This window comes from Ochlerotatus camptorhynchus, unplaced genomic scaffold, assembly GCF_037179485.1.
Source record: "Ochlerotatus camptorhynchus isolate MF236.1 unplaced genomic scaffold, CSIRO-AGI_Acam_v1.1 ptg000402l, whole genome shotgun sequence".
Taxonomy (NCBI): Eukaryota; Metazoa; Arthropoda; class Insecta; order Diptera; family Culicidae; genus Ochlerotatus; species Ochlerotatus camptorhynchus.
This window is the reverse complement of record NW_027040888.1, coordinates 1,679,306-1,823,484: the sequence shown is the minus strand read 5'-3', so window position 1 is coordinate 1,823,484 and position 144,179 is coordinate 1,679,306. Positions and strand designations below refer to the sequence as shown.

At 40.2% G+C, this 144,179-nt stretch overlaps 4 protein-coding genes across 4 annotated transcripts; all 4 read left to right on the top strand.

The window, feature by feature from the left end:
* Positions 1-28,910: 28,910 nt before the first annotated feature.
* LOC135710798 (tenascin-like) lies at positions 28,911-56,913 on the top strand. The gene is made up of 8 exons (XM_065233483.1): positions 28,911-29,021; positions 44,785-45,080; positions 45,148-45,265; positions 45,326-45,661; positions 45,725-45,961; positions 46,023-46,571; positions 56,093-56,239; positions 56,304-56,913. Exons 1-8 carry the CDS (start codon positions 28,976-28,978, stop codon positions 56,405-56,407), a joined length of 1,833 nt encoding a protein of 610 aa, XP_065089555.1. The 5' UTR covers positions 28,911-28,975; the 3' UTR covers positions 56,408-56,913.
* Positions 53,191-136,535, top strand: sosie. The gene is made up of 4 exons (XM_065233495.1): positions 53,191-53,202; positions 98,913-99,111; positions 125,589-125,732; positions 135,342-136,535. Exons 2-4 carry the CDS (start codon positions 98,961-98,963, stop codon positions 135,656-135,658), a joined length of 612 nt encoding a protein of 203 aa, XP_065089567.1. The 5' UTR covers positions 53,191-53,202; positions 98,913-98,960; the 3' UTR covers positions 135,659-136,535.
* On the top strand, positions 57,112-60,335 carry LOC135710808 (uncharacterized). The gene is made up of 4 exons (XM_065233496.1): positions 57,112-57,283; positions 58,432-58,569; positions 58,647-58,796; positions 58,856-60,335. The coding sequence occupies exons 1-4, from the start codon at positions 57,148-57,150 to the stop codon at positions 58,954-58,956; spliced, it is 525 nt and encodes a 174-aa protein (XP_065089568.1). The 5' UTR covers positions 57,112-57,147; the 3' UTR covers positions 58,957-60,335.
* LOC135710749 (uncharacterized) lies at positions 73,513-75,926 on the top strand. Its single transcript, XM_065233414.1, has one exon. The coding sequence runs from the start codon at positions 73,774-73,776 to the stop codon at positions 74,488-74,490; it is 717 nt and encodes a 238-aa protein (XP_065089486.1). The 5' UTR covers positions 73,513-73,773; the 3' UTR covers positions 74,491-75,926.
* Positions 136,536-144,179: the final 7,644 nt, after the last annotated feature.

Sequence of the window (144,179 nt, the reverse complement as noted above, 5' to 3'; positions counted from 1 at the left end):
AAAGTTAACCCCCCGTTACTCGCGCTGTTGTACTTTGTACAACACATATGAGTTTTCCATTGCCATTTTGTTGCTGCCAATCGATCTGAAACCAACTTGTATTCCTCAAAAAACTTATTTTGAACTAAAAAAGCTAAACTTTGATTACAATTAACCCCCAAAATGCGGATAATATAGAAAATGTAAATGGAAACCGCGTAAACGGTGTCCATACTACGTGGGATTGACTTAATTGGTTACAACATGGAATATCTCGAGATCCTGACCAGATAGAAAGTTACTGTCTTTGGCAAAGTTGTTCAGGAGGTCAAAGCCTATTTCTTAATGTACAATAGTTCAGAATTATCTCACTTCGTGGTGCTAGTATACATGTGTCAAGACTTTTCGACTGGTAGACAGTAGTTCAGAATTTTCTCACCACGTGGCGTTTGTATACATATACACTTCTCGCATATGATATATCTCGAGACCCTGACCAAATAGAAAGTTACTGTCTTTGAAAAAGTTGTTCAGGAGGTCAAAGCCTATTGCTTGGTGTAGAATAGTTCAGAATTTTCTCACTATGTAGTTCTAGTATACACGTTAAATTCTCTCATATAAAATATCTAGAGAGCATGACAAGATAGAATGTTACTGTCTTGGGCAAAGTTGTTCAGGGGATCAAGGCCTTTTGGCTAGTGGACGGTAGTTCAGAATATTTCACTTCATGGTACTAGTATATACGTGCAATTCTCGCATATGATATATCTCAAGACCTGCTAAAAATGTACTGTAATCGGCAAAGTTGTCCAGGAGATCAAACCCTATCGTTGGTGGAAAGTACATAATTTTCTCACTAGGTGACGTTGAAAGACACGTGAAATCCTTGCATATAAAATATCTCTGAATGACCCGCATACTAGTGCCACGTAAAGGGAAAATTCTGAATTACTGTACACCAACGAAAAGATCCTAACATCCTGAACAACTTTGCCGAAGACAGTAACTTTCTGTCTGGTCAGGATCTAGAGATATTTTATATGCGAGAATTCCTCATGTATACTAGCGTTGCAAAGTGAGAAAACTCTGAACTTAAGTCTACCAGCAAAAAGGCCTTGACTTCCTGAACAACTTTGCCGAAGACAGTAACTTTTTATATGATCAGGATTTCGAGATATTTTATATGAGAATTTCACGTATATACTAGCACCATATAGTGAAACAATTCTGAACTATAGGCTTTGAACTCCTGAACAACTTTTTCGAAGACAGTAACTTTCTATCTGGTCAGTATTTCGAGATATATCACATGCGAGAACTTCACATGTATACTAGCGCTATGTAGTGAGTAAATTTTGAACTACTGTCCACCAGCAAAAAGGTAATGATCTCTAGAACTACTTTGGCAAAGACAGTAACTTTCTCTCGAGGATCTCGAGATATTCCATGTTGTAACCAATTAAGTCAGAACCCTCGTAGTATGGACTCCATTTACGCGGTTTCCATTTACATTTTCTATATTATCCGCATATTTTGGGGGTTAACTGTAATAAATATTTAGCTTGTTTAGTTAAAAGCAAGTTTTTTAAGGAATACTAGTTGATTTCAGATCGATTGGTAGCTCGGCTGCAAAATGGAAATGGAAAACTCACACTGTTGTACAAAGTACAACGCGTGAGTACTCGTGTTACAAAAGTTGGCGCGAGTAACGGAGGAAATATAATATAACATAAGGAAACAACTGATCATACCATAAAAAAAATCATTCAGAAGTAAATCTTAATACGGAGACCTGACTCTATACTTGCAGTCCATATTATTTTTTGTATGGGCTGTTCATAAACTACGTAGACGGTTTTTGAGAGATTTCAACCCCCCCCCCCTTCCGTAGAAGACAGTCTCAAACACAAAATTTGAAAAATTGTATGGACCGTAGACATCTGCCAAGCGCTCCCACCCCCCTAAAGCGTCTACGTAGTTTATGAACAGCCCCTTAGTTAAATGCGTTTGGGAGATAGGAAAACTTTTGTAGAAAACTAGGAACTAGGAAAACTAGGAAAACTCAGAGTGGACCACTCTACGTGTTTCGCCGCTTTTTCCCATTTTGAATCGCCTGATAAACAAGAAATATATTTAAAAACAATGAATTCATATAATTTTGATTGATTTACTTACCAATTTAATCAGAAATCTGAGATAATAGCACGATCGACCAACCGGAATTTTTTTTTTGTAGCTCTTTTGATGATTCTCATTTGATAAGTGTCCAAAATAAGTTGGTAACATTTTTATACGATCTTTTCACTACGTTCTAAGCCCGTTCCAAGCGGGTATAGATGCGACTGTTACAGCTTTCATTCGTTCGTGCGTGCGCTGTTGCCAATACACTTCGAATTCAGATCTGAACGTACGGTAGCAAGCAGTAGTGATGGTTGTACGCAATGGTGACGTAGGTAGGACTATTGTTAACTGCAGCAGGAGTTTGTTTTTTGTGTATCCATAGGAATTTTTGCGGGGTTCTCTCTGTTTATACTCTTTTGCATGACGCGCTTGACATAGATGGCCCACAGTGGCTCACGAGGAGCTACTGATTCCGATCAATAGCGGTGCAGCTTCTTCCTCTTTCTATGGATGCTCATGTGTGCTGCAGCGCACTGCTTGCAGGTAGCCTTTCGTTGCGTACTGGAGAACAATGTTCAACCCCACGCTCTTAAAGCACTGCTGCTGCTGCAGCTGATGCCGACGACTGGACACCACCACACACGGTGATTGGAACTGAATTCGATTAGCGGTTGTGGGAAGCCTTGGTAGGTGGCTGCTTGTGGAGAGCCTTTCGTTGTGAACTGGAGAACACCACCACTCACTACGCGGTGATTGAATAAACACCGTTTGGTGAGACCGGATGGAAATCAACTTCGAAATCTGTGTTTTCGCAGGCGATCGGTGATAATTTTAATTATCATAGCAACAGTTGCACAAACGTGCAATTTTGAATAGTGACGTTTTGAAAAATGACAAAGTTTTAATTTAACAGATTTGTAGAAATATTTCTGATCGATTGGTGATAAAATTATTGAAATTCATCCAGCGGCAGCTGAGTTATTAACTTCCAAAATCTTTCATAATTTTGTTACATGTTTCATTTTCGGTTTTCACAAAGTGTACCCCCATATAGAAATCACAGATGTAGTCGTACGTCAAAAGAAACAATCGTGGAGTTCACGGATCTTCTTAAAATTTCCATGGACTTCTATGAAGCTCTTGAGGTTGTTCTGAAGATCTCTGGACTTCTGTGAAGTTTTTGAAGTTTTTTTTTCTGAAAACGTATTTTTATCGGGTGGTAAGCTTTCCCAGTTTCTGGTTAGTGTACTGAATTTGAAAATTTAAAAATATGAAAATTTACCGTGAAGACGTATCGTGGCTTGAAATTTTATCGTTAGAGATGTTGAAATTTATGAAAGTTTTGATAGGTTGCCCAGGTTAGAATCTTGGAAGTTTATATAAGTTCGGGATTTTGTAAATGTGCTGTATGCCTTGTTCACACTACAGCCCCTGTAACATGTTATAGCTCCATAGTCTGAACAAGACATGCATCCGCAATCAAGTATAAGTATCATAGAACTTCCCTCCGTCTCCAAACCTAAAATGCCGAGTTTAAAATCAACTGAATTTTAGATATTCCAAGCACCCGTGAAACTATATGCAAAGCTATTTATGTACCTCGTAATGTGGCGTGTTGAATAAATTCAGCCAAAAAGTTCGGGGTTACGAATTTGTAACGACATTGACATTCCATTGGATAACATCATAACGCCTAATTCGATTTGATCCCATCTGAGACCGTACCCTTCGAGATGCAAATCCACAGTAATCAAATACCCAATTATACCCTGCCCCGATTTCCCACGTCCAGCATTCTTTACGAACTTTATAGGTAGCTCGGAAACGGTGCATAATTTTCTGATCGAAAAAAGATAAAGCAAATGTCACCTACCATATTGCCCTGTCCGTCCGGCACCGTCTATCTGGAGGGCTCCGAACCGAACTAGGGCAGGCAACCAGGACATGCAGGTCAGGATCGAAGAAGAAAAAACTAAATAAGTAAGCGCAGCACAACACGGGCAGCAGGAAAAATTTAAATAATTGATCAGTGTTGGCTGGTCTATAGTAAAAAAAAAGCGGCAAACTACGCTGGCGGGCACACGGGTTCCACCAAAGGCATAGGTAACTAAACCGTTTTAGTGTGCAACGGTGCTCACTAGGGTGGGTCAACTTAACAAGCCCCTGCTCCTCATAGCTCTTTCCATTCGTATTGAGGTCCCCAACAATCTCTCATTTTTCCCAAACCTTTGTCTTACATTGAGAAAACTATACAGAACCACTTCGTCGAAGACCGCAAATCGATTCGACTGTTCTGTATAGTTTTCTTAATCTAAGTCCCAGTTTTGGCAAAAATTGAGCGATTTTTGAAATTTATGACAAGCAAATTAATAGTTTTATTTCATTTCCCATACATTTTCCCATACAAACTTTAAATCTATTCAAAAAAATTCAGATCGTAACCGAGTTCGTTCAAATTTGGCACATTTGCTGCGGACCGCAATACAAATAGAAAGAGCTGTGAAGAGCCGGGGGTTGTGATCCACCATATAAACTTGACCCACCCTAGTGCACACATACATAAAGTTCCTATACAGGTGAGTGTGTGTGTCTGTGCGTACTAGGACAAATAATAATATTTGAAGTGGGCGGCCAGGAGTGTTAGTAGCTAATGGATGGTCGGTAGTAAACGAGTCCTGCTACAACAAGCAACGCACACAGTTCGAATAAGTATTGTAAATTTCTGTTATATTGAACAATGCACAATTTCTTGTTAGTTGCAGGTTTGCGGGAAATTAAATATAAGTTTCCACGCATCAATGTTAACATCACAAGTAGAAGTCAGAATTTTTTGCTGTGTACCGATCGACGGCATCAATGGACTCGCATACGATGTTGACCTTTTTTTAAGTTAATGTCCATATTAATGACGTCACCGTTAGGATATTGATCGAAATCGCTTCCACGGTAAACGCAAGACGGAAACTACCCCATTCTTTGTCTGGATGGTTGCGGAGATTTTTTTTCGAGTCGAACTTTGCGCTGTAATCATCCCTTTAGGACTGTTTCATGGTGCAAACTTCGGGCATGGCAAGGAAATGATTGTTACACTGAAAGGTGTAAATTTTATCCTTATGCTTCAGGATGCCTGATGGTTTATGGCAAGTTTTAGGCGTGTTGTCATGTTTGATTTATGTCCACCTGTTTGTTCAAGAAGGTGGGTTCGTTTTTTTATTCGTGGCATGCACATACGAACGAACATGTTCGAACGGTCCAGGACATATTTGTAGTCTGTATGGCACAGTTGATTTCTCTAGAAGGCGTTATGCAGGATAACAAGAATTTCCCTTGATTAATGCAGGTTGCTCCTTTATACTAATAATTCATATAAGCCTCTTCTTCTTCCTCGCATTTCAAGCTTATTGTGTGCTCTCAACTCAATGTTCTAGAAGGACTTCCACAGTTATTAATTGAGAGCATTCGATGCCTGTACCATAAGTATAATTGGGTGCAAATTACAATCATATAATGTGCCCAGGAAAGTCGAGAAATTTTCCTAAAACGAAAAATTCTTAGACCAGACCAGGAATCGAACACAGCCACCTCCAGCATGGTCTTGCTTTGTAGCTGAGCCTTTACCGACTGAGCTAAGGGAGGTTCCGCAAAAGCTTTTAATAACTTAATCACCAGACATACCGTAGATGATTCAGGATGAAATGCATTTCAATATTACCTTACTGTACAAAGAATGACTGTTAATTTTCTTATAAACAGGGTTGTCAAGACAATGACATTATCGTCAGTAACGTCTGCAATGCAAATCTACATTGACGTTAGGAAGCCTGATTGCGTGTTTTATAAGCTTCAATTAGTTTTGTTGAAAACCTATTTAGTTCTATGTTTCTGTTGCTGAAGCCTATTTGGAAATATTTTCGCTCTTCTACTATCCTTCAACATTGCACTAATCATCCGCATTCAGTAAGGTGTGACTGTAGAAATACTAAACGCTGTAGTTTGCATCGTTCAAGCGAATATGCCATACAGTGAAACCACTGGAAGTGCATTTCGTTCTGGTTTAGGAGGCTTATTGGATAGCTGAAGATAAAATGTTTATCGCGTTGTACCTTTTGACTATAGTTTTATGATGTATTGTACAGTGAACAAGAATCCTCGGCTCTGTAAAGTTAATTCGGTTGAGCCTTATCAAATAAACTAATAAACTAAAAAAAAAGTTTTTCGTTCACGACAATTTCTCAAAAACAAGATTCTAAAAAAATTGTCGGACTCAATAGTAAGTAATGGTAGGTGTATTTAGACAACATCTTTAGCAAGATCGATGAGATGTCTTCACCACTGCTTTAAAAAATTTTCGGGTAGTATTTTATAAAAACAGAAGTTCTTAGAAGTCATGAGAAATTCGTAGAAGTTAAGAGAACAAACATCATATCATTTTAGAGAACTTCGTGAAAGCTTAGAGAACGCCGTAGATCTTCAAAGAACTTCTTAGATCTTGAGATACTCATAGGAAGGAGAAGATGGAGTCCGTTTTCCAGCCAGAGCACTTGTAGACTCGGGATCAGAGTGAAACTTCATGACAGAACGGCTATCTCAACAATTGAAGGTTCAACGCCAACGGTCGGATATTGCAGTTTTTGGAATCGGACAAACTGACATGAAGGTGACTCAAAAGATAATTACCACGATCGTATCCCGAGTTTCTGAATACTCGTGAAAGATGTAGTTCTTGATACTGCCAAATGTGACAGCTAATTTGCCCATAGCCAACATAAACATGGCTGGATTAGAAATACCGGCCGTCGTGGAATTGGCAGATTCAGCCTTTTTTACATCCAGAGCCGTTGATCTGGTGCTCCGCAATCTTCAACACCGGTAACCAATTCCCACTAGGAGAAGTTCTCCCTACCCTAACTGAGTCAGTGTTCGGTTGGGTAGTGTCCGAATAGTGGCTCGCCCAATAGCTACTGTACTACCTGCAATATCGTTGTTGGATTGGAGGAGCTATCCAAATATTAATTAGCCGGATGAAGTACGCTGCGAGAAGCAGTATGCACAAACCATTCAAAGAGGATCGGATGGACGATACATAGTCTCTCTCTCAAAGGATGAAGCCGCTTTTGGAAGGCTAAGCGAGTCAAGAGACATCGCTTACCGGCGGCTTCAACGTCTGGAATGCAGTTTGCTAAAGGAACCAGAGTTGCGTCTTCAATACAACCAATTTATGGAGGAGCACCTAGAGTTAGGTCACATGTGCAAGGTAGATGCTCCGGATGGGAACGACAGAGTTCGTTGTTACTTGCCTCATCACTCCGCGGTCAAACTGGAGAGTACAACAACCAAAGTATGGGTAGCAGATGCCGCTTAATGATACGTAGTTGACAGGACCGGTTATTCAGAATGATCTCTGGTCAATAATCTTACGGAGCCGAACATGGCTGATCATGCTGATATCGGACTTGGAGAAGATGTTTCGCCAAATCGAAATCATGATTGAGGACATGCTACTTCAAAGCATTTGGTGGCGCGCGGATAGCAAGGAGGAGGTCAGTACATACGAGTTGACCACATTCACATATGGGACAAAACCAGCCCTTTTCCTCGCTACCAGGACCTTGGAAAAGCTTGCGATGGACGAGCAAGTGCGCTATACGCTAGCAGCAAAAGCTGCAGCCGAAGACGTCTACATGGATGACGGTCTAACTGGTGCGGACACCCCACAAGCAGCATTGGAGCTGCGACATCAATTGGATGAAATGATGCAAAAAGCAGGATTTCCTTTAAGGAAATGGGCTTCAAAATGCAAAGAAGTATTGCAGGGCATACCAGAAGAGGACCTGGCGGTGAAGATTCTAGGTGTGGCATCCGGGTTAAAGTTCCGGCTTAAGATTCTTGAAGTTAGCCCATCGGAAGTCTTGTCAAAACGGAGGATGCTGTTCATCATTGCGGCACTATTCGATTCTTTATGGGGTGTTTACACTTATGCTATTTCACTAGCGCTAATGAGCTAGCTGCTAGCAAAAAAGCTCACTAGCATAATGTAAACATTGCATCAGCGTCTACCAGCATGACATTTCAGGAGCAACTGAATTTCGTGCTAAAGACTGGAACGCGCAAAAAATGGTCGACAAAAAATCGTTTCTTTCAGTCAAAATTCATATCACAAAAATCTTCTAATTTTTTGGTAGTTCAATTCATATATTTAAAATGTTCGTTTATTCTTTGCCAAATCCGAACTGGCGTGCCTTACGCTTAACCCCTTCCATTAAATTTTGCACAGTTGTCTCATTGACCTTATTCGCCGCCGAACGCCAGTTAGATTTAAACTGCTGCTCGTTTTCCATGGATTTATTAGTTTTTTTTAGATTCCGTTTGACCAAGGCCCAATACCGTTCGATAGGGCGGAGTTCTGGGATGTTGGGAGGGTTGTGGTCTTTGGGTACCACAACCACGTTGTTCGCATCGTACCACTCGATTGCCTTTTTCCCATAGTGGCAGCTCGCCAAGTCCGGCTAGAACAGCACAGGTCTATTATGTTGCTTTAGGAATTGTAGCAGCCGCTTTTCCAGGCACTCCTGGACGTAGATCTCATGATTAGTGATTCCCGTAGTAATGAAAATGCCGCTTTTTAGACCACACGTGCATATGGCCTGCCAGACGAGATCTTTTTTTCGGGAACTTCGATAGTTTGATGGTTTTGAAAATTTCAGCCATGATGTACGGTTTACTCAGTTTAGTCTCTGTACCAATCCAACGTCGATCGCGCGTAATGGCATGATGCCAGGTCCGGCCAAAATAATGTCTCGCCTCCGTGGGACCGCAGAAAGGGCAACAGACGCTTCTGGAGGCACTCGGTGCGGTAAATTTTGCTGCTGATGGTACCCATTGTGATGTACGGTTTACTCAGTTTACCGCATTGGCATATGGCCTGCCAGAGCAAGTATTTTTTGACGAATTTGTCCACTTTCATCTTCCTTATGTCTTCCGGAACATCAAACCGTGATTTGGCAACGTAGAACTCCAGCCCCGGTATCTGCTTTGCGTCTGCCTTGATGTAGGTTTCGTCATCCATAACCACACACATCGGTTTCATTAACCACTCTCGATACAGCTTCCTAGCGCGGGATTTGGCCGCCGTGTTTTGTTGATCACGCCGGTTTGGTGCCTTCCGGACCTTGATTACATGAAGCCCAGCTCGTTTCATGGTTTGCTGAACGAACCAGACGGAACACTTTGCCTTCAGAGCCGCGTCGCGAATCGAATGGTTCGAATTACGCTTGAAATAATCCAACATCTTCCGGGCCTTCACAGGGTCAGCTGTCTTCGATTTTCTTCCACTTCCAGCCCGCCACTCGGTCGTCTGGGACTCCTTAAACGATTTTAACACCCGAGACACAGTTGTATGGGTGATTCCCAGTTGTCATACGATCCATCTTATGGTCACAATCGGATTTTCCATGACGGCGCGCAAAATTCTCCGGCGATTTTCTTCATGTTTCGATGACATCTCAATAATCACTGAACCGATTGTTATGAAATTTTGCACATGTAAACAATTCACTCCAAACTAGTTATACCCAGATTTTCATTAATTTTTACCCACGGATAAAAAAGTTACACGGATAAAAATGGTGCATTTTTTTTCGAGTACAAGCCCTATTATCATCAGAAGTTGCTACATGCTGAACCGCAGCTACTACTGGGAACTATAAGACTCCTATATTGGCCGTTAGGTGGGCGCAGAGTAGCTCGTAAGATAGTTGACCAATGTAAACGGTGCTTTCGGGCAAAAGCGAAGAGTGTTGAACAGTTTATGGGTGAGCTCCCACCCGCTCGTGTGACAATGTCGCGCCCATTCTCCAACAGTGGAGTGTATTATTTTGGTCCGGTTTACCCCGGGACCCCGTCGGACTACCGTGAAAGCATATGTGGCACTGTTTATCTGTATGTGCACCAAGGCTGTACATATGGAACTTCTGACAGACCTATCCACCGACCGCTTCCTTCAGGAATTACGTAGATTCATCGGGAGACGCGGCGAGTGTACCGACATTTATTCGGAATTTCGTTGGTGCTCGTAACCAGTTAAAGCAGCTTCACGAACTATTTCGCAGTAAGGATCATCGGAGACGAGCAACTCTCCGCTAATCTCATTACTTTCGCGGTCAGTAATGTTCCTTTGATCAACCAAACGCTTTGCGTTGTCGACGCCTCTACAGATACGATTTCTAGAGCAGCTAAGGCCCGGACCCGATGGTGTTCCGTCGATTATTCTTAAAAAGAACATCACTTGTCTTTTAGATCCACTGCTCCGCATATTCTAGCTCCCTCTTTCCGTCTTGCTGGAAGACTGCGGATATATTTCCTGTTCATAAAAACACTTTTTGAATTGGTTGTCATAGAGTCCCAAGATGCGCATTGCATGCAATATCAACATATCAACACGGATTCATAACTGGGAGTTCCACAACTACGATCCTGCTGTGCTCAACGTCTTACATCACAGACAGTTTGATTGCTCGGACCCAACGGACGTTATTTACACAGATCTTACGTCAGCCTTCGATAAACTGAACCACGAAATTGCGATCGCTAAGCTTGATAGGCTAGGGATCGGTGGAAATCTTTTGAGATGGTTTCGTTCATACCTCTCGGAGTGCCAACTGACAGTAACTTTGAATACTTGACGCTCAGCAAGCTTCTACGCAAAGTCCGTTATACCGCAGGGTAGCCATCTGGGACCATTGGTATTTCTCCTTTACCTACTTCATCGACGGTCACCATGTTAACACAGGGCCACGATTATCGTTTGAAGACGATTTGAAAGCTTTTCTGCGCATCTGCTCACTCGCCGACTGCCGTTCTCTCCAAAATCAGATTGACATCTTTGCTTACTGGTGTAGTCTAAACCGACTGGTGGTCAACCCAGCTAAGTGAACAATCATTACTTTCTCACGCAAGAAGCAACCGATTATTTTCAACTACAAACTACTAGGCACGACTATCGAACGGATGCATTGCGTGAAAGACTTAGGCGTTTTTCTGGACTCAAAGACATTTACTGCTTGAAATTGCTCTATAACTCTCTCGTACGATCTACATTGGAATACTGCTCTGCAGTCTGGCGCCCGAACTACAATAATGGGGCCGAGCTAATTGAATCTGCGCAACAGATGCTTCACGCTCCGTAAGCTGCCTTGGAGATACGCACTTCGTCTTCCAAGCTACGAGAATTGCTGCCAATTGATCAATGTCGAGCACTTACGTATCCGAAGAGATGTTTTCAGAGCCTTAACCGTCGCCGATACTGTGCAAGGAAGATGTTCAACCTCGATCACTACGCAACAGTCTTATGCTAAGACTAAGACTTCCACTTCTTCGAACTAATTATAGCTTAGGGAGCGCTATTTACGGCTTGCAGCGAGTGTTCAACCGAGCAGCGTCGCTGTTCGATTTCCACTTGACACGGAATATGCTTCGCCGAAGATTCTCTGCCTTTTTTGCTGACCAAAGGCGCTTGACGCCCAACAGCTATTTAAGTGTAAAATTTTAGACTTATACATTTTTAGTAACTTGACAATGCTTTTCTTGTTATTTTCGTTTGTAACTGCAGTATATGTAGTCTGTATAACCTGTAATATCGTTGGGACTATTTCTAGTCTGTTGATGCAAACATAACAAATAAACAAATAAACAAATAAAAGTTGGCAAAGGAATGTACTAAAGAAGACATACAGTGGCATTTCAATCCACCAAGCGCTCCTCATTTTAATGGTCTTTGGAAGGCTGCAATACGATCAGCGAGACACCATCTGTTGCGAGCCCTAGGAGATCATGTACTATCGTTAGAGGATATGAGTACGTTCACATAACATATGTGGAACTTCATGCAAAACTCCTGACTCCTGACTCCTGAACATGTAGGTCAATGTCGGAAACGTAAGCAATGGCTTCTTTCGTAAATATCTTGTAATTGTAACAGTTGGGGTACTCCCTACCCAGCATTAATGAGACTCCCCTCTACACTGCCTCAGGGTCGGCATACACGTGTGACTATCGCGGCCAAGGAAACACTCAAATACTCTTAACACACCCCGATGAACTCTCACACAGGTCTCGTTTATTTCCCTAACTTTCCCACTTTCTTATCGGTTATCTCCTACCTTAGCCTTCACTAGTTCTTGCTTCGTCTTCCGTTGTCGATGGGGACCCCCTTCTCCTCCGATCCGCTACACCTTCACCTTCACTTTCTCCTTTCCTTTGCTTCTGTTCTTCGTCCCTCGGTTTCGACTGTGGGTTGCCCAGTCGATTCACCTCTTAACCCTTCACTCTCCTCTTCTCCTACGGGTGCTCCCACGGTACCGTTTGCCGAGCCGTTCGCGAACGGTATAACGTGTCCACGACGCTCAAGGCCAATCCACAATGGCGATGAACACGGACTAGTAAACGCGGCTGGTTCGCGCCGTAGATAAATGTTGACGGTAATTTACGGGGTCCTGGATATTTCAGTAGGTTGGCTCCTCCTCCACTACTGATCGAGTTTCGCGCCACAAGACTCGTGCAGACTAATAACTTTAACTCGAATAACAATCTTTCACTATGATGTATATCACATTCGATTTGGGTTTGTCTAGCTTGGTTTTCGACTACCACTTTTGACTTTTGCCAGGCAATTCGCTAGCAACGATGGCGGGTGATTTCCTTGCGCTCTCGATCGTTGATCCATTTTCCTTCAGCCCAATTTCGCCCCATCATGGCCCCTTTTACACCACCTCCCGATGGCCTCCCAATCCTGCTGTCAGCGGCATTTGGCTGTGAGTAGCGGAACTTCGTGGAGTGGTTGCGTGCTGTCCAGTGGGTGGTGGGCGGTGTTGGCACTAATATTTGAATCCTTTCCTGGCATTCATAACATTTAAATCGAAACACTAAATTCGCGACAATCTCAACAATCTTAGACAGATAGACACACCACTGATTACATAATTCAAAGTCTATTCAAGTAACCCAGCAACTCTATCAACTTTGGTGACTTTCCCTATACACAAGCATCGTGGTGGCTTACTTGAGTGAGTTTTCATTCTCAAGAAATTCGTTGAAAAGTCAGTGTTTACGTTTAGAAGATTGGCCCTTATGAAAGAAAGGCAGATATTTGGTTGCATGCTTAGTACACGCTATTTGAAAACTACCAAAAATTAGAGTAAAATCCGAGCTATCGGTCAAAACTGAACGTATCAAAAAATGGGTAAACTATGTTGGAAGTGACAGGTTAAAAAATGAACAACGTCGGTTGGATCCAAGCCAATGTTGTCCATTTGTCAACTTGTCACTCCCAACATGGTTTGACCCATTTTCGAGTAGGTTCAGTTGTGACTGATCTGGGAGGATTTTACCCAAATTTGAGTAGTTTTGAAATAACGTGTAAGTATTGACGTTGAGAGTGGCTCTGTACCTCTTTATTCCTATGGTAAAATCCCATAAGCATCTGTCAATTTGTGCTTGAAATCTAGTGGATTTTGTCTTATCTCTTCGCCGTCTCTTCATACAAAGATCAAAAATATCTTATGGGATTTTTCACTGGAGTGACGTTCGCATTTTACCGTAGGAGCAAAGAGTTACAGAGTGACCGAAAAGGCGAATTGTCAAGGTAATACGGCCATTCATTTTTAGACTAGCTTTAGGGCACAGGAGGCTTATCAAAAGTCCGCGTTTTTTTCAAGTCGGTCAGAAGTCAATCAAGCTCGTTGTTAACCAATCATATTGTAGATAACCAGTCAGTAGATCTTTGTGTTGAGATTTGAGCAGAAACATTAATTCTAGATAGAACTGGAATTAGGGCGTAACAGCTTTTGTAAACAATGACTTCTATCGACGATTTCTAGGAACTCAAGGCACGCCCACGCAAACTAAAATAACCGTCCAGTAGGGGAAGTCTTCCTCTACCCAATGGTGTTGTTGATTTGCGTTGGCGAGCCTTAACTTTCTAGAAATTATCGTTAGAAGTCATTGTTTACTGTTACGCCCTAATTCCAGCTCTACGCAATTAAGAAACGTGGATAGAGTTGAAACCTTGGGTATTACAGGTATCGATAATCGCTCGATTTAATTTATCATCCTTTTTGCAAAATTCTTGCCAATGGAAAGATACAAGATCAGCTCAAAACACTGCATTTTTTCCCCAATATCCAGAGATTTATGTCTGTTTTACGTATTAATTCCAAGAAGAAAAAGTTTTGCCACAGCTATTTAATTCAAAAAATGGTGCATACATTTGTTATCTAAGCTTATCATAGAGAAAGAAAATTGATAAAAAATTACCTACGCAAATTTAAAGAAATAAACAAGTATTCGCTTGGAGTTGCTCCAGTTTTTGGTCATAATTACAGAAAAGCAATACGTATCGCTTTCAAAACTGAACTGTAAACAGGTAACACATGGCAGCTTAAAATTATATTTTTTAGGTGGCAGGTCATCACTTTAAAATCGGCCGTCTTGGCATACTTTCGACGAGGTTTTGTAGATATCCTGAATCGATATTCTCCCACGCTGCTTCAAGTGCTTCAAAATAAACGTTTTTGTTGGAATCCGATGCTTTATCCACTTTGTTGTCCAAGTAAGACCACAAATTCTCAATTGGGTTGAGATCGGAAGATTGGGGAGGCCATTCCAGCGTTTTGATCCGATTTGATTTGAAAAATGCCGTTGTTTTCTTCGCTGTGTGCTTTGGGTCATTATCTTGTTGTAAAATGTAATTGGATTCCAGGCCAGTTTTCAGTAGCGAAACTTCCAGATTTTCACTTAACAAGTCCATGTACACATCTGCAGTCATTATTCTCTTTATATGAGCCAAGCTTCCAACACCAGACCACGCAAATGCTCCCCATACCATGATATTTCCGCCTCCGTGTTTAACCGTCTTTTGAATGTATGGTTCCTTAAGAGCGTCACCGGAACCTCGCCAAACCCTTGATCGCCTTTTCTGTCCAAATAACTCAAATTTGCTCTCATCCGTCCACAGAACTCGTTTCCAGAAGTCCACAGTCATTCCGGCGTACTTTTTTTTTTAGCAAATTCCAGTCGCTTCCGTTGGTTCCGCTTGTTGATAAAAGAACGCTTCGATGCCAAACAGCTTTTCAAACCACTCTCATTAAGGCGCCGGCGAACAGTACGTCGACTTACATTGAGATCCATCGATTCCACAATATGCCTCGACGAATACTTCGGATTCTGCTTAGCCATTCGAACAATTCTGATGTCATCACGATTACTTGTCGCACGATGACGTCCTTGTCCGGATAAATTCCTCACAATTCCTCGTGTTTCGTACTTTTTTTCCATATGTGCTGAACAGCTCCAACTGCTTTCCCGACATTTTTCACTTTTCAAATGACGCAAACAAAACACAATGGTGCGATGCGCACGCTTCCCGGAACAAGAACTGTCAAATATTACGCCGTGATGCCAAATCTTCAGATTTTGTTTTTATTCGATGGCTAAAAAATAAAATCTTAGGAGAGTATGATTTATTTTGTCTAAGCACAAAAGTGAGCATATATTTATTTAAATTTGTAACAAAAATAGCAGAATATTATAACGATTTTCATTCAGCTAATTGAATGCACCATAAGAAATACTTGAACTTTTCTGAATATACTGCTGAAATTGCGTGCAAAATAGCAAAAATATGATGTAATGTACTTTTTTGGGTTGAGCGTTTGATTTATTTTGTCCAGTACTGTAGCTTGATCGGAGTTGTAGAAGTATAATGATATATCCAGATTTCCACGCTCGGTAATGGCGTCCAGTATGGTATCAATAAATGTATCATTCACTGTGGTTTTAACATTAACACATTATCACCCCTCTCTTTCCCACTCCCAGTAACAGAGGAAAATGGAACAACATGCGCCCTCCAGTTAGTGTCAAAAACCACAGTGAAGGATATATTTATTCATACCTACAGGACGCCATTGCCGAGTGTGGAAAGCTGGATTGTTTGCCTGCTTTGTTGGAATATTGTTGTGGTTGAGGACATAACTTGATCGGAATCGAGAAAGACATAACAAAAAAAAAATCCTACTAACACACTTGTAGGTATCATCTTCGACGTTACTTCGTGAAGCAGCTTTCCAACAATTTGGTCGTTTGCTTCTACCAGGCCGAGTGAACTATATTGCAGAGGGAGTTTTTCATGATAAAAAGGGAGAATATTATATTATTATTGAGTTCGATTTCTGACATAGCGTTATCGCTCGGTTGTCAGTGATTGTCATTTTGAGATATTTTTGATTCCTTGCAGAATACAGTATTGCCCACAATACAGTTACTTAATCATGTCATAAGATTATCAATCTCTTCAATAATTAATAACTATTGAATTTGAAGTTTGCCTGAAATACGAAAATTTCCCATAAGAGTAGCTGTAAAACTATTCAACAGTACACTGTTGAAAAAGGTTAGAAGACAATGAAAAAAGTTTGGTTTTCCAGTAGTAATTTCCATATAATCTTCAAATGGTTTGTGCCTAGTGCCTAGTCAGTTTCTTATTAAATGAGTTTAAATTTTGGGAGACTGATTAGGGCACGATTTGAAACCGTTTGAGCACTGTGGAGCGAACATTTCAAATTGTGGATCACAACCCCTTGCGCTCTCTTCTATTTCTGAAGGCACAAGGTTCCCAAAACGCAACCCTGAGGAGTTTTTTTTTATGTATTGGTACTCCTTCGACCACTGTGCGGCTGTTCGGTTTTGTTTTAACCTGGACCCAGCTCTAATTCCTATCGATTCGTTTAATTATTTCCTTGTGCTGTAATGTCCTTCTTCTTCTATACGTTTCTTTTATGACTATTTTGATGGCTCTTAATTTAGTGTTCTAGATGTGCTTCCACAGTTGAGATTGAGAGCTTTCTATGCCAGCCAAAGCATGAATTTGCATATTGTGTGGCAACCACAATGATATTCTATGTCCAGAAAGATTTCCTCAACCGACTAGGGTATCTGTGCCAGGTTCGAATCCAGCGCTTACCTGCTGATTTCGTTCCCGCCCCTTCGTAATGTGTGGTCGATCTACCTCCACTTCCGTTCCCGTTTTTCCGTTGATGTCGACTTCTGATGACATTGAAGCCTTCCAGGTTACGCTCATGGCGTAGGAGAATTCCAGTGGACTTTGGAGTTAAATCTCAGTCTAGAACTCTTTCAGGATTTCTTCTAGTTACAAATGATATTCAATGTGACTTCAAAGGAGTTCCAGGCAGGGTAGTCACACGTTATGATTTATCTGCCTTGTTTGCATTCAGCTGTGAACAATATATTTGTGCAAGTCAAACGAAACGAATATAGTCGATGAAATCCACTCGCACAGCGTGGCACCAGATCCGAAAGGTTTAAGTGAAAATTAAGTTACTATTATGACTGAGTTGTAAATTTCCGACAAGCAGCAGATAATCCAATCTACCACACATTTCTCTTGCACATCATCGCACTCCACAACTGGAGACAGTCATCCCCCTCCAGGCCATTTGTGTGTTGCTTCTCTTTTCACTAACTAGTAAAAGCAATAACTCCCCTAAATTCCTCACGAAAGAATGGTAAAGGACATGTTTTATGATTGTGTAGATAGAAAGAGAGAGCATGTTCTAAGCAAAGGTAGGTAAGGAATTTTGGTCATACTTAAGCCAAATTCAAGTTGTTATAAATAAATCTTAAATCGTTTGCATTCGTTATCCATAGATAACATATAAATTGTTACGAAAGCATGGCCCAAAACTAATGCACTTACCCTATACCTCGTTTTGTCGTTCTATTATACTGGCAGTTGCCATCGCATGTCTCTGCGGTGGATGGCGACAATCGTCATCATCGTCACTGCCGTCACTGATTCAGGTCGATTTGGCTTACGTTGTTGGTTGTTCCAAAACTTTTCGAATACCGGGGGGGAGCGCAGAGGGTCCAAGAAGTTAAGGGGAACCAGCAGCGGTGGTGAAATGAACTTTTCACGAAACAATAACGCGGTCTGAATGGGTGCTATTCATACAAAACAAATTTGGTTAGATGATACTTTGGTGCGATTCGCTTTCCTCTGTGTGTTGAATCTATTGTTACTTATGTATGAGCTTTGTAGAGTGCTCAAGAGAGGGAGAGTGGGGACTTGGGGCGATCTCAGTGGACCACCCCCTCGTCGCCGTCGTCTGTTTTGACGACAATGAAGGGTGTCCCATGACGATTTTTTACTGTTTGTAGCTTTCTATAGCATCCAGTGTAGAACTGTTGTAAGAACAGTGATTATGGACAGGCAAATGACGCATTCGAGGATATTTATGGAGACATGCATTCAAGCGTGATAGTACCCGGCTATTGAATTCTGGAAAGCTGAATGAATCTTCTCTGCATGCCTAAATTGTCACGGTTACGTCAGTACTCAAAACATTATAAACCTTTTTCATAAAAATAGGCATGGTATTTTTAACTCCAACGAAAGCGCAATTCTGTTCAGAAACGTTTGCAGGGGAAACCCCACTACTGCGGTGTCATCCATCTTCCGGTGAAGGTCTTGGGGCAATACCGAGTGGAACTCGTTGACTCTGAGGCCAGGACCGAGTGTGGGAATCCTTGCACTTTGGGCAACCTTGTTCTTGGAGAATGGAATAAGGCACAGCTGGCCATGTTCTGGTAGATTTCATATTTATTGCGTATGTTTACCACGTGAGTGGTTGGTGGAAATGTGCTGTGAGTAGTGCAGATTGAAGGGTGTGTGCTGGAAGGCAGAGCCGTTTTCGATTATTAAAGTGAAGTATTTTACTGCAAAAATTAGCTGAATGATTTAAGTTAATATTTGTACTCCATATTGAGCTTCAATTTATTAAAAGAAACTTAAGGTGAAACGGCACGTCATGTAACAATGGCTGTCATCGCAACAGATATCTTCCCACAAAAATAGTAAATTACTGATAGCATACCAAATGGGCCTGAATTGTATGAATAAGATCTGTATACATATTTTAACACTTTTCCACCAAAATATTTCCAATTCCTTCATGCAATCGTAGTAAATATAAAAAAAGTTCGATCAGTCAATTTTGTTCTGCTCATTGTATGAACTTTTAACGCTTTTTTCACTAGCTTTCAATTCTCGGAACCGCACTTAAAACTACTACTACTATAAATATGATATTTGCTTAATCAATATCAATTTTATCGAAAAAACATGAGCCGTGAATGCTTGTTTAATTTTTTTTCTACAAGCCACATATCGAAGGTGTGTTTAAGAATCATCAATCATCCCATTCCGTGTTGTCGACTTAATTGCAACAGATGGATTAATGAGCCTCCCTTGGCTCTGTTGGTAAAACACAACTACAAAGCAAGACCATGCTGGAGGTTGCTGGATTCGATTCCCGGTCCGGTCTAGGAGTTTTTCGGGTTGGAAAATTTCTCGACTGGGCATATAGTATGATCATAGAGGTAACTCTAAGGCCAGAAGTTCCCGAAGAAACGAGCTCAACTTTTTGGCTCAGCTCTTGTACTCTCTACGGCCCCAAGCTAATCGATGCACCCCTCAAAATATAGGAAAATCCACAAACTCCTCATTTTATCCGTCAAACTTTCATAGCGAATCAAAACAAACGTAGTGTAGCGAATATAATGGGGTACGTTAAACGATTTGCTTGGGACCAACAGGCTAGTCAAGTAGTGAGCCAATTTAAAATCGTTAGTTTCCACCGGCTCGCATGATTGTACTTGCCACCAAGGGGTTGGTCACTCCGCACAGTGTGCCACAAACACAGTTGGGCACATGCGTTGGCACTGTTTGGCACCCATGGTTATAATTTTCCATGATCTTTAAAGTTACTGGCAAGACTGCATTGCCGCTTTGCATAAGTGTCAGCCAAGCCATTGTTTACATCTTTCGCATCATCAATTTTTACGAAACTGCTCAGAATGTAAGAGATCTTATTATTTCTGCTTGCTGCTTCAAGAAAATGCCGAAGGTGATTAATGATTCTGAACTGCAGGGAAGAGTCACCTACCATGATGCTACGAATGTTGTGTACATGCGTTGGATAACCTCCGTAACTGGTGCCGGATTTGGCGTTACAGTTCACCAACTACTTCCTCCTTGAAAGGTCAGCAGCGATTTGATTGCGTGTCGGAGCGGACCTGCGGACCGCGTCACTTAAGCAGTTCTGTATTAGCGAGAGTAGTAACCAGGCTTTCGAAGTGTACACGGAATATTTCACGCGCGGTTGGGAGCCCATTTGGTGATTCTACGAAGTGTTGGGTAGATCGAATGAGTATTTGAGATACATCCGGGTGTTTTGAATTGAATGTTTCGAGAATTGTGTAAACTCCTTAATTGGATCGCATACCTCTAACTTTCGCGGTATAGTGCTGTCTTTTATTTCTACTTTTATATGGATGAAATTCCATAAAGAGAATGAACAAACCGAAGTAACAATTATGGCTTTATGAGGGTTCTTTAGACCATGATTTAGACTTGTAGACTGCTATAAAACCATGATAAAACTAGCCATGTTACTTGGGAAGCTTGATCTTATATGAACCTGTGGAGTACTCGAAAGCTATTCACCTTAACTGCGGCTTTCATGTTCAGTTCCTACTATTATATGAGATCGAACAGCGTTGCTACCACGATGAAAACATCAAACTGACAGGCAAATCATGGAAAGCATTCTTGTAGCAGGAACCACCGCCGCTATTGAGACCTTCCAGGAAGCACGCCAGCGGAGACCACCATTGGGCGTTCCGTAGTCACGTGTCACATTCCCAGCAGAGCTATCGAACAATTCGACAGTGAGCATGCATAAGGGCGAATACGCGATGATCGATTCTCTTCATCGATTTTCTCTTTGCATTGCTACAGCTAAGCGAAACAATTTTCTAGAATTTGTTCAATGCAGAGTAGTAACAGGTTGTATTGGCTATAAAAAGCAACAGCAAACGCACCGAGAAACGTTAAATCTAGCGAGTTATTAACAAAAGAGGAAATCGACGAAGAGAATCAATCATCGCGTATAGGCCCTTATGCATGCTCACTGTCGAATTGTTCTCGCTTTCCGCCTTGGCGAAATTAATCCGACCGATTAAAAAATGGAAACGACTCAAACGTCGTGCAGTGAGCAGGCCCCAGGGCCCCACAGTTGACGCTGGAACGGAAAGAGAGGGCAGCGAGGGTGATCGAACCGTCCAAACCAAACGTGTTGCGCGCTTTGTGCTACAATTTGCTACAATTTGAGGAGCAATACTAAGTAAAAACTTGGAAACCATTTTCGGTCCTGACTGGAAATTTGATTTGACACAAATGAAAACAATCGAGCTGTCAAAATACAGGGTGGCCAAACATGCCATTATACATAAACAAACAAAGCCATCACTATATCATAGACGAGTGCACAGATGAATTTGAGTTCATGCCCTGACAAAAATTTGACAGGAGAGCGGAGGAATGCTTACTAAATAAGAACACTAAATGTTCATTTTGTATTATTAATGAACATTTATAGTTCATTTTTAGTAAACATTGCCCCGCTATCCTGTCAAATTTTCATCAGAGCATGAACTCAAATTCATCGGTGCACTCGTTTATAGTGGACTCTACAATATTACTTTTATTGACAATAATCGTATTGTCAATACATTCAATATTGACGTCAATAGATCGATATTATATATATTCACATCATCAATATTATTTTCAATAATTCCCCTTCGCGTCAATATATTGATATGCTTGGGGTTCGCTTATGGCACTGTCAGCACAGCTGCGGCACAGTTGCGGCATAATGAGAAAAAAAGTATGCTCTAAATTCGTGTGTAGAATGACCACCCCTTGACTTGCCACACAATAAGGCTGTCCACGAGACAGTTGCAATCAGCTGACTTTTTTGTTTACCAAGAACTTTTTTTCCGATCACAGTAGAACCAACGGGTGGCAACTAACGATTTTAAATTGGCTCACTACTTGACTAGCCTATTGGTCCCAAGCAAACGATTAACGTACCCCATTCTAGTCGAAATTCTAGCACTGCACTATGTTTGTTTTGATTCGCAATGAAAGTTTGACAGACAAAATGAGGGGTTCGTGCATTTTTCTATGTTTCGAGGGCTGCATCTATTAACTTGGGACCGAAGATAGTACCAGAGCTGAGCCAAAAAGTTGAGCTCGTTTCTTCGGGACTTTCTGGCCTTAGAGTTACCTCTATGATAGTAGTCCGTTGCCCGATGCCATATCGGATCATCTGATGGTCATGGTGATGGTCATTGGCATAAGCGTCTCGACACAGCTCCTTAAAACAATTTGACTTGATCTGCTTTATCTCTCGTTTAAGTGCGAACTTGGCCGCTCAAAACACTCCTCTTCGTTCCTCTCTGTCTGCTTTTGTTCTTGCTGAACACGTCTTCTGGCTCTGAGACAACTAGCGCAGAGGGTGCTAAGTGCCTCGTTCCACCAGTAAGCTGGACGCCATCTGTTATTTGGTTCCAGTTACCTCGGCATGGTCGTATCACATGCTCTCACTAACATTTCCGACAGCTCGTCCGCGTTCAGATCCGCGGATCCCTTGTCTACACGGAGTGCTTCAACGAGAAGATCTTTTTCGAAAGCCTTCTTCTTCCACTTCCGGTTGCAAGTTCTCGACCTCCGTACTGCCATAATATTCCGTTGCCCGATGCCATATTGGATCATCTGATGGTCGCTATGGGTATATCCTTCGCACACTCTCCAATTCATGTTTGCACCAGCGACGGACTGCAGAGAGTGACGTCGATAATGCCTTCGTTTGACAGCCTAACTTCCAGCTTTGCCAGAGCTTCCAGCAGACTGCATCCTCTTGCGTTGGAACATCTGCTTCTCCACTCTACTGCCCAAGCATTGAAGTCTCCTCCGATGACTACCGGTCTTCGTACGATCAGCTCTTCGGTAAGTCCATCCATCATCTCATGGAACTGCTCCAAGATTCCGTTAATTTTGGCGATCACGAAACCTTCGTATGAGCTTGCAACCACTTCTTGAATGGGGTATCTGAACATAAGTTATATAGCAGCCATCTCAGCTCTATCCACCACCCAGTTACCTCTGGCCACCCAACAATGACCTTGTTCGTTGCACCTGTTGAAAGCCGTATCACCATAGAGGTAACTCTAAGACAAGAAAGGCCCGAAGATACGTTCTCAACTTTTTGGCTCAGCTCTGGTACTATCTTCGGTCCCAAGCTAATCGATGCACCCCTCGAAACATAATAAAATACATGAACCCCTCATTTTATCTGTCAAAATTTCATAGCAAATCAAAACAAACCTAGTGTAGTACTAGAATTTCGACTAGAATGGGATACGTTAATCGTTTGCTTGGGACCAATAGGCTAGTCAAGTAGTGAACCAATTTAAAATCGTTAGATTCGAATTGATTGTTGTTATCACCGCCGTTTGCATGTTGCCGTACGCCTTCCTCATCCGGATTGACATTGGGTCATCTCCCAGATCACAGTGCACTCTCAATGCGCTTTTCAGCTCCTCTTCTGTAGTGATTTCGTCCAGATCGTTGCATTCGACAACTGTCTCCTGGGATAGAGCTCTTACGCTCGCCCCTTCGCCAAGAGACTTTTCGAAAAGCTCCGTGAAGGCCGAGCTCTTGATCGAAGGATCCTTCTTCAGCTCAAAGAGCATCTCGCCTTTCTGGGTGCGCCACTTTCTCTCTTAGATCCTTCAACTCCGGATCCTGACGAATCTTCCGGAGGTGTGCTGCATACGTCGTTTTGTCGTTTGCTTCGACGATCAGAGCTTACTTCACTCCTGACGAGGCCTGGGTTTCTCGTTCTTCTGTTCTTCCATCTGTCGTGACCGGACCGAGGTTTCCAGCCTTGGTCACGGCTACACGAATTAGCGATGCAGCTCCCACGGGTCATTTGTATATGCTGCTGCTGCTGTTTCTGTTGCTGCTGTTTCTTTTGCTGCTGCTGCTGTTGCTGCTGTTTCTGTTACTGCTGTTTCTGTTGCTGCTGTTTCTGCTGCTGGTGGTGGTCCGTCACCTCCAAAATTTCTTTTGCTGCTGTTTCTGCTGCTGGTGGTGGTCCGTCACCTCCAAAATTCGTTACAATAATGACTTCAACGAGCTTAGGTACTTCATATTTATACCTGCTAACCTATCCAAATTCTCTAACCAATGAGATTCCGTTTACATACGGACTATCACGCTTCACGCTCACTCGATTCTACTCATTATTTATTCAACTCTAACTCTATCTACTACACCATCTTCACCTTTTTTTCCTTCCGTATTTTCCACTTCTCCTTCGGCTTCTCAAAGGTACGCCATCCTTCTTTCTTGTTGATGTCCTTGTCGTTCTTGGGTGGGCTTTTTCAGCTCCTCTTCTTCTCCTGGCGTTTCCCTTTTCCTCTTCTCCGAACGTGGATTTCGGAATCCCTTCGGCGTGTCCTGTTCTTTAGTCGTTGCTTTCTCCTTAGCGCCGATCAGTCGCGGATTTCGCCCTCAGCGCATCCGGTTCTTGTTCGGAAGCAATAAAGGCGGATTTGATGCCCGTCATGCTCTTATCAGAGAATTCTCCTCCTGACCTCCATTATTTTGGTCTTCCCAAGCTGCAGTCCTTCTTGGAGTGTGCTACTGCTGGATTTCGGTGTGAACTAGAGGTGGGCAAAATAGCTCATCTGGCTGAGCGGATCAGACCCGTCCAGCTGATTAAAGCGAGTCGATTCTCTTGAACAGCTCTTCAGCTCACCTTTAAATTATAGAATTTTTTACACACATTTCAAACGCGATGATATGATCGACATCGTGTTACACGATGTTACGTCTTTTCTCTAGCTATGTTATCCAGTCTACATACAGATTTTATTTCTGATGTTAATTCTTCAGCAGATTTGCTCTCACTATTCTCGGCTTTAGCTCCAGATCATCAGCTCAGATCTGAAGATGGGCTCCCAAGCTGTTCTTTAGACCCGATTCATTCAAGTCAGCTGATGACCCGTGGTTCGTTTTTTGGAACCGCAGCTCATCAGCTCACTGATATCATAAGTCTAATAGTGTATTCAGATCTGAGCGTGCATTAGCAGAGCGGAGCAGAATTTGTATTGGAATGAGATAGACAACTAGTACTTCTCTCCCTCTCGTACATTCGCAAAATCTCGCCACGCGCGTGAAATATCGCTCAGGATATCGCTCCAGCACAATTGCTCCCACTATTCTCGACTTCAGCTCAGATCTAGAGATGGACTTCCGAGGTGTTCTATAGACCCAACTCACTAAAGTCAGCTGATGATCCGCGGTTCATTTTTAGGAACCGCAGCTCATCAGCTCACTGATATCATAAGTTTAATGGTGTATTCAGATCAGAGCGTGCATTAGCGGAGCGGAGCTCTCTCTATTCTTGGTTTCAGCTCTAGATCATCAGCTCAGATCCGGATCCGGAGCTGAATCGTGAAGAATCGAGAGAGAAAAAGATCCGAAGAGCTGGACGGGTCCGACAGCTGTCATCTCACTGAATCATTCGAGCCGATGATTCGGATCCGGAGATGAGCTGCTAAGCTGGAGAGCTGCACTTAGCTTTTCGGTTATTTGTTTTTGTGCGGTCCTCCGCCCCCCCACATATGCTGGAGGAATAACATCAGCAATAAGAGCTAGGAACGTAAATACATTGGATAATACCAGTAGAAATTTAACATCGTGTAACACATGTACATATGTCTCTCTCTCCCATACAGCCGCTTGGAAGTTTGCTTTTACGGTTGATGATATCGATCAGCATGCACATGTTGAATTACGCGCGCATCTTGGTTTACGCGGTGACTGTTCAATGCGTAAAGGAGCAATGCGCGCTATAAGCATAGAGGTAACTCTAAGACTAGTAGGTCCCGAAGAAACGAGCTCTACTTTTTGGCTCAGCTCTGGTACTATCTTCGGTCCCAAGCTAATCGATTCACCCCTCGAAACATAGGAAAATCCACTAACCCCTCAATTTATCTGTCAAACTTTCATAGCGAATCAAAACAAACATTGTGTAGTACTAGAATTTTGACTAGAATGGGGTACGTTAATCAATTTGCTTGGGACCAATAGGCTAGTCAAGTAGTGAGCCAATTTCAAATCGATAGTTTCGTATTGATTGTTGCTATAAGTCACGGATTGAATGGTTTAGATTTGTGATAACAATGTGCTGATGAGCTGCGGTTCCTAAAAAAATGAACCGCGGATCATCAGCTCACTTTAGTGAATCGGCTCTTTAGAACAGCTCGGGAGCGGATCGCCCATCTCTAGTGTGAACATCTGGCTTAGCACAAGACCTAGCTCTCCTTGGGGTCCTTGCTGCTCACCTTGGGGCTTACTGCTGCTGCTGGAACTCACTGTGGTCACCAGGTTGAATGCTGGTAATTTTCCGATTTGGCCCAAATTTGAAGGAGGTACTTATTTTAACTCAAATTTTAAAAATCCAATGTTTGTACCGACCAAAACATCTTTTGATTCAAGGGAGCATTTTCTATTTTTCGTGATTTTCAAGAAGCATTACTTTCTTTGGTTAATATCTCCAGAACAAATAAAGCTACAGTTAACATTCGGTAGTAAATCATACAATATGATATAAGTTTGGTTACGATTTGTTCGTCGGTATAGTTGTTCGTATATCACAGAAACAGTGGAACCCAAATGCACCCCTGTTCCGGAAGTAGAACACACCATTTGCTCTCCATAAGTGTGCCATTGGCTGACCATCACTGCCTGCAGCAGAAATGGAAAGCAATCGCTTTTCCTCCATATGTGAAATCCTTTCCCCTATCAAGTACACTTGTAAGGCTGTGGCTCTCCTACGATACGTGGTAAGTACCTACCGTGTCCATGTGTGTATGTATGATTCGAATTTTATTGCCTGCTGTCCAGCAGCGCGTGGCCTCCAAAATGCAGCACACGTTCCACCGGGAGAGAGACACATTTCCAAACATCCACGAAGAGGAACGGGAGGTTGAAGGGTGGTAAACATTGTATAATATAATTACATAGACTAAGCGTCCACCCCGACGAACACGTGTTCGTCGGGCGTACATTGCAGCATAGACATATGTATAGGACCTGGGAAATTATGTATTGACCATCCAAGCTTGCCTCCACTCTGCTACGTGCAGGACACGGATGACATGCCGTAGTTGTCCTACACCTGATTGTTTTCGCTGAAGGATTTGCATGCATGGATTGCCGGAGCCATTGGATTTGCAATCCGGTGGTGGTGGTGCTCTGTTCGACCAAATGAACGGTTCGATTTAGTGATGTTTTGACAGTGAAGAGGATTCGGTCGGTTCGAAGATTTCAAGCATTTTTGTTTAGTTCAAGTTTGACAAATCATGAATTGGTCTGGTTTAGTCGTTGCAGTGTATGTATATTTGATAACTCGCGAATCGCCATTCATCGATGCCGTTGTCATATGCTTTCAGAACAGGAGCTACGGCGATGTTAGTGTCAGTAAGTCTAATTGGTGTTATTTTTTTTATTTGGCTTAGACGGCTTACGAGCGCCGGGGGCACGAATTCAGGTCGAAACGGAATTGACAACAAGTAGGGAAGCTTATCCTTTAATTTGCTGTTGACGTGCCGTGCGTTTAAAGTGCGATTAGTAGTAGGTTGCCAATCATGTCGGGATCGAGTTCGGGTGAAACGGATGGAGTCGTCAACGTAAATTGATGGTGCATGTTTGATTTGCAGTGCGGTGGAGATATGTATAGTTCATATAGTTGAATATCTATATTGGAAATAAATTGTGATGCCAATTACAGTTGGCTAACTTGCAGATTTATCTGCATTGTATTTTGCATAAAGATGTTCAACAATATCCGTAATTGGCCACTGTGTGCCTTATTTGATGAGTTAAGAATGTTTAACTTATCACTTCTAAATTCATCAAAGAGAAATGGAACGTGTTGTGCATTTGTAGCTTGGTCAATCAAAAAAATAGTCTCGAGCCTGCATAAGTATTTGCTACTATTGATCGACCAGCTATTTGATCAAATGGCCATTTAATCAATTTACTGACTATACGGTCAACTGATCGTAAAATAAATTGACCATTTGATCAGTCAGTTGAGCAAATCATCTATTGGATCCAACCGGTTAACCGTTTCTAAGTAAATCAATTTAAATCTTGATGAATATGGGCGTCTTAGTGGAATACCTGTATAAATAAATAGATAAGAATTAGTAATTCCCATGGAATTCCACTACCTTATTTGCATATCTTCTGTGTCTTGTACTAATACTCGATTTTAGTATTAGTACAAGACACTGAAGAAGTCTGCACATTGTAGACGAAATACGCGTATCTGTCAAGGATAAGCAAATAATGCAGTGGAATTAAATGGAAATTACTCATCGTTATCTCTCTCTTTATTAATCAATTCTTGTGACATAACCTAAAATTTTATATTTTATTAATTATTAATTCTTTTGTAATCGAAATAACGTTACAATTGTAATGTAATATAAAAATAATGTATACCTATCTTCCAACTAAAACCCACAGTTGCAAATTTCCTTCCCCACCGAGATAAGCCAATCACTCAATCAGATTTCGTATCTCCTTAAACTCGTTGCTGCAAAAACGCGATTAGCGCAATTGAGCATATCAGAAAATCCGGTCGGCTTTAAACAATTACCCACTACAAAGGCAACTTCAGTTATACAGCCAAACGCTGAATCATATTCCTATTGATGAGATAGCACAGCCGGTCAAAGTGATAAGATTACCAACCAGTGGTCAATCGGTTCGCATATCAAAATTCCATTTACAACCAAGCTACACACTGATTCAGTCAGTGCCGAACAGGTGTTTTGTGGAATCGGTTGCTTGTCGAGGACTACGGACCGGGAAAACATGCAGTGGCTTTTGAAGTGGTTCCTAGTGATACTGATCGTACGAGGTACTACTACTGCCGACAGATTTCGTTCAGAAATATGGCTAGGCTTTTTCTAATCGGTTTGTAGGCAAATTTATTGGATGTTGTGATTTCCTGTTAGTTCTAAAATTTTACGGCAAACCTCGTTGTTCAACATTTGAAAGTGGAAGTTACCAGAAGTGATTCTAGTGGATATATGTCAATTTTGATTCCATCAATCAAACAACGTAAATGGATTATGGAGTGGTGGAAACGAACTGGCAGGTGTTTGGTTGAATCGATGGTTTCGAAATCCAATGAAGATTATCTTATCGGTGCGCGTCGCTGTCGCTTTACATTGACGCTTAATTTGAACGGAGTTCATCGTGTCTGAGCAGAAGTTCTTTTCCATTTATCATTCCGGACGCTGCAATGAGTTACCTACTTTATGGGTTATGATCCCGGAATGGAGAATTATTTTCCAATAGGCTCGCTTCCATTTGCCATGGGCATTCGCTGGCTTAACCATAAGCCAACGTGTGTGACGTTTCAGATAACCTATAAAGTTAAGGCATGGAGACGGTCCGGGTCCGGTGTAGAAAATCTTTCGGATTATTTTTCGAAATTTACTCGACTTTTGTTGGCAAGAGTATCATTGTATTTGCCATTTAGTATTCAAATTCATGCATTAGTTGGCATAGAAAGCTCTCAATCATTAACTGTGGAACTCTTCAAAGAACACTAGGTTGACAGTCACGAAAATGCTAGATGAATTTTTGACTCGATCTTCTCTGATTTGTACGAAACTTTGCATAATAGCTTCAAGCTTGATATTAGATAGCATTTCCAACCAACTTTGAAAATCGTAAACTGAAGTTGCAAAAAACACATTCAATGTTTGTATAATTTTTTTTTCAGCCTTTTCGAATTTTGCAATTAATCGAAATGACGTTTAATTTTCAGCTGTAGAGGAAAATAAAGACTTTTTAATTAAATTATTATACAGATATAAATTCTCTCTAGAGTTTACAGTTGTTTAACGACGATATAAATGTGGAAAAGCTCAGGCGTCCATCTCTTAGTTCGCCTTTTCGTCCACTTAAAATATTCATAATTATTACAAGTAATCAAGAGTTAATGACCAATAGACTGCCAGCGAAAATGGTAATTTTTAATTTCGCTAACAAACCATATACAAAATGTTTATTGCCTCGAAAAATGACCCTATGCAAAATTTGAGCTCAATCGGACATGATTTAGGGGTGGCGCAAACGCGTCAAAGTTTGACTTTTTTCACTCTCATGAAATTTCGGAAATCAATTTTTTTTTTTTTGATGCCAAATGTCTTAAAAATGCATGAAACGTCGAGATTTGGTGTTATCTCGAAAAAATTTTTTTTTCAAAAATCAACTTTCTGGGACTTAGAATTTTTTTCATGAGTTCTATATGGAATATAGAAGATTGATGAGTCGGCTTCTAAAACTGTTCACAATTGTCTCCAACCTGCTTATATATCGAATTAAACCACCATTTAGGACCTAATACGAAATAATTCACTAGGGTGGTCCAATTATTCTTCATTAGGGTGGTCCAAAAATCAAAATAGGTATGTAAAAACCATTACTTTTTACCAAACGCATGTATCTGAAAATATCATCATGTTGTGTTTTGGAATTTTTAAGAATCCAAACTTCAAAACATTTGATGATATTACTTTTTAGTATCTGAGACCACGTAAAATAGAAGCATAGACAGACATAAATCGTAGAATAATTCCGAAAATTTTTCGATTTTCGAGAGTGAAAAAAGTCAAACTTTGACGCGTTTGCGGCACCCCTAAGTCATGTCCAATTGAGCTAAAATTTTGCATAGGGTCATTTTTCGAGGCAATAAACATTTTGTATATGGTTTGTTAGCGAAATTTGATGGTCAAATTTTTCCCATACATTCATTGGCAGTCTAATGACCAATCATCAAAGCATCATATTACACTAGCAACCCCGCAATCTGATGCTAAACATAATTTTCAGCAATGTCAGGAATGCTCACGAACCCCCAACATTTACCAGAAAACTTACTACTAACTCAAGGTATTTATCTTCCAAATAAGCTTCAAAATTGCATTTTTTTTATCAAATTTTAAATTCGGTCCTCTATATCCGTAATACGCGCGCGAGGCTCAAACTTTTGTAGACTACTTTTTTTTTAAATCAAATACTATTAAATCAAATATTAAAAATTCATCATGACCATCGTGGCGAACACAATATTTTTTCCGTGCTACAATAATTATTAAAAAGTCATTTGACAGCTATTCATATAAAATAATGCGTTAGAGATAACTTCGTCAAGATACATAATTTTCCAATTCATAAACGACAGATTTAACGTGTGAAATTGAGTTTTTTTTTTTAAATTCTGTAAGTGTTGCTGAACGTTTGATTTGTCTAGGCATCGAATTGAAAACATTTATTCCTTAAAAATATAATGAATTTCATGAAGCACAAGTCAAGATATATTATAGATATAGTATTATATAGATATAGTATTATATCTCTGAAAGTCACTTCCTCCTTCAATTCGATCCAACACATATCGAGGCAGCAAACGGTTAACTACTTTAAAAATGAACACCATGTCAAATATACAATTCTTTGGTCTTTCAAGACCATTTTAAAACGTCTAGCATCAAAGTTGAGGAAGTGAATCTATTGCATCTCAAAATCAAGCGCATTCGATATTTGTGCTACATTAAATAAAATGGAAGGGCAAAACCCTAGATGAGGAGAAATTATTGATTTGTAGAGCTGTATTTTACTGGCAATAGTTAAATCGTTTTTCAATCGACATAGAATTCCATACTTCTTGGAAATTTTCTAGATGACATTATCAATGTGAAAGTTGAACTTAAAGTTGTCATCAATAATCACGCCAAGATATTTAATCTCCCGAACGCGATCAATAGCCTCGTCATCAATTACAACGGATACGTTCTCGTGAAATTATCATGAATTTAGTTTTAATTATAATCAATCTCAATTGCTTATACTTCAACCATCTACTTAGAGAATGCAAATCTTCATTCAAGTGTGAAACGGCATCATCTAAATCCTTAGCTGCAATGAATAACACAGGATCATCTGCAAAAAGATTAATGTAGCAATATCGTAAAACACGTAGCAAATCATTAATATACATAATAAATAAAAGGGGCCCTAATACACTTCCCTGGGGCACTCCAAGGTTATTCCCCCACGGGACTGGAAATAGAATCATTAAAAACAGTCCTTTGAGTTCTATCAGACAAATAGCTTTCAAACCATTCATATGCAGTACTTGTAACTCCAAAGCGCTTGATTGATCGTAATAATAAAGGCCTAGAAATTGTTTCTAAAGTGCGTTTTAGATCCAAAAAACAGCAACAATCGTATTTTTACACTACAAGTTATTTTTCCACTTCGATAATGCCAAATTCAACGCGGTTTCACAAAAATGACCTTCCCGATATCCCGATTGTTCTGGTATCAACAAACTATTACTTTGACTATGTGTTTAGCATTACTTCTGCGTGAAGTCAACGATTTACATAGTTGAAAATGCTAATTTCAAATAACAGACTAAAGTGGTAATTTTTATACGATAGATGAGGAGATGAAATTATAGAGAGTAGAAAGCGAGCAAGGACAAATTTAGGAAGGTACAAATCGGTTTAATCATCTCTCTTTACCAAACTTCCCCGTTGATCTCATCTCTCTTTACCGAACTCCATTTGGTTATTTCCTATCAATTGGAGTATTTCATTTTCATTTTCTTTTTGCAGCGTTTGGTGGGGCAATGCACAGTGGTACAGAATGCAGATTTAGGTGGAATGATATGTTTTGAGCCTGAAATTGAAACTTTAGACTAAAAGTCTTTTCTACAAAGTTGTTGCTTATAGTTAGGGCCTCATTTTTATGACAATGAATTCTAGGGTGGTTCCTATTATCATTAAAATCAAAAATCTAACTTTTTTGTTTGAATAAATTAAGGTATACATTCTTGGGCAAAGTTATAGCTGAGCTAAGTTCAAGCAACTTTGTTGAAAATAACTTTTTTGTATCTCTTAAATTGGCCGATTTAGAGCTATTTTCTTGAATTGAGTTAGAGTGGCTCTTAAAAAAACAGTTTTTTTGCTCTATTTTTCTTATTTCGAATTTCTCAGCAAATGTGTCTTCAGATAACTTTTAGATCTTAAGAAGGCGCAAATTTTTTCTGCACAAAGCTTGTCAATATCTTTCGCCGATCAAGAGTTATTGACGTTTGTATACTAAAAATATGCACTTTTCAAATGTTAATATCTCTGGTTGGGGCAAACAAAAAAAAGTTTTTTTGCAGCATATGAAAGGGTGTTTGTTATTCTCAATAATATGAAAAAATTGGAGGTATGTTATTTTTTAAACTCGTATAAAATAAATTTGAATTTATTCATATTTTTTACTATATTTGAGTATATCTTTTTTATTAGAAGATATACAGGCAACAAATCCAACTATAAAACATTCGTCTTAAAGAGTTTTAAAAGTCTCTAAAAGATAACTTTCATGAGAATTTTCAAATAAAAAAGTTATTGCTAAAAAACTGTTTTTTCCAGGAACACCCTAAGTCAACTCCGAAAAATTACTCTAAAATGAGAACGTTAAGAGATAGAAAAAAAAAATTTCGACAAAGTTGCTTGCAAGTAACTTAACTACAACTTTTTTGAACAACACATGTTTATATTTTGTAAAACAAAAAAGTTAGTTTAAAAAATTCCCTAATTTGAGGACCACCCTGACGTTTGCAAACACCAAAAGAAGGGAATTTTTAAGAACAAAAACTTCTTCGAAGACACTAAATGTCCAAATATTGAAACAAATGTACTAGCACATTTTATATAAATTTGTCATTAGAGTGGTCCTATGAAATCCATCTTTTGCCAATAACTTTTTTATTTGAAATTTATCATGAAAGTCATCTTCTAGAGACTTTTAAAACTCTTTAAGACAAATGTTTTAAAGCTGGATTTGTTGCCTGTATCTCTTCTAATAAAAAAAGATATACTCAAATATAGTAAAAAATATGAATAAATTCAAATTGATTTTATACCAGTTTGAAAAATAACATACCTCCAATTTTTTCATATTATTGAGAATAACATACGCCCTTTCAAATGCTGCAAAAAAACTTTTTTTTTGTTTGCCCCAAACAGAGATATTAACATTTGAAAAGTGCATATTTTTAGTATAAAAACGTCAATAACTCTTGATCGGCGAAAGATATTGACAAGCTTTGTGCTGCAAAAATTTGCGCCTTCTTAAGATCTAAAAGTTATCTGAAGACACATTTGCTGAGAAATTCGAAATAAGAAAAATAGAGCAAAAAAACTGTTTTTTTAAGAGCCACCCTTACTCAATTCAAGAAAATAGCTCTAAACCGGCCAATTTAAGAGATACAAAAAAGTTATATTGAACAAAGTTGCTTGAAATTAGCTTAGCTATAACTTTGCCGAAGAATGTATACCTTAATTTTTTCAAACAAAAAAGTTAGATTTTTGATTTTAATGATAATAGGAACCACCCTAGAATTCATTGTCATAAAAATGAGGCCCTAACTATAAGGAACAACTTTGTAGAAAAGAATTTTAGTCTAAAGTTCCAATTTCAGGCTCAAAACATATCATTCCACCTAAATCTGCATTCTGGACCACTGTGCAATGGGAGCGCAAGTCAATCCAAAGCCGAGGATAAAGGAAGGGTAATGGCTGAATAGTCTATGCGGACCAGTTGAACGCCATGGGAAAAGGAAGGGATTGAAGAGGTCGGTTATTGGGGGGTTTTGAGGAAATGACACCTAGTACTAGATTTGTGCTGCAAAATGTATAGAAACTGAAACTCCGTCTCCCACTGATTCATCCTTTCATATATATACCAAATTGATATTTTAAAGCAACCATCAAAATAAACAGACAATATATGAAAATGCTAGTTGCCTCGCTAAGCGGACGCCCGCATCCTAACTTCCTTTTCAATCTACTTAATGTCATTAGGCTGTCTAAATTTTCGTTTGATGATTATGATATCTCATTAGCCTAATTTAATAAATAATTGAAATCTCTAATCCACCCAATCAACCATAACCCATGCTTTATCAAGTACCTGCTATCCAAAATTTAACGTGTTTCAAGTTGTTTTTGACTTTGACCTATACTTATTATATATCAGTTTGTCCCAAGTGACACCTTCAAGTGACTAAAATGCTTCACTTTGAAGTTAGTTTCTTAGCTGATTTTTAACTTACATAGGGTATATGCTTCAACTACGCTCACACGTTTCCACTATGTCGCACCACAAATATACGTATGGGTATGTCACAATAGAAACACGTCACAGTGGAAATCCCGAGCCACAGTTCAAACACTTATCCCAAATCAAGATGAAGCACATATAAGATTAGTTATGTACAAAAATGCACCATGTACAAAAATGGTGTTTAACATTGGTCCCTGAGTAATACTTCAATGAAAACAACAATGAAAGCCCGTCACGCAAGTAGAAGGAGCACCGTTGGGCACTCTTTAAAATACCTCAATAGTACAACTCCCGTACAAACCCATCTGTATAAAAATAAATAAAATAAGAGTGATTTGCGGAAAAAAAAACCAGCCAGTATCGCACCCAACGCCAGTGCCTATACATAAGCGTACTACAACGCGGCTCTCAAACAAAGGAGTAATAAGTGTGATACTATAACTCAGACTAGAACTTTGGTTCTCTCATGCAATGGTTCATCAGAGAGGGAAAGCTCAGTAATCCTCATCGCATGCTCATGACACCACTCCGTCACGGCATGAGCCAACGATGCTGGACCTAAACCAACCGTCTCCAACGCTCCACTATGAAGCATTATATTAAGCCCGCCCACCAAAGTCCAGGTCAAAAACTAGCCAATGGGGAGGGCTTCATAATAACCCGGAGCGGTTCAATTGAATATCCTACTACACAAAAGTAAGATTAAATACAATTAGATTGATCTCACACGATATTCTTGAAATACTTGACGTTTTGAATGAAACATTGCCATTTCCAGACTTCGTGTTGTTAGCTTTCTTAAACTACCTCAAGGTTTTGCCAAAGCTCAGGGATTTCCTATCGATTGGTGTTTTTGGATTTTAATTTCATGTATGAATGACAAAGTTACAAGCGTTAAAAACCTAACACTATTTTGTCTTTATTTGCTACCCAGTTAGCGTTAGCGTTAGCGTTAGCGTTGTTATTATATACTTCGTAGATTGGATACTAGCGACACTCACGTCTCTTCTGAAATTCTCAGTTAGACTACTTTCAGGAATAATGCTGGGGAGTAAACATTGGTTCCAATCTAAACAAGAGTAACAGAAGCATGACTGCCGCTATTCCCGGCCACGCCCATCTTTACCATAACTAGGGATAGGGAAGGAAATGTTGATGTAGTACTTACTTAACGAGAGGCCACCGACTTAGCGACACCCTCATAAGTGCTACGAAGTTGGAGGGTTGGGTAGGGTATTCGGTTAGGATTCACCTCAAGTTGGCGATGCAACCAAAAGTATGTATTGTTTATTTGTTGTTTATTTAATCTCTCGATAGCCGGCTATCGAAAGAACATATTCCTTTTGTTTAGTTTATTTGCTCCCCAGTATAGTCCATAAAGACGTAGAAGAAAGCATAATTCGTTCTGATAATTTCTTACATGTTGTTACCCCGGAATCTTCCACTCTTCGAACAGCTAACACTGGTGATCCGCCGTGGAAATACAACATAGTGATAACACTTCCCTAAGACCATTGAAATTCTTTTCTGCATATCTTTAGAACTCTCCTTAAAATTCTACTAACTCTCCATCCTTCAAAATCCTTGAAAATTTCTTCATAATTCTTCTTTTTTATTCTCTTTATTCGACGGACTTTCCTTTGAACTCCTTTGGAACAATTGGAAGAATTTGTATCTTTAGAGTTTCTTCTCAGAACTCCCTTCGAATTCTTTTATGAGTTCCCTTGAAATTGTTCAATGTACTCGTTCGATATTTTCGCAAAAATAACCTTCAGGATTGCCTTGAAATTCATTTTAAAATGCACTCTCAAAATCATCGTTGGAATATAAGTCCAAACTTTCTTGGTATTAGCTCCAGAACTCTCGTAGAATTCTCTCCACAATTCCCTTGGAGATATAAGGAGTTCTTCTCTTCAAATTTCCCCATTGGAATTTGTCATATGGTCGAGAAGATGTGGGATTTTATCAAATTGAAGCAATAAATTCCAGAATTGTCAAACTTAGCATAAAAAGCACCCTAATTCCTCGAAGTTCTAGAAGAAAATAAATAGAGCAGTTCCAGGCCAAATAAAAAAAAATTAAATTTTAGATTTGCCACTCAGAATTCCATTAAATTTCGCATAATTGTTCGCTAGGGGCAATGAACCAAGTTTGTACTGGAATCAGGTTAGTTCAACTTCCGCCTAATTTTTAAAAATGGCGTATTTGATAATTTTCATCAAATCTCAGCTCGAAAGCGGCTCATTATTGAAATGACGACTGAGAAAACTCGATTGCTATTTCAGAAAAATGTGCACTGAATAAAAATGACAAATTTCTGTCAAAATAAAAAAAAAACTGTTTAAAACTTCAATTACAAAAATAAAATGCATTTTTTTGAATTTTTAACTTAAAAAATGCTAAGTTTTCTGCAATGGACACAATGAAAACAAAATTCACCAAAACCGTAGAGCATAAACGTTTAGTAAAATTTTGATCTATTTTTTCACGAAATATTTATGTGATTTGTGCATAACAAATAATTTTCTGGACTTAAACGTTTGCTTTCTGCTAGAAAAACAATTTAAATCATTCGTGGAAAAAGTTCTAATTTTGTTACTAATAGTTGATATTCTTCGATTTTTATCAATTTTGAAATGTTCATTGTGTCCATTTCCAATAAGTTAACATTTTTGATAAGCTTTGAAACGCTAACGTAAGTTTAAAAATCTTAAAAATGTTCTCAGTGAGTTTTTTTTTTGTTTCCTGAAAAGGCAATCCAGTTTCCTACAACTTTGTCTCAGACGTCATTTCGATTTGATTTATTGAAAAATATCAAATTCGCAGTAAGTCAAAATGATTGAATTCCGGCACATACTTCGTTTATTGCCCCTAGTGAACAATTATGCGGAGTTTCATGGAATTTGGAGAGGGGAAAATAAAATCGATTCATCAGTTGGCGTGGATCTGCTCTCGAGTGTTAGGAAACGCAATTTAAAACTGCTCGAATGATATGATCTATTATCCTATCAGAATTGATCACTTTGTCAGGTAGTTTTGGCGTGACTTTCTACCAGCGATTTCACAAAACTGGACCAACTAAAATCTATTTTTTATGAAACGCACAAATGTTGGCTATTTTTCTCGTGATTCTTGGAGAAAAAATCGCAACATAATGTTTTATTTCAAAGTTCGAGTGGTAGTAAGCGTCATTTTAACTGCTCGAATGAAGTGGTTAATTTACTAGACAATGAATTATATCATTCGAGCAGTTTAAAATTACGTTTCCTACCATGCTTTGCCGAGGAACAAATATATTATTATCAAAGATAAACAGACATAACACATTGAATATTTCTCACTGTAAAACATCGTCGCTAAAGCATTAATATGGTGGTAGTGTGTTATTGCGTTTTACCTAGTGGCCTTCGAAATTATTTATTATCCTGTAACTCAGGATCAGGAGAAATTCAGGCCCTTTGAAAACATTTCAGATTATGGAATTAAAAAAAAAATATCTGAATTCAGGAACAATGAAAATTTGTGACAATCTTGATATAATACCAAAATGAAAGGGGGGGGGTCTCTGATTACGCATACGACCGGATTCACACATCCAGAAATCCAGTTGAGTGAGCTCCATATGCAGCATCTGGTTCCAGGTTTTGCGTCCTCCCAGAGGTCACTACCTTTGAGGATTTCCTTAAATTTCTGGATGATCGATGCGATGCGTTGGAGACATGTACGGCGTTCAGCAAGAAGCCGGTAGCGGATGATGTGAAGAAAGGAGCCGTGAAAAAAGTGCCTCAATCGGAGAAGAAAGTGCATGCGTTGCGTTCTACAAAGGAAGTGAAAAAGTGCGCGAAATGCTCCAATGAGCATCCGATTCATGTTTGCGAGGAATTTAAAAAACTAAATGTGCTGTGTAGACGTGAGTTCGCACAGAAAGCAAAACTATGCTACAACTGTTTGCGTTCGTCACATTCGGTAAAGGTGTGTTCATCGAAGTCAGTGTGCCACAACGGGGACTGCAAACGCAGCGGCATCATACGCTTCTTTGCCTTAAAGAGGTGGTGGTGCATGATCAACAAATCGATCGTTCGAGCTATACTAAGCCTCAAGATCAACAGATTGTACAGCAAAGAGACGAAACCATCAACTCGATGGTAACACAAGTTCCAATGGTGTCGGCGCCAACGGTATCAGTTCTACCCACGGCGTTGATCTACGTGAAAGCATCAGATGGCAAATTCATGAAAGTTCGTGCTTTGATTGATTCAGGTTCAGAGGTATCACTAATTTCAGAAGCTAGCGTCAGTAAACTTCGTTTGCCATGATCCAGTGGAAAATTTGTGGTTTCTTGAGTGGGGCAACAACGATCTGGAACAACGCGTGGAATTGTGGAGCTGGTAATAGCAAACCGGTTCTGTGAGAAGGTTATACTTCAAACCAATGCCTTCGTGATGAGCAAGTTAACCTCCACGTTGCCTTCGCAGCACCTAAGATTGGACCTTAGTCTACTGAGCGAAGAAGTACAGCGAAACCTAGCCGATCCGGAGTTCAATCGGCCGGGCCGATCGACATCGTTTTAGGCTCTGATGTGTTTTTTCTGATTCTCCAGGCTGGTCAAGTGAGAAACAGTTCTTGTATTCCAGTTGCACAGAACACAATCTTTGGACTAGTCGTGTCAGGAAATCAAAGCAATTACTCAATTATCAACTTGCATACGGAATTGGACATCAATCGAACATTGCGGCAATTTTGGGAACAGGAGGAGGTTCCGAAGCCACAGTTGCTTACTCCTTCTGAAGATGCAGCGGTTGCCTATTTCAAGTCCACCGTATCACGAGATGAGATGGGACGCTTCATCGTTCGACTTCCGTTCGACGATTCGAAGCCGGAGCTGGGTGAATCGTTCACTGCAGCAATGAAACGATTGCAATCAATGGAAAGGCGCTTCCAGTGAGATCCCGAATTTGGCTAGCAGTACTCGAATTTTATGAGAGAGTACCTGGCCCTGGGACATATGGAGGAGGTACCTCTTAGTGAACTAAGCGTAGAAGTCAGTAAATGCTTCTACCTACCTCACCATGCTGTGGTGGTGAAGGTGGAAAGTATGACTACGAAATTACGTGTCGTTTTCGGCGCCTCGTGTGCGTCAGGATCGGGAGTGTCCCTCAATGACCGATTGTTGAAGGGACCTAATGTGAATCAAGGCCTCTTCCGTGTCTTTCTACGTTTTCGGATGCACAAGATAGCGGTTGCGGGTGACGTAGAAAAAATGTATCGCCAATTGTGGATGCATCCTAAGGATCGAAATTATCTGCGAGTCTTGTGGTTTGGTAACCAAGATCAACCAGTGAAGCACTATCGTTTGTGTACTGTGACGTACGGTACGAGTTCAGCACCGTATTTGGCCATTGAATCGATGAAGGAAGCAGCGAGAAGCTATAGCACAGTGTATCCAGATGCAGCACAATCAATCATCTTTGACACATATGTCGATGACTTTCTATCAGGAGCACAGACCAAAGAGGAAGCGATGCAATTGATACATCAGGTCGATGAAATCCTGAAGTCAGCAGGTTTCAACTTACGTAAGTGGTCCAGCAATTGTGCAGAGATTTTGCAAGAGGTGGAAAGGTCAGAGCAAACCCCGTTGATCGTGAAACTCACAGATTATGCTGGTCCTTTTACGATTAAAGCTTCATGTGTCCGTGGCGTAAAGACAACGAAGGGATACCTAGCACTGTTTGTGTGCATGTCAACCAAAGCTGTGCATCTGGAAGTTGCTAGCGACTTATCAACCGGTATGTTCATCAGTGTTCTCAAGCGGTTCATCGCACGACGAGGTTACCCGAATCAGATATGGTCCGATAACGGGACGAATTTTGTTGGAGCAGATCGTTACCTTAAGGAGCTTCAACATTCTTTGAAGGCCAACAACAAGCCAGCGGAACAGTTCTTGACTAATTTGGGTATCAAATGGATCTTTAATTCACCTTCTGCACCTCATCGAGGAGGTATATGGGAAGCGGCGGTGAAAAGTGTCAAGGGACATCTCTTTGCAGTTGTGGGATCTAAGGCGACCACTTATGAAGAACTGGTGACGATACTTTCACAAGTCGAAGCCTACCTTAATTCACGTCCTCTTTGCGCACTTTCCAACATTCCCGACAGCTACGATGCGTTGACACCAGGACATTTCCTGGTCGGTCAACCATTAAATTTAATTCCGGAGCACGATGTTTCTCACATTCCTTACTTACCACTTACCAATCAGGCTAAGGCCTTGTTGTCCTCTGCTGTTCGAAGAAGTCGTCTCCACTCTACTCGATCCATGGCCACAGTTCGCCAGCCTCGTAGTCTGCGAAGGGTCCGCAGGTCACCTTCTACTTGGTCGATCCACCTTGCCCGCTGCGCGCCTCTTCTTCTTGTTCCTGTTGGGTCGCTTTCTAGAACCATTTTCACTGGGTCATCGTGCGGCATTCTTACGACGTGCCCAGCCCACCGTAGTCGCCCAATTTTTGCAATGTGGACGATGGATGGTTCTCCCAGCAGCTGGTGCAATTCGTGGTTCATTCGCCTCCTCCACGTTCCGTTCTCACATTCCTACTAACCGGTTGAACTTGTGGCAACAAATGCACAAGCAAACTTTCGAAGTTTGGAGGCGTTGGCGCGATGAATATTTAACTAGCCTACAGCCACGCAGTAAGTGGCGCGTAAGCGAAGAAAACGTCAAGGAGAATCAACTGGTACTAGTGAAGAACGACAACGCGCCGCCTGCTCAGTGGGAGTTGGCTCGTATCATGAAGCTGCACCCGGACTCAACAGGAGTCGTTCGAACTGTAACTTTACGGCGTGGTCAAGCGGAGTACTCACGTCCCATCCAGAAAATCTGTATTCTACCAACTGATTGAGGCAGTGGGTCTCAAGGCGGTGGAGGATGTTCGTGTATAGATACCTCCCAACTGTATCGTTTCAACCTGCGAGGATAAACCCCTTGTGCATCTGTCAACTTGCGCGCGTTTTTTAGTTCTGAAATGTAATCATAACTGTACCAACCTTTGTTCTGAGAAGAAGCAAATAAAGGTTAAGTTAAATCGCAGACGATTCGAGTTTAATTCTGCATTCGATTTATTTTTTGTTGTCGGTCCATTCCATCGCGTAAACAGGCAGCATTAAGCAGATTAACAAGGAGAAGAATAGTTTAGGAAATAAGTAAAAGTAGAGGTATGTGACAATTAATAGCTTTTTAAACTTTTGGAGGTATTGTATTCCCCTGAGTTTGTTGTACTCGATTACTATATTATTCTCTCAATACGCGAAATCTCTTATATATGCGGTTAAAGCATTTGAGTTAACTTATTTCTTAGTGTTCAAGTACTTACATTTTTAAACAGCATTCAATGTTGATCTATGAACTAAACCATACGTAAAATCGATCTTTCCTTATGTGGTATTGATGCATGTTTAACTTTTCGCGGCTGTCGGAATCAACGCGCCTACGTCTACGGAGCTTACGCAGAAGTGATACGCAATTCGGTAGAGCTTGTCAAACGCTTTTGAGCATATGTAGTATAGAATTTGTTCGGTGCGGTCGCGAAATCTTGAAATGATTGATACGTTCTTTAAATTAACTAATTTGATACAAAGCTCAGTAGTAAATAAGTACAATATCGAGGGAGGAAACCAAAATTAATCACTTGCCAACATAGGCTATCACATTTATTTGGGTGGCACTCGGAATTCGCGCGGTTTTCGTAACTTACATAATTTAGATATTTCGTTCGAAACGGATTTACTTATTCAATCGGTTTACTACGCGGATGTATCTACGCGCACACGTCACAGCATTTTTTTCTATAACTATCTTGAAACAATACATACGGAATCCAGTGTCCAAGCGGCCAACATAGGCTAGCCCTTCTGCTGTATTGTCAAAGATAGAAGCAAAATTTATTCAAATGGGTCAAGTCTTGACAACTAAGCTGTCACGCAGCTCCAGCTTGATACCCAATAAAAAAAAAGTCTTAGTGCATTTATCTTAAGTTTTAGAGGGATAGTGTCTTCTGCTCGGTCTTCTGTTAACTTTTTCAACTTAAAAGGTCCTTCCTTTAGCCGTTTATAAAACAAGGAGGTGGTTTTTAAGCTATTTTGCTAGGAAAATATTAATTTTCTTGCCTTTGTTTACATCCTTTCAACACCGCTCACAAATTGGCGCTTTTCCCTCGGCTTTTCCAGAATAAATATTAGGACTCGTTCGTGAATTTCTCATAATTTATTTACAATTGCTTGATTGTGACACGCAAGGTAACTAAATGTTATTTTACTTTTCCAAAGAACTGCTCATGATGCTCATCGGCCACCCATTTTAGCCTCTAGCAAATCTATTTCGACCATTTGTCTATTTTGTCCACTTTGACCTTTTGACTATTTGACCTTTTGTCCATTCGACCTTTTGTACATTTTGACCATTTGACATTTTGATCAACTTTATGTCCAGCTATGTTCAATTCGACCTTCTGTACATTCGACCATTTGTCCATTCAACCTTTGTCACTCTATGTTCAATTGGACCCTTGGTCCTTTCGACAATTTGTTATTCGACCTTTAGCTCCTTCTATCATTTGTGCATTCGACCTTTTGTCCTAAGACCTCATGTTGACCTTTTGTCCTACAACCGTGCAGTGGGTCCAGGAGACTGTAATGAGTAGATCTCCTGCTTGGTCGAATTTCATCTATCTCGTGCAAGACTCACCATTATCTCTTCTTTTTCTTCTTTTTCTTCTTATTCTTCTTCTTCTTCATCCTTTTCTTCTCTCTACGACCTCGGCTGAGATTGACATACTGGGGTGAGAAAGCAGTCACGCTTACCACTATACCACTGGTGCCGTCCATAATTGCCTCGGCGGACAAGATCTGTCAGTTGGACAGCGTTCTATTTCCACACTGCGGTAATATTTCGGGTGTGTTCAGTTTAAGAAACGGGGATGCTGTCATTTTGATGAAGCTAGAAAGGATGCACGGGTACAAACCCTCTCTAAATACCATAAAGTTGCATTCATATCAAGAATGCACCCATCACCAAGGGTCACCCCTTTGATTTCAATTTGTGTAGGTGCAAAAGGTGCCAAGTGCCAAAGTTCTAGGTCACTATCGAACTGTCTTGGAATGAATAATGCAAGGAAGTAATCATAGCTCTTCCACCTCCAGGACTAGGGCTCTAATTATGCACCGATGCCCACGATACAGCTCTACTCATGCACTTCCTTTGTCCGAGAGAAAGGTGTCGTGTCTAGGTCCCATAACATTTCTGAACAACACAACACAACCATCAGCGCAAAGTTGCATTGCACCGAGATTTATGAGCCACCCTCCCCGTTCTCATCGTCCGTCCGTTATCGAACCGAAACAATCTGGGTTTTCCCATTGTTCTTCCGAAACCGTTACTGCATTTCACTAACGAAAATTTCCATCTTCCGTTTTAATTTTGCCAACAGGATCTCGCTCGGTACTGTGGCCATGCACCACCTCGGAAGACTGCGGTAAGGTCCCGGAGGCGCGCTGTTCAACCTACGGTTTCTGCCAGTGCCCGGCGGGGCATGTCTTCTCGACCGACGTCACCCGCTGCCTGCCCGAGCGCTCGTATGGGGTAGCGTGCGAGGAAGCGGTCCAGTGTTCTCATATGCTTACCGGTGCCAAGTGCGAGGACAAAGTATGTACCTGTGATACCGGTTTCACCTACGTTCGCGGACGATGCCGTCAGCTAGCGAACATCGACCAACCGTGCAATGATGTAAGTGGGCTGTTTCTCAGTGTCATAATTTGCACCAATTTGCAACTCCCACATTTGTCTTTGGCAGGATATCGACTGTTTCTTCGGGTACAACCGTGAAGCCGTGGTGTGCCGGGATGGTAAGTGCCAATGTGCACCGGGTTTCTACCTTCGAAGCACAAATGTCTGCCGGCGCGAAGTGTCCCGTAAGTAGTTCTTGGAAACGATTCGATGCTGGAATTCTGATTTGCATACTTTTTCTGCAGTTGACGATTGGTGCCTCGTGAATCAGGACTGTGTCGGTGATAACCTAGAGTGTAGTGCAGATGTATGCAAAAAGAAAGCACAAACGAAAACCTACCGGGATATTGGCGTCCAAGCGAGGGTGTCTTGCGAAGAGAAGAAAGCGCAAGCGGAAGCTACGAGAACAACCCGGGATCAACAGCAGCAGACCAGCATCGGAAGCAGCTGTGGAACCAATACCGGAGACGATGTCCAGGAGGAGAAGCGCAAGGAGAGTAATTCCAGTGGTGCTACGGCGAAGAGAGTTAGACTGCAGTCGAGCGTCGATACGCCGACCAAGGATGAGAGTACTCCCGGGTGTAAGTGGCATTTGAATTCAGTTCAGAAATTAAAGTTAAGAGCTGCTTTCTTTCTCACTAAAGTTGGCGATACTTGCACGGATGAGACGAAGGAATGCGACGGGGTTCCCTACTCGGTTTGTCGGATGGGTCAGTGTCTTTGCCGGGAAGGCTTCTACGCGGTTGGAAGAGAGTGCAAAGCTGAACTAGGGGAACACGTAGAAAAGAAAGAGGATTGTGGAGGTGGAATCTACGCCAACGGCAGATGCGTCTGCCAAAATAATCAGTTTTACAATTACAATATGAGAACATGTTTGAAAGGTAGTAATAATTCCAATATCTTCGATACATTCAAATTAATTACCTTGGTTGAATTTTGTAGGATCAATTGGAATCAATGGATCCTGTACGGCCAGTAGCCAGTGTTCGCCCTATGGCGAGGCGTTCTGTCCTCTGGTTTCACCGAAGCGATGTAGCTGTTATCCGTACGCCGAGTACGACACTAACCGACAGATGTGCATCGGGAAGAAAGGTTATGAACAATACTGTGAAAAAGACGCGGACTGTACCATGGTCAATACCCGCTGTAGTGAGGTGAACACCTGCGTCTGTCGAGCGAACTTCTTCTACGTCAACGAGCGGTGCAAAGCGGCTCAAGGTGGTACGTGTGAAACCGTGGACGACTGTGGATTCGACAAAGCGATCTGTGAATCGGAAGACGAGCAGCAACCGAAAAAGTGTGACTGTCAGAAGGGTCACCTGTACCAAGATAAAACGTGCCTAAAGGAAGCGGAAGCCTACGAAGAGGAGTGCACTGTAAATGAACAGTGCCAACCGTTGCTCGGGAATCTGAGCAAATGCATCGACGAAAAGTGTCAATGCGACGAAGCCGATACACACTTTAAGGATGGACAGTGCCAGGAGAAGAAGGGTGAGTGCTTAGGCAATTAGATAGGAAACTATCAATACTGCAGCGTCATTGGCGAGCTGCGGTAGGATTGGGTGTTGAGTGACGGACTGCGGTTACTCCCTGTTAAGCGAACCCCACACGTATCAATATATTGACACGAAGGGGAATTATTGACAATAATATTGATGATGTGAGTGCAGAAATATTTTCAATACCGATGTATTGACGTCAATATTGAATGTATTGACAATACGATTATTGTCAATAAAAGCAATCGTGTAGGGTCCACTTTAGATGAGTCAACGATATTTTGGAAGTCACAGAAGAGTTGGTAGAAGCCACCGGAAGTTTCATTCAATTGTGCAGGATGTTTCTTCCGATTTCCCCCGGAAGTTTCTCTTGATATTCTCCGTTAGTTTTTTACAGCTCTTGCAGGACCTCCGACATCTCTCAGAAGTTGTTTTTTTGTGATTTCACCCGGAAGTTTTTTCGTATTTCAATGGAAATTTGTCTATGACTTATTCCGAATTGTTTTTATCGAACTTGCAACGGAAGCTATTTCAACTTCTCCGGGCGGCGTGGTACAGTTTCCTCTAGAAAATTCTACCGACTTTCTCCCGAAGATTTTTCTTACTTTTCTGGCTACGTTTGTCTGACTTTCTCCTAATTTTCCCGGAAGTTCATTCCAACTTACTCCAGTAAGTCTCTTCCGATTTCCCCAGAAACATTTTTCTGCTTTCCTCCGGAAGTTGCTTATGATTTTTCTCGGATGTTTCGTCCAATAGCGTCTGAAACATTGTCCAGACTATTTCAGGAATTTCCTGTTTTTCCAAAACGTCTATTCCCACTTATCCCGGAATTCTCTTCCAACCTTCCCCGGAAGCTTCTGAACGTTTACTCGCCGAAATTTATTCCGACTTTCCTTGGAAGATTCTTGCGACATGAACTGGTTGTTTTCTTTCATTTTTTTCCTGGAAGCTTCATCCTTGTTTCCATACTTGGAAGTTTCTTCCGTCTTCTTTAGTTCAAACTTCTCTCTGAAGTTGTGTACAATGTTCAATAGACTGATGCAAGGTGACTACATATAGGTGTTCTAATGTGTCAAATTCATGATTCAGCCATGTTGGATTTTTGTATGGGACAGCGACCGAGTTTGTTTACAATTTGCTCTAAAACCGCACTTTTCCCCCCCGCGACCTCCTCGCCTATATAGTGACAAAGCTGTATCACCATTTATATACCCACCATGGACTGATGCACAATTTGACATTTCAAGAGCAAATTTTCATTACGTCGAATGTAACAAAAGTAAACAAAGTCGAGCTATCAGTGTCAATCGATTCTCCTGCTATTACACTATATACTGTCCAAATAAAGGATCAAATCCCATTTTTAAATTTATTTACCAGTCAAATTGCTTTTTGACGTAATCACCTTCCGATCAAAATAGTTTTCGATATTACTTAAGTCACCCAATTTCTATGGAGATGCCGTTTGACTTAAGTAACAGCGCTGAGAAACCCGTGAAAAGTGTACGTTCGTCGTTTCGCTTTCTCATTATTAAAGTGAATAAATCGAACTGTTTGTTGCTAAGATGATTTCGGTGGTCCTAAAATGATGAATGGGCTGCACGTAAGGAGACGTAATTGATAATTCTCCCGAATATCCTGGTAAATACACTTTGACTTAAGTAACAATAGGGGCCACCAAACGACGTATAATAACTTTTGACTCAAAAACCAGTATTTCTTAGCATGAAAGCTAGCGATTTGCCTTTGTATGATTAAAACCCGGCTGAATATGTTAAACATTGCTATCACTATGAGATTATATGTGTTTACTTTTAAATAGGAATAACTTTTCGGTCATCAAAACAAAACTTTATTTTTCTCGGATCGGTGCGAATGTTACTTACGACATAATGAAAATTTGCTCTTGATTTTCACTCTAATGCAGTGCTCAAACGGTTTCAAATTGGGTCCTGATTAGTCTTCCAAAATTTGAACTCATTTGGTAAGAAACTGACTTGGCACAAACCATTTAAAGTATATAAGGAAATTACTATGGGAAAACCAAACTTTTTGTTCATTCACTTCTTGACTTTTTCCGTATTGTTCTGTTAAAATGTTCTAGAACTACTCTTTTGGCTTTCAGTTACAACTTTCCAGGTGATCGATTTTATGCCATACGTCAACTAAAAAAAAATATTAATTGTTTACAAGACTGATAATCTTTTGGCATGATCAAGTAGCTGTTTAGTTGGCAACATTGTATTCTCCAGTGTGACATAGTAGCCATGATTTTTGTGCTCTATTCTGCTTATAGGGAGAAGGTGGATACAACCTAACAGGAAGAGAAGACAACTGGCTTCTTTTTGTCTGTGACGTGTTCTTCTTCTCTCGCGGAAATGACCGTGCAAAAACAATTTCATTATGTTCGACGCTGTCGACTGTCAAAATACAAGAAAATAGATTCCCTGTTGATCTCGCGTTGGTTCGCGTTTGACAGAAAATAGGTTCATAAAAGTCCCCCTATTGCCTCCTCTTCCTCTTAGGATACAACTGGAAGGAGTAGACGGAAGCAGAGTTGCAACCTATCACAATCACGATCGTCAAACAGCTGGTGGTAGTAACGCTTGGTACATTCCAATCAATGTGCTTGCCGAAGCTCTCTCCATGACCATCCATCAAGTTGACAGAAGAAGTGAAAAGTAACTGGTGAATGTCGTCTTCGGCGATGATCCATCACCGATCTGGTCATGCGCGACAATCACGGCACTCATCTGAGCTCGTTTTGAAGCAGTTGCTGCTTCGCTTGCTTATGAGAATTTGTTGGTGCCTGATATGCGTACACAGAAATTCAAAACAACTCAAAATTAAGTTCTTTTCACTCATCTCCCATGTTCCGTACGATAAGCCAAATTTGGGTAAACCGGCTCAAAGTAGTTTGCATTTAAGGACGGCAAAAAAAAATTACCCATCGCTAAGTTATTTTCAATTTTTTCTACCCAAAATAAGTTCAATTAACTCAAATTTGGGTATATCGCATATTACTCAATTTTGGCTTCTCGTACGGAACTAGACGGTTGAGTCGAATCTTTTGTTCTATTTTTGACAACAATAGCGAGAGAAAATGAAATGGGCAGAGGTCAAATAACTCAAATTTGAGTTCAAAAACCCCAAGCGGTGGGTAGTTTTGTTTTTCTGTGAGGTATTGTTTTCATTTTCTTCTGTACTTCAGAAGTCTTCGCTGTTGTCGTAGTCAACATGGCTACATATAGGTGTTCTAATGTGTCAAATTCGTGATTCAGCCATGTTGGATTTTTGTATGGGACAGCGACCGAGTTTGCTTACAATTTGCTCTTAAACCGCATTCCTCCCCCCCCCCCTGCGACCTCCTCGCCTATATAGTGACAAAGCTGTATCACCATTTATATACCCACCATGGTCGTAGTGCTTTCCGTCATCAGCAGCGAGTTTTACGTTTTGTCTGTGAGCAGCGACCGTTACTGGTGATTGTTGTTTGCCATGGCTCTACCGCTCACTATGTGACAAAACGTTCTGTCAGCGATAGTTGGTGATGCGTTGATACGAGTGTCACGTGAGTGCCATGATATTTTGCATCACTGGACGGAAGAACCTTCGAACGAAGTCAGAAGAAGCTTCTGAACGAAGTCGAAACAACTTTCCGGGTGGAATCGGAAAATAATTTACGGGGAAAGGTACGAGAAAATTTCAGGGGAAAGTTTTAAGAACCTTCCAAGGGAAGATGAAATGAACTTCAGGAATTTAGAAATGAGCATTCTGAAGGATCTATTTAGTAGCTGGATAAAAGTATTTATCAGTATTTCCCTATTCCCAGGACTTACCAGGGTGAACCATCCGCTGTTTCTCTGGTTCTGTTTTTGGCAACACGACGTCATCAACTAATTCTTTCTTCAAATTTGTGCTAGCGCTTTTTGAGGAATTTTCCATAGAATTCCAAGTAGATAGGATCATTAATGAGGGGTCTAGTGTTATCAGACAAGGAATTAAGCGTTGGATGGATTTTCTAGAAAGTACAAAAAAGACAAAAATTATGTGTTGTCAAAAACGTTAAGGCACTGTATTTTAAATTTGTATAGTCTTAAAAAAACACAATGCAATATTTAACAATTTCTTAATCTTGATACTCTTTCGACTAGTGTTTCCCTTTCCTCGTCGTTTCTGGCTACCCAGGAATCGAGAAACAGCGGATGGTTCACCCTGGTAAGTCCTGGGAATTGGAAAATACTGATAAATACTTTTATCCAGCTACTAAATAGATCCTTCAGAATGTTCATTTCTAAATTACTGAAGTTCATTTCATCTTCCCTTGCAAATTTCTTAAAACTTTCCTCTGCAATTTTCTCGCACCTCTTCCCGTAAATGATTTTCCGATTCCACCCGGAAAGTTATTTCGACTTCCTTTGAAAGCTTCTTCTGACTTCGCTCGAAAGGTTCTTCCTCCAGTGATGCAAAATATCATGACACTCACGCGACACTCGTCTCAACGGATCACCAACTATCGCTGACAGAACGTTTTGTCACATAGTGAGAGGTAGAGCCATGGCAAACAACAATCACCAGTAACGGTCGCTGCTCACAGACAAAACGTAAAACTCGCTGCTCACAGACAAAAGCACTACGACAACAGTGAAGACTTTTGAAGTACAGAAGAAAATGAAAACAACGCCTACGCATATCAAGTTCGACTGTGTGAGTTACAAACAAAGCTAATAATGTACAGGACCAAACTAAAATGTCATGACATGCTCTGTCATACGACACTGTCGCCGAAAACCCTCACGTATTTACATATTTTAGTTTGTCTCATAATAATAACTGCTAATGTTGTGCTAGTGTGAATTATGAAAATAGCAAGCAGTGATGTTCTGGTAATTACATTTTTGGTCAGAAATGGTTTAATTTACACAAAATATTACATTGTCATATGATAGTTATTTGATAATTTTCTTTTTGCTCGAATGCTGATCTACCGTTTGTGTGTTGTGTGAGAAAGACGACGGTAGAGTATGAGAGTACGAATACAAGCAGACTGTCGCACTTGACAATGAAGTGAGTGTACTGAAAAATGTCAACCGTTTCAACGCCTGGTCCATGATATTTCAGATCCGTCGTCATTCGGTTGAAAATGACCATCCTGAAATCGTTTTGTTCCTGTGGGCCTGCTACGGCGAAGAGATGATATTTCAGATCCATCATCATTCGCTTGAAAACGGCACAGACACGTTCTTTATTTTTCATGCTCGTGGGTGATTTTCCATCCGTCAGGGTTCTAATCCAATTTCAGGATTCGCGGAAATAACCTCCTGGCAGAATCACCAAAATGTGAAAATCGATCAAAATGAATGCAGGAGGTTCTTCCGCGACGCAGTCGGAGTCGATTATTAAATTTTGTCTTATTCGCTCTGCAGCTTGAATCCAAATGAGCTTTTGTAAGTTGTCAAGCAAAGCGGTCGTTATATGAAATCAGCCTACCTGGTTATTTCCTATCTCATAGACCAGAGTGTCGACTACCTGGAAAAACCTGGAAACTCAGGGAATCTTAGAGTATATCCAGGGGGTGGTCACTCCGGACAATGTGCCAAAACACAGTTGGGCACACTCATTGGCACTATTTGGCACCCATGGTTAGAAATTTTCATGATCTGGAAACACTTTTCTATTTCTGTGCCTGATGCGCAGTGCATGTGTTAAATAATTGCTGTTGACATAGTTCAATTTTCGGATTCGAATAACCACAATCTCTTAATTCCCCAAAACAGGTGTTATTTTCTGCCCGACTGATCATTCCCCTCCACGACGGCTACTATTGCTGCTGCTACACCGGCCATCAAAGCATAATCAGCATAAAAACTGCAACAACGGTCATCGTACCTCCAGTATTGGTTTTCAGCAGTTTTCCCCGGCGGCTGTAGATTTAATATTCAATCAAATGCGTTTCAATGTTGTCTTCGCAGTAGTCAGAGGAGCTCAATCGCTTTCTCGAAGGGATCCTCTAGTCGGGTCATTTTGTCTGGTAACAAATTGTTCAGCTGGGGTGCCTCTAGGCAGTGAAGCAAAATATCATGACAGTCACTAGACACTCGTCAACGCATCAACCGACTATCGCTGACAGAACGTTTTGTCACGCAGTGAGAGGTAAAGCCATGACAAAGCACAATCTCCAGTAATGGTCGCTGCTCACAGGCAAAACGTCACACTTGCTGCTGATGATGAAAAGCACAACGAAAACAGTGAAGACTTCTGCAGTACGATGATGAAAAAGAGCGAAACGACAGAAGAAAATGAAAACAATGCCTACGCATTCCAAGTTCATCTCAGCACGCGTGACTGTGTGAGTTACAAAAAAAGCTGGCAAAATTAAACGGAAGCTGTTTGGCTCACTCACCAACACAGTCATTTAAGGGGAAGTTCACCGCTTCGAAAAAAATAATTACGTTTTGATTTTTCTAAAAATATTGAAAAAAAAGTATCAAAAATCTAAAAAAATTACATTTTTTCTAATTTTTTAAAGAAAATTCACGTGCAAAAACATGTTTTATTAGTCATTATGGCATAAAGTTGGACTCAAAAAACCACAAAACATCAACTTTTCGGTTTTTCTGAGAGTCCAATTTTTTTTCATGGTGGGATAGAAAAAAAATTTTTGCATGTAATTTTTGACAAAAATCTAAGGAAGAAACTGATTTTCTTGGATTTTTGATTAATTTTTCCCAATATTTTTAGAAAAATAAAAACGTACCGAAATTATTTTTTTTATTTTTGGCCCGGTGAGCTTGCCCTTAAGCAAGCAAAGCAGCAACTACTTCAAAACGAGCAAACATGAGTGTCGTGATTGTCGGGAATGACCAGACCGATGATGGATCACCACCGAAGACGACATTCACCAGTTGCTTTTTACTTCTTTCGTCAACTTGATGGATGGTCATGGAGAGTGATAGGAATGTACCAAGCGTTACAACGATCAGCTGTTTGACGATCGTGATTGTGATAGGTCGTAACTCTGCCCTTTAGGTCATCGTCTTGGTTCGGATTCCACTTCTGCACGGCTTACATACATAAGGCTAGCTCATTAGAGAGTAAACATCAACCGAAGTAGGCCGATGTTACGTCATCAGAATCGTTGAAGTAAATAGTGCAGAAGGGAATATTTTTTCGCAGCTCTCGGATTTTCGACGTGCCAGACGGGATTTGAATTCATCCGGGTTTTGGCACGTGGTGGAAAACCCGGAACTCAAGCAGCTACAAAGAATTGCATTTGATCCCTGGATCCCTGAAGGCTCCCGATGAAATCCTACGAGGTGGGACCGGGGGTGTCACGGATGCCTAATTCATGAGCAATGCGTATGCTTTTTAAATCAGAGATTTAATTATTGTTGCATTTTCCATTGCATTTAATGTGGTTATCGTGAACAGTATCCAATTTTTAGACCACAGATGTATAATTTTCATTGCAAAAGTTTGAAAATTGATGTACATATATTGACAATGAAAACTATTTAACCGATTCTGATGACATCACAGAAACTAATACAGGAGCGAAGTAGCTAGCCTGCTAAGAGTAGAGGGGGCGAAAATGAACCACTTTTCTGTCAAACGTGAACCAGCTCCTGATTGGCCGATTTCATGTACGTAAGATAGAGATAGAGATAGATAAAGATAGAGATAGAGATAGAAATAAAAGAGGAAGAAGCCAATTGTCACCTCTTCCTCTTAGCTAGCCTGGTATATGCAAGACGTGCACTTGTGGTGCTGTCCCTTCAAAACAAAACAATCGAACTGTCAAAATACCGAGCTGCCAACCATGCCTTCATTCATAATGGAACAAAGTCAGCTCGATGAATGGCATTCTCAGCACTGCCGGCGCAGCTGGGGCACAAAATAAGTGTGTAGAGTGACCACCCCTTGGGAATAAGGACTGTATCGAAAATAAGTTGTAAACAAAATTTTCCTTCCAAATCCGTAAAAAGATATGATTTAATAAGAGACAGGTTTTCTGTTAAGTGTGTCATGCACTTCTTTAAAACTTAACAAAGTAAAACAAACCAAAACATATCCATTAAAGGACTGGTATCATGTTAGATGTAGTTCCTCTTATGAGGTTTCGAACAATGAATTTTCGGGTTTTTTTACACATCGTTACAGTATACGTTTAACTATTTCAAGGTTTTAGAACTCTTAATATCCTTTTGAAGATGCTATTTGTAATTGCCATTCAGAATCAGCAATCGGCATTCAATAGGTTGTAGTATTTAATGAAAATTTTTGGAGAAAATGCCGAGGAAAAATCCAGGGTTATTTTTCGGTGAAGCAGTTATGGAGGCAGATTAAAGCAAATTCTCGCGATAATTATTAACAGCTTAAAGTGAAATATAGAATAAATTCCAAGAATTTTCTAGAATCAGAGAATCTCAAGAGCAGAAAATTATTTCTCAGGGAAATTTTGGATGAAAGTAATAGGAAAAAGAGTCGATTACGGGAATTTTAATTTATTGATAGTTCAACACTCAATAAACTTACGGGGAATTGTTTCCTGGGAATCCGAACCAATTTATAGGGTCTCTAGATACCTTAGTTTTTGGTAAATTTAACTGAAATAATTTCCAGGATGTTCCGCGTAGAATACCCTAGTGGCATGTTGTAAATTACGATGAAAATGAAGTAATGAAAAATATTGAGAATTCTGTAAGTTTTCCGAAGAAGAATAGTGGAATATACTTGACAATTCTGCAGGATTCGGTGAAAAGTCAATGTTGATGTCAAAGTAAATATTGATATTTTAATTAAACACCCAGCATTCGCGAGGAATGATCTGAATGTCAGGGTTCTTCCAACGAAATTAAATTTGAATATGGGGGAAACTAGAGAGGGTCTAGTATAAGCAACAATCAATACGAAACTAACAATTTTAAATTGGCTCACTACTTGACTAGCCTATTGGTCCCAAGAAAATCGACTAATGTATCCCATTCTAGTATAAATTCCAGTACTACACTATGTTTGTTTTGATTCGTTATGAAAATTTGACAGATAAAATGAGGGGTTCGTGGATTTTCCTATGTTTCGAGGGGTGAATCGATTAGCTTGGGACCGAAGATAGTACCAGAGCTGAGCCAGAAAGTTGAGCTCGTTTCTTCGGGACCTTCTGGTCTTAGAGTTACCTCTATGGTATAAGAGAGGAGCGGACTGGCTGGTTTTGAGCCAAACGAACTGTCAAAGCCAGAGCCAATCGAGCAGCGCCTATCTTTATTGCATTGGCAGTGTTGCTAGAAACCACTAAGGCATAGGTTGTCAAGGGAGTTTGTGTTGAATCCGCTCCTATCTTATACTAGACATGCTCTAAGGGAAGCATGTCACAAATTGTGGCCTAGAATTGGCGCTCGGAAGCCGATTTGTTTTCCTAAAAAAAGCGGCAGCTGCATTGCTTTCATATGAAAATCATTTTTATATGTTTAGATTAGTCCGACAATTAATTTTTATTCTATCTTTTTTTCAAAGCTTTGGAAGAACGGTGTAACCTAACGAGCGAGTGCTTCGTCGAGGACCGTGCCGATACCGTGGAATGCCGCAACTCGGCGTGCCAGTGCAAGTTCGACTATTCCCCGGATGTGGAACGTCAACGTTGCGTCAAACCCAGTGGCAAAAGTAGTCATTGTCAAGTCAATTGAAGCTATCTGTTTAATTTAAAATGATGTCATTCCATCCACAGGCTCTTCCGATCGACCGAGTGCACTGAAGGTGATCACCCTACTGCTGACCAGTGCAGCGATTCTGATTACGGGATCTGCGCTGCGGGATGCCTACTACGTGTAGTTGTTCCCATTATCAACGTTTCCGTAGCTCCAAATTGAATCGAAAGCAGCATCACCAAACAGTTACAGGAACATCAACAAACGTATTGGTGATAAGGCCGCGGTACAGATTGAAATGACAACAAACAACTCCGCATGACGAGACTAACGGTGAGAGCGAATCGATAGCAATCGAGAAAATAGTAGCATTAAAGACAGTTGAACAAAGATCACTTCTTATCCCCCCCTAGCATGCAGGGAGGTAATTAGCGGTGTCTAAATTGGAAACGACATATCTTAGGGCTTCAGCGAACAACTTAACCTAAAAAAATTGTTATCGTTTGAAAGCGCGTAGATAATATAAAAGGAAATCAATTGTAGTTGAACTGAGAAAAACATCGAAGTTGTTATATTCTAATGATTATAATGAGGTATGAATCGTTATGATATTATGTATAGGAAGTCAATGGGTAAGACAGCAAATGATATTGTAGGGACATTTTACAAATAAAAGCAATAATTAAATAAGATTAGATCGATGCTCAGTCGGCTAGTTTCTTTTCTGATTGAAAGTCCTTTTTTCATTTTAAATCTCGATTTCTGCGACGCACGTGTCGACTTATCATCATCAGCTGACTTCAAGGCACGAAGCTTAATCTTTCGAAAGTAATCCTTGGAAGTCTACCCTCACTTCTGGTTGGAAAGTGAAAACAATTGGTTGTGTATTTGACATACTCCCTGATCATTAAATTGGTGGCGGAAATGGTTTGTGGGTCAATGAGAAGTGCGTTGATTGCATCTGTGGTCGTGGTATTGTTTGACACTAGCTCGTCACTGTTGGTAACGTTTGGCAAAAAAAGCAAACCTGCATCGAATCTACAACTGGAACAAAACTCAGGTTGGTTTAGAGAGAACAATTTCATCATCTATGTGATAATGCGGATCAGGTTAATTCAGTAGTTACATACGAAATTGCAGATCTAAATGTGATTTTATCAGCAACACATGAATAGAGCTCTCATGTGTAAACACTGAGTGCATTATACAGCAATATTGAACACGGCCAGTCAGATCGACTCAACATTTAGTGGAGTTGTATTGGAAAAATGCAATTGCAAAAATCGGAGTCACTTAGTTTGTGAGTAAACCTATTTAAGTGTAAGTGAAGAAAAATTGTGGCTGGTTCAAGCTGAACTGCGAGAAATGAGTTCAAATCATGAGTTTACTATATTCAATTTTGTTTACATTTCGTTTACTCACGCGGTGATTCAGAGTTACTCCCTATTATAAAGAAAAGTAACTAAGTTGTGGCATTTTTCTTTATTATTGACAATTGAGTAGCAGTAACTAACACACTGAGTGAATCTGACTGACCGTGTAGGTATTATTGATGCGGTTGCCATAGTTCCGCTTCCCTGTTGATGAAAAGCAATGCCTGAACCGTGATGACCGTCGAATACAAATGTCCGGAGAACTTTGAGATTTGGGCGTAATTGCTTTTGTAAACAAACATTTCAATCGCTGCTTTCTCGGGAATAAAAGAACAATCTCGTAATCAAACTATACCAAATGATAGAGGAACCGTTCATCTACCTGTTTGTGTTGTTAGTTTTTTTTTAGATTGAGCTTTTAATTCGCGAGAAATCGTCAAATCAAGTGTTTGTTTACAAAAGCAATTACGCCCTAATCTCGAAGTTCTCCGGATGTGTCTTCTAATCCAGCTATCCAAAAATTGAACTCAAACTGTAGACCTATCTGCTTTGATCGATTCTCTTTATCTACTTTCTTTTTTATAACCACTGCTATTTTACCACATAGTTTGATTCAGGAGCCCAACAAACAATTTTAGCTGCAGCTTAGCTTATACAGGCAAAAAATAGCTGCATAAGGCAAATTTTGGCTGTATAAGCTAATCTGCAGCTAAAATTGTTTGTTGGGAGGTTCTTATCTAGTGTTCAAAACGTCAAACACAAAGATTTTGCAATCGATCAATGCAGATAGGACCTTTTGAAATGTTTATCTAAAATTAATCTCTAACCACATCAGGTGAACCATGTGCAACGGAGGCTGACTGTTCGACGTTGCCGGACACGAGCTGCATCCAGACCGGCGTAGGCCGTTCGGAGTGTCTGTGCGAAGACATGGAACCACCCAGATTAGGACGCTGCATGCTGATGCAGAAGGGTAAATTACGTTTTCGATAATAGGATTTGGACTTCTACAATTAATTCAAACGTTTGGTGCCATTATCATCAACGCAGATCTACAAATAGCTTGCACGGATGGTCAGGATTGCATCAATCATGGGATCGTAGATAAGAGCATAGAATGCAGGAATTCGACCTGCCACTGCAAGGTTGGCTACTTTGCCATTGAGAATGCTGACAGCTGCGAGCAAGTTACTTTTATTGGTATATTAATTCTCGCTTGACGATACGTATGATGTGTTACATGATATTTTGATTTTTAGATGAAGTTGCCTCTGGATCGTCAACTACCTTCAGTGTATTCCTACTGCTAGTGACGAGCATTACGGGTTTCTTAGCGGGATCAGGTTATTGTAGATTATAGTTTCTGCTTATACGTTAGAATATTCTATCGTTTGGTGTGTAACTGTGACGTTGCCGTTGCATTAATGGTGATTGGCAAACAACATTTTTTTAGTATGTAGCGGATGTTTTGACATAGGGCGTCACGGTAAGAAAGAAGTATCCTAAAGTAAGTTCTTTTCACTCATCTCGGCACTATAATCATAGAGGTAACTCAAAGACCAGAAGGTCCCGAAGAAACGAGCTCAACTTTTTGGCTCAGCTCTGGTACTATCTTCGGTCCCAAGCTAATCGATGCACCCCTCGAAACATGGAAAAATCCACGAACCCCTCATTTTATCTGTCAAACTTTCAAAGCGAATCAAAACAAACATAGTTTAGTACTAGAATTTCGTCTAGATTTCTAATTGCTTGGGACCAATAGGCTAGTCAAGTAGTGAGCCAATTTCAAATCGATAGTTTCGTATTGATTGTTGCTATAATCACCGACAAACCGACATGAATGATCATACAAGTTACAAAGAAATTTCTGATCAAAGCACAAAACTGACATCTGCAGCCGTGTTCGCTGAAAACATTTATCCTAGCCACGAACACGCGTACAAATTTTATGAGTTGGTTCGTGTGTAATGTATTTCGGACAAATTATTTTTATCTAAATAAAACATTTGAATCGGCCGTTATGGATTCTCAATCAAGAGTTAAGTTTAAATTTCACGTCGGTTTGTCGGTGCTATAATGCAGGAACCCAAAAGTAGGTAAACCGGGTCAAAGTAGATTTCATTTACTTGTCTGTGCAATTCGTATAGAATTTTCCACTCGCTTTCTACCCAAAATTAGGTAAATATGATTATACTCAACGTTGGGTTTCCACACTTTACTACCCCCTGTTGGGTGGTTTTGCTCCTCTGTTTTTGACAACATTGGAAGGAGAAAAGGAGACAAACTAGCCAAAAGTAGGTAAAAGTGATCTGGTTGTTGGGTACTCTTTTCTTACCGTGTATGTTTTTAATTTCCTAAAAGATAGTACTAGAAACATAAGTGATACGTTTCAATGTACAGTCATGCTCATATTTCTTAATCCCGTAATTTAAAAAAAATGATGACATACTTTTGACAAAGGTTTTTAGAATAAGCTTTGTTATATCCAAATGATGAACCGTGATAGTAAATAAAATTCAACAAGTTCGATGAAATTTCACATGTCAGATGTCTTCAACGCTACTTTTAAAATTTACAGGTGGGAAAAAGTGTTCACAATTTCAAATTTTAAACTGTTTCTTTACAGATGTTCAGGAAGTATTAACAGGGAGCGGTATTTAGACTATCATCAATACGAAACTAACGATTTTAAATTGGCTCACTACTTGACTAGCCTATTGGTCCCAAGCAAACGATTAACGTACCCCATTCTAGTTGAAATTCTAGTACTACGAAATGTTTGTTTTGATTCGCTATGAAAGTTTGACAGATAAAATGAGGGGTTCGTGGATTATCAGTCGTTTGCGATGGGTTGGAAGCTTGGAAGCCAGTTTAGAACAATGCTGTGGAATTTTTTCCTCGATGTTCTTGGAGATGATAGCGGTGTGGAAATGAAATACGTATTAGGAAAACACATCAATCACGAGTGTTCACTCGGCTGTCGACAGAAGCAGACCACTCTCAATGTGTGTCACGCGATTGTCTGTTTACTCGGCAGCAACCATTGTGTGGTCCTCCTAATTGTTCTTCATCAGCAGTTCTTTCAGTCGATGCGTCGTCGACTTTGGAAAGTAACTGTTTCGTGTGAGTGTGTGAGTGATGACCACGTTTTGCGTCCATTGCTGCAATGGAAGCGCTCTGACCCTTGCTGGCGAATCTGCCATTAAATGAAACACCTGGAAGCGTCTCCCGTTCTGGTGGAGGAGGCTTATTGGATAGCGGAAGATAAAATGTTTATTGTGTTGTACCTTTTGACTATAGTTTTTAGATGTATTGTATAGTGAACACGAATCCTCGGCTCTCTAAAGTTAATTCGGTTGAGCCTTATCAAATAAATTAATAAACAAGGCATATTTAATGATAGGTACCATCTGGCTTGCTCAGTGCTCGGTATCAATATTCGGCGACTGTGTTAAGGAAACCACAATTTTCCCATCACGGAAACGCCTTGTTTTCTGATGACAAAATTATGCATTTTCGTGAACAAAACGCACGGAACTTTTGGCTTATTCAATAGATAATAAAAAAAAAAACGAAAAATGATTGGAGGAATTTCTTTGATAAATATTTCCAATCGCGAGATATTCGCGATCAACCATATAACTTAGAGTTTTTTTTTGCTTTAGAGTCCTAGAGAAAATCTAACCTGGCGTCGGAAGCATTTGTGCTCAGCACGGAAAACAAGATCGACGGAAAACAAATCAAGGAAAAAAATGAACTTCGATTTTCACAAGTATTCATGATATTCTGTTAAAATGTCAGCCTTTTTGGTGAATACATCTTGGTATTTTTAAAGCCTTTTTGGTGAAGGTATTCTGATATATCTAGGTATTTTGAAAGATAATTAAATAATTCCATGAACTTCGGCAGAATTTCCTGAACTTCGGCAGAACTTCTCTGAACTTCAGCAGGACTTCGCTGAACTTCAGCAGGAGTTCTCTGAACTTTGACAAACCTTCCCTGAGCTACGGCAGGACTTTACTGAGGTTCAGCTGGCCTTCCCTGAACTTGAGTTCCCTGAAGTTCATCAGGACTTTCCTGATTTCCAAGAATTGAAATGAAAGGACTTCCCTGAACTTCAGCAGCCCTTCCCTGAACTTCAGCAGAACTTCCCTGAGCTTCGGCATAACTTCTCTGAACTTCGGCAGGACTTCGCTGAACTTCAGCAGGAGTTCCCTGAAGTTTGGAAAAACTTCCCTGAACTTCGGTAGAACTTCTCTGAACTTTGGCAGGAGTTCTCTTTTGAGTCAGTTTTGCATTTCCCTGTTTGGATTACCCTAGACTGAGAAAGCCATATAAAAGAAATCTCCATACGTACCAGTCAAAATATCTAATAAATCACTTCGGCAGGATTTCCCTGAACATTGGTAGAACTTCCCTGAACTTCGGCAGAACTTCCCTGAACTTCGGCAGAACTTCCATGAACTTCGACAGAACTTTTCTAAATTTCCGCAGAACTTCCCAGTTCCCAGAGCTATGACAGGCCTTCCCTGAACTACGGCAGGACTTTCTTGAGGTTTGGCTGGCCTTCTCTGAACTTATGCATGAGCTCCCTGAACTTCATCAGGACTTTCCCGATTTCCAAGAATTGAAATGAAAGGACTTTCCTAAACTTCAGCAGCCCTTCCCTGAACTTCGGTAGAACTTCCCTGAGCTTCGGCAGAACGTCTCTGAACTTCGGCTGGCCTTCTATGAACTTCAGCAGGAGTTCCCTGAACTTTGGCAAGACTTCCCTGAACATCGGCAGGAGTTCTCTTTTGAGTCAGTTTTGCATTTCCCTGTTTGGATTACCCTAGACTGAGAAAGCCATATAAAAGAAATCTCCAATTGTACCAGTCAAAATATCTAATAAATCACTTCGGCAGGATTTCCCTGAACATTGGTAGGACTTCTCTGAAGTTTGGCAAAACTTCCCTGAACTTCGGTAGAACTTCCCTGAACTTCGACAGAACTTCCCTGAACTTCGACAGAACTTTTCTAAATTTCCGTAGAACTTCCCAATTCCCAGAGCTATGAAAGGTCTTCCCTGAACTACGGCAGGACTTTCTTGAGGTTTGGCTGGCCTTCTCTGAACTTCTGCATGAGCTCCCTGAACTTCATCAGGGCTTCCCCGATTTCCAAGAATTGAAATGAAAGGACTTTCCTAAACTTCAGCAGCCCTTCCCTGAACTTCGGTAGAACTTCCCTGAGCTTCGGCAAGACTTCTCTGAACTTCAGAAGGACTTTCCTGAACTTCGGAAGAACTTTCGGAACTTTCGCTGAAGTTCGGCAGGCCTTCCCTGAACTACGGCAAGACTTCCCTGAGCATTAGAAGTACTTCCCTGAATTTGAATCCTTGAATTGAAGTTGTCATTTCAAAATTTCGGTCAAAATTTCGATACTTCCGGAGAACTTCAAGATTAGGGCGTAATTGCTTTTGTAGACAAACATGTCAATCACCGATTTCTCTCAAATTAAAGCTCAATCTCGAAATCTAACAACACAAACAGGTAGAGGAATGACTCCTCTATCATTTGGTATAGTTTGTTTGCAAGATTGAGCTTTTATTCGTGAGCAATCGGTGATTGACGTGTTTATTTACAAAAGCAATTACGCCCAAATCTCAAAGTTCTCCGGACTTCTCATTTTCCTAATTTGCAAATGCTTGTTGGTATTGGTGCATTGGTGTGGTTTGCACGGGTGTGGATTCAGTATCAACGGAAAAGCATTAACTGTCACCTTAATTTGAAGTGTTTCTGGTTAATTGACATGGTCATGTGGTATTCGGTCATTGCGAGAATTTGTATGTACCACTTCAATACTTGACGCATTTGACCACAAACGTTTTGTTGCAGGGTACATTATCAAAGCTAGCTAGCTGCTTGCGGGGAGAGTTTCGTTGTGTACTGGAGAACACCTACACTCACCAAACGCGGTGACCGGATGGAATTCAATTTTGAAATCTGTGTTAGGGAAAGCTCTTTTCGCAGGTAATCGGTGATAATTTTAACTATCATAGCAACATTTGCACATTCGTGTAGTTTTCAATAGACATTTCAATCTTAATTTTAACAGATTCGTAGACAAATTTCTTATCGATTGGCGTATTAAGAATTAAAAGAAATCAGACCACTTTCGCGACCGACTTTAGTGTTTGAAATTGCAATGCACCCCCAATGTTGTCTTAAAAATACATGGTATGTTAAATTTATGCTTATGGGAACTGAAATCCGATGGATGACCTTGACAAGTCTCGCGTCACTTTCCAAATAGACCAATCTACATTGATCAATCCTCTTCATCGACTGTCTCTTTCGTTGATAACTTGGCTGCATTCATATTTCGGGCTCATTTTTCTACATAGTCTATTAACAGAAACTATTATAGCTGAACATGTTTTTGGAGCCGAGTTATTAACGAAAGAGAGAGTTGATGAAGATCAATGTCGATTGGTCTACTTGAAAGGTTAAGGCGAGTGTTCAAAAACTACTCTTCAACAAAATTATGGTGGTCCTGAAATGGACCGTTTTGTCGTGATGGTTGAGTAATGCTGAGCTATTAAGATGTTTTACTGGCGAGCTGTTTGTTGTTAGGAACGGTGACGCGTTTAGAATAGATGGCACACAGCGGCTCACGACGAGCAACTGAAATCCCATCAGTAGCGGCGCAACTTCTTCCTCCTTCTTCGGCGAATGAACCGCTCAGTGAGCTGCAGCTCGCGTTTGCCGTTCGTCGTGAACTGGAGAACAATCTACAACGCTACACGCCGAAAGCACTGCTGAGACCGGAGTGAATTCGATTTTTAAATCTGTGTTAGGGAAAGCGCTTTTTACAGTCAATCGGTGATAATTTGCATTATTATAGCAACAGTTGCACATTCGTGCAATTTTCAATAGTGACCTTTTAAAAATTGATAATGTGTTCATTTTAGCAGATTCGTAGATGACATTCCAATCGATTGGCTTGTTTAGAATTAATATCCATCTGCTATTGACAGAGTTTCAAGTGATCAAATCCTGACCACTTTTCGTAACGCGGTCGATTTTGGTTTTTTTGAAATTGCACCCCAAATATGTGGCCGAAAGACGTAACCCTACGTCAAAAAAGTGTAGTTTTTCCTCCTCCAGTGTCCACTATGACCATACCGTGTTGAATATAGTGACTGCCTATAGTGGTGAGTGGTGGTCGAGGCTTTAGTTTCCACAAAATGCAAGCTTTTCACCAAACATGTATGCTATAAAAAGCTCCCTCTACAGCTTTCCGAAAAGAAGTTATAATAAATTTCGATTCTATCGACTGTGTTCTTATTCACAGTTACCATTTTCCTATGCATATGTATATAAAGCATACTAAACCACAAATCAGTGACGTCATTATAAGTGCGCGTGTACATCCATTTCCTTAGCTTTCATGACGAACTCATTCTCATAAAGCGAATCGCTTATCTCGGTCGAGAGATCTGAATGCCGCCGTCTTGGTTATCGTCGTCGTCAGTCGGCCGTTAGTGGTGGTCATCGAGCAAAGGTAGCAGCAGGTGGCAGAACCTGGCGCGGACCAGGACATCATAACGAATGATAAATGATTTTCTTCGCGGTGGTTCCGTGGTGCCTATCTTGAACTGGCAAAAAGGAAGTCGGCCAATTTTTGGAAATGATGGTAGCATTTTGTCAGCGGGTGGTTTCTTTTCCTTTTGTGGTCCATCAGCGTCACGCTTGACAAATCGGATAATTGAATTTTGAAAGGTCGTCATTTGGGGGGGAGATTGAAAACAATTTTTGCATCATAACGATTACGTGCAACAAGCTAGAGGGGGTGTAGAAGCGATGTCGTAGTACGTGAACTCAAGGACACTGAAAAGACTGTTTTATCAAGTGGGAGTGGGAGTTCGTCGAATGAATGGGGGTTTTTGTTTTACATAATTTACATACCGGCAAAGGGAAATTTTCGATCGTATTCTGACGACGACTGACTCGTAGTATAGACCGTTTGGGAGAGTATGAAGACACATTAAGATCGTGGAGACAAGCCCATGCATGGTAAGATCATTTTTACTAACTTAATCAAATAACTGGTTGTGACTCATTGAAAGTGAAATTAACAGATTTAATGTGTAAAACCTTTTCTGTGAACTTACAAATTATCATCATAACATCTAATGATCACGTACGGATAATGACGCCGCCATGGAGCGACTTTTGAATACCTTCGTTCCGTACCTATGTTCCATTCAGAGACGTGTCGGGAACTCGCGATATCTGCTATATGCAGTCGGTTTATGTGTTTCATCAAATGTCTAGTATAAGAATTTAATTCCTTTGTCTTTTGTCGCACTTAAATAGTTTTTGTTTGTCTTGTCCCCCCGTCTCGATGAGTCTCACCGTCGCCCACTGGTCATCTGATACTCTTAGAAAAAGACAGTTGAAAATTGTGATCAGAAACGGGTTAAATTTTCATCGCCTGGTATTGTTGTAATGATCCAAATTTAGCACAAAAGGAACATTGACAAATGCTGTTCATCTCAGGTCGCAATAGATTAGTTTTGGCCAACTTCATAGTTGAATCTATTCCGACAGTTCTATGACCGATCGTCGAAGGGATGCAAGAATCTCGTCATCTCTTTTTTGTCATGCTACTTAGAATTGTTCAGAATCCTCCATTTGGGATGACTGTAGTCCTCTCTGAGATTATCTGGAATCTCCCTGGAATTGTACTGAATCCTTTCTGCGATTGTTTGGGATCCTCTCTGAACTGTCATGAATGCCCCTCAATTTTTACTTAAGTCATCCTTGTGACTGACCAGAATCCCTGTTGGGTTTGCCCGAAGTCCCCTCTGATATTGTCCGGAAGCCGTACTGAGAGTGTATGAAATCTTTTATGGTTGTCATAAATCCCCTTTTCGGTTGACTGGAATTCTTCCAGAGATTGTCCGAAGTCTTCTAAGGATTGTCCAGAATCCCTCTGGGACTATCCTGCATCCTTCTTGTGATTGTCCATCAAAATCCGTAAAATATGTGGTTGCTAATGCACTCCTCCGGTAATATCTCCTCCTCCCAAATCTTGGCAATTACCCAGTGCAGCGGTCTAGCTTCACCACCGTATTTTAATAGCTCACTTGGTAGTTGATCTACACCAGTTGCTTTGTTGTTCTTCAGCCGACCAATCTCCTCCTCAACTGCCTGAAGATCAGGGGCCGGTAGCCTGTCGTCTTCTGCGCGTGCTCCAAGGTATGTTGCCGTGCCACCTTCGTTTTCTGCTGCATCACCTTTGAGGTGCTCGTCATAGTACTGCTTCCACCTCTCAATCACCTCACACTCGTTCGTGAGACGCGGTACAGATTTTCCATCGCCTCGCGATCTCGGTCTGCCTGCTGACGCTTTGTCTGTTCTGCGCTTGTCTGTATCGCTCCACATTCATTCTCGCCCGTGCTGCATTCTTCTCCTCTACTTACAGTTTGCATTCGCCATCAAACCAGTCATTTCTTCGGTCCGGGATTGCAGTACCTAGTGCCGTTTGAAACGTTGCCACTGGATTATCTTTGCTTGACAACATCGGTTTCAACACAACAACCAGGTTGCTATGTGTAAATGTTGTTGAGCAATACGAGTTATTCAGAGTTACTCAAAATTAACTCATATTATACTCATGATCAAAAGCTGCCTTGCCCCAACGGTAGCGCCAAGTTGCAATTTTCATCAGAAAATTTATCGATACTAGCGCCAAATTGGTCGAAAGTGGAAAATTTATAGAGGAAAACAGGAAATGCTTGCGCCACGTAACGGCGATGTGCCCACTTATCTTTACACAAGTTTCTGACCGAAGTTGGACGTCTGTCCTCTGTGGTACCTGTATGTGACGAGTTGACCGGATTTGGCTGCGGCTGTAAATTTCTTTAGCCAATATCAAAGCTGCCCGAGTGACGAACATTGCACTCACTTGAAGAGAATCTTATGGTACGTAAAAGGGTCGCTGGACTGGTGTTAAGTGTACAAGGCTCAACCGGATGTACCGATTTTGGAGGTGTTCACGGACACAGATTGGGCCAACTGGCTGATAATGTGAAGAAGACTGATAGAGGTTCTGTTACTTGTGGCATCTTCAAGGTGTTTACTGTACGGTAACATGGATAACCCGCAAGCAGCAGACCGTAGCGTTGTCCTCAACGGAAGCGAAGCAAACAGCTCTCTGTAACTCAGCTTGTCAAGTAGTTTGGAGAACACAGGAAACCAGTGACATACTACGAAGACAATCAGTTGGAGGACTTCAAGGATTATGGACGCGTAAAGCATGTTGATGTTAAGTTCCATTTTCATTGAGACCTGGTCAAGCAGAATCAAATTTACTTGAAGGTTCTGCGGTCGGCTGAGCAGCAGGTGGATTTGATGACGATGGGGCTTCCAAGAGCGGCGTTTCAGAGACACTGTGCCAGCATTGGGTTGGCGAGTTACAGCGGTTGAAGGGGGTATTAGAGTACAACCTCTGGTAACACTGACGTATCCCCATTATAGTGGACGCTACTGTGACATTTTCTTATCATTATTATCATGAATTGTAACCTGCGTGTTACAATTTATCCCGTTTTGTGTAGTTTTGCTGCCGAGTGTAATACTGCCGTGTTTTTCACGAGCGTGTGCCGTGTTTGTTATGCTTTGTTTTTGTTGTCATTGCACGGCCGGCGACATACTCACCTCTATGCCTTCGTGAATAATTTTAACTAGTAAATTTTGCGCGTTATTTTATTCGTTTGTTGTTGTTATTAGTTAGATAGGAAAAAAATTATCGTTTTAGATTGTGTCACGTCCCAAATAAAATTAGGCCCCAAAAGCTCCTCCCGCTGCAACAGAAGGCGAAAACATAGGAACATGACAGTCGAGCGCGGTTGCAGGAGGACGATGACGTTTTTTGTTATTGCGGAAGATTGTGACGTTGTGAACGAAACGGGAGAACAATTCGAGCCACGGTGGAGTTGACGGGTGTTATTGTGCTCGGAGACGTATTATCGTTTTTTAGTCCCGAGAAAGTTACTCCAACTGCACGGATAGAAATCTCCTTATACCTTTTGGCAAATTTCCATTGCTGATTATTCATAAAATGTATAAGTCAACTAATAAGCAGACGCCTTGCAAAAAGGTAATAAAGATCATGTGTCAAATGAAATGTATAAGCGGTCACACATACCTTTTATGCATTCTAATAGGACCTATGTGGTTTGTTTTATGGAATGTATAAGGCTGATGCTTTGGCAAAAATGTATAAGTGAAACACATGAATTAAATAATTGATTTTCGTTTCGTGTGGGAGAAGAATTTCCGATCGCGTCGCGAATGCAAGTACGCATCTTTCCAGTGCACCGCGAGTGAAAGCCGGCTCCGTGGCTGCGAAAATTACTGTACTGATAGTGTAGCTAGGGTAACCATATGGTATCCTAAAGGAGGACATGTCCTCCTTTTTCAATAATTTTTCTACATCCTCCTATTGTCGGAAAATGTCCTTCTTTTTAAACCTTGCATTTTTTCCAGTAAAATGTTCATAAAATTGTTTTCAAAGAGCGTTGTTTGCAGAGCTTATTTATGTAAATATGTCGCAACCTCATCTTATCTGGCAAATGCCATTCGATGATGGTGGGACTAGGAGTAAACTACTGCTGTCAACCCCCCTACATTTAGGCTGCGGTTCATTTGGTGAATTTTAACTTATATTTGACATGACAGATGGAAAATTTTCCAATAAACCTGTTTTTCTACCAGACCAGTCCAATCTTATTCAGACAAACCAGGAATTGTTTGTCAAAATAAACAATTTCTCGAAAATCGGACAACAACAGAGGGATTTTCGAACATTATAATTTATTTTACTAATATTTGACATTTCGAAAATAAATTATAATGTTCGAAAATCGTGTGATTTTCGAGAGGGTGTTTGTCAAAATTGATTCCTGGTTTGCCATAAATAAGTCTGGTACACTAGCAGGTTTATTTGAAAATTTCCTATTTGTCAAATTTAAGTTTAATATTCACCAAATGGAACACTGCCACACAGATTGAATCTAACATGTGTTCGATTTTGACGTTCTGGTTCTATGGGATTTCAGGTATTTTGTTTTGGCCGCTGCCATATTGAGACCGAAGAGGCACGCGAAGCGTGAAATCGAATGTAAGGAATAATATCAATAATAGGATTTTCGAATAGCGTGCCTTTTCGCTCCCACTATGGCAACGGCCTTAAGAGTCCTATGCTGAATCAATGGTAAAATTAACAGGTTGCTTAGATGTTCCATGTTGGTATCACTCAACGATGACATGCATCCTGATTTTTGTACACGATAAAACTTGGGATGATTTTAAGGCTGTAAAGCTGTAGTTTTCATGCAAATCAGCTAGACTAGTTCATTTCCAAGTATCAACAATGAATTATGAAGGCTAGCTTGATGCATTTTTCAGAAATTTAACGAGAAGATGAATTGAATTAGTAACGACTCAAAGTTATGAACAATTTCAATTGAACCTTTTGAATTAATGAATCGACTCTGAGATGATTTCTAGTAGCGACAGCAGCAGCATATCAGAGAGTGATGCTAGTGACTCCGATACCAATACACACGATGACAAAAAAAAAAAATTGGGCTCGGATGGTACATCTGCTTATTCATCGAGATCGCCATCGGTTAGCCCATCTACCCCTGAAGCAATCCCCACCGAAAACGCAAGCCAGGACACAGTGGAACACACCAGTAACGCCGAACGTATCGACCGTATGGAGAAGATACTCGCGGGTATAAATGACGCCATGAGCCGTTTTCAGTCAAATTCTGGACCGACGATGACTGGAAATGCTCATAACAGCTGGAACCTCTCTAGCGAAGTAAACGCTTGTGCAAGTGTCGGTGGAAGTTCATCCTCCAGCATCCGCTGGGACCACATGAAACCATTCCCAAGTGGCATCGCCGCCAATAAAATGTGGGAGGAATGGAATCGTTACTTAGAAAACTTCGAGATAGGTGCTTCGATCGGTAACGTTAATAATCCAAGAGGACTCAATTACTCTTCCCCTCCATGGGCGACGAACAGCAAGCAATCGTGTGAAAGCCGCAAAGCTTCGTCCAAGCTTGACAAATCCGGACTGCTACCGAGTCTTCGTTACGAACATCAAAACCTACCTACGGTCGATGACGGACACGGCAGTAGGGCACGATGCTTTTTCTAGAAGGAAGCAGGAAAACGGTGAATCAGCGGTCGCGTTTCACGCTCGGTTGATGTGTAAAGTACGGTCGTGCAACTACAGCGTTCACGACGAGGACAGTTATTAAGTGGACTAAGGAACAGAGACCAAGCCGGAGGCGGCGGGTTCGATTCCCGGTCCGGTCGAGGGAATCTTTCGGATTGGAAAATTTTCTCGACTCCCTGGGCACACAACATACAAATTCATGCATTGGTATTGGCATCGAAAGCTCTCAATTAATAACTGTGGAAGTGCATTTAGTAGAACACTTAGTTGAGACCACGCAATAAGCTAATATGCCCTAAGCAATAAGCTTGAAATACGAATAAGAAGAAGAAGAAGGAACAGAGAACTCGTGAAACAGGGAAGGATCTATGGCCATGAAACGAATTTTATCATACAATCCGCTACGAGGGATGAGGCTTTCGAATCCGAGATGCGTCAACAGGACTACCCAAGTATTTTCGAAGTCAGGAGAGCATATCGGCCATCATCATCCTCGTACAACTCCAACGATCGCAAGCGTCCAAATATAGACAACCCCTTGCGCATCCGTACGGAGTGTGAAGTGTCGGCCTAGTAGGAAGTAGGAAAAATGCTCCACTGCCCATACTGCTCCCAATGATTCCCTTTGATTCTGCGCATATTTCTTCTCAGTGGTAGTGAGAGCTTTTGAGGCAAAACTGATTACTCTTGGTGCTTGATTTACACTTTCATGTACCAGCACAGCACCCAGAGGAACAGGAGATGCGTCTGTGTATAGGATAGTTTTGTCGCTCTCTTAGCTTAGCTTAGCTTAGCTTAGTCTGACTGCACGTATCGATAGTTGCACTCCGTGATTGATCTGAACCAGTGAAATTGTACAAAGAATCAACTGAATGGGGCTTGGGAGTAACCTGCCATTCTCAGTGTACATGTTCCAGTGACTCCTACCTTTAAAGATCAATAACGTCACCGGCCACGTCCTTGCAATCAGGTGGGAGAGGGAAGGAATGTTAGTGTGTGACTTTTGTTGTTTTGGGACCGTGTTTACCTCTGCATCCCACAAAAGTCACAGGAAGGAGGTTTTGTTAGTGGGTTAGGTTCATTGGATCAGGATTCACCTTGATAAGTGATGCGATCTTTTGTTTTGTGTAGTTATTTATAAGTGTTTTCGATTTATGCTCTAAACAGCCGGCTGTCTAGAGACGTAGATCATTATTAGATGTGTGTATACCGATTTAAACCAACAATAAGGATACTGTTGGCGCCCCTCACAAAGTGTGATGATGGTTTATTTTATTTTATCAATGACCAAAATAATTAATTATAAGCGGTTTGAACCGATTTAAACCAACAGCAAGGATGCTGTTGGGGCCACTCACAACGTGTGATGGTGGTTTACTTGATTGAATATAAAATAATTATTAGAACCGATTTGACCCGATTTAGACCAACGGCAAGGATACTGTTGGGGCCACTCACAAAGTGTGATGGTGGTTTATTTAGTTCGGAAGAAAATGAATATGTATACTTCTTTTTTTTTTATATAATAGAACGAATTTGTACTGATTCAAACCAAAAGCAAGGGTTCTATTGGGGCAACTCACGAAGTGCGATGGTGGTTTATACTATAAGGGCATAAAACAAAATCAAGAGCCATTTCGGTTTCCATAGCTTCCTAGACACTCGGCCGCAAAATAATCTTATCCGACGGAAACGTCTCGATCATCGCGCGATTTACCGTATTGATTCAAATTATAGGATAGTTTTGTCGCTCTCAGAGAAAAAGCCCATTGAAATCGTGCAATCTATGATTTGCTGTTTGATGGCCTTAAAAGCTTCGCTCTGGTCCCCATAACCATGACCTAGAGGTTGTTGCTGCCCACAGTGGGTTAGACATATTTGTAAAATTTGCAAGGTATGGGCTGAGAAACGATGTTAGACCAAAAAAAACTTCGAAGCTCCGACAGGATTGTTGGTTCTCTAAAGCTGCGTACGCTGTTGACCTTTTCGTTATCGACGTGGAAACCGTCGACGTCAAGTTCGTGACCAAGGAACTTTATCCTAGTCCTATCAAACTCGCACTTATCTATGTTGAGGGTCAAGTTGTTTGTTCTCAGGATTCGTAATACTGAAGCGACCGTTATCCAAAGTTCCTCCAAGGTTTTTGCAAAGATGAGTATATCGTCGATGTACACTATGATGTTACCGACGTCTTTAAGGATCCGGACCATCTCGCGCTGGAATATTTCTGGCGCACAATTTACGCCAAACATGAGTCTAGTGAATCTATACATGTCATCTTCGGACAGAAATGTGGTTAGATCTCGTGATTCTTCAAATAACTCAAGGTGGTAGAAAGCATTACTCAAGTCAAGTTTTGAATAGTACTTTGAACCATGCAGCTTCGAGTTAAAAGTGACATTTGCTGTCGATCGACCGGTTTTCGAGCCACGGTTGTCAATTATTGAACAACTACATCTGATGATCAGTCTTGTAAACGGTCACGTTCACCGACGCTTTATTCTCTATTATCATGCTCTTTTTGTCAAGCCATTCGTAACAAGCATGTTCGTTCGACAGGCTTGCCAAAAAATGTATTTTGACATCACGACACTTCTCTATCTTATTCATTTGATATTCATCATTTTTTGTGAACACCGACTGCGTTCACCGTAGCTGTCCACGTGTTCATTTATTTTGCAGTTTCATTATCTCTTTCTAATTCACTCTATAGCGTCTTCGTTCCAATGTGGGTTATCTACAGGTGAGGAGGAAGGAAACTAGTCGACTCTTTCATTCTCACGGTGTTCTTATGAAGCAGCAGATGTGACGTCACGTCTGTTGCTGCATAAGAAACCGCGAGGACGAAAAAGTCGATTATTTTCCGTCTTCCTCAACTCTTAGTACCACACATCGTCTTCGTTCAACGTTGTAAGAAAAGAACACGTCTACGTTTTCTATGGTTATCGTTGTTTTGCTATTCTACAGTCGTGAAAAAGTTCTTAGTGTTGTTGTCGACCAATTTTTACTGTTTCAAGTTAAGATTTTAAAACAGATCCTAAACTTTTCAATCGCAATGGACGTATCAGCATCATCGATCGAAAAAAAGAAATTCAGAGAGATCCTAGCGGAAGGCTGCATTTCCACGGAAGACGGATTTGTATTGTGTGCCATCGATGCTGCCAACAGTTGCAAATACCGACAGAAAGCTGAAAAATTTGATGCCGGAAATTTTATCCGACATCTTCGTACAGAACACACCATTCTGGCCAAATCACGTGGACTACTTAAAGATGAGGCGGAAGTACCATCCAAGAGAAAGAAGGCATCAAAAAAAATGATTGCCATCGACAGGCAAACATTTGTCGAAGCAATATTGAAACTGGTGACCGTCCATCACGTTCCCCTGCACTGTGTCGAATGGGAAGGGTTTCAACTGCTCTTGAAACCCATTGGTGAAGCACTAAATATGTGCATGAATCGCCCTAACGTTCTCAGACATCTAACAGTTGCTGCCACAAAGATCCGATCCGCGATTAGAAGTCTGGTGAACGGAAAGCTTATATGTCTAAAAATCGACAGTGCTTCTCGACATGGACGACACATCCTGGGTGTCAACATCCAATTTTTTGACCCAGAGCAGCAGCAGGTAGTGATTCTGACCGTCGGTAAGTGACAGCATCTTATCAAGTTGAAACAGGGCGGATTGCATCTTTATAATTAGGGAGACACTATTCCAAGTACAGCTTTTTCGTAAAAAGTTTAATGCATGGAATGGGATATCCCGTGATTCGCCGTACATGTAAATCATAGATTTATACTCAAAATAATTTCATTTCTTCTTCAGGGATGATTGAACTTAATGAGAGGCACACTGCCAAATTTCTAAGGTCGAAAATCGAAGAAATACTCGCAGGATACGGCATTTCACTTGAGCAGATATTTTCTATCACATGCGACAACGGTGCAAATATGATTGCAGCTGTAAAGCAGTTGCAGTCATATTTGCAGGTTATGATCCTCTCCACTGAAGACGACGAAGATGACCCATCACAAGAGCTACCTGGACTAGACTGGACCGAAGCGATTGAAGAAGAATTTTTCAATCGTATAACGCTTGTGAGGTGTGCTGTGCACACAATGCAGCTAGCAGTCACCGATGTTATCAAGGCATGTGATGCTGACATCCGTCAATGTACTACAGTCACAAAAAATTGCCGCAAGATAGCTTATAAACCGGTGTTCGATCTGCACAACCAATCGCTCCCACCCCTTTATGCTAGGACCAGGTGGGGAGGAATCTTCACGATGTTGGAGCATTTCGAAAAGCATGAGGATTTCTTCAGAGACTTAGGATCGCAGTATCCTGAGCTGGGTTAGTGAAACACGTTAAAAACTGATAAAAAGTTGTACATAGATTTATCACTTACCATTTTAAATTTCAGATCTTACAGAACAGTGGACATTCATTAAGGAATATGTTGCAGCTTTCAGACCAGTTTTCTTGGCAACCAAGAACATGCAATCCAACCATACTTCCCTGAACGATTTTTACTTGACATGGATAAGAACCGTGATGGATGTCAGTAAAATTCAATCTAACCGATTTGTAGAACCATTGACGGCTTCACTGACCCAACGTCTCAAACAGTTGAAGGACAATATGATTTTCAAGTCCGCGCTTCTCATCGATCCACGATTTAATTACCTGAATTCTACACTGTTCACATCTGAAGAAAAAGAGGAAGTTCGAGTAAGTCCATTGCTTTTGTCACTCAATGAATGTTGAACCTCCATTTGTTCTGTATTTTCTTATCCTATTGTTCAGAAATTCATCATTGCAACATGGGAGCGAATCAAGCGAATGAAACCACACAGCGTAGACCAACCAACTCAGTCACCATCAACCTCTGCAACAGGATCAGATCAAGATCAGCACAGTGAGCTGGATGCCTTTTTGACACAGATGTTTGGAGGAATGCTTCCTGAGTCGGGCTCAAGAAGAATTCAAACATCAGACACGTTTCTGAGACAGCTAAAAGCACTTGATCTCGAGCCTCATCAACTCTACTCATTTGATGTATGGAAATATTGGGTTTCACGAAAATTCAGTCATCCCGAGCTATACGAAGTTGCAACTCTGCTGTTGACGGTACCTTCAAACCAGGTGTCCGTGGAACGCGCGTTCAGTGCTCTTGCACTGGTTCTTTCGGACAAGCGAACAAAAATCGCTGAAGCAAACCTTGAAAATATCCTATTGGTTAAGCTCAACAAGGAACTGTTTGAGAAAATAGTTCCTAACTTGTACAATTGGCTTGACGAAGAGCTTTAAGATTGATTCTGAGCATTTCGTCATATTTGAATACCTTTTCTTTTATTTCCATTGATATTTCCCACACAGTTCAATATAACAAGCTATTATCTTGCATTTGACACGAGAAACATGACAAGAGGATATTTTATTGCTCACTAACTGAGCCTTAGTTATTAATGCAAGGGAAAATAGACGAAAAGAACAAATCAATCTTGCTTAGGACATTATGGATTGTTCGGGTAGAAATGTGCTACCGTACACGCAGAGAAAAAAAATACAAATAAACTCAACCAATTTGCAGTCTACTGCTATTCCCCCGTTTACGCGGTGGGTGGTACTGCTCACTCACCGCTTTTTCTGATTAATGTCCGCCATAATCTAGTTGTATACAGAAAATCGGCTCAATTGATTTAAGGACCGCCGAGAAAGTGGGGGGTGGGCGGTACCACCCACCGCGTAAACGGGGGGATAGCAGTATTATATCTTGGCTAAAACAAATAGATATTTCAGGTTTTATCAACTATGCTTTTATTTAAAAACTGCCGGTTCAACCATATTCCGAACGAGTGCAGGTGAGGAGACACGAAAAAATCCAAACATTGGTACCTATGCATGTGTTAAAAACAATGAACACAAACGTTTCTGAACACTGCCGTGGAAATAACGGAACACCTTACAGTACAACCTCTATTTAGCCTTAGCAGCATTTTCCTTGCTGGCCTCACCAGCGACAAAGACCTTCTTCTTCTTCTCTTGTCCTTGAGTGCTGCTGGGGGAGATCCATCGGCAGATACAGTAGGAGCAGCAGCAGCATCACTAATATCCTTGGTGGTGTTTATGGGGGTGGGGTGGTGGTGACGACAGCGGCAGCAGCTTCCTTAGTCACATCCGACTTCTTGGTGTCCGTTAGCACCAGATCTATGTTCGCCTTCGAAGTAGGTCATTTCGCTCAATTTCGTTGTGTTTCACATACTACTTGGAACGGCTCGACCATTTTGTTGGTTATGCATTCCCATCTTGGCCTTGGCTTCCTCCTTAAATTTGCGCAAATTGAACGGCATTAGACCGTACTTTGGTAGTTCGGCTAGGAATGGCCTGAATGGTGTCGGTGTACAGTCAGAGACTCCTTTCGAAGCGGAACGCTATCGGAAAGTACAGCTTCCGATGTTCTACGTAAAAGGAAATATAATTACAATCTATCAAAACACTTGACATTATAACAAACACACTCACCACTACCGTACTTCCCGGTAAAGTGCGAAACGATTATTCCCAGGTAGACGTCATCGTCAATCGTAAAGCGGTGGTCAGCTGTGCCTCGAGCAACTTGCGTAGCCTTTGTTGGCAATCTTCACTTTCGTCGTCGGGCCTCGATACTCTACCGTTTAACACCGTCGTCTTTCAGCGAAAATGCCAGATTGATGTCGGGAAGGTGATTCTCTTCTTCATTTCCAGTTCATTTTTTAAATTCCAGCTGGTGATCTTCCTTCTGGCAGAGGGCTGTCGCGTACGCTCCTACTGTGGACGCCTGGATCAGGCTCTAAAGGGTGTTGTTGACGATCGCTCCAGCTGTTTTGTGCTGTTGTTTGACCGTACTGTCGGCGATATTATTTTCCTCCCCCCGCGGCTGCTGCTCGTCGTTGTTGACCTTATTGTTGTCGTTTCACTCCCCAGAACCGATGTCAAAAAACATTACGCGTGCGAATCGGCAAGTGATTTTAAATCCACATTATTTTCCTAGAAGTAGAAACAAAACATAACTGCAATGCGTTGTGATGGACTAAATCAACAAAACATACCTGTTACCACTTTTCCAACGTGACAAATCGATTAAATTCTTGCGTCACTTTTCATAAGGTCCTATCTACATTGATCGATTCTCTTCATCGACTTTCTCTTTCGTTAATAACTCGCTTTCAAAAACATTCTAAGCTATTCTCATCGTCCAACATGCTTGATAATACTTTCTTTTAAAATAATATGTAGCAAAATCAGCCCGAAATATGCCTGCAGCCGAGTTATTTACGAAAGAGAGAGTCGATGAAGAGAATCGATCAATGTAGATTGGACGTTATGAAAAGTGACGCGAGAATTCAGTTTTTTAATAACACTTTGGCTATGAAACTTCTATCAAACGACATTCAAAGTATTGTAAACAAATTCAAATGAACGCAACTCAATCGACAGTACTGACAGCGATAGGGAGAGAGAAAATGATGGTCTACTTCTCCAGTTTTCTTTCATTGCTCTTTTGTATACGTTCGAAGGAAAGAGACGAAACAAAAACATTCGATTCATTCTCGTGTTGGAAGCAAAAACTTTTTTTGCGCATGACAGCTGTAGACGGGTAAACGAAATCATGGTCGCGTTCATAGTATTGAATGAATCATAACTTTGACATAACGGCCCTTAGTGAACGCTATCGAAAATGTCGACTGTTTACAAGACTGCATATGAGACAATTGTGATTCAAACAAAAATCTGGGAAGCAGTACTACCACAGAGGTGTTGGTACTACACTCTAAACTAATTTTTAGTGACGACTTTCCCCATGATTCTCATGTAACCTCATATAATATCGGGACAGTAACAATATTCGAAAACGGCGCTCATGAAATAGCGTTATACTAATTTAGTTCCATGTACATGTGAGTAACTTAATTAATGTATAGTTAATAATAAAGAAAGTTAGCCTAATTAAGTTTATTCTTTTTTTATGAGTGAAGGAGAGATATGTGTGGGTGCAAAGAGCGCCCAATGCTTCTCTGTGCAGTGTGGTGAACATTCAGCACTATCGCAGGGACTCGTAGTAAGCCATGACGAGTGTTGTGAGGACAACGAACTGGACACTGCATTTTGCACCCTCTCAATCATCAACCACCGTGGAGGTAAGACGTTCGGCGATATCGGGCAGATGCCTTTCCGGCTGATGGTCAGTTATTCACATAGGCAATCCGGTGATTCGTCATCAACGGCTCCGGGGGGGGGGGGGGGGGTGTTCCAACAGACGAGCCCCGCTCATCTACCCCGCTAAGTGTCAAGGACAGCTGGACAGCTGCTTAACAGCCGAAGAAGCAAATCGCTCAGCACAGTCCGTGCTTTGTAGCAGCAGAACCGCCACCATACCGTCGTCGAAGGGCCCCACCGAACAGCAGCAGCAACAGCGAGGAGGAGAAGATAAATAGCGAATAGACGTCTAAAATTGCATTTCTCTTTGTTGTTTTGTTTCACCCAAATTCGAACGTCCTTGGGGGAAGTACCCTTGCTCGAGGCCGCCCCACTGGGGTAAAATCGGGCCAGCTATAGGCTGGCACTTAAGAATCGGATACAGCATATACGTTTTTACTGCTCGATAGTTTAATTTTGAATATTCGTTTTTACTGTTCGATAGTTTAATTTTCGTTTTTTCCGGAGTTTTCCTGGTAGAACCCGCTCAGAAACCACTTTAGTCCTGTTTATAGAAAATCATTCAAACAGAGCGAGTTGCTGCTTACGAGGCTGCTTATAGCTGATTAGTTGAACATGACTTTTAACTAGGTTGAAAATATTATGAATAGAATAAAAAATCGGTATAAATCGGAATAAAATCTTAAAAATCGGTATTCTGATAAACTTTATCGGTATATTGGTATCGAGCTTGGAAATCGGTATATCCGGCAACACTGGCGTTGGCATCAGGTCGCTTTGACGTTTCTATATATTCCATTTACCTTGCATGCGACCTTGTTTGCGACTTAGCGAGCTACTGATGTCGTTACTGTGGTTCTATTTATTGAGGCACAATGTCTGTGTTTGTCTGTGGTTATCCGCTTCAACCACCTCAATTTATGTGATCTTATTCGTCCCATCTGCAGTTGTAATATGATGAATTTTGACCATTTCGTCGAATGCACCCATGCCGTGACGTTACCAATGTAGTTATTGATTTCTCATGTTATTTGATGCATCATACGACACATTTGTCGTTGTATTTTGACTTCTATCCTCAGGAACATACCAAACATACATAATATCCATACAAACTGAAAAGAATTTCTGCAGTATCTAAACTTTAATCAATTTGGCTGAACACATTGATGCATTAAATATTAAAGTCCATTTAAACAAAATTAATAAGTATATTCTTAAAACAAATGTAAGTCAACCATTGAAACCCTACCAGCATATCATCCATCATCCTAATTAACAGTTTAACCTTTGCGTGTCACCCGAAACATTCTACGAAGACTTTTTAAGCTCCATGATATTGAGGATTCGCCACGTACTGACCGTTAGAGTCCTTCCATGACAGCAGCGTGCTGTGTTCCTCCGTAGTTTCACCCAAAAAGATAACAAGTGCCATGTGGAAAGCACCATAGTCAAATTAAGCACGCCGCTCACTAATTCACTGTTTGCTCTATAACTACCCATTCGGATGGCAGCAAAAAGGGTGAGGAAACCAAAATCAAGGCTCTATCATCGCTTCGCCATCTGCTTTGGGCGGGGTGGACTGTGAGAATTTTCATGTCCCGGCCTAACCTTTGCCGATTCGATACCGACCTCCATGGAACGTGTCTTTAGCTCTTTGAAGTGAACTTGCTGTGCTCGAAGAAACAGAACAAAGAAGCGAAAATTAGTGACTTGAGAACACTAAACCAGCACCAAGGGTGAGTGAGTGAGTGAATTGACGCGCCAAGCAAAGCTGATAATGCCATCCTCACACGTAGGTATTCTTTCTGGTACATTTTGAATAGGTAGCAGGTATGCCTCAGGCGGTTCTCTAAGGAGTAAATGAATCTGCTTAGTATATACCTGTATATGCTGAGGTTTTTAAGGGCCACCTATTTATGTCCTCCCAGCACGCAACTGGTGTATTTGAACGTTTGCACGCTCGGTGAGTTTTAGTATCACATCACTGACCGGTACACTGATGGTGGAATAATGGCCAAATAAACGGAGCCTCTGAAAACTGTAGTCCGTAACCTTAATGCGCTCTCTCTCTTTATTCCTAAGCTTTGCGACCAAATTTACTTTGCCTATAGAACTTTCTCAGATTGCCTAATCTTAATGATACTAGTTGAATTTGGGAAGTGGTTAGTGGATGTTTGAGGATATTTCAGATAGTGGTTAAGATGATTTTGATTTATTATCGGATTGATCAGAAGGCGTGAGGTTTTTGAAGGAATACAACTACTTCACGTGACGATCATCGTTACAGAGAAGCAAATCAAAAATTTGCTTCCCCGGCTGAAAGTGTAGATTGTAAAAGATGCTCTTCTTCCTCACTGTGAAGGCTCAAAAGAACGAGCCTGAATAACCTCCACAGTTTTTTTCCTTTTTACTTCGATCTATCCTCCACAGTTAATCGTCAATTACAACAAAGTAGCACCGAAGTGAAAGTTGTATACACAAGAATCACGAGAATTGTATTGGTACATTGGTGATCTTTTGATATTTTTCCATTAATTCATTATGATGCCGACTGATATTTTAAGACGCAGAAGGACGAAAGGGTTTCCTGGGAAAATTCTTCTTGAAGGTTAATTACCCCACACATCTAAAAGAATTTTTTTTAAAACAGCCCAAACAATTAACAAAATTCTTCCTTCCGCACAAACTGAAATAATTACAATTGCAAACAACTGCAATTCCGGCGCTGAAACGTGTCTTGACCTTTCGTGCCGCATGAGCTCGGCTCGTTAGCGCTGTTAACCATCAACGCCTCTAATGACGATGGAATTTGGTTCACAACAATTTCACACTTTCCTTTTTAATAATCATTTTCACACAAAAACTAACCATAGATCATGCACGGTTCTCCTCTTTCTCACTCAGAAAGATAATAACCACCTAAAACCAACACAAGTCGTGACAGTAGCAAGAAACGTCATCGCGCATCATATTATTTCCAGCGGATCCTTTGTCGGGAAAGTCATAAATTTCCCCCGAAGACAATCTGCCTTAATTCGAAACTAGCGTGACTCATTTGCAATTGGCGGGACTGGCGGACTGACTGACTGAACTGACTGATGACGGGTCTTTCTTCTTGTTGGCACGAAAAATTGAAGCGATTCCGTGGAACTGGTCCTTCGGGGAAATCAAAAAAGATGTGCTTTCGCACGTTTGTTAACAGCTGGAAGTGGCGTGACAGTTTGTGGTACTTAATTTTTGTTGGGTTGAACCTAAAAATAAGCTTAAGGACATGGGAAGTTCGCAGGTGTTGCGACAATTAAAATAGCTTGCGTTGCAGAACGGATTTTTTTTATATCGATCTTAAATAAAGATTTCCAGCCCTGTCAAGTGCAACAAAATTATCCATACCAGGCCAGCACGTCCGTTCCTATTCAGAGCGGAATTGCATGCATAACAAATCTCAATCATTGCTTATGCATGTTAGCCTCAGTACTGACCTTTCGACAGTCTGTGTATAACCTTCTCTATCTTTGTTTGCTTAATCTCGCAATCAAGCCAGCCCCAGAGCGTTGGGCTAGGAAAAGCTAAGGCTGTACCTCCCGTGGATGCCTGCCTGCTTGACATGTACCTAAGCATGGTATTGAACTTTGAAATAAATTGCATTTTAAAGTTAACGGGCTTATACAGAGTTGGCTTTCAGAAATAAGTTGTACGCTGCGTCTGCTTGCAATTCCTTTTGCCGTCACGATAAAAAAGTAGATGTTCCGACAGGTTGTAGGACAAAAGGTAGAAAGACATAAGGTCGAAGTGGCAAAAGGTCGAAATTAACTTAGATGGAAAAAAAGGTCGAATGGACGATAAGTCAAATGAACAAAAGGTCTAATGGAAGAAAGGTCGAAGTAGACAAAAGATACAAGTTAGCGTTAGCGTTAGTGTTGTTATGATATACTTCGTAGATTGGATACCAGCAATACTCACGACTCTTTTGAAATTCTCATTCTAATTTCAAATCAAAGGTTGCAGAACACATCTTCACAGAGGATCACCCAATATCGACGGAGGACATCACGATTTTACGAACCGTATCTATATCACGGAAACTGGATGTTGCAGAGAGCCTCGAGATCAACAAACAACGGAATTCAACTTTACTCAACAGGGATCAAGGAAACGGACACACATGGCTTTTCAAGTTACTACCTAGGACACATCAACGAGTAAGCAGCGGAGTACCTGCTCCTACAGTAAAGCTTTTAAGTGAAAATGTACCTGTGTTAATATATATTCGGTAGAATGCAATGTTTTTCTTCAGTCGAGTATTAGTACAAGACTTTGAAGAAGACGAAATACGCGTATCTGTCAAGGATAAGCAAATAAGGTAGTGGAATTAAATGGAAATTACTAATCTTTCTCTCTCTCTTTATACAGGTATTCCACTAGGACGCCCACATTCATCAGGATAAATTAGCTGACTAACTAGTGCCAAAACTGGCTCACTAGCCCTACCTTGACATCTGTTTCCAAGGATAAATTCAGGTCATCACACTCACCTACTTGTTTGTTAAAGTTGAAAACAAACAACAACCAAATCGAAGTTCAACCGGTTTCAAAATCAAACACCCCCCTGTTTCAAGCCTGTCAATGTCACTCAATGCTGCCGCTCATCGAGTTTCAGCTTTGTATTGCTAGGATCAAAAACCTTTTCCTGCGGAAATAGCTACAACCACTCCAGCCAGAGGAATCCACCTTCCCGGACTTGCACGAAAGTTTTGTCGATTTTCCATATTTCTGACTGTTTTTGTTTTTATTGCGTTGCGCTATTTCCAACCACATCGCCCATTCCAACTACAACAAGAAGACAGTGTATGAAGTTGTTTATACATCAATGCGCCACAATTTTTGGGGCTCATCGCTGTTCCGTTTAGGGTGGTGATATGATTTGATGGGGACAGGAGTTGCACTTGAATAGCTTTTTTTATGCCATTAGCAATACTGTTTTGTTGATACTGTTCATCACATAGCGTACACTTTTAGTAGGCCCACCCCGGTGAATTTTTTATGCTTTCCTTGTATTACGATAAGGTCGTGCATTTTCATGTCAATCGCTCAATCGATTGCCAATATTTATTAGCTTTCCTAAAAACCGTTTTCAGTATCATCATACCGTACATGAACATTGAAAGCTGGAAGCAAATATATCATTAACAGTTCGATTCCCTCTGCCGTTTCCTCGAGGCCACGATTGTCGACCAACACGAGCGACTTTGCATCGAAAAGGGTAACCAATATTTACTAAAAACAACACGAAAGATGCTATAAATGATTTTCAGACGCATATAATTATACCATAGAGGTAACTCTAAGACCAGAAGGTCCCGAAGAAACGTACCCAACTTTTTGCCTAAGCTCCTGTACTATTTGCGGTCCCAAGCTAATCGATGCACCCCTCGAAACATAGGAAAATCCACAAGCCCCTCATTTAATCTGTCAAATTTTCATAGCGAATCAAAACAAACATTGTGTAGTACTAGAATTTCAACTAGAATGGGATACGTTAATCGATTTGCTTTGGATCAATAGGCTAGTCAAGAAGTGAGCCAATTTAAAATCGCTAGTTTCTACCGGTTGATTATACTACAATCAACTCTCCACAACTCGATATTCTACAACTCCATGAGTACAGCGAACCCTTCATTTTTACATGTGCTATAGTACTCTCCATAAAGCAATAGTTTTATGTAGTGTTATTTTGATTCCATAACTAGTTATGTCAAAGTCAAAACTTTTGGATTAAATGAGTTTTATGAGACCAATGAAAAATCAGCTCAGAAGAAGCTGGGGACTAGCCACTCTCAATGAGCAATGGCAATGAGTATGGCACTAGATGCTCTACTTTATCTGCTTCCGTTGCATCAATTTATTCAATTAGAAGCCGAAAGAGTGCATTAAGGATCCGACGGTCACAGAACTTCTTTGAAGGTGATCGTAGAGGACATATGAGCATCCTAAAAATGTTCAATATTGATTCCCTTGTGATACAAAAAATATCAATATCTATGGGCTACTGGCCTACCGTGTTCCAAACAGAAGTCCAAGCAATTCTTTAATGTTCTAACATTTGGTTGCGTAGAAATTATACACATTCGAATATCTGCATTATGTCTGATAGCCAAGGAGCACTAAATGTTTTGAAATCAGCCAAATGTAATTCTTAACTTGTATGGGAATGTGCGAAGTCACTCCAAAAATTGGCCTGCCAAAACCAAGTGAACCTATTTTGGGTTCCTGGTCACTGTGGAATTCAAGCGAATGAGAAAGCCGACACACTAGCTAGGCTTGGATCATCTCAACAATTTAATGAACCAGAACCATTCTGTGGAGAATCTTTTTGCTCTCTTAGAATGGAGTTCAAGAAATGAGAAAAAATTAAAATGGAGACCAATTGGAACAACACTCTCATTGCTAGGCATTCGAAATGGTTTATTAATCCGAGCATTTCAATGACTAGAAAAATTTTTGAACTATCAACTATTGAATTAATGAACTAACAGGACACTGTCCATGTAAATATCACTTGAAGCTAATAGGTAAACTTCAAGAGGACATGTGTCGATTATGTGGCATAGAGAAAGAAGACTCTGAACACCTGCTATGCTCTTGTACAGCAATCTTCAATAAAGGGCGAACACGAAATTATTGCGACACCGAAAATGTCATGCCAATTTTCTTATAATGTTTAGAATCAAACCAAAATTTTATGGTAGTTTTATACATATATTTACTTCAAAGATCAAAAGAAAAGTTAATCGATAGAGCCTTGAGTGTAAAATTAAACGCATTTTCGCTTGATGCCCTCCATCAAAGTCTTTACAGTGTCATCCGGTACCAGTTTCTCAGTTTTTTTCTCCATATTCTTAACATGTCCTTCTCGTCTTTGACTGTCTTCTTGCTCTTCCGAAGTTCCCGCTTCATTATTGCCCAGTACTGCTCCACCGGGCGGCGCAGCTCCGGACAGTTTGGTGGATTCATGTCCTTTGGAATAAAATGGACAGAATTGGCCTCATACCACTCCAGGACACTTTTAAAATAGTGGCATGATGCCAAATCTGGCCAAAATAGCGGAGCTTCGTCGTGCTGCTGCAAGAACGGCAAAAGGCGCTTCTCGAGGCACTCAGATTTGTAGATCTCGCCATTTGCTGTGCCCTTTGTCACGAAAGGCTCACTCCTCAGTCCGCAAGAGCAGATGGCCTGCCAAATGAGATATTTGGAGGCGAACTTCGACATTTTCTTCTTCTTAAATTTGTCGTCCACATCGAACTTGCTCTTGCCGGTGAAAAACTCCAACCCCGGAATTTGCTTAAAATCGGCAGCCATATTTTGTCAGCATCTTCTCGTAGAGCTTCCGTGTCCGAGTTTTAGCCGTCGATTGTTGCCGCTCATCGCGGTTTGGGAAGTTCTTGTATGTATGTAGTCCAGCTCTCTTCTTTGCATTCTGGACGTAGCTCTGCGATATGCCGATCTTTTTAGCCAAATCACGGCTTGAGACGTTGGGATTTGCTTTAATCATCCGTTTCACCTTTCCCTCCGTCTTTTTGTTCTCCGGTCCCGGTTTTCTTCCAGCTCCTTTGCCGTGGTCCAACGTCAACCGCTCCTAGAACCGCTTCAACACTCTGGAGACGGTTGAATGGTGAATGTTCAACATTTTTCCCAACTGCCGGTGCGACAGGTCAGGAAATTCCAGGTGTTTGGAAAGAATTTGTTCTCTCAACTCGCGTTGGTTCACCTCCATTTTTGTTGAATCGAGAAACACGACTTCGAGTTTGACAGCATGTACACAATACACATCAATGAGAAAGTGTGCAAAATTTGGTTGATTTTTACCCAATGGTAAAAAAGTTATGCCTTGTTGAATGTGTCGCAATAATTTCGTGTTCGCCCTTTAAAAGCCTATTTTTCTAGATAAGGGGCTGACAGAACCCTTTGATATTTGGAATTCAGTTCCCAGCCAAGTAGTGCAATTCATTCAAAATGTAATACCTGACTGGGAAAATGCTTTCGATCAGTCTATGTCGGTCGCTTTATAAAATGGTGATACGACATGCTGATAAAGCAACATTAAAACGGGGAATATATCACAATAGATCTAAGTACTGGTCGCAGTGATCATGGGTATGCATCGGCCACATCCGGATTTGTTCTGCTGTTTTCAGATAAATGATCTGTCATAGAGCACATCAAATCTGTTTTATTGAGTGCTAAGGGCGATGATGCCACATCCAGAAATGTTCCTCAGATAAATTATCAAAATCTGAATAGAGGCAACACTTGGTATGCGATAGATCAAATCTCATGAGTCATTTGCGATTGCGATATTGATCGCAACTTCAGACCAATTCACGTAAAAAAATATGTTCTTTATGCGTAATATTTTACCCATAGAATCAAATACAGGTTTACCTCGATATAACGTAACTGTCACTTTTGACTTCCATCGCTGATTTCTAGCTAACAATCATTAAATCAAACAATGTAATAACACCATCGGATGTATGAGACAATCCTCCATGTATTGGTCAAGCCAATTTATATGACTGAATTGTTATTTGTGAGATAGCGACGATGGAAGTCAAAAGTGACAGTTACGTAATATCGAGGTAAACCTGCTACGTTACATCGAGGTATATCCATAGAGGTACATAACTCTAAGACTTAATTCAGCTCTGGTACTCTCTTCGGTCCCAAGCGAAACATGGGAAAATCCACGAACCCCTATTTTATCTGTCAAACTTTCACAGAGAATCAAAACAAGTGCAGTACTAGAATTTCAACTAGAAAGGGGTTACGTTAATCGATTTGCTTGAGACCAATAGGCTAGTCAAGTAGTGAGCTAATTTCAAATCGATAGTTTCGTATTGATTGTTGGTATACCTGTACTGCCGTTATACACAGAAGAGTCCCACGGTGCATAACGATTGCATGGAACATGGGACAGTTATGCGTATAACGACAGTGTATATCATATTAACAATATGAGCCATTCATGTCTTTTCCATACATTCCAATGGCGACCCGAAAAAAAAGCTTCACGCACCATCTACACGGTTAGAAAAAAGTACCCAAAATTAAGTTCTTTTCACTCATCTCGGCACTATAGTGCAGGAACCCAAAAGTAGGTAAAGCGGGTCAAAGTAATTTTCATTTACTTGTGTGGCTTTTTAACCAAAAGTAAGTTACTTGTACCCAACAGTAGGTAAATATGATAATACTCAACGTTGGGTTCCCACACTTTACTACCCCTGTTGGGTGGTTTTGCTCCTTCGTTTTTGACAACATTAGTAGGAGAAAAGGAGACAAACTAGTCAAAAGTAGGTAAAAGTGAACTGGCCGTTGGGTACTTTTTTCTTACCGTGTAGCGTTGAAAAAGGTCAGCAAGAATCATTCAATTACAATCGAGGGGCGCGAATGTAGCACCTATTACTCAAATAATAGTAAAATTATTTTCACGAAAACTAGTCTGACTTGTCAATGTTGTCATAAAATAAAATATTATGGTGAAATACATACATTTAAAATATGATCCTAGTCTTCTTTTAGTTTGCCTCTCGTTATGATGAACAAATTAGTTGGTAGCCTCTTTGGCCTCTTTGTTAATATAATAATGCTGAAATCAAATGTGTGTTAGTTATCTTTTCAAACGCTAGGGGTGCAATAAACAACATTATTTTGTCCACTACGTGATTCATTAAAGTTGTAAAAAGTTCATTCAGGCTCACTTTATTACGCACATAATTTAGAAAGGTTTTTTCATTTCTTCTCAGCCAGTATTGTGTAAACTCAAGCTTTATATTAGTTATATCAAAAAGATGTTACTCAGACACAGTTCAATCACAGAGAACAGATGTTGAGGATCGAACAAAATTTCTGCAAAAACTAGTGTAAAGATCTTGGTAAAGATTCGCATTGCACTCAAGTGCTGCTTTCGCCGAGTTCTCCACTTACAGAACCAGGTTGACAACATGATGACGCAGGCCTACTCAAGTAATCAAAGTTCTGATAAAAGGCTATTTGTGGCTTAAGCAGCTTGGTTGAAGGTTGTCTATAGAATTATTTATAGAAAACCTCATTTTTAAGTCGTTATAAGAACTTGAAAGTTCCGGTACCATAATTGAAGAGCATTCTGAAAGTTCCGTTCAAGTTCTGTCAGAAGCTGCTTATTCTGACAGAACTTGAACGGAACTTTCAGAAAATAAGTTAAAAAGGATTGTTATCCTCTACACCAATTCTATATTTAGTACGTACTTTTATGAAAGTTAATTCTAAAACCAGGTATTTATGAAAGTTATTTCTAAAGGGAGGTACTCACAAAGAACAAACATTGTTCTTATAAAAATAATGGAACTTGAAATCAAAAGTTTCCTAAACTTCGTAGTTTTAACAACGAAAATATTCAAAACGAAAATATTGTTTATGGATTAAAAGTGTTTCTTTCAGTTTCAACTTGTTATTTTAAAAGTTATATTTTGACGTAGGACTACGTCTTTGATTTCTATATGGGGGTACACTTTGTGAAAACCGAAAATGGAACATGCAACAAATTAAGAAAGATTTTGAACGTTAATAACTCAGCTGCCCCTGGTCCAATTTCAATAATTTTATCACTAATCGATCAAAAATATGGCTACGCATCGATAACAATGCTTCCGAATGTTGATTTTCAACAAAAAACTATTAAAAAACTGGTAAATGTCCAGCATTGTCCAAAAGCTTCGAATTAACTAACAAATCCACCAATTACCTACATACATATGCTGCTTCCCCAGCACAGTCGTCAGAGAGTAGTAAGTAAACGAAACAAGTCGAAGTGGCATTCGCCTCCGATCCTCGGGCGCGTGCGAATAGGGAGGATGGAATTGCGTAATATTTTGCACACTCATCGCCATATTCAAAATCAAACGCAAATTCTTCGAGATAACCACCATCCGTCGTCTGGCTCGCCGTGGCGGTGTTTGACGTATCTCCGGTCTGATTTACGAGGTGTGCTGAAGGTGTTCCTGAAAAATGAGATCCGTGATGCTGTCACCTACATTAAACACGCCAAGTGTCAGGGGCCATGGATGTCATCTACGTTTTGAAGTGAAAGAGACGCACTCTGTTTGGTTTCGAAGGTTAAATAATCACCAACTTTGGCAACAAAACGACTCTTTTCAGGGCCACCAAGCTTATTACAGTAAAGAGTTGGAATAGAATTCATCTGCCTGTTTGTCCATATTCAGAACCAACGACCACACAAAATGCTCATGTTATCAAACTGGAAGCAGGGGTACACATTATTTTGATCAACCTTGATCAATTTTTAATCGCCACGGCCGGATATTTTCGATGGAAGAAGCAACAATCTAGCATCTAATTCGACGAAGACAGCAGGAAACATTTGTGAAGCCAAGTTATTTACGAAAGAGAGTGTCGATGAAGAGAATCGATCAATGTGGATAGGACCTATTGAGAAGTGGCGCGAGACTTGTTTTCCGTACTGAGCTCTAATGCTACCGACGCCAGGGAGGCAGCTCCCACACCTGGACCCTACCAATCGACCCATCAACTCAACCGGGGATCAACGGCTTTACTTCCCGAAGGAAGGCGTGATCAGAGATGTTATGCCTTAGAACATGCCGGTGGCGCCGACTGAGATTGGACCCAGGCCTGCTGGGGTGAGAGGTAATCACGCTAACCGCCGGCGCCGATATCTTTCAAGGTGATATCACGGCGAATGAGATCGACCCAAATTTGAGTTTAGTTATCTCAGAAATAAGAAATAAAGTGCAGGAACTCAGCGATGAGTACATTTGCTTCATGTTTTCCTAGGTTTTTCCAGGATTTTCCAGGAAAAAATTCCCGAATATGAGAAAAGTAAAGATTGGATTCACTCAGTCTCCGAGACTGAATAAATTTTTCGTCAATTTCTTCATTTTCTGGCAGATTTTTTAGGTTTTCCACAGGAAACCATGAGACAAATTTACTCATCGCTGAGTTCCTGCGCTTTTGGCAATTATGAGTGAGGTAAACTCAAATTTGGGTCGTTCTCATTCGCCGTGTACGCAAAAGGAAAAGAGCCAGTGTCGCTACTTGATAGCAAACTACTCATAATGGCAGGAGTCTTTGTAGCTTTTATACCACTTGGTTGCACATCATTCTGCTTTAACCTGAAAAGATATGTGATATGATACTTCTTTTTCCTTTATTTAACGTCGGTCTCTGTTCCGCAATCTAGGGCCAATCACCGACGGACATCGATTGCCATCCATTGACGGCAATCGAATGTGCAGGAAGGCAGCTTCCACACCTGCGTAGGATATCGCACCCATTCACAACACACATGGGCCGGGACCAACGGCTTTACTTCCCTTCCGAAGGAAGACGTGACCAGAGATTTTTATGCCTCAAAAAAATCCCACTGACCTCGGCTGGGATTGAACCCAGACCCATTGGGGTGTTAGAAAGCAGTCACGCTTACCACTACACCACCGGCGCTGGCTGAAAACGTATGTAATTGCGATTAAAATGCTAATCATTTGAATTAAAACTTGTTATACGTCAATTCAAGAACTATGGATTTTCAGTTTGACAGTTCTACAATTCGATTTGAAAGTTTCAACTTTTAAAAGTACAGAGAGGGCTACTTTTGAACTGACAGTTAAGTGACTTTAGTTTTGAATATTTTGTGTGTGTATGAACGTGTATTGGATTAATCAGCATTAGTAATAGCATTGGAGCTGTTTGCAGAATTAAACCCAGACCTTCTGCCTGAGAGCCCCAGCACAAACCACTGCGTCATCTGAGATATATTAAAGTGAGCTGTTGTCCTGCCTACTGTTGAAGTGACACCTTGATGATTTTAAAAATGGTCTTTGCCCGTATGGTATTCCAACACACTTGTGGCGCAGTGGTTAGCGTTCGAAGATCGCATGCCAAATACACGGGTTCGAGTTCAGCAAATTGCTCTATTTTTTTTTATGTTTGGATAGAATATTGATGCACTGCATAAATATAAAGTGGCCGCTACACGATTGCTTTTATTGACAATAATCGTATTGTCAATACATTCAATATTGACGTCAATCATCGGTATTGACAATATTTCTGTATTCACATCATCAATATTATTGTCAATAATTCCCCTTCGCGTCAATATATTGATACGTGAGGGGTTCGCTTAAGAATTATGAATCATTTGATCCACTGATCATTTCATATTTATGTACATTAGTTTTTGTTACGAATGAAGACTTTTGCGGATTGCTTCATGTGTGCTATGATGGACCTTTTTAGAAGCTTTCAAGTTGCTAAGAAGTTCCGCTGGGAACTTGTTTGGAACTTTGTTATGGCCATGTTTTCAGCCTTGCCTGTAATTCCTAAGAGCTCCTTAGGGATGCTTTTTGGAACTTTTTTTTTGAAGTTCAAGTTGCTAGGAGTTCGGATCGGAATTTTTTGGAGCCTGAAGTTCCTTGTGTTATTTCTATAGCTTTTAAAGTAGCCAGAAAGTTGTGTTGAAACTTTATATGCACTTTATGGAACTTGAAAGTGGGTTTTATCGTTGAATGCGGAACTTTTTGTTGCTTGGAAAGAAAGTTCTGTCGGAAATTTATTTGAACTTTATAGAACTTGAAAGTTCTGTCGGAACTTTATTCGAACTTTATGGAACTTGAAAGTTCTGTCGGAACTTTATTCGAACTTTATGGAACTTGAAGGTTCTGTCGGAACTTTATTTGAACTTTATAGAACTTGGAAGTGGGTTTTATTGATGAATGCGAAACTTTTGGCTGCTCTGGAAGTAATTTCCGTCGGAACTTTATTTGAACTTGAAATCTATTTGAACTTTATGGAACTTGAAGGTTCTGTCAGAACTCTATTTGAACTTTATGGAACTTGAAAGCTCTGTCAGAACTTTATTTGAACTTTATGGAACTTGGAAGTGGGTTTTATCGTTGAATTCGGAACTTTTGGTTGCTTGGGAAGAAATTTCTGTCGGAACTTTATTCGAACTTTATGGAACTTGAAGGTTCTGTCGGAAATTTATTTGAACTTTATGAAACTTGGAAGTTCTGTCAGAACTTTATTTGAACTTTATGCAACTTGGAAGTGAGTTTTATCGTTGAATGCGGAACTTTTGGTTACTTGGGTAGACATTAAGGCTGTGTTCCATTTGATTCACTTAAATTAGACTGTTGAAAAATTTTCAAATAAACCTGCTATTGGCCAGGAATCAATTTTGACGAACTACTTTTCGGAAATCGGACGATCTACAACAGTGGGATTTTCGAACATTATATTGTATTTTCGAAGTGTCAAATTTAAGAGAAAATTCACCAAATATTCCATATGGAACGCAGCCTAAAGCTGTGAACCATTTGCCGAGTTAAATTTAACTTGTGGTTAAAAGTGACATTTCGAAAGTTATTCTGTATGTTCGAAAATCCCCGATCGACTGGTTTTCGAGAAGAACTCAGCCACAGTTGTCAAAATTTAACTTCTTGTCTGTCAGAAATAACCACGCTCGGATAACAGGATTAATCGATAACTTTCCATCTGTCAAATTTTAACCAAAAGATAAAAAATCCATCAAATGGCTTACAGCCTAAGGCTGTGAACCATTTGCCGAGTTAAATTTAACTCGTGGTTAAAAGTGACATTTCGAAAGTTATTTTCTATGTTCGAAAATCCCCGTGCTGTCGATCGGCCGGTTTTCGAGCCACGGTTGTCAAAATTTAACTTCTTGTCTGTCAGAAATAACCATGCTCGGATAGCAGGGTTAATCGATAACTTTTCATCTGTCAAATTTTAACCAAAAGTTAAAATAATCCACCAAATGGTTCAGAGCCTAAGTACCGCTAGAGCCCAGTGGCAATTTTTACAGAAATGTCTATACTAGCGCCTTATTGGTAATTAGTGAAAAATTCATAGAGGAACAGGAGATGCTAGCGCCATGTAACGGCGATGAGACCACTTACTTTTACACATGTTTCTGACTGAAGATGGACGTCTGTTCTCTGTGATTAAATATGCAAGGCTGACTAAAGTAACTTTTTTCGACATTGTTGTTTGAATTGCATTGCCAAATTCATTAAATAAATAAAAAAAAAAAGTTGTTACAGTGCTACAGTATGCTTAGTTCCTAATTAGAAGTTTATTAAACTAACGAACGGAAAAGTACGCAGAAGAAACCAAGACGATACAATCATCCGCAAATAAACTGTTCCCCCAGTTTGAAATTCTGTGGGGTTCCGTGATAGATCTTACACCAGCAACGCACCACGAAAAGGTGATCTACCAGCGTTACTGGTTTGAAAAGATAAATATTGACATAAGGGAGCGAACTAACCAAATTTAGACAGTTGAACCCAAGGGCAAGCCAGCTGTACTCAGAGTTAATATTTATGCAGCGAGTAAATTTGAGTAACTCATGATTACTCAAAATTGATCAAAGTAGTCGCACACGAGGTCGTACATTCATCAACAAATTAAAAAAAACTATTTGAAAAAACATCAACTGTCAGAGTGATCTTTTTCAAATTATTTTATTATAATGATACATATACTCCAGTCCAATTTAATCCATTTACAGCCCATTACCCTTTTATAGAAGAGATCATATCAAGAAGACTGGAAACTTTGCCAGAATCCAAGCGACAGATACAATACGCCTTTTGAATAGAAACTAAGCGATCAATTCATCATCTGGTGGTGAATATGAGAACGTCAAAAATAGTGTTGTGAGCAGAAATTTTTGCCGTGAGACATAGGAAGCGGAACACTTTTTCACTTTTCCTGATAAATTGATTCATCTGAGATGCTCGAAAACTTGATCTATAGTTGAAAAATTTAATTCTGTATCATTTTTGCAAGAATTCTGCTAGTGTTCAGGCATATTTTTGTTGAGAAAAATGCTAAATTCCAATAGTTTCTTAGTGGTTCTGATCATCCGGGTTGCTTGTGTGTGAATAATTTAGGTGCAAATCAGTTCAGATGTGTGGAAAATTGTAAAATAAGCCAATTACTGATGGAAATTGGCAAGATGTTCTAAGAAAAATGCTTTAATTTTTGTTGTTAAAAATCCTTCTTCTGATGTAAACAAACGGTTTGGTTGACGTTTCCTTTCAAACTCGCGTGGTGCCCTCTACGTTGGTGGTGCATTAAAAATGCCTATAGCGCTGCGCTTGGGTGAAGGTGGAAGCAACTTGATGTGTTATCTTCGCTTATATGTTAAGTATTGTGGAATCGTAGAGTCAAGCGGAAGCTTTAGGGGTATGAGTGGACAATAAGATAGAAAATTAGCTAGCTATATAAATAGCTCCGGAGAATATTCCAGCAACAGTGAAATTATTGTCGAAACATCCAGAAAGGTGTGCATTATGATGGGTCGCTTTATTTTCTAGCAAATTAAGGGTCTACAATTTTAACTGTAAATTTACGCAATTGAAACTACATTCAACGAATTTTTTGAAGAAGGAAATTCAAGAAGGTTACTAGCTTTATTTGGTTTGACCGAGCTTAATGTTTTGAATAAACAAATGTAACTATAAACATAAAAAGTTTATTTTCCATCGAATCAATGATTATTTACTATAAAATGGAATTCATTTAAATAAATATTTTAGAAAACCATGTGAATCAGTATTCAGCCGTAGTAGTAGTAGTAGTGATGATGCATGCAACATCAAGTGGTTATACTAGAGAAGGAACGGGTTACCTACCAACATTTTTCATTGATTTCCAGCCGAACCTATGTAAAAAAAAAATTTATAACCAGGAGAATTACCTAGAATAAAACGAAGGTTATTTGATATTATTCTATTAAAGATGTTATGAAAAATGAATTGACTCTTCTCAGAGACGCTAAAACACTTGGATTTTTACGGATGCAATCCTTTCCACGTTGATGGTCAACATTGAATGTTGATTGTCTGAATTCAATTCAGGTGAAATCTGTTTCGTTAGGTTTAGCAGAAAAGGTACGAAGATTATGGGATTTGAAGATAATGATCCAGTATAATCCGTCGATAAATGATGGTGGGTTGTAGACTTCTGGAATACTTGCTTCGTCAAACTTTGACATTTGGGAAATAAACACGTACAAAACAGGTTGCTGTGTTACCGTGCATTCAATAATGAGCAACTCGAGTTACTCAGAGTTACTCAAAATTAACTCCAATATTACTCATGATTAAAAGCTGACTTGCCCCTAGGTTGAACCTAAAGGCAGCTTGACATGTGCTGATGTAGAATTCCAAATTTTACCATGAACTAGTCCAGTTTGTGGTAGAGCTTGTACAGGATGTCTTCCCTCGATTTGAGATAAAATATGTATTCTCCAGACCATCACTCTTTCTCGTGACATCTTTTCTCCGTCTTCCTCATGAATGCATTTGTTAACAATGCTAGTTTTTTTCCTTTATCGTGTCATCTTTACAAACACCAGATATTAATAATCAACCGAAATCATTTCACCTCCACTCAGCGTAAACTGTCAGCTAAACACATTCACCTTCATTCTCTGTCACTCTTTCTTCTTACTTCAAGCTGAAGATTGCATTAGGTCCTGAGTAACATTGATCGATTCTCTTCGTCGACTTGATCTTTTGTTAATAAGAGCTTATAATCGTTTCTTGTTGTGTTTATCGTAATAGATGCTAGACAAGAGCTTCTTTTATCGATCTGTGTGCTGAAAATATCTGGGAATGTCTTTACATGGCCGTGGGGATACAAAGAGAAAGTTGATGATGCAATGTTCAGCTTGACTTCTTCAAAGAACTATCTACAAAGTGTAAATATCTCCCTCTCATAATTATGAAGGCACTCTTTATGCACCCCTTTAACATTACACAACTTTCTTCCTCTTGAATGAACTTCCCTTTTAACATACCACCACATCACATGGGCATTTGAAAATTTTCTTTCGTTGAGTTTCTCCGCTAGCCAATTCTTGATTACTGACTTTATCGATTCTATTAATTCTTCTCATTTTTCAATCCCCAATTGTTAATTATTCAAACTTCTTCTTAAGAAAACAACCTGCCCCTCTCCCCTTTCAATCACTGCAAGCCTTTTCATATTTCAAATATCTCATTTCCAATCGCGACACATTCACGCTACTTGACAACGTTGATTTATGGAGTGTTTAAGCTTATGCTTTTTCACTAGCGCTAATGAGCCAGCTGCTAGCAAAAAAGCTCACCAGCATAATGTAAACAGGGCATCAGCGTCTATCAGCATGAGATTTCAGGAGCAACTGAAATTCGTGCTAGTTGGCTAGTACACTAGCGCTAGCAAATCCGCACTGATGTACAACCCATTAACGCGACTCAAACTTTCTACGAAAATGGCAAAAACCATTCAAAGACTTCAAAAACTGTTGGAAAATTATTTCTTAGTTAATGAACTGCCCAACTAACAATTTTAGCTGCAGACTAGCTTATACAGCAGAAAATTGCCTTATGCAGCTAATTTTTGTCTGTATAAGCTGATCTGCTGCTAAAATTGTTTGTTGGGTGGAAGACCAAACTGAACACATAATCGAAACCAATGAAGACAACGTTGGAACAAACTTTTAACTCTCAAACAAATCTCTCTAGATTCATATAGGAATAAGTGTAATGCCATTTATTTTTGAAATAAGCCTTACTAAGCGTTTCAGAAATACTGCGTAGCAAAATTTTGTGAAACACGCTTGATAAGCCATTGGCAGTTTTTTTTGCGTGGGCTACCATCCGCCTCCATTGCATCGCGTCAGTTTCAACTATCACGCAGTTACAAAGGGTTCCAACTACATTCCATTAGAGCTCTCTACCCATGTACAATGAATGCTTGAGAATGATACAAAAACGACTGACAATCAAAGCATGCGATTGACTTGCTGCAATCAGCAGAGCCGTTTCAATTTTCTCTCAACTGACTCCGTTCGACAGGCAGAACATCATACACGGCCAATGAGAATAACTCAAAATTGAGTCGAATTTGCCTCAAAATTCGCAAAAAGTGAAGTTACTCAGATTCTCGAATTTCCTCATATTCAAGAAGCTCTTTCCAGGAAAATTGAGGAAAATTTCACTCATTCGGTGAGAAACTCCACTTTTTGCAATGTTGAGCTACTCTCATTGCCCGTGCAGTATACCTACAAATATTTACAAACTGTAACAATGTTCTTACGGAGTCTTCGTCTCAGCAGCAGCAAACGCCAAGAGAGAGCAGCAGGGGAGAATCAAGTTGCACGGCAAGGATCTCGGCGAAGAAAGGTCTCCTAGCTTGGCACACACGGGAGGGTTCGTTCTTTCGTTCGTTGAAACGAAGAGCGCGAAATATGGTTTTAAACACGCAAACTTTTGCCTACCAGGTGGGGAGATATCGTGGGATCTAGAGTTTGCGTTGCCCACATACGGGCTGGGACGTTGCGGTGGATGGTGGATTTTTGAGCGAAAACAAACATCCCACCGCGATAGGCAAATGCGCAGTTTTTATGAGTAACGTTGTTTGGCGATGGCATCGCTCGTACGACGGCTAGGTTAGGCGTTCGCTGTATTCCGAAAGGGTACTTGTAGCTAGCTGTGGCGAGAAACCTCGGCTCATTTTAAAATAACGTCTGTTGCGGTACGGTCGGGAAAGCAATTTTCACTGCTAGCACTAATTGACCGATGTAGTTTGGTTTGGCAAGTCTTGATCCATAAGTCGTTTCGGTTCTTACCCACGTCAAGACCGGGTTCTCCGCTAACGAGTAGTGAATATATTAGCGCACTTGTGGTGTCACTGCAGCTGTCAAATTATCGTTTCCCGTCGTTAGTGTCGTCGTACGTTGAAGTGTAGTTGGTTTCTGCAGGCTGACGGATTAATTTTGTTTCCTGGAGGTTTGTGGGTGAAAGTTCAAACGTAGGCGAAGGCAATCTTGCGGAAAAATGGGTGCCCTGAAGAAAATGACACGCTGTGGTAGTATAAGTACGTTGTTCGCCGTGCTAATAGTGCTGTTTGGCGTCAGTTCGTCGGCATTGACCACATTCGGCAAGTCCAACCAGAATCAACAGGCTCCACCGGCAACACGGGCCCCAGGTTGGTACAACTAAAAAAGAAATAATATCGTCACTATAAATTAGATTAAGATCAAAGGATACCAACGATTGCAGGATAGACGGTAGATTTTTCCGGTGCCGTCGGTATTTTCGAATTCAGGCGCTACACACCCCAAAGACAAATATCTTTTGAATTAATGGAATCACAATCATTTATCACAAAATAAGAACTGGATGATCTAAAAATGAGTCCAATTATTGCTTAAAAATGAGTAAATCAACAGCTCTACCAATTCTGAAGTTGTGATATTTTGTGTGTGAGTTGCTTATTATTAAGTTGCTATTCATTGAGCGTTAATGTTCTCAAATCACCGTCAAGAAGAAGTGTGGTTAAGGTGAAAGGGGACGTCATTAATTTTCAAAAATCCAAATGCAGTTTGATCCATCACAATCAAAATAACGTTCTAGAAAATGTGTTCATTGCATTCTACTTGCCTACCGGAACAAATATGCATTGACAGAACTTCAGATTAAAACGAAAAACTGCTTTTGAATTTCCAAATAATAATGACGTCTCGTTGCCTCTTAAAAGGGCTTGGGGACAAATCTAATGGCATGCTTTGAGCTTGCAAGGAGAAGATCTCCATCCTTTACAAAAAAAAACATCATTACGACGCAGATTTAAAATTTTGCGCGCGATGGAAGAGAAGTTTTAAAATGCTTCTATTTTTCGAATTAAATAAGCAAATAAATTTGATTCTTACTAGGGTAAATGACGGCTTCGGCAATACCTTATTCTATTATCGTCAGGGGGTGAACAACGTCGAAATTTGCATGGTTCAACAAATTGCGATGTTCGAGAGTAACTAAAATGTTAGGTTGTTGTTGCTTCACTTTTCAACCTCAATTCAACAAATATTTATTTGAAATAACCATAATGTTGCACACAAATTTTAGTTTAAATCAACTAGGGGAAATCGTTCTAATGTTGGCCTATGGATCTAATAGTGGGCCCATCGCTAAAAATCTGCTATTTATCAATTTTATCTAGATGAACGCGTCATTGGGACGGTACTAATGGATATTTTTGGTCGCTATCGAAAATTTAGTCGATTGCATAATTTATGTATGGGCCCAAATTAGGAGCATTTAGGCCGACATTACATCCATTTCCCCTATCTTGTTGATTAAAATATACAACGAAATGCTAGAAATAACCAACATTTTAATTAAATCATCCAACAAACTTGATGAAATTGAATAAGAAATCTCACTGCAGTTTTTGTTTACTAAAAAACAAATCACCCTAGAAATTATCATCATGATAACATCATCAAGGGTTGTTATTAGAACGGTACAATGTAGATGATGTTTATCATGTTTGTAGTTAACATAATCTGCTATAATGTTGAGAGGTGATAAAATTATCAAGACTCTGGATTAAAGCCATGAATTAGGAAATTAGTACTATGCTGGGAGATGGAATGAAATCAAGATTCTGGATTGTTCTGGTTGTTATTTTGTTTGAGCTTCCGAGCTCGGATGCCGAGGATGGGACGACTACCGGGATCGGGGCTTTGGGTTTTATGAGGGTACTGTAGAACATGATTTAGACTTGTAGAGTGCTAAAAAACCTCAATAAAACTTACAATGTTACTTGGGGTCCTTCCTGGAAAAGAGCCAACCGCAGCTGCAGCGACCGGTGGTTCCGTAGATTACTCATCCGGGGAGGATGGTACCTGATATGACAGTTTGTATCTGACCACCTTGTGGTATTGACCCATGTGAACCGTGATTACCGATATTGTCGCTACCGGAAACGCCAAGCAAGTGTTGGTTGCAAAAGTAGATGACCCTGAGCGTTTCCTAATTATTGCTGTTGCTGGTGATGATCTCGGCGCAGGTATTCATCACAACACTTTAACAACTCTTGCAGGGAATTTGACGAATTACTGGCTGCAGTAGAGATTCGAGGCGGATTCCGATTAAAGTATATGTTTGTCTTCTTATCCAAAATCTGATCGTCTAGTCCGGTGGATTTATTAATTTCATTCTTAAGTGAAGATGAACCACTGTCAACAATGTGCGAAACCTTAGCAAGCATTGGACAACGTTAGCAACGTTATATTATATTCTGTTACATACTTGTCAAACTGTGTCCTAAAGTGCCGATCAGTGTGCCGTGATGTAGTTCGGCACAGTAAGTAGAGTTGATTACCCCTTGAGGTTCCCTTAAAACGGCAGCAGCAACAATCCCAGCAACTCCCGTCGATTACTCTGTCCACGAATATCAATCAACAGTCACAGCCACAAGAAATCGAACATTCTTACTTTGAATCAGATCAGCTAGGTGGGTCTTGTTTAAATAACATCACAATAAAATCTCGATACGCAAATGCCAGGATACCAAGAATTCAAACTAAAATGTAGCTCTGTTTTCAACTAATTTTTAGGTTGTTGTTCACCCAATTTAGTTTGTTTTAACCTGAAAGCGAAGACATCCTATCAAGAAGACTGGCAACTTTGCCAGAATAAAAGCGACAGATACAGTAGCGCTGCACTTGAGCGAAGGTGGAAGCAACGCATAGAAAATGAAGAAATACCCAAACCTTTCTTCTGAGGATGTAATCTTTGCTATCAAATTCGTTCGAAGCATTTACCTTTGAGCGGCAGATGACGCGATTGTACCTATCTCTTAGCGGTTGTACGAGAAAACGGAAGAGTTGCCAGTCTTCTTGATGTGTTGTATTCGCTAAAAGTCAAGTTGATTTAACCCTTTCATGAGGTGACTCACATATAATGTCACGCTCTAAGGGGGATAGTGGGGGGTGGTTTGTGACAAGCAATGCATTAGGTATAGGAAAAACGTCGCGAAAGAAGGAGGGGGAGTTTATTTTTCTTCAATTTAGCGTGACATAATAAATAAATCGCCCCCAGTCCGGATTTTTCCTACAACATATTTTAAGGAAATACTAACGCTTTTTCATATTAACATGTCTATTTAAGTACGGGAAGAATTTGTTTTGGGATGTTTTATTACGTCCAAATTATTCTGTAGTTCAGATCAAATGATCTACCAGATCAACCATGACTTGTACAAGGTCCTTCCCAAGTAACCAAAAGTTCCGTATTCAACGATAAAACCCACTTTTAAGTTCCAAACAGTTTCGATGCGTACTTCTAGCAGCTTGAAGTTCCAAAAAGTATCCATAAGAAGCCTAAACTTCAGGCACGGCTGAAAACATGGCCACAACAAAGTTCCGAACAAATTCCCAGCGAAACTTCTTAGCAACTTTAAAGTATCTTAAAAGATACCTGCGCAACTTGAAAGTTTCTAAAAAGGTCCGTCATAGCCCACATGAAGCAATCCGCACAGGTCTTTATTAATAACAAATTTTAATGTACGTAAATATGAAATGATCAGTGGCTCAAATAAATGGTAATTCTTATATTTATGCAGTGCATCAATATTCTATCCAAACATAAAAAAATCCTGGATTCGAATCCGTGTATTCGGCACGCGCTTTACGAACGCTATCCACTGCACCACAAGTCAGTTGGAATGAGATGCGGGTAAATACCAATTTAAAATTCAGCAAGTTGTTGTGTTTCGTATTCAAGTAAGTCAGCTGGCACTGAGAATTCCAACAGTTCAGCTCACTTTAATATAACTCAGATGACATAGTGGTTCGTGCTAGGGCTCTCACGCAGAAGGAGTGGGATTAATTCTTCAAAAACAGCTCCAATACTAATACTAATGCTGATAAATCAATACACGTTCATACCTACATTTAGAAATAACTTTCATAAAAGTGCGAACAATATAAAATTGGTGAGAGGACAAAAACCTTTTTTAACTTATTCTCTAAAAGTTCCGTTCAAGTTCCGTCAAAAGCTGTTTAGAATGCTTTTCAATTATGATTCCGGAACATTGAAGTTCTTATAACGACTTAAAAATACGGCTACTTAGAATTCTATAGACCACCTTCAACCAAGCTGCTTAAATCACAAATTGCGTTTTATCATAACTTTTGGTTACTTGGGTTAGTAACGAATCATCTTCAAACAAGTAAATACGTTTCAATTCCATGTGTATAAGATGCTCTAGGATTTCCAAATTTTCCAGGAGTTCAGACTATTTGATGTACTGGATCAATCAAGGCCTACACAACGTCGTCATTGACGACAAACTTACAATCTATTTTGAGGTAAATAAGATGCTCATGGTTCTCCAAACTATCCTGGAGTTCAGATAAAATGATTTACCAGATCATCAATGATTGCTACGAGGCCCTTAGTAACGAAGTATCTTGAAATAGTTTCACATAGATTATAAACAACATTAACGGTTCAAATTCATGTGTATAATATGATCTCGGTTCTCCAAGTTGTCTAGGAGTTCAGACTTTTTGATATACCCAACCCAGGCCTGCACGACATCCTCTGTGGCGTGGGTGTTGGAACCTGTTTGGAGTTGTTTCGTAACTAAGGGCAATGTATCAGTCTTTGTTGATCTGGTTGATCACTTGATTAGAACTCCAGGATAAATTTGAGATCCTTGAGCATCTTATATACTTCAAACATTTAAATTATAAATTAAGCACAAAAACTCTATGAAAATGTTTGGGTAGGTGAAGACTTCGCACAGGGTTGATCCAGTAGATCAAATAGACTGAACTCTTGAACAATTTGGAGAACCTAGAACATCTTATACACATGGAATTGAAACCCAAATGATGAGCGTAATCTCAATGAACCTGTTTGGAGTTGTTTTGTAACTAAGGGCATTGTAACTGGTCGCAGTGGAAAAATGTACCCAACAAAGGAAAAAAAAGGGCATTGTATCAGTCATTGAGGATCCGGTTCATAATTTCATCTGAACTCCACGCGTTTTCGCTGAGGACATCGAGCAGGCCTTGGTTGATCCCGATCTACTGGCTGAGCTTCTGGACAATTTGGAGAACCCACAATATCTTATACACATAGAATTGAAACCTAAATGATGTGCATAATCTCTATGAACCTGCTTGGAGTTGTTTCGTAACTAAGGGTAATGTATCAGTCATTGGTGATCTGGTAGCTCATTTGATCTGAACTTCAGGATAGTTTGCAGAACTTTGAGCATCTTATAAACATCAAATTTTCCTACATAAATATATAGGGCCTTTGACAACCCCAGTCATCATGGCTAATTAAGAGCAACCGTAACGGTGGGCTGCTAAGCGCTGTTTAGCAGTGCATTACCGTACCTTCGCAACGTACCGGTCGCTCCCAAACGCACTACGAAAATAGGAGTGAGGCTTTCGGAAAGCAACGGGTGCTCAAATTTAGAGCGTGTCCGGATATATTTTTTGCAACTTTATCGCGTCAGTACACGAAACGAAAATCAATTATTTAATTCATGTGTTTCACTTATACATTTTTGCCAAAGCATCAGCCTTATACATTCCATAAAACAAACCACATAGGTCCTATTAGAATGCATAAAAGGTATGTGTGACCGCTTATACATTTCATTTGACACATGATCTTTATTAACTTTTTGCAAGGCGTCTGCTTATTAGTTGACTTATACATTTTATGAATAATCAGCAATGGAAATTTGCCAAAAGGTATAAGGAGATTTCTATCCGTGTAGTCTGAGTCAACGTAAGAATTTCTTCCAGTGTATGGTTTAACCACAGACAAACAGACATAACACATTGAATATTTCTCACTGTAAAACATCGTCGCTAAAACATTACCGCCATCTGTTAAGCATACTGTGGTGGGTAGTACGCTGAACAGATGGCGGTAGCGTGTAAACGTCAAACGCAAGGGAATTGACTATGCGCACCACATGTGGCGGTACTACCAACTACGATACTTTTAAATTGACCGTTAAATGCTTGTTCGATGAACAACTTGCGAGTGTTATGTCTGTTTGTCTGTGGTTTAACTGTCAGTGGATCCTTTTACCTTCGCGTCGACGTGCATATTGTTTACTTTTAAATTGAAGTTTTGAAAATGGCGCCTCGACAACAGGAGCCGCGAAATCTTATTTTGGACAAGTGGTTAGAAAATCCAAATCGTTCACAGAAAACAATCGCGAATTCGGTGACGCAACAAACGCAACAAATTCTACAATTCGAAGGACAGAGGAAGCGTAGAGTCTAAGTTTAAAGAACAGAAGACAGAAAAAATTGCGAAAAAGTATCTCGTTTGGTAAGCCATCTGTACGTGCGGTAAAATCAGTCAACCATTCATCTCAACCGGGAATATTAACAGTGAAATCTTTATCTAAGGTTCTGAACCATTTGGTGGATTATTTTTACTTTTGGTTAAAATTTGACAGATGAAAAGTTATCGATTAGCCCTGCTATCCGAGCATGGTTATTTCTGACAGACAAGAAGTTTAATTTTGACAACCGTGGCTCGATAACCGGTCGATCGACAGCACGGGGATTTTCGAACATAGAAAATAACTTTCGAATTGTCACTTTTGACCACGAGTTAAATTTAACTCGGCAAATGGTTCACAGCCTAAGAATGCCTTCAAAAACGCCTATTGTCACTTCTAAAGCAGCATTCTCAAACCACTCTGTTTTGGCCCGATTTGACATCTTGCCGCTACTCAACAGTGACGAAGAAATGGTACAAGGAGAATAATGTCATTGTGGTACTTCGTGACATTAATCCTCCAAACTGTCCAGAGCTCGAGAAATTTTGGGCAATAATGAAGGCTGATTGTCGCAAAATGGGAGGAGAGTCAAAACCGTTTCAAAACTTCAAGCAGAAGTGGACAAAAGCTTACAAAACCAGAGGAGAGAAGCTTGTCCAAAGATGGTAGGAGTCAAGTCAAAGCGTCAAAGGTCCGAAAGTTTGGGCGTGAGGGTGAAATTTAAATCTATTATTGCAAAAGTGTAAACAAGCATACTTGAAGAAAATAAATGTTGAGAAAAAGATTTGTTTGGATTTCTGTTAAATCTATAACGTTCGTGTGATGATAAAAAATTTATTTCTGCACGGTAACCGCAAAATACCCAATAATGACTATAAAAGGATCGTTATTGACTACAAAGTAAGCATTTTCGAGGGAGACTGGGACTACCCATTAAATGAGTAAACATATTACCCATTTATGAGTATTTGTTACTCAAAAATGAATACTTACTACTTATTTTTGTAGTTGTAATTACTCATAAATGGGTAAAACTTTACTCATTTTATGGGTAGTCCCAGTTTCCTTCGAAAATGCTTACTTTGTAGTCATTATTGGGTATTTTGTGGTTACCGTGTGGACATGCTTTAGCACCGCGATACTCGACGCGATAGGAGCACGAGAGAAGGTTGCTATATGATGAAATGTCAAATGCTAGCTGTCGTCGGTTTGTTGTTGTTGTTGGCTATTTTTATGTGGATGAGTTTTTAATTGGGTTCCTTAATTTGAAAAATGTATAGGTTTTTATATATCATCTGAAAGAGCTTCGTTTTCTGAGCACAGCGATATTTTTTAGATCCCACAAACTTTCATCTTGTTTTTTAAATCAAGATTGAATTCAAAATAATAACTTCACTGTTTGACACTAAACCAACAAACTGACAGCTCGTTTCCATCTAAAGTGACACCGAGGGGCGCTAATAAGGTGATTTTTACAGATGTAATCGTACTTATTTTTAATAGTTCCAGTGTACCAAAATTGATGAAATTTTGGGTTTAGGTTCCACTGTTAATGCAGATTACGAATATGCATTTATCTCAATACCCTTAAAAACTCAATTGACAGGAAGGTCTTTTTCAACTGTTTTCAAGTTAAAGTAGTGATAAGTTTAATACCCCGTACAGACTATGGTTTATATCATGTAATATAGGCTGCTTTGCAATGAGCACTCATACATCTAGTTTTCACTGGAAATCTACAATACATGATATAAGCCATACCCAACTAACATTTTCAGCTTTATAAGCTCTGTAAAATTAATTAAATTGGGCCCTATTGATTTATAAGCAAAAAAAAAACTTTATCTTGGTATGGTCCAATTGGTTATGGTTTTCACAGGTAGATAAACCATTTTCAATGCGGTAACCGTATGGTTGTGATTTAGGGCGGGTGTACCTTAAGTAATCAGACCCTAGGCTGTTTTTAGAAATTTCTCAGACAACTGAGTAAAAGTGACTGTCTGACTGAGCTATTCTTAGTGGTCGTGTACCAGAGGGTAAGTAACTATGCCATCTTGTGTTATACCCCGTTCACATTACAGCGTATATCACGTGATATAGGCTGTCTTGCAATGAGCACTCATACATCTAGTTTTCACTGGAAATCCTATGTATGAGTGCTCATTGCAAGACAGCCTATATTACGTGATATAGGCTGTAATGTGAACGGGGTATTAAACACATCAAAAACACTCTTCGACACATGTACAGCCCAACAAACAATTTGAGTTGATCAACAGCTGAAGAAGCTTGTTTTTGCCTGAATAAGCTCTTATTCAACATTCAATGCATGTTGGGAGTACAGTACCCTGTAGTACTGTACTCAAACACCTTTCAACCACCATGAGAAGCAATTTTGAAATCTTTTTTGGCAGCTCTGCCAAGAGCCAAGAATGTTTACATTCGTTTGATGCCATTCTTTTGTTTTTGTTGTTTTTTTTTTCTGAAGGAGGGAGGTGCTCCATTAATAATACAGGGTGCATGACAAATTTTTGCAGTAAATGGCATATTTGAGAAAAAATACACCAGTTAGTTATTCTAGCAATGAATTTTGTGCGATTTATTTTCTTTCGCAACATATGGAAGTTGTAAGTAAATTTATTCAAAAAAATTGCCTTCCCTTTCAACGACTGTAGTTAGACGCTTCCGGAAACTGCAGTATGCACGTTTTAAAATGTTTCGATCCATAGATGTCATCACTGCCTTGATTTTAGCTTTTAGCGACTTAAGTGTGGTGTGAGGGGTTCTATTGGTATCCCGTTGGACGACGCCCTATACAAAATAATCCAACGGATTGATATCGGGACTGCTTGGGGGCCAAATTTCTTCCTCCCAAATTTACAAAATATTTTCCGTAAGCCATTTCTGTGCTTTATTAGCAGTATGAGCAGGTGCTCCGTCTTATCACTTTCCCAAGCCTTTTTTAATAATATACACTGTTCTTTCAGACACATTTACCGACCGAATTATTTCTTTCATGCATACTCCGGCGCGCAACAAAGCGACAACGGCTGACAGATTGCTCTCTTGTTTCGACATCTTTACGTTTACTCAACATTATTTGTTTAAATCTTACACCTAACAGTATAAGCTATCCAGTGCTGCCAAATATATCTAAATCATGATGCACAAGCATGAGAAATTACTATTTGAAATTTACTGCAAAAATTCGTCACGCACCCTGTAGATCTACGAGAAGTCTGTGTACATGCACTGCAAGTGCACTGGTTAATCGGAACATGATCATGAGAGTGATTTGTGAAATAATTAACGATTCGTTTTCCACTCAAAATTCAATGCTTTTCATTTATTTCCTTCTTCCAACAGCAAACAAAATTGGTTCGATTTTGACAGTTGGTTCGAAAATCATTACGTCTTCACAGGTGCACATTGGATAGTTTCCAGTTTCTGACATGGGCCAACACCTATAATTCGATACATTAAATTATCACATGATAATTATAGAATATGTTTTTTTGTGGTCATTGCCAAGTTTTGTGCAGCCTATTAACTCATTATTATATTTTGCTGATATCGAAATTACCAAAATTCAGCAAAAAATGAGATTTCTGCTGAGATTGATCGAACAGATGATGCAAAGACCTCAGCAAAACTAAATGCCACACTAATCGGCTGTGCTGGTTTTTTTTTAACTAGATTGAGTGTGTATAACCCTCTTAATTGTGTAATAATAAACGCAACGTAAATAACTAATTATTCATAGCAAAGGCATGTTTACGAGTGCCACTTTGTTATCCAATAAAAGATCTTTAAACGTAAATGCATCATTTGTTTATGACGCTTGCTTCGACGCAGTGGAATTAAATGCAATATACACTGGAAATTATCGTACGGATTAATCTCCTTTAGTGATGCTAGTGCAGGGTAGGTGTACCTGTTATGACTCAATATATACTTCATGGTAATTTGTTTAAGTATAGTGCCATAACTGGTGCACCTTCTCTATACCGATGTCAGTTGAACAATAGTGAAATATCTGTGCTTCTAGATTTCCCTCTTTGGAAGAAACCTAAGAGGCTTCTTTTTGCCTGTGAAGTGTTCTTCTTCTCTCGCGCAAAAACTATTTCATTATGGGCGACGCAGTCGACTGTCAAAATGCAAGAAAATAGATTCCCTGTTGTAAAATTTTTCGCGTTTCTATGCGTTCGCCCGAACTGGTTCGCGTTTGAAAGAAAAGTGTTTCATAAAAGTCCTTGTCTCCTCTTCGTCTTAGGAAGAAACCTGCTATATTCCAGTTTTATTTTTGTTCTTCTTGAATGATCATGTTTTGAAATTAATGGCGCTTATGGTGGGTTATTTTTATTAGCCATGTAGCCTACTGTATACTAGGGTGGGTCAAGTTTATATGATGGATCACATCACTATGCTGACCACTGCTTCTCCGATGCGTTTTGAAGTCCCCAATAACTATGAACAATTTGAGTAAATTTGATTATGATCTGGATTTGCGAGAGAAATTTAAATGTTGTACGAGAAAATGTATGGAAGTTGAAACAAAACTATTGATTTACTTGCCAGAAATTCATAAATTGCTCAGAGGAAAATGTTGTTCCTCATAATATTCCCAATCTAAGCCCGAGGTTTGGTTGAAATTGAGCAATTTTTGAATTGTTGAGAAGCCAATGAATGAATAACGACGCCGGTGGTGTAGTGGTAAGCGTGATAACCTCTCACCCCAGCAGGCCTGGGTTCAATCCCAGTCGGCGCTGTCGGGATGTTCTGAGGCATAACATCTCTGATCACGCCTTCCTTCGGATGGGAAGTAAAGCTGTTGGTCCTCGGTTCATGAGTTGATGGGTCGATAGGTAGGGTCCAGGTGTGGGAGCTGCCTTCCTGGCACGTCGGTAGCATTGGTGCTCAGCACGGAAAACAAGATCGACGGAAAAAACAAACCAAAGGAAAAAAAAAAAGCCAATGAATAGTTTCGTGTCATTGTCCATACATTTGCCCATACAAAGCTTTGCCTGCAGTTTACATGGACAGCATGCTTTGATGGTGAGAGTGCCCATAGAAAACCCGTGTGAAGCGCATCCGCAAGCATCGCTTGGTGAACCAACATGTTCTCCCACTTTTCGATACACTGGTTCGTTCACACTTCCACTTCTGTTCTGTGCTATGGATTTTAAGATTGGGTCCAACGATCAGAATCTATATTTCTTAAATTTTTTTTTTCTTAGAGCAATGTGTCGATTTGATCGGGTTAATTCCGGAATTTATGCATGGACAGTAAGGCCATCATTAGGGTCATCAACCCTATTGGTAGTCATATGTGCCATCTGCTCGAATTTGCAACATAATGAACATATCTGATAATTTTGAACGATGACATAAAGTCATTATAAATTTTACGTGCTGTTTTGAGCATGGTAGGCTTTGATAGTTAACTTTTAAAAGTGTTCAGCTTTATTGACTAAGTGTCTGGATTACGGTGCATTACGGTGCTAACTATACATATACAAGCAGTACAAGTAAGATTCTGCGGAAAAATTCCTTCACTTTAGTAAACAAATACCAACGTCATGTACCTTCGCTTCCTTACGTTTCCATCGGACGACGCAAACACACATATGGAAATTTCAACATTTCAGCAAGTCCGCGTCCACCGGTCTTCGCAGAAGTTCAAATGCTAATATAGTTTACAGACTTCCTGACACGAATATCAGATGGTTGGTTGCGCTTACCCCCACTCAGCGTCGCTTCCTACGTTATTGAAAAGCACGTGCTCTTTTTTGTCTAAAAGCTCTTCAATGGGCCAAGCTTGCCGCGAGACAGCAAAGTGACGCATAAGCCACTATGACAAATTTTCACTGTTTTTGCATTTTCACATTCAGACGACGATCGAAATCAAACTGCTCAGAAAATTTACCTTCTCATCATGCTTGAACAGAAAATAGCTTCATCTGTATTTTTATTTATTTTGGCGCTTACGTCACATTGCTGACCCACGGCAGCAAAGCCAGCGTGGCATTAAGCGTGAGGAGGGAAATCGAATAATCACGCAAAAATGTTAGCACCAGTTCTTGAAAAGCCAGCATGAAACCCTTGCACTCTTCGGTTTCGGACACGACCTGGATGGCCGTGAGCTGCCGACTTCGCATCATCGAGTTATTTTTATGCTAATTTTTAATTTATACGCCTTTTTATTTTATTTTCAAAGTCCGTTAATTAAACCCCTGACGGGCTTACGATTAGGGAGCGAAGGCAAAGCTTTACCCCTCCCATAGTGGGTAGAGCTTTCCAGGAGGGGGCCATTCATGAAATCATCCAATCGTCCACGTGCACTTTGGAGGCGAACAGGAACAAGAACGAACTGAGAATGCTTATATAGGCATATGCAGCAGGTTGGGCCTCTTACTTGGTTTGGTACTCTTGTTGGTGAGTGGTGGTATGTATGTGGGCAATAAAACAAAAGCACCTCGATTCGCTTCTACTGATAAGATACTCGCAAACCCTCTGCTGTAGTGCATTCGCTAATGGTCACCTTCTGGATTGCACTTGTAGCGCTTGTAGCAGGAAGTGTGCTAATGAGCCAGAAAAGAAATATGCCTTTGGAGGGGCGAATTGACATTTCGCTTCGTGACAAATGGAGCTTTTTCTTTGCTTCCTGATTTCTGCTTTCATTTTCATTTCGGGGTGGAAAGCTGGGCATGAATTCGGCTGATATGATACAACTTTCTTTGCTGGACAGGTGGACATAATAGTTCTTGGAATTTCATTACAAGACTGGGTTTTGTTACAGATAGATGACCACCCGGGACTAGAGAGGGTCTAGGACACTGTGGCTATTAGGCTATTATGGGTGACGATCACTTTTGGATGGGAATGCAGTCAATTAAAAATATCTCATTCCTGAATTTCTTCAGCTTTTTTCAAAAAAACAGTTGGTAATTTTCGGGGGAAACATAATTCAGTGCTAACATTTCAAAGGGGTGTAATTGCATTTGTAATCAATGCCTTTAGCCGTCGATTTCTCGAGAATAAAGGCTCATGAAAATTAATGACACCTACAGATAAAAGAATGTTTCCTCTACAAGCTAGCATTGGTTATTTGAAAGGGTGAGCTTCAAGTTGCGAAAAATCGACGGCTAAAGCCACTGTTTACAAAAGCAATTACGCCCTTTTGAAATTTTGGCACTGAATTGATGGGATTTCTTTATTGGACCCTACACGTTTGCTTTTATTGACAATAATCTATTGTCAATACATTCTATATTGACATCAATACATCGGTATTGACAATAATTCTGTATTCACATCATCAATATTATTGTCAATAATTCCTCTTCGCGTCAATATATTGATACGTGAGAGGTTCGCTTGAGTATGCCGTGTTGACGAAAATACAGCAGGGATAGAAAAATAGATGGGAAGATCAGGGAACAGGGATGCCAGATGATTTTTTTCAAAAGTCTGTATGAGTGTCAAAAAATATGTCTGTATTTGTCTGTACACTAGAAAAAATCGCCTTATCGCTGATTACGTATTTCCCACATTTATTTTCACTATAAAATTGCTCGCAAAACACTAAACTGAATAAATTAGCATTTTTAAACTTAAAAAGTGCGTTTTTGGGTTTTTTTCAATTTTTATTTTTAGTAGTATTTGAAGTCAAAACTATAAAAGCATTTTGCTGTTTAAAATTACGAGATTGAAAAAAAACTTTTTTGAATTTACAGTGCGCACAATCTAAAGCTAAGATGCACGAGCAAGAGGTAATTAGATTATAGTGATGAACACATCTTTCTTCACCATCGTCGTGTGCTAGAAAAGAGAAGACGATTAAACGTCAAAAAGGTCAGGTCAGTAAAACAGAATCTGCCAGGTGCTTGTATCTTTTAGAAACGTACCATAATCATAACAAGATGCACACCCGAACATAATTTTGTTTATTTTATGTTAAGTTTCAGGCACCAATTGGTAAAAATCTGTACTAAATCTGTATTAAGTTTCAAATATCTGTATAATGTCTGTAGTCTGTATTGGGTCTGTACTAGGCTTCAAAAATCTGTATAAATACAAACATATCTGTATATCTGGCACCGCTGTCAGGGAATGGATTGGATCTAAGAGAAGAGGAGACAATACGGGGGCGAAAACGAACCACTTTTCTGTCAAACGCGAACCAGCTCGTGATTGGCCGATTTGAAGTGCGTAAGATAGAGATAGATAGAGATAGAGTTAAAGATAAAAGAGTAAGAAGCCAGTTGTCTCCTCTTCCTCTTAGGATTGGATATGAGGGATGTTAAAAAGTTTCAGAGGGATACGATTCTGAACGCAAAGAGGGTGGGTGTAAAAAGATGGCAGCGTCCATAAGTTACGCATATAGAGGGGAGGGGGGGGGTCACCTATATCGTTACACATTATTGCATACACGGTAACCAGCGTAAACACATTAATGTGTAAAAAAAGGGGTATAGTCATGAAATGTGTAAGCTGCGTATGAAAATAATATAAATCACTTACCCTCTAGCTTGTCCATCGTTGCTCTGTACAGTTTGGACCGTCGGTACTATAGGGAAGGAGGAGTAAGCCTTGCGTTACGTAACAAAGAGAGAATTTGGTTTTTTATGTAAAGTTTGAAAATAAAGGTCAAAAAATGTCTTCATTAAATCTTGCTTGCAAAATGGATTTGTTTTATATCTTAAGTTTTTTGCTATCCTTAAACTTTTGAAAACCAGGTACTCGATGGTATGCTGATCTTTAGTTTTTGTTTTGAATATTAATAGCATAATTACCTAGAAATAAAAAAGATAGGGTAGAGAACTACTTCGGCCTAATCGCCCATTTTGGGCCTATCGAGCAGAAAACATCAAATAAATCCATGATTTCAGAGTTAACAAGTCAATTATGCGTTTGGTACGATACTTTAGCTAATAAGCTACCGAAAGAAGTCAACGAGAACGCGTGGTATGAAGGTTTGCACCCATTATTCCCAAAAACAAAAGAAGTGCTCCGACCGAATCAATTTTTATCTTCATCCGATAGGCCGAAGTGAATTCATTGGCGTTTCAATTGCGTTTCAATGCGTTAGGCCGAGTTTGGCGTCAAGAAGCAGTGTTAGACTTTTGACAATATCTGAACGATTGTTTTTTCTTTATCAAATCTTACGGTACGTACGGAAAGGTAAATAAATTTGGAAGCCATCAGTAATAATAACATTCCGTTTGGTGCTAAACTGCGCTAAATTAAGAAATACTAAGAGCGGGTTGTGCTTAATAGACCGGAAATGGGATAGTTAACCCTCTTGGGTTAACCCTATAACGAAATCAAAAATTAATAGTAATACCTTAAATTCATGAAATGAGCCGTGTGGAGGGTGGGGAGGGGTCTTTTAGAGTGTTCCGTATTAAATAGAGAGGGATTACTTTCAGTGTTACGTTATGTTCCAAAGGGGGGGGGGGTCACAAATATTTATTTTTAACGTTACGTAATTTATGTATACCGCCCAACAATATTAACCAAAGCTCACAGCTCAAGTGGAAAAAACGGTTCCGTGCCGAATAGGTCGGGACTAAACTGTAAAGGGTGATACGGTCAAAATTTGGTCAAGGTAAAACGCGTGTAAATCGGTGAAATCGTTTATTTAAAAAATCAAATTAAATTTCTTTTTCAAGTTCAATTAGTATAAAATTTAGGAAAAATATTCAGTTAGGCTTCCGCTTTTCCAAATCCGAATTGCCGGGCCTTACGCTTGACCCCTGCCATCAGATTTTGTACAGCCACCTTGTCCACCTTCTTCGCCGCAGAAAGCCAGTTTGCCTTGAACTGCTGCTCGCCCTTAGCAGTTTTTTGGTCTTCTTTAGGTTCCGCTTGACAATAGCCCAGTATTTCTCAATTGGGCGGAGCTCTGGCGTGTTGGGAGGGTTCTTGTCCTTGAGAACCACCTGCACGTTGTTGGCGGCGTACCACTCCATGGCCTTTTTACCGTAATGGCAAGATGCCAAATCCGGCCAAAACAGTACGGAACAACCGTGTTTCTTCAGGAAAGGCAGCAGACGTTTATTCAAACACTCTTTCACTTAAATTTCTTGGTTGACAGTCCCGGAAGCTATGAAAATGCTGCTTTTCAAGCCACAGTTACAGATGGCTTGCCAAACCAGATATTTCTTTGCGAACTTTGACAGTTTCATGTGCTTGAAAACATCTGCTACCTTTCCCCTTCCTTTTGCCGTATAAAACTCCTGTCCCGGAAGCTGCTTGTAGTCGGCTTTGACGTAGGTTTCGTCGTCCATTACCTCGCAGTCAAACTTCGTCAGCATCGTCGTGTACAGCCTCCGGGATCGCGCTTTGGCCGTCGTATTTTGTTTATCATCGCGATTTGGAGTCACTACCTTCTTGTAAGTCGATAGTCCGGCTCGTTTTTTGGCTCGATGCACGGTTGTAGACGATACACCCAGCTTATTTGCGGCATCTCGGAGAGAGAGGTTAGGGTTTCGCTTGAAACTACCGGCAACTCTCTTTGTCGTCTCAGCGGCTTCCGGTTTTCGATTTCCCCCCGATCCAGACTTCCTGGCTGTCGACAAACGTTCCCCAAACACTTTAATTACATTTGTAACGGTTGATTTGGCAACTTTTAGCGATTTTGCCAACTTTGCGTGCGAGTAGCTCGGATTTTCGCGATGCGCGAGCAAAATTTTGATACGCTGCTCTTCTTGCTTGGACGGCATTTTGACAACTGAAGAGTGAATTCCAAAATCAAAATAGGAGCAACATTCTACACACACACACCTTCAAAATGAGGGGTGTTCAGGTTTTTTAAATGCAAAATTGAAAGAAATACGTCAAGTTGATATTGACCAAATTTTGACCGTATCACCCTTTAGGTGGAACGGGTGACAGCGATGGATCACTAGGTTCCGGTTAGTATTCCCACGGGAATTTGATTCGCAATATTCTCGGACAGAAACTCCATCAGCCGGTGGGGATCTTCCTTCACAACTAACTCTTTCTTCTTCTCCGAACCCTTGACCAGCAGCAGCGACGAGTACAACTTGGGCCGAGAGGAAAAAATGCCCTGAATTCCTTATCCACCTGCTTGATGTAAGGGGTTCATTGTCCGGTGAGGCTATTCCCGGGGCATCAGAATCAGCAGTTTTGCGACGCCGGTGGTGTAGTGGTAAGCGTGATTTCCTCTCACCCCAAAAGGCCTGGGTTCAATCCCAGTCGGCGCCGCACGGATTTACTGAGGCATAAAATCTCTGATCATGGACCGGAGGTAAAGCCGTTGGTCTCCGGTCCATGAGTTGGCGGATCGATGGGTAGGGTCCGGGTGTGGGAGCTGCCTCGCTGGATAAGTCTATTAACGTCTCTTTAAACTGTTCTCCTACGAGAGGAGAGTTTAGTTCATTCGAGAGGGCTGCCTCGCTGGTAGCATTGGTACTCAGTACGGAAAACAAGATCGACGGAAAACAAATCAAGAAAAAAAAGGGTCTGTGCCTAGGGGCTCGAACGGAAGCTTGACGTGGGACCGCTAGTGCATGGAGCAAACATGTTGAGCCTTTAGTTCTTTTAATTGATCGATAATATATTATCTTAACTCTTTCCGTTTTTGAATTGGTGGCCCTGGAAATGGTTTTTCGAATGGTGGCCGTTATTTGATTTTTTTCTACCGTGATTATTGATACATTGTGACAATAAATTCTGAATGAAGATATTACTACTTACCTATATCAGTAAGTAAAGGCCGATGGTAAGAGAAATCAGTGATAAATACTTCACATCTAAGATCTGGAATATGTAGCGCAAAAACCGTGAGTGGTCGGAACAAACGTGATTATTCTCATTCCGATTTCCGCGTCCACTGTCTGCGTCTTTCAAATTAGTTGTGACGACTGTCTCCACAGCTAATGGAATTGCCACTGATCACGTTCACTGAATTACAGTTACTTGCTGAATTTTATACTTGCAGAATAGCTAATTAGGCCCCTCCCTGTTGGAGCATTTTTCGTCAGAGCGTTCCTAGTTGCAAGTATATGGCAGCATTCACACCAGACCAAGACGAGCTCCGACCAGCATTGAATTGGATTGTTGTGAAAGAACAACTAGCGCTACTTGACTCTTTCACACCAGTGCAAGTCGATGCCGACCGGATGACGGCGGCCCAGTCATGCTGCCTATTGCGGGAAGCCTTTCCTCAAGTCGATGTGGGTCAACTCGGGGGCAACTTGACAACTCCAGTATATTGCCAGTGTACCCCGATAGTTTGGTGATGGTAGTTTTGTCAAACTCACAAATTTCAGAAATGTTATCTGAATAGGGCGTATGTACATGTATGTACAGTAAATGTACTAACTGGAAACTAACGATTTTAAATTGGTTCAATACTTGACTAGCTTATTGGTCCCAAGCAAATCGATTAACATACCCAATTCTAGTCGAAATTCTAGTACTACACAATGTTTGTTTTGATTCGCTGTGAAAGTTTGACAAATAAAATGAGGGGTTCGTGTATTTTTCCATGTTTCGAGGGGTGGATCGATTAGCTTGGGACCGAAGATAGTACCAGAGCTGAGCCAAAAAGTTGAGCACCTTTCTTCGGGACCTACTAGTCTTAGTGTTACCTCTATGGTAGTACCCACCACAGTGTACTCAACAGATGGCGGTAATGTTTTAGCGACGATGTTTTACAATGAGAAATATTCAATGTGTTATGTCTGTTTGTCTATGATTAAAGTTTAAATACATCTTATTGTCGCACGTCCGCCAAATCGGACATGTGACGTCCGACGTCAAAACTATTATTAGCGACATAGGAACTCCAGTGATGCCAGCGATAGATATCGTTTTGATTTTCTGTAGTATGCACAATACATAATCAAGTCACGATTTTTTTTTGATGTAGCGTATGTATTGGAGCAGCTATTATCGTCGATGATGAACAAAGAAAGAATGGTTTTGCAGCAAGTAAGTACTAATTATACGCAGCTAGTACTGCAAAAAGTATAATTTGAGGTACTTACTTAAAAGAAACCGATGAAAACTAACGGTTTTAAATTGGTTCACTACTTGAATAGCCTATAGGTCCCAAGTACATCTATAAGCGCAACCCATTCGAGTCAATATTCTAGTACTACACACTACGTTTGTTTTGATTCGCTATGAAAGTTTGACAGATAAAATGAGGGGTTCGTGAATTTTCCTATGTTTCGAGGGGTGCATTGATTAGCTTGGGACCGAAGAGAGTACCAGAGCTGAGCCAAAAAGTTGAGCTCGTTTATTTGGGACCATCTGGTCTTAGAGTTACCTCTATGGTACAACCATAGACCACTATAAGACCATAAGCACAAACGAAGTGACAGACGACGAACTGGCGAAGAAACCAATTAAAATAATGTGGTTAGCTGTAATAGAATTTTCTTAGAAGCTTGTGCCATCAGCCACCAGATGGGCTAGTATTTTTGTTTTGATTTAAACAAACTTGATTTTGTGTGCAATTATCTTTGACAGTGTGCAAAGAGTGTATCGTTTTGTCATTTTTCTATGCATTTCAGTTTTGAGTAGAGTGAAAGAGATAGAATCAAAATATGCTAGTACATTCGGTGAAAATGCAGTACTAGAATGGATTACGTTAATCAATTTACTTGGGACCGATAGGCTAGTCCAGTGTTAGCCAATTTAAAATCGTTAGTTTCAACCGGTTTGTATACTTTGTACGTCTATCAAAGGCCTTTGCATTTGAGCTAAATATGTGATATATTGTTCAATTTGACAAAATTTTCAATTTCTTGGGACAACGCATGCAAAAATCATCAGAATTCAATTTAAGCTGATATTTTCGAAAATTTTGATTAACAACCACTTCATTTTCAGAGTTCTTCATGGTATTTGAGTTGTCATTGTCACTATGCCCATAACTGTGTAACTAAATAATAGAACATACATATGCATATACATATGGACTCATCTGTTTATCGAGGCTTCAAGTTTGGTGATGAATAGGGCTTTTCAATGCATCACCAACGTAGAGTGAGCCACGCGAGTTTGAGAGGAAACGTCATCAAATCCGTTTGTTTACATCAGAATAAGGATTTTTCGCAACACAAATTAAAGCATTTTTCATTGAACATCGTGCCAATTTCCATCGGTAATTGTCTTATTGTACAATTTTACACAGATCTTAACTGATTTGCACCTAAACTATTTACACACAAGAAATTCGGAAAATCATAACCACTATTGGCAAATCAAAGTTGGCACTCGTGGAGAATAGAAGAACTATGGAAGTGATGATGGTTTCAAAATTTTCCACGGGGAGGTATACGAGTGCAATCTTAAAATGCTTTTATTTTGCAAATGGAGCATTTTATTCAAATCTCCCCGTGTAAAATTTTGATACCATCATCACTCTCATGTTTCTTCTATTCTCCACGAGTGCCAACTTTGATTTGCCAATGGCACTCTTATAATTTACGATTGTCCTTAACAAAAATATTCATTAAAATCAGCAGGATCCTTGCAAATATTTATACAGAATTAAATTTTTCAACTGTAGATCAAGTTTTGGTGCTGAGTCAATTTATCAGGAAAAGTGAAAAAGTGTTTCGCTTCCTATGTCTCATGGCAGAAATTTCTGCTCACAACACTATTTTTGACGTTCTCTTATTCATCACCAGAGGTTGAATCGATCGCTTAGTCTCTATTAAAAATGCGTATAGAAACAATGTTGTTAGTTATTTTGCGGATAGAATTCTTAATGCCTCAAGTCGGAGTTTTAAATAAAAATCGATGCAAAATTATATCAGGATATTACGATGGATGCTTACTGCATTCTGCTCCTGATAGTCCTGATAGTTTCAAAAAAAAAAACATGTTGATGAATGTTGCAGATGCTCATTATGATTCTATTTTTAAACCGTTTGTAAAATGTACTTCCCAACGTTGAAATTGTTGTGGTGATTAATGAGTATTTTCAGTTCAGTTTCAGAAGTTTTGCATATCAGAAGAACACATATGGCTCATGGCAAGTTTTCATCGCACAACTAAAAAAATAAGTCTAAGGCTGGTTATATTCAAGAGCAAAATAAAATAGAAGACAGCACAGTATTTAATTATATTAAAAAATGAACCTCCATCAAGCGGTGTCAATTTGTTTGGATTTATTTCATTTCACCACGAAAATCATAAATTCGCTCTTTTCACATAGCATTCTTGCCTGTTGTCTGACATCCACACATGGTGATACATAAAGTTGGTTTTGCGTAGAGAAAGACCATTACGGTGGTGAAGGACAATCCCTTTGTTTACGTTGTGTGGCGACATCTACTAGTTGAAAGTGGGTACGTGAAACTCAGCGTTGCCAGATATACCGATTTCCGAACTAGATACCAATATACAGATAAGGTTCCTCAGAATACCGATTTTTGAGGTGTTATACCGATGTATACCGATTTTTTAAATTATCATCATCAAAATTTTTGTGTGAAACTTGTATCTATCTAAAAAATTTTGAGTCCTTAAAATTCTAAAAAAAAATCAACTTCAAAAATGTCTTATGGATACCCTTTCGATTAATGTTTCAATTTACCCACCGTTTTTGGCTACTCATGAATCGATAAACAGTCGATGGCTCTTTCTGGTAATTCCGGGGGAATCGGGAAATACTTTTTTAACATGATTTAACTCCCTGAATTTTCTTCCAACTTTCCCCTGGAATTTTCTATTTACGATCCCTCTCGGAAACTTATTTCGACTTCTCTTGAAAGCTTCTTCAGCCTTCGCTCGAATGATTCTTCCCGGAACATCAGGGATGCTTCTAGATTTTGATTGCGGATCCATACTAGCTGCAGGAACTTTTAAAAAAGTTCTGAAACTTCACAAAAGTCCAGACTTTTGAGTAAGTTTCGATAAATTAAAGAAAGTAACTTCTGTTAAAATTCTAAAACCCGGTCCAGCGAACTCCAGTGAACTTAACGAGACATCATAAATATTTTAGATACTTCACAAGGCCAAAGAACTTCTGGAAAATTTGATGGTTTTCAGGACAGTTCCATTAGTTTCAGGAGAATTGAGAGAACATTAGGAAGCTCCGAGATCATCAGGACAATCAGATCAGATCTATAAATTTCAAGGAAATCGCTGAAATTTTAAAGGAGTTCCGAGAAACTCAGGCAATTGCCGAAAACTTCAGCAATGTTCCGAGAAGCTCATACAAATTTAGGAAACGTAAGGGAAGTTACACGAACATTAGCACATTGTGAGAACATTTTATGGGAAGTTCCGTGCTTATTGATGGCAGTGTCGATAACTTTTAAACATTGTAAAAATCGGGAAGATCAGAGAACATTAATGCTGACGCTACAATAAATTCAAGAAAATTGCTAGAGTGCTTAAAAATTTTCGTAATCTTCAAGAAAGTCTAGAAACCTTCAAGGTTGATTAGAAATATTGCGGTACCCAACTAACAATTTTCACAATGTAAACGCTTTACTCATTTCATTTATACAGTCTCAAGCTGTATTCAAACGTTGTACGATATGAGGAAACCTTTACTCAACTTCTATACAAGCAAATCTGGCGAACTTAGTCAGCTACTTATGGCTGTTGGAACGGTCGGGAGAAGCTCTTATTGCTTATCCATTAACGCTTCTATACAGCTGTTATCCTGCTGTTTAGTTGTGTGTGAACTTGAAAGGCGCTTATTCAACCTCTTCCCGGTTGTACAATAATCACTACACAGCTTTCTCTTGAAGCCAGGTTAAATACTGTTTACGCTTTTTTATGAAGGAATTTATTGAGTTTAATTTGCTGTGAATCAAATTAATCGGAATTAGTTACAAATCATCACCAAATTATTTACCTGCACCGGAACCTGAAATCAAACTCGAGACGACCTCATTGGCAAACCTTGACACTACCAACTGTGCTACGCCAACACTTTGAACTTATGTAAACAAATCAACATTCGGTTCTACAACAAAATCGCTGAGTAGAGGCTTTATAGTAGTGCACATGAATCACTTTTCTCGACTAGTTATAAAAGAGCAGAGTAAAAGCTGTTAAACTGCACACGTCTAAAAATAAACCTAGTTGACTGTGAAAATGCTTCCGAAGTTGCTCTAACACAGTTTATAAGCTGAGTACAGGTTGTTAAGTTGTTGAAAAAGCACTTTTGATGTTTATGTTATTCAGCAAGAGTGGTTGGTTGTGTAGAAGCCATCAAATGAGTAATATATTCACTTTGTTAGCTTTGTTTTGCAGCTATAAGTCGAAAGTTGATTAGTGTGTGTATAGAAGTGACATTAGCCTTTATTGGCTGATGTTATTCAGTGCGACTGACAAATTGAATAATGGTTGTGAGAAAGTAGAGTAAACGCTCTCCAAAACTATTTTGCTAGCTTTTGCTTGTAGCTGTATCTGCAGCTTCTTTTCAGCTACTCTACAGCACAACGCTGGAAAAGTTGGCTCACAAAGCTGAAAATGTTTGTTGGGTAGTCTCATTGTAATCAGGGAAGTTCCAAGTATTTCAAAGATGATCTGGAGTACTCTGAACAGCTCTAGAAAATATGGAATATTCCAAAGTACATTTTACAATATTCCAAAAATTTCAGGGGCATTGCGAGATCTTCAGAGATGTATTATGATCATTTGGAAAATTTTCTGGATCATTAGAACATCCCCCAAGAGCTCTTTCTTCCGGAATTATGTCCATGTTTCTTTCGACTGTTCCATAAGCGCTCTGGCTTCCGACTTTCTCCAGATTTTTTTTCCAATCTACCTTAGGAAGTTTTTGCCAGCGTCTCCAGGAAGTTTAGTCCGTCTTCTCCAGGAAGTTCAATTAAACTTCTCCCAGAAATTTCTTTCGTCTAGTTTTGGAATTTTGTCCAGTCGGTTTTTTTTTACTTCTTTCTGAAGGTTTTTCCGAGCTTCTTCTGGCTTCCCCTGGAAATGGCTACTTCTGGAATTTATTTCCGGTTTCCGAAACTTTTCTGCCTTCCTTCGAATGTGAAATCCGATTTTTTTTCTGAGTTTCTTCAAATTTTCGCCAGAAGTTTCTCAATTAATATCTTGGAAGTTTTTCCGACTTCTCTCAGAACCTTACTCAAATTTCCTCCAGGAGAGCTTCTTTCTCTGGCTCTTGTTCTTCCTCCAGAAGCTAATTCAAACATTCCACGGAGTTTTCTTCCGGAATTTTCCGATCATAGTCCAAAAGTTTTTTTGCTTTCAAAAACGCCAAAAATATAGAAATTAATTAAAATAGTAAATACCGATAAATACCGATTTTTTAAAACCTTCGATACCGATAAGCTTTAAATTATTCCGGCAACGCTGGTGAAACTAAGGTTATCTGTCACCTGGCCGGGGACTTGATGTGGGTGCATTCGTCGTCGTCTTTGTATTGGTGCGATGCGTGCTATAGAGCTTTTTGACGTTTAATCGGCGCACACTACTGCACCATTTAAATGGAACGAGTGCGAGCAAGAGGGAAACAGATAAGTGGGAAAACAAACCGTTCATTCATCCATGTGTGCTAGATAGAGAAAGACGATTATACGTCAAAAAGGTCTATTCTACTCATCCGTCGTGTCCGACGCTTATGCGTCCGTTGCTCAAAAGTAAATGACGAAAAAAAAAAACGATTTGGCAAGCGTTTTTATTACTGCTGCTTTTCGCTTTCCTTCCATTCATTGGTGAAATGGTGAGCGGTCACCCAAGCGGTGAGCTCGCTCATGTGAGCATGCGTAATGTATCGTGTGTTCGATTTGCACTCTATCGTTACGTCCGTGTTTGGGATTTTTCGTTACATGTCTGAATTTTGATTTTTTTTTAATGTGAGTATAGAAACTAAAGACGTAGTCCTACGTCAAAAAAAGAATCAACAATTCGAACGAAAAACAGTTGCTTCGTGCTTGTTAGCAACTTCCATGCTACCACACACCGACGCTTGGGCTTTTATCCTCGAATTTGTTTATTATGCAGGTTGCAACCAGCTTATTCTCAGAGTGAACCTGAACCCGAGCCAGGTTACAAAAACAAACGTTCATAAAGACGTTTGACAAACAACATACAGACCAAATGTTAATACCCGATGCAGGTTGGAACTGAATCAAAAACAAACTCGCTATAAGTGTTTGTTTGTTGAGCACCATCCCTTTCAGTTTGGTAGGTATAAGCTGGTTAGATGTTTTTCCTTTTACGAAAAATTTCACCGGTTAGAATGGGAATCTAACGTCCACTTACTGCACGGTCACGAAGTTTCCCAAGCAACATTTTAGGTTTTATAATGGTTTTGAAGACGTTTATATGGCTTACAATGAGCTTGAAAACCATAATAAATTAATATATGTTTCGTGGGTTTCATGGTATGATCTAGTTGCTTTAGATTTTCCGGAAATTTTGTTCTTCAGCTTCTTTTACCGTTTTCTATTCGCTGGTGCCTACCTATCCACAGCGACCCACTATAAATAGCTACCAAAAACACTCGTTAACTAACACCCCATAAGTTGTCACATCGTTAAAATTGATTATGCGTATAGCAGTGAATGAGTTACAACCATAGCTATTAAGCCGAGTGCCGAAGGAAGTTCAACAGATTAAGAATAACCGTGACCAAGAAAATGGTTCACCCGTCAGACATTCATGAAGAAGTCCGGAGTAAAACGCTTGACATTCGAACAAAAAGGAAATCAAAGCGTGAACGGAATATTAATGCCACAAGGGGACAATACGGCTGCGACAAGTTAGTAAACACATCTGATTAATGGCAAACGGAACACGGGCCAAGGTCTTCCCCCCCTAGGTTATGCGGAGGATGTCTCGGAGAAATTTGAATTTGGTTGATTAATGGATTACCGTTTCTTGAGGAAGAACAGAGGTTACTCATGATTGCATGCTGCCATTTTGGAGCACACTGTGTTTAAACTCAATTAGGGAACATTTTTTTTTTTCTAAAATGAATTGCCTCTAATCATCCCACTACATGCAGTTCGAAAGTTACTTGTTTCGTTTGAGCAGGAATCAACCGGTTTTATCTGATCGCGCTGATCAAACCAAACACGTGGTTTACTCCTTCAAATCAGGCAACAACTTTTCCCAACTGCACTCTAGCATTAGGTTCAAAGTTTTCAGTAATTAGCAGGTTGTTAGTTACCACACAACTGCAAGACCCACATGTGCTCGAGCATTGGTCGTTCTTATCTCTAGTTGCGATTTAATAACGTTGATTTTTTTTATTTTCTTTTAGTCCACCTTCTCCCCCCTGGGCTGCAACCAACCACGGGGAAACGGAAGTTGTAGCCTTCACCCAGTTCTACCGGTGTACATACGTTAATTTTCTTCATTGCTTTCCGCTCTCTTTCCAGTGATAGCCAAAGAATGTGTCAACCACGGGGAATGCGCCACGATAGTGGCCACGAGCTGTGTCCAGGCCGCGGACGGAAAAATGCGATGCCTCTGCGGAGACTTTGAGGCGCCCGAAAATGGCTACTGCAAGGCCAAGTACAAAGGTGAGTATCAACGCCGAAATTGAGCCATTTCGGAATGTGTTCATCGAAAACCATCATCAGTCTTTGTATATGAAGGCATACTCGACAGACAGGAAATTCACCAAATTGCCGCTAAGTTTGAACAATTGCTCGAACCGACTTTGCCTAGTAGGTGCATTCAATTTGCATTCTTTGTGTTACACCAAGTATAAGGCTTCCGGAGAAAAGTTACCTTTCTGCTATACACATTCAGCAGGTGCCAGCCGAAAGGCAGGAAAGTTCGCAAAAGTAGTTAGAAATATAAATATATGGAGCAAAAAAAAAATCCGAACTTTAAGGTACTTACAACGCAACACGATATTCATAGCCATACGTGGCGCACGGAAAGTGTTGGCATACATTTCCAGCTATTAGTCATGTAAGTTGCATCGTCTGCCAAAAAGTGTATGTATCAGATATGGCACGTGGTGGAGGCAAATTGCTGTGAAGCATAGAATCATGCAAGGAAAAGCTCCGATCAAAGTAGGGCGGTTCAGGGCCTGTCCGTCAGGATGTAGGGGAACGGTTAGATTTATGGACTTGTACCTACATTGTTGGTCTTGGCTGGACGTGGAAAGCTCGCGCTATAGGTTATGAATGGAAATGATGGCCTGTTTTGTGAAAGTATCATGTTCGATATTAATATCTCTTTTCCAGCCAAAAATAGTTATTTTCGTTCAGTCTCTTATGTAGATTGTACGGAGCTGTGATAAATACGTTCTGCATGGATTACTACGGTCTCACTATTATTTCCCTACACCAGCTTTATAGTAACACCATAGAGGTAACTCTAAGACTAGAAGGTCCCGAAGAAACGTGCTCAACTTTTTGGCTCAGCTCTGGTACTCTCTTCGGTCCCAAGCAAATCGATTCACCCCTCGAAACATAGGAAAATCCACTAACCCCTCATTGTATCTGTCAAACTTTCATAGTGAATCAAAACAAACATTGTGTGGTACTAGAATTTCGACTAGAATGGGGTACGTTAATCGTTTGCTTGGGACCAATAGGCTAGTCAAGTATTGTTGTGCACCATGCTGAGTGTCACACTCTTTTTTTTAGGAGTGGAAACCATGTAAGTTTTACGTAAAACGCACATAGAAATTGTCTATGTGGAAATCACGTAAATTTCATTGGATGCGTTAGAGTGCTCAACAGAAATTTTCTTTAATATTCAAGTGGTATCACATGACTGGTTTGTCACTTTATTGATTAACTGAATTACCTTAATAATTGCTTTGCGTAAACAAATAAAGCGGTATTGCTTTATTTCGATAAAAATCAATGAAGCTGCAAACCCCTTTGCATTTTGGGACTAAACTTCTTTTTTTTTATAGTCACTTTAACGCTCTTGGGTCATTCGTGACTTGTCTGGGGATGAGACTTGAACTCGTGACTAAACTTTATTTCCAAATTAAAAAAGTGATGAATTATCAATTCTCTCCAGGAAACTCTTGAAATTCATTCTATAATTCTCTTGGATGACAAGAAGACTATATCAATCTTTACATGCCTTCATGTAAAATTTTACATTACCTATCTCAAATATACCTAAGGTTTTTCAAACCATATAAAAAGAGTAGCCTGTTCTCAAACATGCCTTTCAGGTAATATTTAACATACAGGAAATTTATTTAAGGTATTTAAAACATCTAGGCTTTTTGGCTCAGCTCTGGTACTCTCTTCGGTCCCAAGCAAATCGATTCACCCCTCGAAACATAGGAAAATCCACTAACCCCTCATTGTATCTGTCAAACTTTCATAGCGAATCAAAACAAACATTGTGTGGTACTAGAATTTCGACTAGAATGGGGTACATTAATCGTTTGCTCGGGACCAATAGGCTAGTCAAGTATTGTTGTGCACCATGCTGAGTGTCACACTCTTTTTTTTTAGGAGTGGAAACCATGTAAGTTTTACGTGAAACGCACATAGAAATTGTCTATGTGGAAATCACGTAAATTTCATTGGATGCGATAGAGTGCTCAACAGAAATTTTCTTTAATATTCAAGTGGTATCACATACACAGAAAAAAAAGTTGTTGAATATTACATCCAAACTGCTGCAACCAGGTCAATCCATCGGTTGTGTAATATAACGTTGTACGATGTACATCGATTTTGCGAACAAAATTACATCCATTGATGTAATATTGTATCTGCTTTTTGCTACTACATCATGACAAGAAGACTATATCAATCTTTACATGCCTTCATGTAAAATTTTACATTACCTATCTCAAATATACCTAAGGTTTTTCAAACCATATAAAAAGAGTAGCCTGTTCTCAAACATGCCTTTCAGGTAATATTTAACATACAGGAAATTTATTTAAGGTATTTAAAACATCTAGGCTACCTATCTCAAATATACCTAAAGTTTTTTTTCAAACCATATAAAAAGGGTAGCCTATTCTCAAACAACATCATTCTCAATTTGTCTTCAGTCTCATAGGTCTTGTGCTTAGTCTTCTCCAACGTCTGAATTTTCTATTAAAATACCATGTTCATTTCCTTTTTGTATCTAGTCGAATTTTCCATGCCCCTCATGTTCCTCGATGGAATTGGAGATAAATTCAACGTTTCCACAAAGCCATTAAACTTCTCAATATTACATGGGCTTTGCAGATCATCTGCTTCAATGATGGAACCGATGGTACCGTATCCGAAGGAAAGAAGAAAATTAAAAATTAGGACGTTGCAGTTAAAAGTTGATAGAATCATCAGGATGACTGTTCTTACCTAGCTCATCTACGGATTGATGGCCACTCGATGATTGACCTGGATCATCACTATGCTGCTGTCCACTAGTGGACGGTTGGATATTTACTTCATTTCCAACAGTTATGCGTTTTTTCATAACTGGACTTCTATTATGAGATATCACGCTTATGGCATGACTCACAAATGCTCATCGTTTCATCAATTTTGTGGTTATATCCTATAGAATGTATTTTTTCTACCATCGTTGACGATATGGCCCGTAACTTATTTCGGTTGCATCTCGGACTATTTGTATTTACACAACATTTCAATCCTTTGAGCCTTAATTTACTACTTTGGTCCATGATAATAATTTTACTAAAACTTGTCTTCACAACTTTCGTTATCAGAGTAACTGCTGCTTGTATGAAATCAACCTTAGTTTTATAGTGCTGATAGGTAGAATGAATCCCTATCCCTACCTCCCCGTTTTACCGGCCGGAACTGTGAGCAACCTTAGGGAAGATCGGGTAACCAACCCCGGTGGAAACTTTGGTCATAGGCTGACAGGGAAGGGGGGGTTTGCTTCGGCAAGCCTGAGCGTCTGTTCTCCAGGAAGAGCGGCTCACAACAGCGTCTGTTAGGGGCGGCTGATCTACGTCCGAGTGCCAGTGAAGGACTCTAAGCACAACTGTGCACCCTGGTCCTCCGGAAAGTTAGGGGGGTTGGTGTCAGGCCCTGCGAGCCAGCCGTAAAAAAGCATTGCAACGGAAAATCAGCAACAGAGGAATACGAACCGAGACCAACGGCAACAACCCCAGCGACGAAATAGGACTTGCGATTGGAAACTCGGCACGTGGAACTGTCGATCTCTCAATTTCATCAGGAGCACCCGAATACTCGCCAATCTACTGAAGGACCGCGGATTCGGCATCGTAGCGCTGCAGGAGGTGTGTTGGACAGGATCCATGGTGCGAACGTTCAGAGGTAATCATACCATCTACCAGAGTTGCGGCAACACACGCGAGCTAGGCACAGCTTTCATCGTGATGGGCGAAATGCAGAAGCGCGTGATCGGTTGGTGGCCGATCGACGAAAGAAGTGCAGGTTGAGGATCAAGGGCCGATTCTTCAACTTTAGCATAATCAACGTGCACAGCCCTCACTCCGGAAGCACTGATGATGACAAGGACGCATTTTACGCGCAGCTCGACCGCGAGTACGATCGCTGCCCAAGCCACGACGTCAAGATCATCGTAGGAGACCTAAACGCTCAGGTAGGCCAGGAGGAGGAATTCAGACCGACGATTGGAAAGTTCAGCGCCCACCAGGAACGGCCTACGACTCATCGATTTTACCGCCTCCAAGAACATGGCCATACGTAGCACCTTCTTCCAACACCACCTCCCCTATCGTTACACCTGGAGATCACCACAGCAGACGGAATCGCAAATCGACCACGTTCTGATTGATGGACGGCACTTCTCCGCATTATCGACGTCAGGACCTATCGTGGCGCTAACATCGACTCTGACCACTACCTGGTGATGGTCAAACTGCGCCCAAAACTTTCCGTCATCAACAATGTACGGTACCGACGCCCGCCACGGTACAACCTAGAGCGACTGAAGCAACCGGATGTCGCCTTAGCATACGCGCAGAATCTCGAGGCAGCGTTGCCAGAGGAGGGTGAGCTCGATGTGCCCCCTCCAGAGGACTGCTGGAGTACAGTAAAAGCAGCCATCACCGACGCAGCCGAGAGCACCATCGGGTACGTGGAAAGAAGTCGACGGAATGAATGGTTCGACGAGGAGTGCAGAGCGATTTTCGAGGAAAAGAACGCAGCACGGGCGGTAATGCTGCAGCATGGAACCCGACAGAACGTGGAACGGTATAAACAGAAGCGGAAACAGCAGACCCGCATCTTTCGGGAGAGAAAACACCGCCTGGAAGAAGCGGAGTGCGAGGAAATGGAACTACTGTGCCATTCCCAAGAAACACGGAAGTTCTACCAGAAGCTCAACGCATCCCGCAACGGCTTCGTGCCGCCAGCCGAAATGTGCAAGGATAAGGACGGGAGCCTCTTGACGGACGGACGTGAGGTGATTCATTCAGCAGCTCAAAAATAACAAAGCAGCTGGTAAGGATGGTATTGCAGCCGAACTCATCAAGATGGGCCCAGAAAAGTTGGCCACCTGCCTGCACCGGATGATAGTCAGGATCTGGGAAACAGAACAGCTACCGGAGGAGTGGAAGGAGGGGGTAATCTGCCCCATTCACAAGAAAGGCGACCATTTGGAATGTGAGAACTTCAGAGCGATCACAATTTTGAATGCCGCCTACAAAGTGCTATCCCAGATCATCTTCCGTCGTCTATCACCTAAAATGACCGAGTTCGTGGGAAGTTGTCAAGCCGGCTTCATTGACGGCCGATCGACAACGGACCAGATCTTCACCGTACAGCAAATCCTCCAGAAATGTCGTGAATACCAGGTCCCAACGCATCATTTGTTAATCGACTTTAAGGCGGCATACGACAGTATCGACCGCACAGAGATATGGAAAATCATGGACGAGAACGGCTTTCCTGGGAAGCTGATCAGACTGATCAAAGCAACGATGGACGGTGTGCAAAACTGCGTAAGGGTTTCGGGTGAACTATCCAGTTCATTCGAATCTCGCCGGGGACTGCGACAAGGTGACGGACTCTCATGCCTGCTCTTCAATATTGCTCTAGAAGGTGTAATGCGACGAGCCGGGCTCAACAAGCGGGGTACGATTTTCACGAAATCCGTTCAATTTGTGTGCTTTGCGGACGACATGCACATTATCGCAAGAACATTTGGAACGGTGGCAGAACTATACACCCGCCTGAAACACGAAGCAGCAAAGGTCGGACTGGTGGTGAGTACGTCAAAAACAAAGTACATGCTAGTAGGCGGAACCGAACATGACAGGATTCCTCTAGGAAGTAATGTCACGATAGACGGGGATACTTTCGAGGTAGTGGAGGAATTCGTTTACCTTGGATCCTTACTGACGGCTGACAACAATGTGAGTCGTGAAATACGAAGGCACACCATCAGTGGAAGTCGTGCCTACTACGGACTCCAGAAGAAACTACGGTCAAAAAAGATTCACCCCCGCACCAAATGTACCATGTACAACAGAACGCTTATAAGACCGGTGGTCCTCTATGGACACGAGACATGGACTATGCTCGAGAAGGACCTGCAAGCACTCGGAGTTTTCGAGCGACGTGTGCTAAGGACGATCTTCGGCGGTGTGCAGGAGAACGGTGAGTGGCGGCGAAGAATGAACCACGAGCTCGCTGCACTCTACGGCGAACCCAGCATCCAGAAGGTGGCCAAAGCCGGAAGGATGCGGTGGGCAGGGCATGTTGCAAGAATGCCGGACAACAACCCTGCAAAGTTGGTGTTCGCTACTGATCCGGTTGGCACAAGAAGGCGTGGAGCGCAGAGAGCACGATGGGCGGACCAGGTAGAGCGTGATCTAGCGAGCATTGGGCATGACCGAGGATGGAGAGCGGCAGCCGCAAACCGAGTATTGTGGCGTACTATTGTTGATAATGTCTTATCTTAAATGTGATGTTGTACAAATAAATGTATGCATGTAACCTAAAAAATGTAAGAAATTAGATCTGTTGACATGAGTTTTACAGCAATTTGTTATGTATTTTCCTCGGATTTTCACTAACACGTTCTCACATATCGCACCAAAACAACCGGACGTGAAAATCTTATAAATAACTGTCATTTTGTGCGTGAAAAATAACTTAATGTTCCTTAAGGTCCAAACGCAACGTGGGCGGAAGCGGAACGGAAACGGAAAGTTTGACAGTTGCCACAAATGCTGTTCCGTTGCCCCTGCGCTTGGGCCTTTACTCTTTCGCTATACTGAAAAATTCCATATCACACTGTGTGTGAAAAGCAGATACCATCAACGCGAATACGATTTAATACCAAGAGCGATAAATAAATCTGGCATCACTTTTCAAATATAGGGTGTCCCAGGAAGTATAAGCACAGTTTATTATTGGAATAAAACAACGTTCTGTTAATGAACTCAATTTTTTTCATATATATGTTCTCTATAGTATACTCACAGACAAACAGACATAACTCTAACAAATTGTTCATTGAACAAGCATTTAACGGTCAATTTAAAAGTACCGTAGTTGGTAGTACCACCACCTGTGGCGTGTATAGTCAATTCCATTGCGTTTGACGTTTACACACTACCGCGTACCACCCACCACAGTGTACTCAACAGATGGCAGTAATGTTTTAGCGACGATGTTTTACAGTGAGAAATATTCAATGTGTTATGTCTGTTTGTCTGTGGTATGCTCTTTCAATTGGATGAAAATAATCCGCAGTTCCTTTAATAGGATGCCAAGGAGCGAAATTTTGATCTGACGCTACCCATGAGCTTCAGCACAGATTCCTTAGCGATAATTTTGGCCACTTTTGTCCAGTATTGTTCAAATTCTTCGCTTGAATTCGCTGCCTTAAAGTGTTTCGGCATATATCCCTTGGAAAGGGCCCAAAAAGTTTCGATTGACCGGGCCTCCGGACAACGCTTTTGGCACGTATTGCGCATTGTTTGTTTCGTACCAAGCTACCATGTCTTTCGAGTAGTGCATTGACCGGCGCCGGTGGTGTAGTGGTAAGCGTGACTGCTTTCTCACCCCAATGGGTCTGGGTTCAATCCCAGCCGAGGTCGGTGGGATTTTACTGAGGCATAAAAATCTCTGGTCACGTCTTTCTTCGGAAGGGAAATAAAGCTGTTGGTCCCGGCCTATGTGTGTTTGAATGGGTGCGATATCCTACGCAGGTATGGAAGCTGTCTTCCTGTCCGTCGGTGATTGGCACTAGATTGCGGAACAGAGACCGACGTTAAATAAAGGAAAGAAGAAGAAGAAGAATAGTGTATTGACACCAAATCTGACCAAAATAGTACTAGGCCATCATGTTGATGGATCATGAGCCGCAGACGCCGATTCAAACACTCCCGAACTTAAATTTCAATGTTCATCGTCTCCTTCGTCACAAATGGCTTTGACAACTTGCCGCACTCATATATCACATATCGCTTGCCGAACCATGGCCTTCTTACCAAATTTTTCGGTAAAAATTGACTTATCGGAATTGTCAACTTCCTGCCGAGGGGCACGCAATACAAAGAACCGGTGCTTTGAAGTTAAAATGCAATCAAAAGTACTTAAAGTAATTAATGCGTTTTTAAGTAGCACTGACGGTAATTAAAATTATCGATCCGTAATTAAAGTAATTAAAAGTATTGAAAATGTAATTAATGTACTTTAATTACGAAATTTCAACTGTAATTAATGGAGTAAAGTAGTTAATGTTCTACATTGTGTAATTAATGTAATTAAAGCAGTAGTTAATGGAATTAATTTAATTACAGCCGTTGCCTGCGTTGGAGTTAAAGGTTATTGCGTGCCCTTAGCTTCCTGTCCATCACGGACTGTGTCTCTCGGAAGCACCTTGTAGTCAAATTTGACGTATGTTTCATCGTCCATGATAACACACGCCAATGTTCCACACAGCAGGCTATCATATAGCTTCCGAGCCCTCGGTTTGATGGATACAGCTTTTTCTGACTCCGTTTCGCTTCTTGAACGTTTTCAGGCCGTTTCTTGCCTTGGCACGTTCGGCGTTACTTTTCGATGTCCTCAGTTTTTTTGGCCAAATCTCGAACATAGGCACTTTTATTATTGACGAAAGCTCGTTGATCTTCTGGCCTCCTTTTCCGTCCACCGATCCCGGTTTACGGCCGTTTTCTTTTCAGCTGCGTACCAGGCTTAAACAGCAATCAAACATAATATGAATCAGTCAATTTTATTCATGGATTGAACATCAAACTGGTAAAAGTGGAGCAATTAGTATGAGGTATGTGTCTCCAGTGGGATGCCCTACACACTTAGTTTTTTCTACCGAGCTCGGCTGTGCAAAAATAAGTTTCACTGAGATCTCAGCAAAAGTGACATTTGATTGCTGACTCTCGGATAATGATTAGCTGAATCTTAGCAAACAATTGAAATGTTTGCTGGGATCTCAGTAAAACTTTTTTTGCCGAGATTTGCACAGCCGAGCTCGGTAGAAAAAACTAAGGCCCCCTTGAAGCTGACCTAAATTGTCCTGAAAAAGAACTGGCATCACTGATAACTTCAAAATGTGGTGACTTACTTAACGCTTCAGTGGCGCCACCATGCCTAATGCGAGCACATTCCCAACTAAAAGCTTATTTACGAAGAAAGTGATTGTGAGAGTTATGTCTGTTTGACTGTGATATAACGGTTCCGAAATTTCTCCTATTTCACAGAACTTTTGATTCTCCAAATGAAAGTAAAACAATTAACCTTCTTCCCCGCTAACCACTCACTGACGGTCCGTCTCCATCATACTACAATTGTTGGGTGTTGCAACTATGTAGTAGGTATGTTAAGGCAAATAATTTTATTCCGCCAGATAGAAATGAACCACCATGCCACTTGATGAACATATCTTACGGTAACATCATTGCCAACCGAAAACCTACCTCCTCAGGTCAACACGGTGGTACAAAACACAAAGGGAAGTTGGTGGATTGGGCGGAAATTACCCACCATAACAAAGCGGAAATGTGCACTATATAGCACATAAAACTAGGGAAAAGGTCATAGTTAGGGTCATCAAAGCGAGCGAGGAAATGATTCTAAAAACAGCTTACTACGATATGCGGTCCACTTTCAAAGGGACTTTGTCCATCACAATCGTGCATTCAGTAGGCTATTTATGCATCCTCTCCCACAGAGAACATAAACTTTGACCTAATTTGGCTAATCATTCCGATTTCGTTGCAGGACTGCGGCATCTCTGCACGGACACCTTGCAGTGCGACATCGGTATGCTTTGCACGACGGAGAACATCACCAAAACTACAACCCTGGTGACCAGTAAAACCTTTATGACCAGTAACATGCTGCACAACAACAATACCAACCACAAGATGTGCCTGTGTGATAAGGAGCTCGGTTACGTAGAGGACAAGCATGACATTCGCCACTGCAATGGAGCGATCCCGGCGGTCCTATCGGCGACCCTGGTTCCGATGCTGGTTTCCATCCTGGGATGTACGGTACTTCGGAAACCGCTCAACTATTGGTTCGCCGACATATAAGCTCGGATGGAGCAGCACGCGTAGTACAGCCCGCTTGAAAGAAACGCTGCGAATCCATATCGTGCACCATTAATCATTACAATTAAATATAACAATTAGAAGATAAGCGCTGAATACGATGTGATTTACTCAAGTGCTAAGAGATAGAAACCAGGCAGTGCAAGTATTTTGCCTTTAAAGGAACCAAATTTTCCCCCTTCACCAAAACATCATGCCTTCGTGATCTATGCCTAAATGCACCCTCCTCGAACAAATAAAATGATCAAGATGTAGTAATCAAATACATATTAATTAGGCGCTCAACCGTGAACGAATACATTCGATCGTAATAGAGTAGGAAAGTTCGTAAAATTTACCTTACCCTTATAAGAGTGTTACATCATAGAGCTATTTTTAAATGTTGCTTTTCTACTCGCAAGGTTACACCAACAAATGACAAGGCAATTCATATTTTATAAAAACGAAGTACTCTGACCAATACATCGAACAAAAATTAATGCATATCAAAAGAGTGCAACAAGCTTTACTGTATATCAAATATAACGATAAAAACTTTTTTTTATGGCACCAGGTAATTTTTAAAATTTGTAACATTGTCTACACTAGTGAATAAGATAAAGACGTACTTTATTTTTCCCAAATACTAAAGAATTTCTCGTGTTTGTTTCTAACTATACACAACTGTAGAGAACAAGAAGGTGATGTTTTAGAATAGTATATAACTTCTATAGACTTTTACATATGTCAGACATATCGTGGCTTTCGTGCAGATAATCCAAAGAACAAAATAACGGAATTGTGGGAAAATCAAATACATTCAGTTTAGTGTTTAGACCCGGCAATGCAATGGAAATGGTATCATTCCAATAAAGATATTTAATTTAAGTGGCGGTTGCTTGTATCGTTGTGTGTCTCTTTCGAGAATATTTTTTTATATTAACAAGAATTCCTTCTTCTCTTGAGTGTAGAACACCATGAGCATCCATCTTCTCTTGACTGTAGAACACCTTGGTATCTCGATATCCTGCATCGCCGACCATCTTCATAGACTTCATGTGTCAATGACTCGGAAAGCAACGCGGTCGAATAAGCTTCTCCAATCAAAACTCTCTGCAATTCTTCTTTATGTTTATTGACTCTCTGTGTCTTACACTGCAACATTTTCACCACTTCTTCGATTTTTACTTCACTTATTTTTTTATCACGAAAACTAAAATAATCTTCAATTTTGTTTTATTTATTGTTTACTTAGTATTGCGAAGTCAATCGATTTTATTCTGCAAGTCAATAGAAAATTGCTTAAAAATTTCTCAAGTACGTATTCATGTTCAGTTCTTATATGAACTCCGAATAGGAGCTCATTACTACAAACTGGTAGCTGTTTTCAGCATTAATTGCCACTTTCCGATTAGCTTCTTCGATAATGTGGTTCCACCTTTCTTTATCTCCTACCACAGACAAACAGACTTAACTCTTTGAAAAACTTCTTCTTGAAAACATAGTATCTCAAAACATATAACCTCACTAACGACATCTCTCTGGCTTCTCGCGGAAAACAAGCTTGCTCGCTAACTCGTAAACAATATTGCATAAAAGTTCTATAGAATATATAGAAACGTCAAAGTGATCCGATGCCAGCGCTGTGGCGAGTAGTTCGCGGAACTGATAATATTCAAATCAACCGTTAAATGCATGAACGAAGATACACAATGAAGAGTTACGTCTGTTTGTCTGTGCTCCTACCTTGAAAGGGTTGTTTGGTCCTGTTCCATTTCCTTGTAAATTGTATTGTTTGCCTGAGCACCTGACGTAGATATGCCTCTTTTTCCGTCGATGAATCTATCAACCGGTTAGCACTCGTGTTTTTTTAGTTACCATGTGGACGTAATTTGTGATTAGTCCCATTTCCTTTCAAATTGTCTCATTATTTATGAATGACTCTTATATTTGAAATGACGTTTCACACAAGGGGTGGTTACTCTACACACTTATTTTGTACCAATTTTTTCTCAGTGTGTCTCACGTGTGCCGCAGCTATGCCAGCAGTGCCGAGAATGCAAGTCATCGTACTGACTTTTGTTTGCTTGTGGCATGCTTGGCAACTCTAATAAAAAATTTCCATAAATGAATGAAAACCCAAATGATTTAACTATTCCACAATTTGCTTAACGACCCCAAACACGTCGTTAAGCAAATTAACCATAACATTTTTATTGGGGAATCCGTTTAATTTGACAGTTCGAATGTTTTGTTTTGAAGGAACAACACAACAAGCAGTGGAATCTGAACCAAGGCGATGATCGACGGCGCTGGTGGTGTAGTGGTAAGCGTGAGTGCTTTCTCCCCCCAATGGGTTATGGGTTCAATCCCAGCCAAGGTCGGTGGGCTTTTTCTGAGGCATAAAAATCTCTGGTCACGTCTTCCTTGGGAAGGATTTCAATTTGAACTCAAATATTTTGAACAAATACCAAATGAGCCGTATGAATAAAAAGAGTTTACTTTACTTTCCCGTGCTATTCTTACGGGAAAAGTAAAGTAAACGCTTTTATTCATACGACCTATTACATGCTATTACATTTAATAGTACGTTCAAACGCTGTACAGACTAGAGAGTTATAAAATGTTATAACGGTTGTCAAATAATTGCAGTACAGAAACCACCATCAAGATAGCGCTATAACATGTTATACCTCTGTAGTCTGAACGTACTATCAGACTACAGAGTTATAACATAGAGGTTATAACATGTTATAGCGCTATCTTGATGGTGGTTTCTGTACTGCAATTATTTGACAACCGTTATAACATTTTATAACTCTCCAGTCTGTACAGCGTTTAAAGCCCAGACCAAAACACACAATATGTGTTTTGGTCTGGGCTTTAAACGCTGTACAGAATATTATTCTAGATAGAGGTGGAATTAGGGCGTAACAGCTTTTGTAAACAATGACTTTTCTCGATGATGTCTAGAAATTCAATTGGGTTCTTTAATTTTGAAAAATGTATTGTTTTTTATACATCATCCGATAGAGCTTCGTTTTCTGAGCACAGCGATATTTTTTTTGAACCCACATACTTTCATCTCGATTTTTAAATTAAGATTTAAAGTAAAATAACAACTTCGCTGTTTGACACTAAACTAATAAAATGACAGCTCGCTCCCATACAAAGTGACATCGAGGGGAGCTAATAAGGTGACTTTTGCAAATGTAATCGAACTTATTTAAAATAGTTCCAGTGTACCCAAATTGATAATATTTTGGGTTTGGGTTCCATTTTTAATGCAGATTACGAATATGTATTTACCTCAATACCCTTTAAAGAACCCAATTCACGCCCACGCAAACCAACATAACCATCGAGTAGAGGAAGACTTCCCCTACCTGATGGTGATATTGATTTGCTTAGGCGAGCCTTGAGTTTCTAGAAATCATCGAGAGAAGTCATTGTTTACAAAAGCTTTTACGCCCTAATTTAATCTCTATCTAGTTCGAGATCTAGATATGCTCACCCCTAGGTAGAATTGATGTTTTATTGTAAAATCCAATTTGACATGAGATTTTGAAATCTAGTTACTTTTTAATTGGGCCCAACCACACTAATACAATTCCACAAATTTTTAGTGACGAATTTCTATGTGAAATTCCACATGATTTTCATGTGACCACACATAAACAGAATCCAACCAAGAGGCACACATGAAATTTATAAGTCAAATCAATAGAATGTGTGATTACACATGGCTTTTATGTGTACACATTTGGAGGCGAACCAGCCCAAGGCTGAAAGCCTTCCTAATAAAGGTAAATAATAATAATAATGTGTACACATAGATATCAAGAGCAAATTTTCATTACGTCGAATGTAACAAAGGTAAACAAAGTCGAGCTATCAGTGTCAATCGATGCTCCTGCTATTACACTATATACTGTCCGAATATAGGATCACATCCCATTTTTAAATTTATTTACCAGTCGAATTGCTTTTTGACGTAATCACCTTCCGATCAAAATAGTTTTCGATGTTACTTAAGTCACCCGATTTCTATGGAGATGCCGTTTGCCTTAAGTAACAGCACCGAGAAACCCGTGAAAAGTGTACTTTCGTCGTTTCGCTTTCTCATTATTAAAGTGAATCAATCGAACTGTTTGTTGCTAAGATGATTTCGGTGGTCCTAAAATGATGAATGGGCTGCACGTAAGGAGACGTAATTGATAATTCTCTCGAATATCCTGGTAAATACACTTTGACTTAAGTAACAATAGGGGCCACCAAACGACGTATAATAACTTTTGACTCAAAAACCAGTATTTCTTAGCATGAAAACTAGCGATTTGCCTTTGTATGATTAAAACCCGGCTAAATATGTTAAACATTGTTATCACTATGAGATTATATGTGTTTAATTGGAAATAGGAATAACTTTTCGGTCATCAAAACAAAACTTTATTTTTCTCGGATCGGTGCGAATGTTACTTACGACATAATGAAAATTTGCTCTTGATATCATTTGTTGGTCACATTGCAAAACTTCATGTGTGGAACACATAAAAACAATCTTTGAAATTTTATCAGTGTATAAGAAAGGCCTCCATCAATCGGTTTCAATTTGTTTGGATTTATCTACACGGCGAATGAGAACGACCCAAATTTGAGTTTAGTTCACTCATAATCGCCAAAAGTGCAGGAACTCAGCGATGAGTAAAATTTGTCTCATGGTTTCCTGTGGAAAACCTAAAAAAATGTGCCGGAAAATGAGGAAATTGACGAAAATTTTATTCAGTCTCGAAGTAGTACCAATAGACTGAGTGAATCCAATCTTTACTTTTCTCAAATTCGGGAATTTTTCCCTGGAAAATCCTGGAAAAACCTGGGAAAACATGAGGCAAATTTACTCATCGTTGAGTTCCTGCACTTTTGGCGATTATGAGTGAACTAAACTCAAATTTGGGTCGTTCTGCCAACCTATTTTCGTGTATGCCAAATGTTCTAGGATTTCCATATCGATATTTCGATACTACAGATTTTATCCCAGTCTTTGTTGATCTAGTAAAACAAAAAATATGAATTGCAGGACGATTTGGAGAACCTAGATCATCTGGTATACGTGAAAATAATTAAACATTATCCATATAGAGACTATGAATCTGTTTGGACATATTTCGATACTACAGACTTTATCCCAGTCATGGTTGATCTAGTAGAATAAATCATCTGAACTCCAGAACGATTTGGAGAACTTAAAACATCTGTTATACATGGCAATAGTTCATGCATGATCCACATAGACACTGTGCATTTGTCTGGAAATATTTCGATACTAAAGACATTGTCCCAATCTCGGTTGATATAGTAGATTAAATTATCTGAACTCCAGGACGATTTGAAGAACCTACAACATCTGGATTACTGAGAAATAGATCATGCATGATCCACATAGACACTTTGAATCTGATTGGACATTTTTTGATACTACAGACATTATTGCAGTCTTGGTTTATTTAGTAGAACAAATCAACCGATGTCCTGGACGATTTGGAAAACCTTTCATTTCCGGTATACATAGTAATAAGTCGTGCATGATCTACACAGTCACATGTATACGATTCTTCAGACCCCAAGGAATATCCGTGTAAATACAGAACCGCGACATGACCAATAAGACTTATGAAACTCTGGTAACTTCTCGATTATATGCAGGGTGTTTGGTTTGAATCGGTCAAAAATTGCGAAAACTAGAGCCAAATTAACTACAACATTTAGGACACCAAAATACGTCAGAGACGAAGAGGTTAACTTTCAAGAAAATTTGCATTTCAAATGAAAATGCATTAATTTTTTTTTAAATTATGTTTCATCAAATCTAGGCCGGTATTATTCAATAGAATCTCATAATGTAAGGGTGTTTTATTATGTTCACTAATTACTCAGAATTTATACTATACATTAATAACTGAAGATGATACATTGTTATTTTTTATTTTTTTTTTTTAGTTTACAAACGATACTTCTTTAGCTCAGTCGGTAAAGATGCAGCTACAAAGCAGAACCAAGCTGGAGGCGACTGAGTTCGATTCCCGTCCGGTCTATTAATTTTTGGGATTGGAAAATTGAGGATAGGATGGTACAGGCATAGAAAACTCTCAATTAAAATGTGAAAGTACTTCAAAGAACACTTAGTTGAGAGCAGGCAAAAATCTAATATGCTATAAGGAATAAGCTTGAAATGCCATGTAGTAGTATAAAAATGGTATTTTTAGGCAAGGAAAACAGTTTTTTTTTTGTCGTGGATTAGTATTTGAAGCCGCGGATTTCTTTTGAGAAATCGCGGATTTCGCGGATCAAATTTAGAAAATCTTGTAACAGCCCTGCAGCTCGAAGCTGGATTTCAGGAAATAAGGGTGAAAAGGTTAGTGAAGGTTAAGATTAGGTGCAGTTATGGCACATGCTTGAGCCAGTGCTTGCATCAGCGATTATTCCGCCAGACCTATCCGAAGCTTCCCAGCAAGTGAACGAATGATGAATCGAGCATCGATTGAATTTTGTCGATCTTCTTGGCCATCGCAGCCGTTCCGGTTATCTTGGCTTTTCTCCTTAGCTTCCCAAAAACACCCTACACCGAGTACGGTGCCGGACGGAATTACAGTAACTCCTGAATCGAAACGAAATTAAAATGGGAATTCAATTTCCAAACAACAGCTTACTTGTCTCCCTTTTCTCCGACGAACAGCAACAACAATTGGCGTTAACGGCGACTCTGTAGCTCTTTACTCCTATGAGTAAATCCATGAGCAAACGTCAGACTGTGCGTGAAACATGGCGGACTTTGTACTATCCTTTCACTCCACCGAAATTTGCTGTAATTTGCTATTTGCTGGAAGAGAAAATTTTTCGACGGTGCCGTCAATGCCAATAACTCCAACACCAAAACAAACTTCAACCAAATGAATCATAACCCATGGTGGGTATAACATGGTGATACAGCTTTGTCATTATATGGGCGAGGAGATCCAATCATTTTAGAAACCCGCGGTGGGAGTTTGAGTTTCTATAATTATACCAACTCAGCGGTGGGAAATCGCTTTTTGTCGGATTGCTAAACTTAATAGAGACCCGTTAGGGGCGTCATTTAACGACGGAAATGAGAACTAGAGGTGGAGATGTTCTAAGTTGTCGGGAGCTTGGGTGTGCACACCAAATTGAAATCACTGAAAATCACCAAAATTTTGCTGATTTTAGGCTTGATGGAATATCCAGCAAAATGATGCTGCTGAATTTTCCAGCAATGGAAATTTTCTTTACTGAAAATCAGCAATGATTTTAACAATATTTCTTTACTAAATTCACTAAATCCAAAATTATGACATTTGGCAGCATTTTGCTGATTTAACGAGTGCTGCGTGCTGCCAACAATGTTAATTGACGTAATATATTGGTCTACTATAGCCTTCTCTGACGTTTGTGAAATGCTTAAGTATTAGTGCAGAACTTGGGGTAAATTATAAGTATTAGTGCAAGAAAATCTTTGAATTCACCCAAAGTTCTGCACTAATACTTGTGTAATTCATAAACGTCAGAGAACACACTTAATCTAGCTCGGTAAAATCTCCAACAGCCGATTACATCGGCATTTACTTTTGCTGACATATCTGCAAAATATCTGTTTGTTAGCTGACATCTCAGCAAAATGATATTTGTTAGCTGAGTCTCGGCAATTGTTTTACTGTACCTCAGCAAACTAAATTGCAGAACTACTCGGCTGTTGGAATTTCGGCGAAAAAATTTAAGTGTGAAGTCTATGTTACCTGACTTACAACGAATATACGTTGTACACAGCAAAAAAATGTAATATCGATCAATGTAATTCAAGCTGACGTATGAAATAATGATGTAATAGCAAAAAGCAGATACAATATTACATCAATGGATGTAATTTTGTTCGCAAAATCGATGTACATCGTACAAAGTTATATTACACAACCGATGGATTGACCTGGTTGCAGCAGTTTGGATGTAATATTCAACAACTTTTTTTTTTCTGTGTATAAAGATTTTCACGTCCGGTCGTATTGATGCGATACTCTCACATATGTTAGTGAATATCCGAGGAAAATACAAAACAAATCGATGTCAAACTGATGTTGACAGATCAACTTTCATAGATTGCTGATCATGATCCAGCAATCCGTTTTACTGATATTTGAAACTTGAATTTGGTGTGTACCTTTCATGAGATTTAATGTTGACCTGCTACGATCTCACATTTCCATCAGTGTGCGTTTTACCGATTTTACCGAATGTGGCTGCGCTCTGAAAAGAGAAAGCTGTCATCGAAGCGTCACGCAAGCGTCACCTTGTTGACTTGCATCAATGTAATATAAAAGGGTGTAGCTGAATTCGTTATCTCTTTCGTTCTCCCAGTTGACGGAGTCTGACATCAATCTCCGATATCTATTTTAACAGCAGAGAAACGAAAGAGACGACAAATTCACTGGGCCGCACCTGTTTTCATTCGTTGGAC

What these genes read in the sequence shown, in the direction of transcription:
- LOC135710798 (XM_065233483.1), top strand. Translation starts at nt 28,976, where the DNA reads ATGCAGTGGCTTTTGAAGTGGTTCCTAGTGATACTGATCGTACGAG. An exon ending in GGATGAGAGTACTCCCGGGT is followed by an intron (nt 45,662 to 45,724) that starts GTAAGTGGCATT and finishes TTCTCACTAAAG; the next exon opens with TTGGCGATACTTGCACGGAT. An exon ending in ACAGTGCCAGGAGAAGAAGG is followed by an intron (nt 46,572 to 56,092) that starts GTGAGTGCTTAG and finishes TTTTTTTCAAAG; the next exon opens with CTTTGGAAGAACGGTGTAAC.
- LOC135710808 (XM_065233496.1), top strand. Translation starts at nt 57,148, where the DNA reads ATGGTTTGTGGGTCAATGAGAAGTGCGTTGATTGCATCTGTGGTCGTG. An exon ending in ACAACTGGAACAAAACTCAG is followed by an intron (nt 57,284 to 58,431) that starts GTTGGTTTAGAG and finishes TAACCACATCAG; the next exon opens with GTGAACCATGTGCAACGGAG. An exon ending in CTGCATGCTGATGCAGAAGG is followed by an intron (nt 58,570 to 58,646) that starts GTAAATTACGTT and finishes TCATCAACGCAG; the next exon opens with ATCTACAAATAGCTTGCACG.
- LOC135710749 (XM_065233414.1), top strand. Translation starts at nt 73,774, where the DNA reads ATGGTTATCGTTGTTTTGCTATTCTACAGTCGTGAAAAAGTTCTTAGT.
- sosie (XM_065233495.1), top strand. Translation starts at nt 98,961, where the DNA reads ATGGGTGCCCTGAAGAAAATGACACGCTGTGGTAGTATAAGTACGTTG. An exon ending in ACCGGCAACACGGGCCCCAG is followed by an intron (nt 99,112 to 125,588) that starts GTTGGTACAACT and finishes CTCTCTTTCCAG; the next exon opens with TGATAGCCAAAGAATGTGTC. An exon ending in CTGCAAGGCCAAGTACAAAG is followed by an intron (nt 125,733 to 135,341) that starts GTGAGTATCAAC and finishes ATTTCGTTGCAG; the next exon opens with GACTGCGGCATCTCTGCACG.